The sequence below is a fragment of the Barbatula barbatula genome (assembly GCF_947034865.1).
Source record: "Barbatula barbatula genome assembly, chromosome: 17".
Lineage (NCBI taxonomy): Eukaryota > Metazoa > Chordata > Actinopteri > Cypriniformes > Nemacheilidae > Barbatula > Barbatula barbatula.
Genome location: NC_136780.1, coordinates 2,688,767 through 2,831,019, shown reverse-complemented (window position 1 = coordinate 2,831,019; position 142,253 = coordinate 2,688,767). Strand labels below are relative to the sequence as shown.

Here is a 142,253-nt window from a genome sequence, read left to right as displayed (position 1 = left end):
TTTCGTCATGGATCTGCAGAATCCATGTAAGCCCTGTGGACGGGGCGACGTGCATGCATCCTATGATGCGGAAGGTAAGAGGTGATGATGGCCGGGCATTGCCGATTCCTGTTTTGTTCTAGTTGTTTTAGGGATTTGGATTAAGTTTGTGACCTTGTTTTGTGACCTTGTTGATATTTTTTATCTCAAAAAGGTACAGATATGTTTGAGGGTTGAAACTTTGTGTTTACATTACATACTCTGAACTGTGCAATTCTTCTCGCATCTTGACATATATATATTATTTGTTGCTTTCCTTCCTGAAGTATTTTTTTGAAGTGCTCATGATTCTTACGGTCTTTATCTTGTAGGTGTGTCATCACCCAGACTGTCAGGAACTGAACGGTTAAAAACCCTTTGCACCTGTGTGAGTCATGCGATTCTCGCTGTCACCTGGATGACACTGACAGCATGCACTTTGACAGGCACCCCTGCTTTGACTTGCAGCCACAAGGTAAATTACCCAGCAGACACACACGCCCAGTCACCATGAAACGGAAGTTGCGTTTTACTTCTTTCCCGTATCGTGATGAACATCTGGGCGAAACGACTAATGTAGGAAAAAAGTAGGGCGTGGTTTTATTTTCCCTTTCCATTTTTGATTGGTTTGGTGAAAGTTGGGGCCTGAAGGGGAGGGCAAAATATTCTCGAGTTGCTGTTGAAAGGGGGAGAGGAGCTTAACGCTTTTGATTAAAGATTACAAGCGCAGATGAATTTAAGAAAAATAATGGTGTGCGCAGATAAATCATTTATAACAATTGTCCGGTTCAATTTCATGGTGACTTTAAACAACAGATAAAGTTCACCAGCAACAACAGACTTGTACATTTAAGGTTATAAGCAATTAGATTATCAATCTGTCAATCAGCTTTCATTGTAATACAAAAGAAAATTTGTGTTTTTTTGTGTTTTTAAAAGGGATGACATGGACCAAATGATAAGCCCACAATACATAGGAAACACTTTCAATGCTGTGTAAAATGATTGTTACCCTAGAATGCCCGGAGAACATTCCTACAAACTTGAAGCAAAGATTTTGGGATTTGTTTGTCATAACAAATCCCCAAATTACATTTATTATTACACAATACAGTGGAATACTATTCTAATGTAAAAAAATATTACTACAAGTCCAGTGTATGAAATTTAGCGCCATTTAGCAAATTGCAAAGAACGGCTGACTCCGCCCCACCTTTCGAAGCACTACGGCAAGGTAATTTTAGTTTACTCAAATTAAAACTTTGAAAACATTCCTATTCATTGAAATCAAATCCAATATTGACCTAGAAACAATTGGAAAACTTAACTTAAGGAAAAACTTGACTTAAGGAAAAATTGTTATGTTAATAAACTGAAGTTATTATTAATCATTATAATAATATACAAAAACTACAATCGAACTAAAGTCTATCAAACGTATACAGCCAAATAAAAATAAACCAATAAATTATAAAATGATGTACTTTAACTGCTGAAACTTTAAGTAAAATTATCACAAAAATCTAAAAACTTAAAATATTAATAATACTTAAATCAAAACTGAAATAACTCTGATCTGTATAACCAAAAACTAAGATGACGGTGCGTCTACGCTTCTTTGCTGAAGGAGAAAATGTATTTACGAAAAACTCTCTGTAGAGCAGTTTGTCCTTTTAGGGCTACTGTAGAAACATGGCGAATTCCATGCAAACTTGCGGTGTGTGTAGGTAATACAAAATATATCGCTTCATTGTGTATGGTCTTTATACACCTCTGAAGACACAGTTACTGTATGTCTAATAAATTGCATTTCTGTCAATAGATCCTCTAGAAAAATACACACTGGACCTTTAAGTAAATGACTAAATATGGCACTATAGCAGTTCATTGTTATTTACTCTCATTGAGGACAAACTTTTTTCCGCAAAAAATGTCTTGGAACCTGTTTTCAGGCACACGTCAAACATGTTCATTTGCATGATCTGTGTGTCGAAGGTTCTATCCTGGCCCGAAATGTGTCCACGCGGTCCTGTCCCCCCCGCACCAGCCCCCCGTCAGACCTGGAGGAAGATGAAGAAGGAACCAATGAACAAGGGTAAGTTGCACAGTATCCACACGTACAAATCGCACACCTTTAGTACGTCCGTATCCAGGTCATGTTTTTATTTACATGTGGGTGGGGTTATAACATATAACACACCGCAATTTACCAGCCCTTTTGAAAAGATAAATTACCGGTGCGGTGCTCTGAAATAGCTATTTGTATTTGTTCATGAAGGGCAGTGGCTTGCTTTTGTCATGTACACGGATGCCATAACTGTGTATGCTGTGTTTTTGTTTGCTTTCTTCAGGGAACGCAAGACTGGAGGACTGAAGATGAAAGGAAAGGACGGAAAGAAGCCCAGACGACGACACACTGATGTAAGTGAAGTCGTCTCCTCAAAAAGGCTCTTGGGAAATACTGCAAGTTTTGTAAAAAATTACTTTCGTTACGCAATATTGAAACTCTTTTATTATAATGGGCTGAAATGTGTTCATGACCTGGACGTGCTTGCAAAGTTTTACTCTTTTTCTTAAATTCGTTTTTCATCAGTCTGATTTTCTTCATTCGTTTTAATAATGAAAAAGTATTGATACGTTTATTACATAAGTGCGATCGTGTTTCTCAGAACTCCCATGTTGATGGGAAACGCTGCAGGAAAGCTTTAATTTCTTGCGTAGTAACGAATCTAGTTTTACCGCACAAGCACAGACTTGTATGTGGTCTTCCATCTGATGTCAAATGCAGTGCACGGGAAGTGACACATCGTCTGCCTCAGGATGTGGCTCTTGAAACACCAGGCTGTGTCAGGGATAAAAGATTCAAGTTTTGACATATTTCGATTGTTGAGCTTGAAGTGGTTTGTGGCTTCTCTGACTGGTTTTGGATCTGCCGCCCCCTGTAGGACCCCAGGAAAGAATGCTTCACGCTTAAGTTTGACCTGAACATCGATATCGACACTGAGATTGTCCCGGCAGTAAAAAAGAAAACGCTACGGTGAGTGTTGTGCCTTTTTAATAATTTAGGGGTGGAGGGATTTTTCTGTGAACGATGACAGCATGGGAAATGGTGGAGGCGTCAACATGTCAATGTGGCATCTATGTATCCATTTCTGTTGTTAGCCAGTTAATTATCGAAATTAATTTTGATAAAGTTTTGTTGTGTTTACTTTTAAATTGCCATGACTTGTGCTAGCAAATGTTTATGGTTAACTGGAACTTCATTGATTTGCAGAGAGGTGCTCGGACCCATTTTTGAACGTAAGGGGATCGAACTGCCCAGAGTTGATCTGTTCCTGGACCAGTCAAACACTCCACTGTCGCTCCATTTTGAGGCTTATCGTTTTGGAGGACATTATCTCAAAGTGAAAGGTAGAAACCGTATGTTTTTCCTGACCCTTCGTGTTTCTGAACTACTGTACCTCTGTGAAATTCTCATTTTAGCAAGACTTTTTCTGTCACTGTTACCTCTCTCCCTTCTATCTATAAATTCATCACAGTGTCCGAGTATTAGATTGTAAAGGAGTCTTAGAAGAACACGCTGGTTCTTCTTTATCACCTCGTTCAACAACTCTTTCATGACTCTCATCTGTAGTCTGATAGCGCAACTACACGCAGACACAAGATCCACGCCCACTGCGCTCTGTGGCTTCTTCCGTCATGAATAACCTGCGACGTGAGAATGGAGGGAGATAGTGTTTAAATCTAATGTGAGACGTTGCTTATTCATGTAGAAGAGCTTTTCATTTCGCTGCGGCTTTGAATTTCACAGACAAAGGATTTCAGCAAATAAAATTGAGTTTGGGATTAAACCCTGTTTCTTGCAAACGGGTGTTTGTAAGTATTTGTTTTTATAAAAGTATTTCCAGAATTTGTATGATCATTTACATTCATCCCCAAAATTGTTTCCAAAATACAGTGTATTGATTGTATAGTAATTTTGATTTACATTATTTAATGTACTGCTTGTTGTGCCAATAAGCCATTGGCATACTTTTTAAAAGTGTAAAGTAAAATATTAACAAATTAAAGTAAAATGACTACAATGGAAATATTTATTTTCAATTTTAAAATATACTATTAAAAATAGTATCAGGATTAGCTATGTCATAACGTAAGTCTATCGGTAATGTAATAAAGATAATGAAGGCGATGGAAATGTTAAAAACGATTAAAAGTCAAATGTAATGTGGCACATAAGTTTTATTATTTAAAAAATGTAAGAAATAAGAAGAATTTGAGGCATGTGCTGAATGTTGATGTAATTTGATGTCCTTACATTTGAAGTAATGTAATTGTCTTTAGTTTTCATGCAAAATACATTTTTCTATTGATCACATTCATGATAATTGTACTGTGTCATATCACCCACTGTAATATTCATTCATTACCAGGCGTCTTATAATATAATTATCTTTTAATTGCATCTTTTTCATCTAACTAATGTTTTCTGAATAGACAAACAGGTTCACAAATCTGACAGATATTTCATTATGGTTAATTAATGATAGATTCATCTCTGCTATAAATGATGATAAACGGTGTGTGCCAACTTTTAATAATGTATGACCACATATGTGTTTGTGCCCTGCAGCTCGCCCTGGCGATGAGCTTAAAGTAGAGCAAAGCGTGAAGGATTTACGCTCTCTCAGTCTACCCAACATGAAGCCGTCAGTAGGGGGCAGTCTTTACATCCTCACACCGGCCAGTGAGAAGGCCGAACATGGGTCCCTGCCGCGGCGAGAGAGCGTGGACATACTGGTCAGTCATGTGTACACTTATTCAGGCTTTATAAGATGGTTTGTCCCCTAAGACTCTGTCTTTACTTCATTGATTTTTCCTCTTACAATGTCTAGCAAGATTTCTCTTGCCCCCAAGAAATAAGCATTTAAATGTATTTCATTTAATATTTTATTATATATGTTATATTTAATTATTTTTAGTTTACAATGTATTTTATCTATTATATCTTATATAATATAATTTTAATGAATAATTCTAATTGTAATTATTTAATTTAATCTTATTTATAATTTTGCATATAATAATTATATTTTAGCCATTTTATCATGTGATATTTTCATTTACATTTAGTCATTTAGCAGACGCTAAGTTTATTTTTTTACGCCATAGTGATACGAGAGTGTTTGCCGTTTCTGGCTCTAAAATATCGTTCCCTTTCATCGTATCTGACCCGTTTAGACTCACCTAGACTTTTGTAAGATCTTCCTAAAATATTGACCATAACATGATCTCATAACAGGAAGTTCACTGACCACAGGAAGTGATCAGTTTACCGGTGGTTTGCTACTACTATGAAAATGCGCTCTTAACCTGACTGTGGTCTGGTCTTGTTGGGCATGATGTTGTTTTAGGTGTTAACTTTCTGTAGAAGTGCTCTTGTGTGTCTTTCAACATCATATAGTTGGATTTTCCCATCTGTGACGCATGTGAGATGGGTAGACATGTCTTGGCTCACTCCTGCTGTCGTCAGAGGATTTTGCGTGCTTGTACGAACGTGGAGGTGCTCCGTCTCAACACGGATGACTGTAGGGATGTGAGCGCAGGCCTGACGCTGAACCTGCCAGCTTACTGTTATTTTGAGGGTTAAACATCAGGATTAGCTACAAAAACTATAGAATGTTTCGCCTCTTGCATCAGACCTTGGTTATATGGATGCCGGTTATGTAACTACTTGAGACAAGCCCGTGCGTGTTGGATGACTATTGCTCTGGTCTTCTGTCGAACAGAGATTTGTTGTTCCTGATCCTCAGAAAAAAAGCCTGATATTGTCGTATCTTAGTCTGCATGGGTTGGATTAAGCATTTTCTTGTTTGTGGCTGTCCTAAAAAGGACACTCTTTTTTTTGTTTTTAAATGTAGTTGTAATCGGGCATTTTTGACACACCACACACCCTAGCAACCACAACATCTGGCAACCACTTACAAAACCTTGCATTGAAAAATGACTTAAATAATCACATTGTATTACAGAAGCGTCATTGTTGCTGTGTATAATTTTACAGATCTTATATTTGGTGTGGTTTTGAAGCACAAGCCCTGATCATGAACATCAAACAACGTTGAAATCTCAGTATCAACAAATACTTCTTTTAGTCAGGCATTTCCTATCATCCATGATGCAATTCCTGTTGTAGATGTCCATTATATGCAAATAGCATAACACATTCCAAACTTTCATCCAACACGCTTTGTATGATGAATGAGATGAGATGAAAAAGTATAAGCAACAAATAATAAAATAAGGCCTTTTCATTTTACGGTCGTCTTGTTTTTTTTACAATTATTATTATGATTTAGTAGGTCCTCTCACCTTCTTAAACCTTAACTTACAGAACATTTTTGGCATTTTTATACTTTGGCCACAGTTTAATATGTTTATTAAGTTGTTTGAATTGCAGGGACAGCTGGAATGTCTTTATAGCGTGACAGTGTTATAATGTCAGGTTTTCAACCCCATAACATTGCAGAACCCGTAACAAACACCATATATCATCTCGGCTATTTTTGAAAAGATATTTGGGTTCTTTTAAATGTTCAGTTGACCCTATGTGTTACATTTCATAGCTATGAGCTAATCTTTCATTATTCTGTTTGTTTATATACAGACGCAGACCATTTCATAGCCTTATTCAGTTTTTATTTCTGTACTTTATAGATATTTTGTTTAGTTTTATTCTGTGAGCTACTAACAAAATTCCCAAATAAAAATATTGTTTCTATTTGCAGAAAAGAATATAAAAAAGATTCTATGGATCTTTACAGACATCAAATACTGCAAAACAACTTCATATTCATTTTCAAGCAATACAACTGCATCTGTGTGCCGACCACCTCGAACCATCTCGGCTTCTCTCTGAAGGAATCCTCAAGAAATCTTCTTTTGGAATTTTTATGAGAGCTGCTTGGTTTTGTCTGCGAGTGTGTTTGACCCGTATGTGGTAACACACCCACTGTGTCTTGCCCTCTCACCAAAGTCTGACCTTTAGAAAGGAACCCGTCGCCCCTCAGATTATTGGTACGCCGCTGACATCGCGGCTCCTCTTTGAGGTTTGATTGGGCAGATACGCCCTGGTGACCTTTGAAGCACGAGCGTTTGATGTAGCGCTTTGACTTTTACTCCGTTCGCTGAAAGACAAGTGTCTCATGAGAGCATGTTTTCAGGTGAAAGTTGTGTTTGTGATATTTTGATCTAGTCCATATTTTTCCATTTATAAAGTGTCCTAGTGGCCGTTTGTATAACTGCAGATATGTGCCGCTTCAAAATGCAATGGCAACAGTACAGCGCATGTGAATTACTGTGGTTACCCTTGAGTTCCAGTTTTCAATTGGACTAGATGTTGCGTTGAAGAGGGAAATTGCATCACTGCCATGACCCATGATTTGATATTCAAAAGTTGGTTGCGGGTCGTCCCTTGTCGGAGACAGTCAGATTGAACAAATATCTGTGAGTGGTGTAGCACGAGTCTTTTGTGCAAAAAGACTTTTGTTTACTTCTGCTAAAGGTTCATTTTTGCAACTTAGGAAAACACTCCGATACAGATGGTCTCAAAGCTGATGTCATTCCATTAGAAAACAAAATATCTAACCAAGTGCCATCTGTAAAGGATGCGATAACCTTTCATACAACTAACTTCCCTTTTCTAAGAATATTTTGAACTGGCTGATGTCGAGGTTATCTTTAGAAAATCATAAATGTATCAAGTTCATTTGAAACTTTTAAAACGAGTAATGCAGTTTAGTTTTAGGGGACTGATCTTGTTTAACTGTCATGTTAGCATTGCAGTATTATTTTCACGATTAGAATAATCATTACGTTGCATCTTCAATTTAGCTGTTTGCAGTGAATTACAATAAATCTACATTTTTGCAATATTGGGAATATTAGTTTTTTCACCGTTTAGGAAACATTGTCCTGATCTCTCATTAAAAAAGGAAACGTAGCCTTTGATTAAACACAACTCGTATCAAAGGTGCTCAGAATCTGCGGGCCGTGTCAATCTCCAGGAAATGAGGTGCTTCCTGTTGCTTTTTGAAGTCGCTGATAACACACCAAATTAAAACGGTATTAATATCACAGCTTTGTTTGCTGTCCGAGCAGATCTAGTTTGTGCACAGTGCTTTCTACATTTACAAAGTATCAAACTAATGCATTTCTTGTGGTTTGTTTCTGGTGTTTAACTTTAAGTCTTGGCTTTACACGTTTGGCAGATTTATCTTGGTTTCACAATTTTCCTATAAAACTCCAAACCAATGCAAACAGTAGTAATGACTTATTTAACCGAGTTATCAACAAAGACCTAACCCCCCATCCCAGCCCCCAAAAGAACCCCCCTCCCTGCATGATTCCTGTTCATGTGAAGTTAACACGATTAACATGCAATTAGTTTCTGACCATTAACACTCTTTGTTCACAGACAATAGACCAAAATGTGAGTTTAGCAAAAAACGGGCCTTGTCTTCACGGGAAACTGGCAGCGGGACGACTGTTAGTGATAAGCCAAATGAGAATTAAGATTTCGTAATAAACTAACAATGTATTGCACCAACCGATATAAAAGATTAACCTTTCTTTTGTATATATAATGTAACAGAAATTATTTACTGAACTGTAAAAGACTATAAAGTTATGAACTTGATGTGTATCAAATAACTAAGTTAGCCCTTTCTGGTCAAATGTTTTTTTTATAAACTTGTGTAACTCATTTTTGCTTCAAAATAAATCTTGTTGTATCGGGATTTATTTAGGTATGACATTTTACTGAAAATTGGGGTTTTGGTACTTCCCATTATTCACAAAAAAACCCTGTGATGCAATACATTAGATCGCCATTTACTAATACTGTCATTCTTCAAGGAGGTTGTTGTGTGGGAGGGGTCAGAATCTGCCGTGTGTGTGTGTTTCCTCCGGTGTAAAGAATGACTTTGTGACTTGAATTTACTCCTCCCATCTCCTGCAAAGACTTTAAAAATACCTACATCTGTCAGGGACTTTGAACACGTGGCATTCGTAGTTTGTCTTTGTTTCCTGTGGATGTAAACCGGTGAAGTGGGAGTTTGGGGTACATCTGTACACCCTAGTGCTTGACTCGGGTCGGTTAAGAAGGGTGCAGGTCACATCATGGTACGTTTTGGACGTCTATCCTCATGGCACAGTTGGGACCTGCTCCACATGGTTCCTGAAAGTCTTCCTGACGCGTCGTCCCTACGACGAAGTCCTCCAGCGAAGTGCAGGGTAAGACGGATGTTATTGACTGATGTTGTGGATCGGTTCTTTAGGGTTCATGACCTTGGTGATGGTGTTAGGTGATTCAAGTTGGTTAGAAACTTGATGCGCACTTACCGTAACCATGATTTTTAAAGGGATTTTTTGGGGTTCATAACCTTAGTGATAGTCAGTGTTTTTCTCATCGTGGTTATCCCTCAGCGATCAACCCATCAATTATTATACTCTCAGATACCGTCACTTTCCAGCGGATCATTTAATGTGGGGGAAGACACTGGGTGTCCGCACGGAATGGACGATGAATGTGCATGTAACGGACATCAGCGTGACGCCACCTGACGGCACGGGTCCCCCCACTTTATGTAGACAGAGAGTCTTATCTGGTCCGGCGATAAGGTTGTGGTTTTGATCACTGATTAATCGTCTGCTTCAATGGCTCTTTGTTTTGCCCCCGGTTTGACTAATTCAAGCCGGTAACTGTGGATGTTGTTAACCCTGAGAATGGTCCCGTGTTGACACCCAAGCAAGGCTAAAGAACTAAATGTGACCTGGTTAGATTTGTGTTTGTTTCTGGGTGGTTTTGTGAAGGTTTTCTGATGATTGGTCTCATCATTATTCACAGTTTGATCAAAGCCGTTCTTATCTTAATTATAACAGTGATTTAAAAGAGCGATACGCCTCACAAAATACTTTATCAAGTTTGTTGTTGTGTTTGGTTGACTTTGTTTTTTACTGATATATGCCACAGGTAAACATCTACAATTGGAGAATGTTCTCTGGATGTTCTCGTAATTGTTTATTTTTTTATGGTGTTTATGCCGGAATAGTTTGGATAAACATTTTTGTTTATCATTTTCACTTTAACTTGTTCTAATGTATATTTGAATATAATTATAGGACATGTATTGTAATATATCTATTATCATTGTCACTATTATACTGAACACCCAGGCTTTCAGTTGACAATAATGTGTGAAAGTGTTTGATCTATCGGATCAAAATTCTCCCCACCCTTTATCTGAATGCTTGAAATGTAAGGTGAAATAAGGAGTATCCACTCGGTCATAGATCATTTACAATTGTGAAAATGTTGTTTATACTCCAGATCAATAGTAGAGAATGCATACCAATCTTCTGAAAGTCTTGACTTGTTGTTGCATGCGCTTTTTTTCGGGTTTCCCCGCAGTTTCATATTCCACAGTCATTTCCGTGTAACGGTAAAGTGAAAGGGCTGCTGGGAAATCACTCCTGAAGAGACACAAGGATGCCATTCTAATGATACTGTCTTGACCTTATAAACACCTAAAAGTATTGAATGAAAATAACATTTACTGTAAGCGAAAACGCAAATAATATGTTTACAGCAGAACATTTTATGTTGTGTAGTGTCATTCATAAAAGAAAATGTTTTTTCCAGTACAATGAATATCAGTAAATAACAAAGGTATTGTACAGTTTTTAAGAGTTTTTCGCTGTTCACTGAGTTTTTGATAGTGGTGCATCAAAATGAAAATTCTGAGCTGAAACGGATACAGAGAATTCAGGAAGCATTTGGCCGAAAACTGAAAAGCGAAAATGAAATAGTTTTTATAGATTTGTATTCATTACACAATAATGAATTATAATTGTATTCATTACACAATAATGAATGACTAAAACGACAAAAATGAAAGGGAACATATTTTAAAACAATACTAAATGTGATATTATATACATAACAGTAGACAAGTTATAGTAAAACTCTTCAAATACAATAAGTTTATATATGGTGCACAATCATTTTAAAGAAAACAACAGAGAGATGCGTGTAAATGAACACCGAGAAAGATATTTTAACCAGACAGATTTTGGCCCCCTATTGACTACCATACTAGGAAAAAATACAATGGTTGTCAAAAGTGCCCCAGAATTGTTTGCTGTCCTACATTCTTCAAAATGTCTTCCATTGTGTTCAACAGAACAGAAAAATGTAGTAATTTTTCCTACTATGGGAGTCAATGGGGGGCAAGATCTGTTTGGTTATAAGGATTCTTCCAAATATCTTTCTCAGTGTTCATCAGAACAAAGAAATGTATGCATGTAAATCATCTAAAAAATCATCTTAAGAGACTTTGACTTCACAATTACATTAATTCCTTCATTAATGTCATTTTGCAGTTTAGTTTTGACAGTATTTGTTTGCTAGCTGAAGCTGTGAACATTTTTAACAAAAGCACAAAGTCCTTTTTGGTTCACCGAAATGTAAAACAAACAATCAGTGGACATCTCTGAGGTTCCAGGATGTGTTTGATATCTCCTCCTCCTTCACATGTGACCGCCTGTAGCCACGCCTCTCTTTCCTCTTTCCACACAATGAAACGAGGTTCTCCAGTTGCCATGACGTTTGCCCCGTCCTATTCAGTAATGCAGGCAGGGAGGCTCAGTTGGTCACTTTTACCTCACATCACAGAACCTACCGGTCAGCCACCTTGCTTCTCATGAAGGAAATCAAGAAGATCTTTATTTACGTTAGTGGATTTCACTCGGCTGTTTTTCAAACTAGTTTGACTCCCGTGTGAGGGGTCACTTGTGTATCTTTTGGTGCGTGTGCGAGCGTTGGGTAGAAGAGGGTTTGAGAGATCGTAGCAGCTGGGTCTGGCATGGGTCAGGCTCTGTGAATCAAGCCGAAGGATTACCATGGTCTTCCACACATTTGACATGTCGCTTGCTTCCAAGGTGAGTAAAGCAGACACTTTGGGAACCCGGTTCCTCTTCATAAACTCGCTAGTCGTTTAATTGCGCCGCTGTCTTTTAACTCCGAGCACAGCTGATCCCAGAGTGGATATGGAAAATGGCATTTCTATGTTTTTGTACGATCTTGCACCTTTTAATTCAAGAAAGGTTGCATGTTTCATTCATTATTTTACTTTTTATCAATATGTGCCCTGGGAATAGAACCCACAAACTTTGCATTACCAGTTGAAAAACAGGAACATTATTTGTTTTGCATGTGCTTTATAAAGTTTGTGTTTGCGTCTGGTGTTTATAAATCTCATTGGTTGCTTTAGGTTTAAAATAAAAAGTGAGATTTGTCATGAACCGTCCACCACCAATCCCTGTAAATTATAGATGCGAGGCTTTTTGACAGAAGGATTTCTTTTGATGTGGCATTCGTTGGATATGTCGGTTCCTTCAAGCTTACAGTATCTCTTTTGATAAATGCGTTCCTAAATCAAGCATATAAATTGTGCTTTAATGAGGTTTTGTTTTGAAGTGCTATCTTGTCATCAGTCAGTCGTCCAAGTTTGTCTAGAAGTGTCGTCCGCTGGGCCGCTGTTGGTGATCCGTTGCATAAGTCCGTCGTCTGTCCTCCCCAGAAAGAGATTTCCTGACATCTGCGTCCTCATCCTTTCACCCCAGGGTCCGCAGAAAGCCCCTCATCAAAGCTCACCGTCTGCCTGCTGCTTTGCCCCAGTGCTAAATATAGCGGGGAGCAAACTGACCAATCCAGAATTCTTTTATTTCCGACGTTACTGAGACATTCTTGATTTCAGTGCATAACAGCACAAGAATTCAATGTAATGTTAATAGGATTATAAATAGAAAGCACATGTCTTTAGGGGTCTTACTGCACATGGTGACAGAAACAAACAGATACAAATGCACAGCGCACATTAACATCAGAAAAGATGTCTTGCAAAATTCAAGACAGCTGTTTTCGCCCCGAGAATCGGTTTCCCCAGTGTTTGTTTAGGGAATTCCATTGTTTTGTCTTCAGTCCTTTCCTGTTTTTTGCGCATTCCCCAAAATGTCGTAGTCCTCTGTGGAATTTTCAGGAGTTATTAGTGCGTTGTGGAATTCCTTGTGCTCTCAAGAGAGGTCAGCGAGGCCCGTGTGTCGGAGAGATTACTGCTTCCTTGGATACTAAAGTGCTTGTTTATTTGTTTAACTGGCTGGATCTTGTAAGACGGAGTGTGTCTGAAGATTCTCTGGCAGAACAATGGCAGTCTTGATCTCTGAGCAGGTTTGCCGGCTGCAGACTTTCAGTATGATGTCATGAGGAAATTACAGCGTTCAGCAGGAGTTAACTGTTTTGGAGATTTAGTATGAATCATAATCTATTGTTATTTTTGATGATGTCATGAGCTAACTGAAGTCCTTAAAGGGACAGTTCACCCAAAAATCCTCCCATCATTTACTCACATTCGGAAGATGTTTGGAAGAGTGCTTGTAACCGAACAGACCTCGACACCCATTGACTTTTTCCTAATATGGGAGTCAATGGGTGTCGAGATCTGTTTAGTTTTAAGCAATCTTCCAAATATCTTCCTCTGTGTTCGTCAGAACAAAACGCATTTGAAATAACTCGAAGGTGAGTAAATGATGGCAGAATTTCCATTTTGGGGTGACTTTTATCTTTTTATGATGGCAAGTAGGGTTAGGCGATTTACTGGTTAAAAGGATAAACTGATCATTTTTGATTTAATGTGAATACGAATAGTTTTTCCTACAAATGTGTCTTGTTGTTGTTGAACTGATTTTAATCTACATGACAAATAAAATTAAAAACGTTTAAACTTTTCATATGTTTAAGCTTTGGCAATGGTTTTGTCAGTAAAGCCATTATTATTATACATTTTCAAATTACTTTTGCGTAATAAAATTTAATGCATTTAAAACCAAAATATTTCGAAAAATTGATCTTAGAGTCTTGCTTTAAATTGTTAAAATTAGAATGCATTAGAAATGCATATTTCTGATATTTATATTTGTAAATTATTTATAATAATAATAATAATAGTATTATTACTATTATTGTTTAATGTTGTTTTCTTTTGCTTTAAATTGATAAAAATGACCATTTCTGATATTTATATTTATAATTTATTTATAGTTTATTATTATGATTATTTCTTTAACTTTTTATAAACTAGAAATAAAAAGGCAAAAAATATGGAAACTTTCAATGCTGTTTAAGATGCACCTCATGAAGGTACTGAAGTTGAAATATAGTCTTTAGCTTGGATGTATCGAGTTTTGCGGATGAGGTTTAATCCGTTTAGATCAATGCTTTGCTGCTATGTTTAGCTTCTTGTTTGCCTCTCCCGCCTCTCTCTCGCTTTCATATCTCTGCTGTCTCACTCTATCGATCTGTTTATACATCTCAGTACACCTCTTTCACACTCACTCATACTATAGTGTGCCGTTACTGATAACACATCTCTTATCTGTCCTTCACAAAGACTTGTTGGTATCTTGTTATCTCTAAGCATTTCTAAACGTAGTGGTTCAACAAAATTCCCACCTTTGTCTTGCAATGATTTTCTCTCTCTCTCTCTCTCTCTCTCTCTCTCTCTCTCTCTCTCTCTCTCTCTCTCTCTCTCTCTCTCTCTCTCTCTCTCTCTCTCTCTCTCTCTCTCTCTCTCTCTCTCTCTGTGCACACAGGGTCAAGCCCGTCGGCGGAAAAACATGACCGAGTTTCTGGGTGATGCGAGCATACCTTCCCCAGGAACGTTGGCCATTCTGGGCGGATCGCAGCCGAGCGTCGCTCCTGGAGTGCCACTCTCCGGAGTAGGTGCTGGACCAGACAACTGGAAGAACCGCGCCACCAGTCGGATCAGTGTCTTCTTTGGTGCCCCATCTGGAAAGGTAACCCCACACGCACACACTTTGTCATTAATTGTGAACCATCCCTATAATGGCCTCAAAACCCGTCCACATGCATGGAGCCACCTAATTCACATTTCCTTGTAAAACTGTAGTTTGTTAACCTGATAGAAATTAAACCATGCATCCCCCCCAAACTTTTCCCAATCCCCACGAGACTCCCATGAAACTCAGGATTTCTATCTCTGTCACACCAGATGGGTGACATAGAGACATCCGCTGTCACTCACCTGTCATTTCGACGTCCCCTCTTTTCACAATTAGCATGAAATCCCTCTGAAGGGAGACAGGGTCTGTCCTTATGTCCCATTGGGACTCTTCAGTCACAAAGGGAAGGGTTAACCAGGGGCAAACAGTCATCTCCAGAACCGACTACAGTCCATCTGTGTCTGCTGCCTATTGTCTAGAAGCACTCAATGCAAAAGACTCGTTGTCATAAGTACACCAGCCAGCCCATTACAGGACAATAGCACACGGGCCATCCCAGAAGAGCATTGACATGAATAGATGGGCTTTCATTAGAAGGTTAAAGAGATTGGGGTGTTTAGGGAAAGAGCTGCTTGTAAGATGTGATATTGCCCGTCGGGGGTGTTGTGATGGAACGGACAGAAAGGAGTGTGGGGTTGTTGGTGGTCTCATGTAAATTGGGGTTTGTTTTAGGATTTATGGCGTGTTATATACGTTTTGGTGATTTAAAGCCTAGAAAATATACCAAAAAGTTAACGCCTGACGAAAAATGACATGTATTTCAAGTTCGTTTACACCCAATGTGTACATTTGCCATCTACATTTGTACATTTTTAGAGAGAGAAAGAGAGAGAGACTTTGTAAGATCCACCTGATGTGTTATATGTCATCCAGTATGCCGCTGTTGGATTATAAATTGTATATTTATAGTATACTGTATTTAATATAAAAATATTATATATAATATAATGCTTTTGAAGAATCAGTGCACTTTGAAGTTGCCATCTGATAAAGACATCTTTAAAGGGAAGGTGGCGAAAGCTAATGTAGATCATAGAATGGTGGAATATCTATTTCACATCGTGTGTGTCTTGTGTATGTATTAGGAGGTGGACCGCATGGAGCTGCTTCATACGAAGTTGCAGGCGTACACAAAGTTTGGCCTACCCAAGAGTCACTCTCAGCTAGCCTTCCACAAGGACTCCTGGGAAGAGGAAGAGAAACCAGACCTGACGCTGGAGGACAGCTGGAGACAACTGCTGGAGAACCCAGAGGTACACACACACGCTGGGATTGATCCGTCAATAATTGATTTATTGATGAATTCGATTGATCAGTGTTGCTTGCCAAGACAAGCATTAGTATTAATGTTATCCCAGTGCATCAATTGTATTTCTTCAATAAGTGTGACCTTTCTTGTCTTTTTTTGTGTGTTCAGAGTTTAGGTCAACGTCAGTTTCAACAGCAAGAGGCGATATGGGAACTGATCCAAACAGAGGCTAGCTACATCAAGAAACTCGGAGTCGTTACTGATGTAAGCACTTCTGTTTCTTTTTTATTTTGGTTAATTAAAAAGAAAACCACTGTATGTGAGACGTTAAAATAAAAAAGTCACACAAATCCTTATGGATAACAATAAAAAAAAAACATGATTTATGCAAAGCAATAAAACCCCAATTATTTGTTTTTGCGAATTAACTTCTCATTTGGACATTTGAAAATATCAATCTCATAGTCCTAATGTGACATAATATTAACGCAAAATAGAACAATAAACCCTTTAAAGGAGTCGTATGACACGGCTAAAATTAATATTGTTGTTTGTTTTAGATGTAATGCAATGTCTATACACCAATTAAGGTTCAAAAACGATGTATTTCCGCTGTTTGTTTCTCCTCTTTGCTCCGCCTCTCTGAAACGCGCAGATTATTTACAAATTTCATTGCTTCTTAAAGCGAGGTGTGCTATGATTGGACAGTTAACCAGTGCGTAGTGATGGGTCGTAGTTCTGCAAGCGTGTGACGGAAATGTAACCCCTCTTACCATATTTGAAACATCAGTTTCCAAAACGATAGTACTGACAGATACGCCCACCTTACTCGTGTTTACATTAGGGGCGGTCTTAGTCAAATCATACCACGAACTTTACGTGTCTAATACATGCATGGGCAACTTATAACACACCAAAGACACAGTAAAACACGTATTTGCACCATATGTCCCCTTTAATAATGTCATGTATGACGCAGATAAACGGTCACACTTTATTTTAGTTTATCTTCCTAAATAAATGTTTCTACTGTGCGTGTTTCTTACTTCCACCTGTGAAATAACTTTTCATCTTATGTAATCGTGGCTTTGTGGGCGGAGACAAAATCACACATAACTTCCCTCTTTTTGCAATCTAGCCAAGTTCACAATTTTTAACAATGGTTTTTAACAATAGTTTCCAAGTCAGTGTGGTCCAGTGGAGTTCAATGATGATTTATTGCGATTCTCTTCTCCAGCGATTCCAATGCGTCCTGCTGAGTCTACAGGACAACAGTTTGCTGTGCGAGGTGGAGCCTGCACGCCTCTTTAGCAACATCTACGATATTGTACGTCTGCACAGAGCTCTGTGGGTCCAGGTTATGTTTCCGGCGCTGGAGAAGGCGCGTCGCACAAAGAGCCTGATCGACCCTACGGACCTCGAGCAGGGATTCTGTGAGGTGAGTAATGATGAGCTATTACTGACATGTTAACCAGATTCATTTGCCTTTTCAGGTATTGCAACTGAGTGTCTTGTGCTTGTGTGTGTGTATATAGTTTACATCCAGATTCCAGCCATATATCCGGTACTGTATGGAGGAAGAGAGCTGTATGGAATACAATGGTACGCTTTTGAGAGAGAACGAGCTCTTTAAAATCTTCATCACGGTGAGGATTCACATTCAATGTAGTGAAGTCTTTACTTTAATTAGTATATATGTTTCAAAGTATATACGATCACATCTTTTACTTTTATGTAGTGGGCTGAAACCGATAAGCAGTGCAATCGTCTGAAGCTGGCGGACATGCTGGCCAAACCTCACCAGAGACTGACCAAGTACCCTCTGCTCCTGAAAACCATTCTGAAGAAAACCGACGAGCAAACTATCAAAGACGCCCTCAACCATATGGTGCGGCTCTGATGACTCGGAAAATATTCATCGTTTCCTCGATACGACATCTGCTTGGTGTTTCAATCTGATGTGCTTGTCTGACTGTTGTCATGCATCTTTAGGTGTCGTGTGTGGAGAGCTTCATCAACGGCGTGGACTCACAGATGCGTCAGCGACAGGAGCAACAGAAACTGGCGGCCACTTCGGCTCGGGTGGAGGCTTACGAAGCCGTGGAGGGAGCCAGTGAGGAGGTGGAGAGGGTGAGAACTCCATTAAAAATCCCTTTTACCCATTTGTTGTTAATAAGGGGCTGTAACAATATGTATTGAAATGTTTTTCTTTTAATACAAATAATAAAATGAATATATAACACTATCGGGTAGATTCAGCATTTATTTTAATTTGTGTTTCTTCTTATTTGCTCCATGAATCACTCAGAATACAAGTAGGGAGACGCAGAGGGAGACTTTGGGTTTTATACTGCTTATACATAATAAAAGACACCAATTTCCACTGTAATTGTAATTTTTGAGCGGGGTCACGCATGAATAAATACTGTAGTACACTATGGTATTTATTTACTTTAGTGAATTCTACTGAAATTCTTAAATACTACAATGTTTATAGTATATCGACTTGAATATTCACTACAGTAAATATTCAAGTATTCTACAGTGTTTACTACAGTTTCTTGTAAATAGCTTTTGCAAACCATATTTTTCACTTTTTCTTTATAAAAAACTCTCCGATCTGTTTCTAAGTTTGTATCATTTTTTTTGTATTCAATTTTTACCGCATACTATGGAAAGCGTATTTCACTATATAACTCAGTTTGGTTACGTACGTAACAAAAACAAGAAATTTGGCAAAGTTGATCAATTCACTTTTTTGATAGTAAAAAAACACAACAGTATACGCATTACACATACCGCTATTCACTGCATTTTACTATAGTAACTACTAAAGTATACTATAGTTTCTTTTTCATGTGGGTTCCAATAGAAAATATCAATGACATATTAAATGGACGTTATACGTAGTGGATGAACCGGTGTTTTATAATGTCAGACATTGTAATGATGTTCATTAACATCTTAACTCTTTCCTTTCTTCTCTTACTTTCCATCTTCAGGCTCTGAAGGAGTTTAATCGCTTTGACCTGATGGCGCCCATGATCGGCACATCACCAGAAGAGACCAGACAACTGCACCTGGAGGGGGCGCTCCGCATGAAAGAGGGCAAAGACAGCAGGGTTAGTTTGTTGACACCTCCCTCTCTTTCACATGGAGTCAAAACATGAATACATTCAAATGGCCGTGTTACATTTCCATATAAAACTGTTTGTATGTAATTGTGGTGGATTGTTGTTGTCCTGTCTGTCTCGTGCAAACGATCTCATTGTTATCTCTTACAATGGTAGATGGACGTTAACTGCTTCCTGTTTACGGATTTGCTGTTGATCACGAAACCGTCAAAGCGCTTGGACAAGGTGAAGGTGATCCGGCAGCCGCTCCTTCTGCATCACGTCGTGTGTAAAGAGCTTAAAGACACAGGTGCGCATTTTACAGCATCACGCCGAAACCCATTTTATAACCACGATTTTATTTCCAAATCTGATTCTTATTTAGTATTTATTTGATTTATTAATCATATTCACCAAAAATGCATGATCCTCAAGCTTTAGCTGTAACTATTGGTTTAACTTTCTATTGCCGTCTCCTACAACATTTACTTTACATAGGTTACTTTACGTGGACTATGTAAATGACATAAGCCTCACCAAGTTCTCATTTCCTTTTTGTTGTCATGCCATAGGCTCATTTGTGCTCATCTACCTCAATGAGTTCAAGAGCGCTGTGGCTGCCTACTCATTTCAGGCCAACAGCGCCACCCAGGGGCGAAGCTGGATTGACACGATTTGCAAAGTCCAGGTAAAAACATAATGTCCCTGTTGACCAAAGCATAACGCACTTGGCCTTTTAAGAGAAAAGTATGCTAATATGATGTCACTTGCGTGTTTTAGAAACAACTGCAGCGTTTGCGCTCCGAGGAAGCGAGGTGTCGGAAAGCTTGTCTGAAGAAGAGGCTTCTGGAAAATCAGGAGGACGAAGAGAGCTGTAACTCCACAGCCAGCTCGCCGCACCTCAGACACAAAGATCCCAACAACAGGTTTGTTTTAAAACACGAAATATGACATCATTCCAGGGTTATTTAGACATAAATTAACTTAAGTCTTTGTCTCTCTGTCTCAGCCAATCAGATGGCTCCACAGAAACCCTGTCGGTGATGGATATGGATGAATCTGGATCTTCTCTTGAACCAGCCACGCTACAGTCTGACCCGGGTGGGCATCCAGAATTTGATGCTAGTGTGTCCTCCCTCGTCGGGCAACAACACCCACAGCGAGCTGCCGACTTTGAGCCCCATTCAGACCTGGACCCACAACGCCGTTCAATGTCCATGGACAGCGCCTATGGCACCCTCTCGCCAGAATCAACCTTGGAAACGCAGAGCCGATTGGCCGCTACTGCGGAAGATGATTCGGAGGAAGACAAGGTGGAGACGAATGCGGACGATGAGGAGCGGGAGAATGTGGACGAGGGAGATGATGAGGAAGATAAAAGCTCGTTCGGTTCGCAGAACTCAGTGGCACAAGCTATAAAGCCCAGACGCCGGCCGCCCGTACAGTGTCGCTTGGCATTTCTGGAGAGACTCAATGTCAAATGCCTCTCGGAGGATAACCTTCTGTCCACGGTTCACAATGTTAACAGTAACCATGGTGTTACCAGGGCAGCCACAGAGCGCACAGGAAGTCGGCACACGTGGGAGCAGAGGGCGAAATGTTTAGAGGGCGTGTCGCTGAGCAGGAGCCTGACGGAGCTCAATGCCGCCGAATCGGATGAATCTTTACAGACGGATGGGGAGAGCGATGAAAGCTACAAACTCACGTGCAGTTTACCCACAGCCATGCTTTTGGAAGCGGTTAGAAAAGCCAAAATGGCACAGGATGCTGGTGGTATTCACCACAGCGTGTCTGATGGGGAGCTGTCGCCCCCTGGTGGCTTGGAAGGAATGGGACAAGGAGCAGGACCCAAGCAACACAAAAAACTGACACTGGCCCAGCTGTACAGGATACAAACCACACACAGGATACAAACCACACTGGTGCTCAATTCAACACTGACAGCCTCGTAAGTATTGTTTGTGTGTGTGTGTGCATGCACAGGATATAGTTCAACCAAACATAACAATGGTTAAAAACAATCTCTGTGTTCTTCACATTAAGCAATTGTATGTTTTCAGAAGACCTAAATGAAAACTATATCTGATGAAAAAATCATTTAATGAGATTTAGGGTCACTTTTTATTTCTTTTCCCTCAGAATATTATTATCGAATAACGTAAATAAAAACATATATAACATATCTAATATATTTTGACATAATTATTAATATAATTTTTCTATATTATAATTTTGTCGTTTTATAAGTATTGAAAAATGTCCTATGTTAATTCTATCTCATGTTAAGTTTCGGATTTTTTTGTGTTTTTGGCATTTATTATATATTTTCTAATATTGAATTTATTTACTTTTTTATTTTGATGTATAAATAAAACATTTTAAACGAAAAAGTTGTGCCACAAAGTGAGTTTGTAACCATTGTGGCTTTTGAGACAAAACTTTAAACAGGTGCAGAGTTATATACGAGATTATCATACGTGTTGAAATACCACGGTGTTGATTATTGTGTGTTTATACCGCGGTTATTGATAATATCGACATATTGTGACGCCTCTTATTTCAAATAACAGAAATGTTTTAATAGGCTCTTTTTGGCTGCTTTTTCTCCACTATACGGTCCAAGTTTCCATATTACAAGCATTTTATTTAAATTGTTTTAATTTAATTTATAATTAATTAATTAATAATAATCTATATTTATGAGTACAAAAATAATATCAGAGGTAAAAGCATAAAGTTTCAGATCAAATCCTTTTTAAGATCATGAGATTTTCTCTTAAAAAGTGACCCTAAACTTGTAGGGAGAGGGAGTGAAGGTTGAGCTAAATGTTTTCAAATGACGTTGTTCTGTTCCTTTAACATTTCTTCCTCGTGATTCTGACGTTTGTCATTTTTGTCTTCTCACAGAGAAGTGTAGCATCTTTCTGGCTCGACCCGAGTTCCAGGGAACCCTGCGGGACGAAATCCTGCAGGATGCAAATGCACTCTAACCAATGAGCTCTCTGACTCCCCTCTCCGTCCTGTCGGATGGATTCTTCAGTGTGACGCTTTCCCTAAAAAACCTCTGTGTAGCTTTACTGTCCTTTCATCGACAGGAGGGGCGGATCACAGACTCATTAACTCCTTGCACTTTGTATTACGCAACTTCAAAAAAGGTCAAAGCTTTCAGTGGAACTCTAGGGAACAAATAAAAAAAGATGGCGTGTGGACAGATCCTTTACTGTGCGATGTTTGAGGTCAAGATGGGTAATGTTGGCGGATGGGAATCCGCTGAATATGAGGAAATGCCACATGTTGAATTCCTGAACAATTCTGCACTACTGTGTGTGTGTGTGTGTGTGTGTGTATCAGGTGTGTGTGCATACATGTATGACTGAGCGAATGATTGATATTGACCTGAACCAAAATAATCACTGTCTTTACTTTCAGATAGCTTGAGTAGCAACTAAAGCACGTTACAAATATACTTTTGGACCAGTGTTATGTTCACATCGCTTTCTTGCTTGCACGATCACAACCCTTGGTTTTGCGAAGCGTTATATTTAGGTTTAGATGAATTGACTCCCTTTACTGTACATGTGTAGTGTGGGTCAAATTGAAATAACTGTTTTGTCAGAATCTGTTTGGATCGGAGATCAGTTTAGGAATCCTGATATCTTCAACATCAGCAGCGGTTGTATGCATAATGAAAATCTGTTATCGTCATCATCGGCCCTCTGTCGTGGAAGTGCGGATCCTCACTTCAGTGTTTCTTGGTGTAATACGTTTTTGTTTCAGCACTTACAAGAGCTCACACGCTGGTTATTGCAAGGGGTTTGTAAGTGGAAACTTCGGTTAGTTTTCTCCTAAATTGACATGTGATCTCTTTTTCTGTAAGCATTTGATCTCATCCGTGCTGCTTTAACCCCGAAAGCTGATATTGTCTGGTGCTTCACTAAACCAAGTCCTTTCCTCTGAGAGAGAAAAAAGTGCCCAGAGTAAATATGGTGTATTATACGTTTACTTATTAGGCTTCTTGTGTTTGTTATATTTATTGAGCTTGCATTGTTTTATATATAAATATGGTCTTTAATAGTAAAATTTCAGTTCACTGTATTTTTGTTTTCTTGTCTTACTTTGTCAATTGTTTTGTGTCAAATTCATTTTGAAATCTGCTAAGAACCAAAATAACCCGTGAATTTCCCGTGAGAGGGAGTGTTCCTTAAATGTCTTTCGAAAAATAAAAGACATCTTTCCGAATGTGAAAGGTTTGTTTTGTTTTAGTGACCATGTGTGTGCGCGACTTTCACAAGTTTGTATTACAAAAACGCCTTCTGTGCATCTGCAAAAATGAAAATTAAAAGTTCAAATAGTAATTCCAGTTTACCGCCACTAAAGGGAGGCAATGAGTCAACTTCGATTCACGTTATTCGTCACAGTGTATACGTTTGCAAAGCAGCTTTCCACAAGGAAACGATGTAAAATACACATAATACAGCAACAAATAAAAAAATTGGGAAACATTTTACAGTAAGTTTATAAATTGTGTTCAACAGAACCAAGAAATATATAGAGCAATTTTCCTACTATGATGGTAGTCAATGATGGCCAAGAACTGTTTGGTTACAAGCGTTCTTCCAAATGTCTTTCTCTGTATTCATCAGAATAAAAACTACATTTATACGGATTTGGAACAACTTGAGGGGGAAAATAAAATATTTTTGTTTTTGGGTGAACTGTTCCTTTAAGATATAAGAGAAACCATACATAACCCTTATGCATTATACAGCAGATATGCTTTTTCATGCATCCAGGCATCTCGGCTTTAGTCGGTCTATATAACAGTATAACTTTTAAACCGTCTGAATCGCTGGCACAGACTTCGCCCATTGTGGCAGTGTATGGCAGTATGGGATGTGTGCAGCCCAAGGTGTATTTACAGGTGGATTATATCGGCTGATCTGTGGATTACAGCATGTTGACTCCACACAGGAGCCTAATCCTCACGGAAAAGGCAACGTTCCGGCCTGTGGGATTTTCTCCATTAATCCCATCCTAGATACCGGATCGTCCCCGCCACCCCCCCAACTCCCACATCTGGCCTTCTGGGGTTTATCAATGTAATCCTTCATTTTCAAAGTATTTGATTATGCTTTAACGCTGATACACTGGACTTTAATTATAAAAATGCAGCTTTCTACTTTAACCCCAATATAATTACACAACCTGAGTCGATTAGCTGCTCTGTTTGTGTGCCGTCTCTACACACACCAAGGCAAGTGCTTTCATTTGTGTTAACATGAATATTGTGTGTGTTGATCTGAACCATTTTGGCAATTGAAAATATTATGGCTTTAACGATAAAATTACTGTGTGTCAGACATGATGTCTATGTTTTATGTTTCTTTATCCTTTACAGCCCCGAGAACCCTCCGTCAGCCACCCCGGGGGCCCCAATTTCAGAAAGGTCAATTGTCTTGGTTAACAAAAATGTTGTGAATTGTGAACTCAAAGCACAGACTGGACGCAACAAACTCTCACTGCGTTAAAGCGTCTCCTTGTGACAGATGTCGTACAGCGTCCTGTAAAATGGTCTGTTTAACACAAAAGGGCACTTTGGCAAATCCAGATTACGAGAGCACTTTCCCTTATTAAACACTGCCAATCCCGCTCCTCCATGCAGCTCGGGGATTAAAATCAGGTAGACGCCATTGTCTACAATATTATACGTAAGCCCCTGGCCGTGTTTCTCTGGTCGTGGGGGGGACGTGGGCAGTGACACTGAACGGCCGCATGTGTAAAGCCAACACAGTCCTCAGAAGTCTCTTTAATCGACATCATCCTCTTTAGAGGCCTAGGTGACTGGATTTATGTGATGTTTGTATGGGGAGATCTCGAAATGTAGAACTGAAGGTTTTTCGCTGTGTAAACACCCTGTGACAAGTAAAGGCCATATGGAGGGGCTCACTATGAAAACAGCTACCAGCCACAGCACCGTAAAACAAAGATTGACCTTTGTATTGTCACAAACGCTGCCGAACGATATCTGGTACCATAGAGGTTTATCAGGTTAACATCCTGTACACGGATTCAGAGAGAGTTTGTTGAGTTGATGTCACATTTCCATTCTTGAGGTGTACATAAGATTTTAAGGGATAGTTCAACCAAAAAAAGTCACTCAAACCTTACACTGTAAATAAACCTGTAAAAAACATCCTGGCAGATGGGCCGGCAGCAATTATCTGTAAAATAAATAAAAGATCCTGTAAATTGACATGCCTACCCCCGCAGATTTTATAAATCTGTAATTTGACAGTTTTTGACCGTATTTGAAAATTAGACTGTAAAAAAATGGTGCGCCATAATTATACCTTAAAATAACAGTTTCCCTCTAAATATACACGTTTTCCTGTTTTTTAAATATACGTGATGTTCTAAATGTTTGTACATTATTCGTGGAAAATCTGTAAACGAAAACAACAACAGTACAATTCTGCAGAATAGTTTTTCTTATAGTGTATCTACGACGTTTCTGTGAAACACAAAAGAAGATATTCTGAGAAATGTCTCAGTGGTTTGTTGTCCATGCAACTGAAGTCAATGGGGTCCAATGTTGTTTGCTTATCAAAGTTATCCGAAATATCTTCTTTTGTGGTCCAGCACCATAACAAGCTTGATATCATGTATATGTTAGACCAAAACTGACTACAGCAAACTACTCTTGGGGTTTGTTTTTCTGAAAGACTTGCCCTTGGTTTCATTCGCAAGCTGTTTTCGTCCCATTAGACATAACATATGTCTCCAGGCTCAAAATCATCAAGCAGGTGTTTCGATAAATGAAAGTGAACATACGGCAGAATTCAAAAACAACTTTACTGCGATTACAGGTTTTGTGTCAGCTTTAAGGAGCTTATTGTCATTCCAGTATTGTATTTTTAAGGGGGTTAATGCACATGGAAATGAAATGACAAGCATATTACTTAATTAAATGGAAATCCATTTGGAAATCCCAGCTGTTGCCAGCGAGAAGCGAGGTGGAGTAATGATGTAAACTGGATGCATTTACCAGCATTTTTACAATTAATCTGTGCCTGTGACATATCTTTGCATTAGTTGATGTCAAAATGAAGAGGCCAATGTTAGGACAGGACAATATTAACATGAAATGCAAAGACAGTTTCATACGGTGATAAAAGAGTTTTGATTAAGGTTTAACCCAATGTTTCATGCATTGAGTTCTGTGTCAATTGTGAATTGCTCTGCTCTTTATGTTTGTACCCAATATTGCTATTCAAAGAAAATATTTGACTTTTATTTGCAGGGATCGTCCCTTCTAGATCAACCTATGTTTAAGTGTCTCGATCAAAGGCACGGTGGTGATGATTCTCTTGACCCTTTGCAAGGTTTGCACGTGCAGGCTTTATTTGTAAATAATAGTATAAAATAAAAAGACGGCCTATCGTCAACTGAATAAGATCCAAGCACCACCATTAAACATTAACAGATTGCTCATGGGAACGATCCAGTTGAATACACAATTACTGATAAACTATTATATAGCAGGTTGAAAAAAAGCACATTTTCAAAGAATTTTTCAATGTTTAGCAGCACATTAGCCATTATGGGTTAATTTCACAGTACATTGCTCCACACACATGGACAAAAGATACAAGACTCTCATTTTGATGTCACTTGCTCTTTATAAAACTGGCAGGATGTCATATTTCAGTTTTTATTTTGCACTTCATTGTTTCGCGTACACTCGACACCTAAAGATCCTTTATGTTGCACGAAATGTTCTTTATATTAGAAAACGGTCTACAGATTATACAAAGGTAAGAATGAAATAGCTCCTGTTAGACTGAAGGTTCTTTGGGGAACCAGAAATGATTCTTCTATGCCATTACTGCGCAATTATAGAGCATTATATCACCTTACGTTTTATGCATACACAACCAACCTTTCTTTGTGATCGGAAAGGCAACTAAACACCTTTGAGACTCCAACAGATCTCCGTTTAGAGAAATGTAATGAATGAATGATTGTATTATTTTATTCTCAAGGCTCCGGAACAGAAGGGGTTAAACTGTAGGAGGCACTATGTCCGATTCTGGGTGGAGTAAACTTGGACAGTGTACACTTTTCTTCTAAAGCATAAGCCATGCTCCAGCATCTTGGAGAAGCCGCTGTAAAACACTCAGAAATGATGGAGATCAGCGAGACGTCTTTACTGGATTACATCTGCTCCTCAGGAGGAAAAGTCAAAAATTCAGATTTGTCCAAAACATATAAACCTTTTATAAACCATAGCGATTTGCAACTACGTGGTGAGTAAATAAACAACATGACATGTATTATATGCGTTTCTTTTTTCATCTCCATTGTGCGCCGCGACAGGAGGCACGAAAGAGCGCAACAGAACGCAACGCGTTGCCTGGCGAGTGCGCGTTTTAATGTTGATTTAAAGTCGGGTTTAATTTGACCCGCAGTCTTAAAAACGCGACGCACCGGTCACAAAACGTCCTCTTGGCGCTGTGTCCGTACCCATAAAGCCGCGATCAAAAAACAGCGCAGGATGACGCGTACTGTATGTCCCACTTACCACCTATTATAATGAAAGTTACATGCACATCTGGAAATGCTTCTTTTTCACATATTTCGTGCTAATATTGATATTTGCGCACGTGAAAAACGCACTTTTTCCAATGTGCTTTTGTTTTGCTTGCGCTCTGTCGGTTGGTAACGTTATGAGCCAAGCGACTGTGGCAAACATCTGCATTAGATTAGAAAGCTCTACCAACAGTCCGTGTGTTCCCTCAGAAAGGTCCCCCACATTCCCAAACATTGACAGACAGAGATGGTGTGATTGGTGTGTGTGTGTGTTCATTCAATGATTACAGAAGACTCACTGAGCTCTCTTTAATGCTCACAGATGTTCAATTGCTATGATAATATATAGGCTACAGAAATAATAAAGCGTTGCCTTATATAAACAACATAGATAAAGATTTCACTAAGGACTGTCAAATTGTGCTCTTGTATTAAAACAGTCCAAAAAAACTCAAACCATCAAACTTGTAATTTAATTATGATGTTGCATTTAATCCCACATAAATGCGTCGAACATAAATATATGAAATAATTATCCAGAGTGGCTCGTAATTCCTTGTCCAGCTGTGCAGGTACAGTTGTATACAGATGTTTCGAAATCTGTTGCCATCTGACGCTGCCGACCAATTATCATAATTATTCCCCAACTGCTCTAATTCTACGGTTAATGTTATTTCAGTCCTTTTTAGGACGGTGAGGTTTCATAGGATCTTGTTGCTATTTGGAGTGTGGGAACATGGTAATGTTAGACTGAACATGCCGTTATCCGGCAAACACAAATACATAAGCTGAGGAATGTAAACTGTTTAAACCTCAGAGAACCAGCACAGGAATTCTGCTTGCTGCAATTGTTAAGTGCTGACTTCCTTTACTCCTTCCTGTTGTTGTTGGATGCTATTTTGCAATGTCATCTTTTCCCCTGGCAGGAAACGGAAAGGTTGTGTGGGGTACCATCTGTATTTGAAGGAGTGATATGACACGGCTAATACAAATATTTTTAGATGTGTTTACACGATTTAAGGCTCAAAAGCTCTGCATTGTTCACATACCGTGCATGTTTGCATCTCCTCTTTGCCCCGCCTCTCCGAAACGCAAGGATTTTTTAAGATTTAGCTCATCGCTTTGGTTTCTATGATTGGCCAGTTAACCTGTGCGTAGTGATTGGTCGAATACTCTTACAATATTTGGAACACCAGGTTCCAAAGCAATTGTACTGACAGGTACGCCCAGCTTACTCGCGTTTACATTTGGGCGGTCTTAGTCAAATCATAACACAAACTGACGTAGATTTGTGGGGGTAGGGTTACACGAGGCGTTTCAGGCGGGTCTGGGTGAGTGTTCGCTTTTAGATAGAATGCATCTTTAAAAACTTACATTTTTGCAATTTTACGTGTCTTGACACATGACAGTCTAAGACACAGAAATCACGTATTTGTGCCCTATGACCCCTTTAAAGATGGATGTTCAGGTGAAGGGATAGTTCACCAAATATAAACATTGTCATCATTTATTCACCCTCATGTAGAAGATACTTGTTCAGTGGAAGAAGATACTTTGAGAAATCCCTCAGTGGTTTTGTGTCCACACAATGGAAGTCAATGGGGGTCAATGCTGTTTGGTCACCAACACTATTCAGAAAATCTTCCATTGTGTTCTGCAGAAAAAAGAAAGTCACACAGCTCTAGGTTGGGTAAACCATCAAATATTTTTATTTATTTAGGGTGATCCATAAATGTTTTTTATAATATTTGTTGTCTTATTGAATAAATATGAATTTTTTTGCTTAACAATGAACCACGAATAACAAAATAAAAATGCCACTTCATTTTTTAAGTTTAGTTTTTTTAGGACGGAAATCTTTAAGCTTGACTTATTACACGTTGGTCATTTTCTAGCTCTGAGCTCAAGCATTTTTTAAATGGACTTTGTGGTATTTCAATTATCTTCTCAAGTATTGACCTTCAACGATGTGCTCTAGCACGGCATGTGTCTGTTACCGTGGTAACCAAATGATTCTGTCACATCACAGTAGATGAATTGAGAAAAACAGAACCCATGTGACTTCATAAAAGTGAAAAGCACACAAGCCTGAAGAAGGTTAAAAAGTATCATTTTAAGACATGTCGCCATACAACCATCTACCTTGTTTCAGTCTGTACTGCTGCTGGATTATATATTTTCTTAATAAGCTGTTAAATGTAAAAATGAATAGGTTCGGATAGTTAATGTAAGGTTAGACACCTCATTGATAAAGGTGGGAAAGAATGTAGAAGCAGTGATGAATGTGTGCAGACTCAGAAGAAAGGATTTGTTGGTGTAGGACTCCTCTCTGTCTGACATCTAATGATTTTCTATTCTTGTCCGGTAATTCGAGTTACCTTCAGTTTTTGGATCCTCCTCTCTTATGCGGAGAGTTAGTGGTGAGCTAACGTTTCCTAACACCACAAACTCCCACAGGTCAATATCAGAGCCCATTGTGTGTGCTTTGAATAAACCTCCAGTAAGAAGCTCATCTTTTCCGGATAATAGAGTCAATAAATAAACAAACATTCACACACGCGGATCGTTGAAAATGAAAACCCACATCCTCGTATTGTTTCAAACCCTTCGGTCACGGGCCGTGTGAGAATCCATGCAGTTTGATGTCATCAACGTCCGTTGTTTACATTCTTGGGTGAACTATTTTCTTTACATTCTCTTAAGGTTCACAAAGCAAAGAACACTCGCAAGGTCATTTTATATGTGTAACCTGTCTCTCAAGCCAAACACGCTGAGAACAAAAAATATTCACACTCTTTTTTTTCCCCCGCAGCCAAATACAGAGAAGAGTTCAAAGTCATTATTGATAGAATCGCTGTGGTGAAGTCAGACAATGTAAGTACATCTGTTATATTATGATCATCACTGCATGCTTTCAACTCATTTGTGTCAATAAACGATTCATTTGAAACAGGATCGTGTCTGACTCATTGTGTACTCCGGGACACGTCTCATTTTCCCACATCGATGCCATACACACCCTTCTGATATTGGATCTTACACATTCACTTACACTCCTAGTCTGAGATTCTCCACGGATGAGATCACTTTCCGTTCATTTCAAACTGTAATCCATTGTTTTGAAGTGACACGAGTTGGGATTTTTCATCAGCGCTTGTACGCTGCACCGTTAAAGGTGGCTTTAGAAGTTTGTTTTCATTTCAGGGAGACAAATATCTCGTCCTTAAGAAGAAGTATAAACAACTGATGCAAGAGCGAGAGTGTGATGCCGGAAGAGAAGATGGAAGGAAAGATGAAGAAAAGAAAGAGCTCCGGATCTCAAACCCGGTGCAGAACTCTGCTCCCAAACAGAATCCAGCGGCAGCACTGGTGTCCTGGTGCACGGGACCCGTAATAACAGTCACAGAACCCACCCGTACAGAAGATGTGAGTCACGTTTATCACAAAACTTTTTATTTAATTTTATATCACCATCAAAATCTCAAGTTAACAAATGTTAGAAAAGCTTTTACGAGAAATATGAAATCTGTCTCACAACAATAATGTTGTCATTGTAATATTCGCATATTGAATTCTAACTTTTCTGTGAACGACCTAGTGCTGGTGTTTCACTTGAGACATGAAAAGCTGGATATGAGGGAGTTTTTTTAATGAATAAATTACAGAATAAGCTAAAAAACGGACTGCTACTAAGTTTCCATGGTTGCAAATGTATTTAGACCTGATTTGTCATATGTACATGATGGTAGACTATGCGTATGTATTGGTTATTTCTAATCCAACTTAAAAAGTCATAACAAAGACGAATGCAATGTTTGTGAGTAATCTGACCACATTTTTTCAACAGAATTGTGCAAAACCAGAAATTCCCATGTGACGGCATTTCATTTAAAATAATGGCCAACGCTCTGCTTTCCTGGTACTAATATCGCTGGTGTCCATCTGAAACCTTGTTTCTCCAGATTTCGTGATTTAAATAGAAATAAATCATTATTATTAGTCACCATTTATGTTTGTCACTGGGTTTGGCAAATAACTAACCAATAAAAAGTATTCAAAGTGCTTGACAACTTTGACAACACAGTATTTCATTCTCTTTTTTTTTTTAAATACAGTTTATCCATTTCCTAAAGAAATTGGTTTTGGAAAGACAGCGATGAAGGTATTCATGTCCAAGTGTGTGTCATTTTCTCTGGCAAAGCATAGCGAGTATTAATTTTAGCTAAAGATAGACTTTCTTGGTGGAAAAAAACCCCTTGTGAAATTCAGGACTGTTTAGAAACAACCTCTATAAATCATTTTCCTGAATATAACTCTGAGCTCACTCCTTCTCCTCAGACTGCTTGCTGAAGCCTTTAGCTGGATTAAAAAGAACAGCGTGCGATAAGAAAAAGCTTGTCAAAACAACAGCACAAACCAGATAACAGCCGTTCAGTTGTGTTATCTTTTGCTGTAGGACTTCAGCTGTTATTTGAACTCCATCTTCATACTTCAGGCGAAGAGGAATACAGTCTTCATGAAAATGCCCATTTTGGATGATTAATAATTATTTATCGCCTTGTTTATAGTAAATCTTCCAGCATCTTTGGGCCACGTTAGCTTATAGGGTTGGCATCTTTGCGTCCCATTTCAGGCGGTCAGGCGTTTGTTTATATTACCATTGGTTGCCTTCATTCATAATTTAGTATTAAACGTTGTGACGTGACTCGTGGAGCAACATTTGGGCTTTGTGCATGCATTCGCTTTGATAAAGGCATCTGCTAGATGAATAAATGGAAAAAATAACTGTAAATGCGTCCTTTAAATGCATGGCTTTGTAAAATAGCTTGCAACCACAAAGCATGTGTTAAAACACTTAAAATGCCTTAGCAACGCCTTAGCAAGCAAGCAGCACTTACAAACATGTTACATCCAGTTTCAGACGATGGGTTGCTTGGCAACGCTGTGATGGATGATCTCAAAGTAAAACATGGTAAAGATTTCTTTCTCTTTAATATTTGGAGATGTAAGATGATGAGTTGCTACGTCTACTATAGATGCGTGACGCGTTTCAGCCGCACAAAAACGCAAATCAGCAGTGCAAAGTTTAACACACAATAGTGTGAACTTCCTGTCATCGCTTTATTTAAGCTGTGTGTCTCGGAAACTGTCAAAAGACAGCAGACGCGCAGAAGTGTGATGCATGAACATGCTTTAGCCTCTGTCTAGTTTGTTTGTCTAGTTTGTTTGCGGTCTCAGTGTACGGGTCGACGTCCATGACGGTCATGTTTGATTTTGTCTAAAGTCATTCACTTGGCCCATTAGAATGAATCAACTTTCCTCAAAATAACGTGCGTGACTTCCACTCATGTCCAGTTTTTATTTGGTGGCCATACAATGTGTAAAAAGGTGTGATTTATTTCTTGTGGTTATTAGACGGACAGCTGCCCCTCAGTGCCAGCAGAGCTGGAGAAACCGGAGGCTCTGGCGGAGGAACTGTCAGCGTCAGATAGAGATGACGACCTAGACAGGGACTCAGGGTCAAAGGTCAGTCAAGTCTCTTTTTCTTAGTTTAAAATATGTTCCTGTGCTTTGTCTGGTTCTGTCCAAATTGCAACACATTATAATGTTTAGAACAAGCCTCTCTATGGGGCTAAAACATATGAGGTCAGTTACATAAATGCTCAGTCGTGGTAAAAACACCAATCGAATAGTTATTTTGTTTCAATATATATTTTGGATACTTTTGTGGGGATTTTTGATAAGTGTCCAAGTAATCTCCACCCATTTTGAAGAATGTAAATTAGTTTATATACATCTCATGATTCTGCCTTCTCTTGTCTTGATTTTCTGGTCTGGGGCAGAATCATGACAGACTCACGTGTTTTATGTGGAGAGAAACCTATTATAGTCAATCAGGACATAATATGCGTTCTCTCCAGTCTTGTCATTTGGCCCCGCCCCTCTCGTACCTAGTATAGCTTTCCTCCTGTGTCTCATTACCCACACCTGCCCATCGTTATCTCCTTTGTTAGTCTCCCTATTTAATGCCCTCTTGTCTATTGTCTTGTGCTCGTTCGTTGAACATGTTTCCGGCACTGTACGTAGAGTTCCTTGGTCATGTTCTGGTCCGCTGTATGTATTTGTTAAATTACCCTGTGTTTTGTGTGTGGGAAGTGGTTGTTTTTGTATTTAGTTAAGTGTTTTCCCCATTGTGGGTGTTTTTCTTTAATAAAGTCTATTTGTTAACCCCTTCATCCCTGCTGCCTTGCACTTGGGGTCTTCCACCACGTTCACGACATATACACATCTTAAAAAACCGTTTGTCAAATCAAGATGTAATGACCATTTCGTGGTCATGTCAAGGAACAGGAAATTACATCACAAACAGGACCTCTTTTAACCCTGATGGCAGGCTAGTAAACTTCCTAACTGCTTAAAACTTAATAATTTTCTAACTCTGTTGTCAGGTATTTATGATAAAAATAAAACAAATGATAGAACTTAGACATGTACTATTATACAATTGTTTTCATATAAAAATACATGGAGAATTCTTTCTGGTTATAGCACTGTGACATTTAGTTATTGAATCAAAACCTCTTTTGAAATGACATAAAAATATAGAAAATCACAATAATATTGTCAAATAAAAATGCTAAGAACTTGTATTTGAACAAGGTTTTCAAGGTTATTTTGCGATGATTTTGTACATATTTTGGGTCGACCAAATACTGCTCAGTTGATGGCATCGTTGTAATTCCAGAACTGACCAACGGGTGGCGACAAACTGAGCAGCTGGATTTTATTTCACACACTTTAGCCTGGGGTGACAGCTTGAGAGAAACACTCATTTACATTTGAATGAAGCTTTCTTTTGTTGTGCAAAGCAGCAACATGCTCCACCTCATTATGCAGAATATGATCATCTGTGTCCTGTGAACATTTGTATGCGGATCAATCAAAGATTGAGCCTTTGTATCCTTGTAAACCTGTGTATCAACATGGCCAAATGTCAGTGTGAGTTTTTATGCTCTTTATATATATATATAACATTTACATTTTTGCTGTTATGAAAATCGTATTAAGAGACTCGAACGCTCCTCACACCTGAGAGCTCTTCCAAGAACCCAGGCAAACCAAATAAAGTGACTCATAAGATTTATTCATATGGCGCATTGATGCTGAAATGATCTGCATTTATGTCTTTAATATTAACAATGCCGTCAAAGTTTTAAATATCGTGCCTACTGCCCATCATCCAGTTATACGTTTGTGAGATTACAGCAATAACCAGTAAATGATTTTCTTTGCCATACATTACGTTCATCGATTCCCAAAAGGAAAAAATTATAATTTGCATGTGTTTATTCAGTCACTCACCTGTTCAATTACATTCAAACGGTTCTGTTTTAAGAGGAAATACGTCTTTCCAAGTTCCGGTTTAAAACAGGTACATGTATGGAGGAAAAGAAGCCTTGTTTTACTGTGTGTATCCAGCTGCTGTCCTGAGAACGATTAGCCGTCCCTCGTTCTCCCAAAACTGCATAATTATCCTCTCGCATTCATCACAGTGACTGACACTTTAAAACATGGAGAGAAATTGCCCATCGCTTGGCTCCCAAAGCTGGTGGCTTCTTGCAAACCAGCGTACGATAAAAATAACAAAAGACATAGTTAAAGTAATTTGGTGCTCATTTGAAGTAATGGTTCACCTAAGAGCGGTTTTAAGTGTTTTCTGGTCGTGTGACTGTTTCGTGGCTTGCTTCTGTGAAAGCTTTTGTTTTGAGGTAAACGTCCCTCTGGTGTATGTTTTGTGTTAGGTGTGTACTGACAAACACAAAGTTATTTCCAGCTTTTCCTCTATTTGTTAAGTCTCCTACGACTTTGTCGGTCGTCTGTGTGTGTTTCTTGCGTGTATACCGAAGTCTTAGACTCATTCATTCTTGACAGGGTTTCCCTAAACTCGTACCGCAACTACAGAACAGGAAGAGGAAACGTCTCACAGTTAAACCCACACGCCCGCTTTAGCATTATTTACATTAACTACACTTTCACGCTGTCTGTCTACAAACAAGCCACAGAATGCCATGTGATGCCAGCAAGGGGTTTTGTGATTGAATATGATTCTTTTTTTTTTTTTTACCAGAGTGAATCCGAGCAGGATGAGGAATGTGGAGGCAGTTTGGGACCCACCGCTGTGGCTGTGAGCATCACTCATTTATACAACTGTAACCATAATTTACACTACGATATAGTTAATACTACATTGTGATCATGTTATATAAATGAAATTCATTAAAAAGCAGAACTTGTGTTAGTACTTTTAATATAAACATGTTTTTCACCCATTTCATAGTTTTTGTAGCACTAGTTCACCAAACTCGTGACCATTGGCTGTGTAACGAAATCATGAACACCATACAAGGGACGAAATTTACGCAAAGTTGGACTTTGGACTGAAGGCCAAGACTATGCATTAAATATTCAATTCAAATTTATTGTATTTAATTGATCTAGTTTCGGGGACTTTTGTTAATCTCTGAAAAAGTGAAATGCCATATAGCTATGATCACCATAATTTAAAATAAGTTCGTCATTTTGGTCATTTTTTATAAATAAAATAAATTAAAATTGTTAAATAATTCTGAAAATAATCATATTTTTTATATTTTATATAACAAATATTTTATAAAATATTTTTTATTTCATTTTTCTGAAATACAAGGCAATTGTGAATATGCTTGTTTAGAGACTTGTTTACAGAATTTAAATTGACAATGAACTTTAACAACACTGTATTTATATTTTCCGTTTTTTTGTAATACAATTTGTAAATTGTATTTCTTGTTAATTGAAGCTTGATCCCATCGAAAAGGAATGGATTTTCTCAGCAGCGAGTGGCAGACTATCTCACCTCACACAACTCCTGAAACAAGATTCTTCTCTCGCCAATAAAAAGGTAAAAAGATCTTTACCCCTCATCGCTTTGTGCTCACCTGAAGCATCCTTTGCATGAATGCATCTCTCATATTCCACTTTTAATGTTTATTTATTTCTTGTTTTCACGTGGGATTCTTTTCAGGATTTTACCTCTGTAAGTATCTTCCACTTCTGGTGACTTTTGGTTAAATGCTTGAAATTGGTTTAGTAAGCAATATAAATATAAATTCCTTATAAATCAAAATATGCTTTGACTCATTTGCTGTTTTATTTCTCTTTTTCTCTCTCGACTTTGACTGCGACATCTCCAAGGGGGTGAGTTGAATCTCTGTTATGCGTGACATTCAGACAGTCCATCAGGGCAAATGTGAACCTTCTCCACTTTGTTGCAAATCTTGTAAAGGTTGTACACGACACCGCACATTAAAGGCATTAGAGATCTGGACGGCTGACCCCCTGTAGCTTCTCATGAGCTTTCTGACTTCGCGCAGTTCCCACTTTAAACCCAGGTGCAGAAAAGAGAAGCTCAGCCCCGATCATGCATTTCAAAGGCTTATTTTCAACAGGATTATGAAAGATAGCTTTTTAGCTCTTCTGCCCCCCGAAAACAAGCTCAAATCCTTTTATTTGCCCCCCCGTGCGCTTAAGAGCTTTGAGCTGGTGTTTGTGGTCCCTGCCTTGGCCGGAGTTCTCACACTGTCCAGTGTTGGACCACCTTCTAGGAAGCTCTAAGCCCTTTGCCTTCCATGCGCAGACAAGATACAACAGTGGCCATTGAAGTGCAGGGGAGATTAAGGGTCACCTCAAAGACTTCAACCACTTAAAAATAATCTGAAAGTAATAGAGCAGGCTGGGATTAATTGGAGAACAATCACCGCCGTGTCCCCAGGAAGGTGGTAAATCGGACCCCCAGGTGGCTTTGATGCCCCCCCTCTCTGAAGCATGCCAAGCCAGCGAATTCACGGCGGGCAGGGAATGCCAGCACCGGTTACGTGGCGATTGCGTTCGCGTCAGACCGCCGTGAGTTTGAACGGAGAGCTCACCCGGCCTCTTTCCCAGGCTGTTTGCCTTTAAACCGACGAGGATGCTCATTTTTTGGTGTATGTGGATCTTTTCTGCTTCATCTATTGTTCGAGTCTTAATTTAAGTAGTTAAGCTTCGCCTTTAGCCTCTCCTCGGTAACTAAAGTTACACATCACCCCGAGCCGTAACCCGACACGACACGCATTATCTCTGTTTTGCTTTCACACGTTGGAAGCTCCTTTGAGGAGAATTCCAATTGAACCTCTCGTGGTGAATCCCGTAAATAAACAGTGGCAATCTCAGATGCAGCGTAAACATTCCTTTCATCGAGCTCAGTGCTGCTCGGTTTCTGTCCGCCGACACGTGGAGAGCAGATAAGTGCAGGAAAAAAGCCACCTGTGCACAAGGTGTGTTTTCTCCCAGCATGCAACAGTGCCTCCACAAACAAATTAATCCAAACTGGATTGTTATGAAATGTTACCGTAGTTCTGTTCGTGTTTGATTTACGATAGTTGGGTTTGACTCCTAAGGAACACACACATTTATAAAAAAGTGTAAATGAAACGCAACGAAAGACGGTTTGGAAAGAAATGTAAAAAGATTTAACAGCAACAAAATTTAGAAATAGTTGCAATTATTTCTGCATTATATTAATTTTACTGAACATAAATGGGATCCATTCAACATTTGGCACAGGTTAAGATGAAAATACAATACATGACAATCTTTAAAGGTAATTTTTGCTATCCAATATTTATTTTGTTAACCTTGAACATTTCTTTAATAAACTTAAATAAAGTCTGTGCTATGTAATTATTTTGCCCGGAGAAAAACATTTATTATTCAGATTATATTGGATTTGATATTGGATTCATTTAACACCATCGGCATATCGGCAAAAGCATGAAAAAGGTAGATACCGATGGTGTTAAACAAATCCAATATCGGCCGATTCATATTGGTTGCCTATTCATCGGTGGATCCCTACTTCTTAGTATATTAATGTAGTTATTTTGGAAGGCAAAAAGTGTTTAATGTGACGTTTAAAAAGTATGTTAAAATAATTTGATAACACCAAAACGTTACAGTATTTGCTCGTTGAAGTGTAAGATATATAGTGTTTAACAATCTTCTCTTTCTCTTCTCCTCGTCTTCCTCGTTTCCTCTTGATCTGCTGGACGTCACTTCCTCCCTCACCCAGTTTGTAAGTACATCATTTGTCCATCGCTCTTCTTTAAATGCCGCTGTGAATATGTGTGCCACACACCTCTTTTGTGCACCATACTGGCAGTCACAAAGGTGCTATTTGGTTAGTGAAAGTTAAGGGTTCCCTGCCAGGCCGAGACAGGAATCTGAGGAACAAGGGTAGGAGATGTCACATCCTGTTGAACGTCGTCCGTCACATCGAACCTCCATGAGACCTGTCGGCCTGTCAGTCAAACGTGTGTGCCAGCCAATCCATCTCAGAGTCGTGACAGTCAAAACAATAGGCGGGCTGATAGAGGAACCAGACTTCGTCTGTCACAATCTGTCTCACGGGCAGGACTAGAAACACCTACAGGAGACACGATCCTCCCTTCAGTAAGGAAACACATAACATTCTTAAGAACACACAGTGTTGAAATGTGTTCGTGGATATGTTCTGAAGGGAATACGCGCTCCTGTAGATCAACTGATCGATTCCCGAAAGGAACACAAATGACAGAATACCTTTGGATAAAGGTGCATTGAAATGTAAATACACAACCTTAAGATCACGTTTTTACCGAAGGTTTTCACCATGATAGGTCACATGTCCGTATTTGATCATTTTATTACCCATGTGAAGTCTCTCTTAGTTTTTAAAGCATTTTAAATGGTCACATCCATAACGTCCATATTCCTCATGAATGGGCACATGAAAATTTAAATATAGAAACTATTTATGATCTGTAAAGAGCCATTCCTTCTTCATTGCACATTTTAATTCACAGAAATCCTATAATGTACGTTGTCTCTCAAAAACGTGCGTCCTTTTGTGTCAAATCCATTACACGTACATTTTTCAATCTTTTCAAATAGAAACTCGTCTTGTCTGGACTCTTTCATCAGGGGTTTAGTAAAATAGAAACAGATAATTCAGTATATTGGTAATATATACTTTTTCTGAGAAGTTTTGACTGATAATGTCACATCCATAATGCTGGAATTGCCCATATAGATAATACTTTTATCTTCTTTAATAGTATGTGCAACTGTATTAAACAATGATACAGCAATAAATTAAGTCAAAATAATGGCCATTATGTCTGGTTCATGGTGTCACATTGGAAACAGAAGGTTAAGTCTAGTGCATTGCATTGTGGGATACCAACAATCTTACGAAGATAACATTTATGCTTGTAGAGCATTAAGGCTTTTTACATTTTATACATAGTATTTTTGACTTTTTTTTTACAGTGTTTCTGTTTTATTTGAATCCGTACAATCTGCCTAATACATTTCATCTGTCTTCACCCATGCAGGGATGTAAGGTTTAGGGGCGGGGCTGATACAGGTTGGGGATATAGTATTCTATGGCGTGTAAGCATTTATTATTGCACATTTTACCAAATATAGTAGGTGTAGATATTCTGTATTTTGTCATTTGCATTCGGTGCATAGTGCAAAAAAATTGAATATTATTCCATATGAACACAACATTCCTAACTTTCCGGTATTAGTTCGGTGTGTGGTTCCTTAAGAAACCTTTAACATCCATTGGACCTGCCTTTGCTGATAAGGTTTTTGTAGTGGGAAATGTACTTCAGGTATAAAGTTTAAAAGGAATTGTTTCCTTTTAAATTTGGGAAACACAAAATGTGAGCCAGACTTTGGAAACCAAGCTAAAGTCATTTTTTGTGACTCTTTCATTCGGTGAAACTATAACATTCATATTTTAAGATTGACTGAGTAGGGCCATGTCAAAGATTGAAATCATAGTGAGATAACTGGCTGAAAGTGGCTTTCAAAGGCCTATGAAGATGCCTTTCCTTTGAATAGAGTATTTGCCATATTTATGCATTGACACACATTCATTGGGAAACAATATAACTAGATATTATGCATCTGGATTTAATAGGATGATTGTAAAAATCCAGGTGCTGTTATTGGTTGGTATTATTTCTCTCCGACCAAATGATAAAGATTTCAAAGACGCATTGTCTTCACAAAAACATGCAGTGATAAGTCATATGGAGTAAAAATAAAGGCATTTCTCTAATATATAGTTAAATAGATCTTACGATCTTCATTCTCAGTGCTCGATAGCATTTGGAAGCTCCAGCATCCGTGCACGTGTGTATCCGAGCTGGTGCGGCGGCACATTCTCTTGACAGGGCTTGTCAGCAATCTGATGCCTGGGTGGGTCCTTCATCACAGGGTCATACCAACATCATCAATCTTGGACCCTGTGACAGGCCACTGCTCCCCCCGTAGTGGGCACACTGGTTTGTTGTTTTGTAATTAGACCGCTATTAGATGGCAGGAAACCGTCCCCTACACACCCTCTGTGCACAGCTGGGGTCCGCTGGCAGCCTATGGGAGTCCAGGCCCGCACCACGCCGTGGCGTTATGGGGGTGGGGCCATACCTAGTGGGAGAGAATGAACATGTGGAATGTAATTGATGTATTACAAGATGAATCAGATGGGTTTGCAAGCTCAACCTAGTCAAACAAGATGGTCGAACGAGTTTATGAGAGTTCATTGAGCGTGCAGGCCATTTAAAGCGATATTGTGTATGATGGCATGCAAAGGTTGAATCCACAGTGAATATGTGTTTATTTAGATATATAGGCAAAACGGGAACATATCAAATGCTAAGCAAATGAAATCGATTTTTTCTCATAAATTGTTATGCTAGTAATGTATTTTGTATTGAAGTATTATGAAAACAACGCATTCTGAAATTAGAAAATAAATACTTTTACTTGTGGTCATACACCCCTTTCAGCTGTAAAGAGAAGACATAATTTTGATCAAAATTGGGAATGTTTATTATAAATAATGCATTACATTTTTTACTACGGTATTTACACTAGGTGTCTTTTTTATTTTAGTTATTAAATGTTTTGGTATACGGTATTTCTATTTATTGCATGATTTTTTTAGCGTAATGCAACAGAAATTCTCCTTTTCTAGACGAAATTTGTTTTAATTCTCAACTTTATTCAAGTAACGTTTGTAGGACATAAGCACACATGATATAAAGACTTTATTTGCAAAAACAGACGAAAAATGTTCAAAAATAATTGATTGTGTTTTTAATTAAAAAAATTTTAATGATTATTATTTAATTAAAAAAATCAACTGCAGTAATTAATATTACTTAGAATAAAAATAAAAATAAAAATGAGCTCTTCGTATATTGCTTAACAGATCAATAGATGACATACATCTGGTTGTGCATACACTGTATATGAAAGCGTTTAATAACTCAATTTCATCAACTTTCTTTGGTTAAAATAAACAAAAATGAATAAGAATTCATAAAAATCGGTCATTTAGTTATTTTAAATGGTTACTTTAGTATATTTTACTCTAATGAGGTGTAAATATATCTTACAGACTGCTCTGCACTGGGCTGCGAAACACGGTAAAGCAGACATGACCACGGCATTGGCGGAAGCAGGGGCAGACATAAATACAAAAGCGGTAAGCACTTCCACTGAACTCAGACTTCATTCTGTAAGTTTTAGATCCTATTATCATGTGAACTCAATTTTGGAGAAAGAAAATGCATTCACTAATCAAACTGTTCATATTTTTGTTTCTTTCTCGCAGCATGTAAGTACTGTACACCTCAGCTTACACAGACCCTGAATATGAGTTCCTCTGGATAATGTTCCTCGTGATAATGTCTTGCTGCCAGAGGTTGTCAGTTTAAAAACGTGACAGCTCGTCTCCAAACCAGCTGTATAAATGAATCCGGGCGCTCTTTGAGAATGTATGTTCATAAATCATACTCTGTCATGTTAACAGCTTCCCTTAAACAATGTCTTCATGTATTTCTAACAGCAGCCTCACAGCAAAGCAATTTCACTCAATTACCAGCCAATTATGATTCTGTCATTAGATTTTGTTGCTGTAACCTCAGTTAACTTGCGCATTTTCTCTCTCCACCCCTCTCCCTCGCCCATTCTCCACCCCTCTCTCTCGCCCTTTCTTATGCTGTTGTGTTATGTTTATCTTATTGGGATTTGTGGCATTCTAGGGGGTGAGTGTTGAAATGAGTTTCTTTAATACGATATACAAATACTTCTTTAATTTGTGACATTATATGCCCTTATATTGACATATATAATTATAAGATATATAATCAAGATTTCTGAATTCAAACCAGCGTTCTTGTTTGTTATTCATACAGGGTTATACAGCTTTACATATAGCCGCTCTACATGGCCATCGACATATAGTTGACCTTCTCGTCAGGACATATGGTAAGCGTTATGTTAGATTGTGATGCTGAATTTGAGCCGGCTTTCTCGGGATGCTTAATATAATATCATTCAACTCCCAACATGTTCACAGGAGCCAAGGAGAACCTGCGGGACTACAGCGGTCACTTTCCAAATTATTACCTCAAATTACAGCAGACACAAATAAAAGACAACGAACTACGTGAGTCCACAGAATCCATTTAAAGAAAATGTTACTGGTGGCGTTCTCGGTTCTCAAATAGTCTCGGATGTTTCACCCTAAAGTTGCTTAGAGGACGAAAAATAGAAACAAATGAGACAATTGGTCAAATTGGTGTAAAATGAATGTAGATTGTACAGGTAAAATCGTCTGGATTTGGGTAAATTTTATGAGAAATGTTTGAGTTCATATTGAGATCTTCAATGATATTGACTTTTGATTGGAGACTTGACAAATCTGAGCTTAGTTTGACACATTGTTGAGATCTCTTCGGAAAGTCTTATGGAGACATTTGGGTCTGTTTCCTCCGTAAAAACACAAATTTACATTTTCTCAATTGTCTCAATGTCTTAATCTCATTGAGAAGTAGTTGAGATATTACTGAGATCTCTCTCTTTCTTATGGCTTGTTTCAAACGTTAGAATAGAAGAACATTTTTGCATTACCCTACTTGTACGCATGTCATTTACTTGTTACGCCTGTGATGTTTGTTCTCCAAGCTGAGGTCAACGAGTACCACAGTCCAGCTCAAGCTCAAGCCTCCGAGCGCAGGAACAGGAAGATCACGTCCTTATTTCAGTCCATGAAGAAGTGGGGTTCTGCGGAAGAGCTCGCTGCCATACCAGAGGAGAGGACCGTCGCTCATCAGCTTATGCTCCCCGCGTTTAGGCCGAGGAAGTTCTCACGGTAGAAACATCTGCAGATCTGACACATTGATCATTTCTTGAATCACTTGTTTTTTTTCTCTGACTGTAAATAGTGTGATGAAACTGCATTCACATTCCATGTAACATTTCATTCACTTTAATGATGTACGATTAGTTTTTGGTAGTATTTTATTCAATAACGTAAAGTTGCATGTCATAAGTGTAACAGCTTTATATTTATCTCTTCTATTTTATCATAAAGATGAAAAAATGTTTACAGTTTCCTTAAACGATTAAATGTATAAACTTTTTAAAACAACGCACATTTACTTTTTAAGCAAACTGACAGTTTTGCATCAGTTTTATTTTCCTCATCTTAATCTTTCCAGACAACAACTAACCAAGTAAATCTAAATTGAGTCTAACGGGTTTTAAAAAGGTCTTAAACATCTGATATAGTTTTTTTTAAACCTTCCAAAGAAGCTTTCAGAAAGCAAAACTAAAATCAGAAAACAGTTCAAACCAAATACAGGCTATTTTAACAAGATTTACATTCACTCGGAGAATAGAAATTGTCAAAGAGAATAGAAAAAGTTGCTATCCAATTTAATCCTGATGAATCAAGTCCCATCCTATGTGAATGCGTTCTTTAAAAACATGAAAATACATAACCTATGGAAGTTGAATAAATGAATGTATTTAATTTTGCTTTAAATGTGTTTTAGCCTTTTTTATATACAGACACGTCTTGAATTTAAAGGACGATAAACGGAAATAAATCTGCTTGTTGCCTTATGAAGAAGTATCTACTTCTTTTAAGTGTCTTTACCTAATGTTTATTTTCGCAATGTAATTTATGCTTCCTGATATGACGAGAACAAATAAATTGTATTGGAGATAATTTGTGCTATTTATTCAATAATTCTGTTCAATATATGCAACACTTACGCCCTTCGCCTGCTTTTATTATAGATGATTGCACCATTTTCCTCTAATTGTTCAAAGCCGTTTTATCTTCATAAAGTTCACGTAGTTGAAATCCCGAGCGAACCCAAACTCGACACCCCCCCCCCACCTTCCGGTAATCTGCCGTGCCGTTTCTTTCATCACCCTCATGGATCAGCCTAACAAGATTACACCCTATCAGATCTTCCACCTCAGTCACTATCCCCGGCTCACACCCGAGAAAACCGCCGCAGTTCTTTTCTCCCCAGCGTCTTTGATTTCCACGAGCCGCTCGCCTTTGAGTTCTCCAGATGGAGTAAATATGGAACCCGGCGGTCCTCCGTAAGGTCCTTAGCCCTTAATTCCAGCTTAGTCGCAAAAGGCCAGCACTTGCTTTTGGGTTTTGGGTATCACAGGAGTGAGAGGAAAGACAGGCAAGTGGTTTTGTGCCTCGTTTCTGAAGGCCGTGGGGGTGTTTGAAGGATAAGAGGGAATTGCTGTAATAGATACTTATCTGACTGCCCTGCAGTTCTCAAACAAAGTTCTCCTCTGAAGAGATTAGAACCCAGGGAGGGCACATTAGCTCTAATCCCATGCTTTGAGGGCTCTGCCCCACCCCACGCCCCACTTATTCTTGCCCCTTCTGTTGCAGGGGGATACCTTGTATCTGACCCATGTGTAAGGGAAGCCTGTGGCTACACCGGAGGGGGGTCGCAGGGTGTGTGTGTCTGTGTTTTGGAGGGGGGGGGCATGGAAACCCTTACTGCTGTGTAACTGATTCTTGGCTCTCTGAAGAGATTAGGCGCTACATTGTTGGTTCGGTTGCTCATTTCCATCTGAGGGCCGCTCCCCCTGTGGTTAAGGGCTGCCATTGTACTGGGGAGGGGGAACTGAAACCAGCGGCTCAGGGCTTCTGGCTACCTTGTAGTCATTGTCTTACAAATGGCCCAAAATGTAGATGTCATGTCACAGAGGCCTTACAAGCTCACCAGGTATTGATTGTGAGGCCTGGTTTGGAGAAAATAGACGCATAAAGACTGCGTCTGTTAACCGATCAATGCAACACTTGGTGCCTTTACGCTGCGTGTTTTTTTTTTACTTTCTACTTGTTTCGGAATAGAAATGATCAATAATACAAATGTAAATGATTCTCAAATGTACATCAAGAAATGTTCTACATTTTCCATTTGTCTTTCTTTATACATCTATGCCCTATATGCAAAACGCAGATGTTTTAGAAAACAAACTTAAGAAAATTTAGATCTGTCTGTCTGTCTATTCTTTCATCCATGCTTCTGTCTGTCTGTCTGTCTTTCTGTCTCTCCATCTGTCTGTCTATGTATTTATTTTTTCATCCATTCACCTGCCTATCTTACTGTCTGTCTGTCTGTCCGTCCGTCCATCCATCCATCCATCCATCCATCCATCCATCCATCAATCTATCGTTTCATTAGCGTGTCTGTCTATCTGACTGTCTGTCTTTCTGTCTCTCTTTCTGTCTGTCTTCATTTCTGTCTGTCCATCCATCCATCTATCCTTTCATTAGCTTGTCTGTCTGTCTGTCAGTCTGTGTATCTCTCTCTCTCTCTCTCTCTCTCTCTCTCTCTCTCTCTCTGTCTGTCTGTCTGTCTGTCCTTCCATCCATCCAGGAGGAAGACAGGGGATAGTGTGCAGAAATATTCTATAAAAATATCCACAATTCACTGTAGGCTATCCTCAACCAGACCACAAAAAAACAACATAAACAGTATCCGCTGTGCTGCCTGTCGCAGGCTAACGAACGCCACCTGCCACTCACCCCATGCGGGGGACATGTCAATCAGATCACATCTGGGAGAGAAAGAGGAGGAGGCGGGACCTGGCCGAACCCCTAACAAAGGCTTCCACCCATTGGTGAGTACTTGCAATGCCACTTTTGTGAATAGAGGAGTGATCTAGTGGGCCTGATAACACAAATGACAAAAGATAGATGAGTAGTGAAGAGGAGGGGGTGATAGAGGGGAGGTGTGATAGACTGATAACGCTCACGTCCAGATATCTTTCCTCTGTTTGGGCGTTTGGCCTTGGCAGAGCTCATTAGCTCACAAAATGACAGTATTGAATACTTAAAATAACAGTGTTTCTTTAGAAATGCAGACATTTAAAAATATATATATTATGTTTTGTCTGGTTATGTTTTAGGTGTGTGCACTATTTGGATATTTACTAAATATGTTTTCAAATGTTTTGTTAAATAACTTAAGAATTTGCCAATTATGATTGGCTTGGGTGTGAGTCAGAGGTAAGAAAACACTTATAACATGTCGTTTCGTGTACTATGACAATAATTTTCATTTTGTGCACCAAACACCTGCACCAGTAAGTCCTTCAATTAATAAAACACTAACAACCTTGATACAGAGTGTTTAATACCAGCCTATTCGCTCTTCCTTATCATCCCGTTGATGTGCCTCTCCTCATCTAAAGAATTACAAGGGACTACCTTCAGAAAGAAAAACTAACATGGCGAACGTGCGAAGTGCTCTCTGTTGATTCTCTACAAGCTTTTGTTAACAGATCTTATTCACACCTGACTATTGGTCATTCTAATGACATGGCCAGTCCTTTTGTCCGCCCAGCGGTATTTGATGAGCGCTAAATGAAGTCGCACCTCCGTCCATTGTCATTATCAACTCATTAGGCCACACATACTGCGCTCAATGGGTGACCCTCCTCTCGGCCAATCTCCATTTTGCAGATATTTTTGTTGATGGTCGTGGGGCACTTAGGCAGAACAATGTGGCGTTGTCTCAACATGTTTAACATAATATTTCCTTCCCACTAGAAACTTTGAATGGGTTGTTTAATGTTCACAGTGATATTCTTAGTTCACGTTTACACGAATTGGGTGCTTTACATTCTTTCAACGTTTTTATCAGTGTTATTTTGTGTCATCAGTGTGTTTGTTGTTGAATGCATATTTATTACAATTAGAATGAATAATTAACCAAACATTACTATAACTATTTCCTTTATTTAAGTACATTTTCTAAATAATAAATTAAATGTATTAAACCTAATTAGACCTAATATTTAGTAAGACTTCTTGAGCAAATACTTTATTCTTATTTTTTTATTTATTCTTATTTTTTATATTATAAAATCTATATTTTTTATGAAATAACATACAATGTTCATGACTAAATGACATATAAAAGGTGGCCTATGGAAGCATCTCTAAAATAGACCTGAATGTCTTCGAAGTTCGAATAAAATCAGACTCTTTGCTCGGATCATTTTTTTATCCTATTTGTTTAAAAGAATCTGGTCAAACAATGTGGTTAATCGCAAGGATTCTAAAATGCATCTTCTGATGTTGTTTCTGGCCAAGCTCATCTGTTATCTGAAGTATGTTCCTGCGCTATCTGGCATGTTTCTCCTCTCTGCAAATGACTCACATCCCCCGAGCAAACAGTCTTAACTGGACTTGTCAGAACTTGAGTACACCTGTATTGTGTGCGAGCAAGAGGAAAGAGAGGAGAAAGCCGACTTTGAGAGGAACACAATAATCACGGCCCTGAGGTGATTATCTTCAGAGATGCAGCACTGCCTTTGCTCTTTGCACTCTGTTTTCACCATTGTGCTAGTTGAGTAAATTTGCTCTTGGTTTGAAGAGATCTGAGCCCCACCCTGCTTCCAGGCTCTCTCTCTCTCTTTCACACACACATTGTGTCAGTCTTTATCTTTCTGTCTGTCAGTCTCACACGTTCACACAACATCACACAAATCCTCACAAAATCTTAATAAACATTGCCGAATGAAAGGTGTCGAGGCCTTTGATTAAGACAAAAAACCTTCTTTTGATTACAACAAATGAGAGATGGTCAAAAAGCAACGTATAGAGACATCCTGTTTAAAACTACAATAAACAAGATTCAACAATACATGCCACTAGGTTAAAATGAGCCTAAGGATGCTATTAACTAAAGGACAGATTAAAGAGCAAGTTTCAACAAAAAAACTTGTATTTCCAATGTCAGGGACCCCACACCCCCTGCTACTGAGCTGTTTGCTGTGCCTTTCTTTCCAGGGCATTGGTATGTATAGTTAGGAATTCTAATCTTATCTTAGTATCTCCCTACATTAACATCTGTTATGCTGAAATTACCATATACATTAGTCGACACCTGTTTCACTTAAACCTATTTAATTACACCAATTGTACTGGTTTGTTGTGGGCAAAAACAAAGTCATCCCATTTTTAAAAGAGGTTTGATGTTCCGTCACAATAAAGCCAAATAATTCATCGTTAATATGACCTGAAACATTTGCGAATTAGATGTCGAAATGTTCTAAAATCAATTCATGCAAAATGGTCGAAATTAAATGACAATCATGAATAAAACCGAATTAAGGCCTCTATTTTACTTTGATGCAAGTGATGTGTATTTAAAATGTATTGAATTCAAAGAATGGCTGGTCACTCCAAAACACCCAACCGAGTGCTTAAACATCATCAACATTTTAATATATAGGCCTATATATGCCTACGAAAGATTTTGCATTGTGTTGCTGTCTGTTACTTTAATGAGAGATCAAACCCAATAATGTTAATAAAATTAGTGCTAATCACAACCATGTATCTTTCACCCTTTCAAACGCATCAGACACACATTACACCGTGTTGCTAATCAAATTCGGATAATCGTTTGTCGTGTTGTGTGTCGCATCGGTTTGCTCAGACGACAAGATGAAACGGTCTCAACAAGCTGCAAAAAAGTTTTTTCTAAGTTGTTAATGTGCGACATTTAAGGGTCTTCCGATGGCTGTCAATGGAAACAGCAAGTTTTCCTGTCGAGTTTATTCTAATTCCCTATCAAGTGTTAAATCTAATCGAAAAAGATTGTTTAGAAACATACAAAATAAAAGGTCCAATAAAATAAATATACATGAAACACATTTTTACCAAAATGAATAAATAGAAAAAATAAATCGGATCTATTTCAGTGTGTGCTTAAACAACAAAATAAAAAATTTAACAAAACGACAAAATGAAATGAATATTTTCTTAAAACCCAACGTATACATTTTTGTTATCATTCGAAGAAAACGATGTTCATTTTAATGTAGGCCAACATCAAAAAACACGGATTCCAGTTAAATCCATCTAAAACGTGAATTTCAAATGGTTCCCTACTATTTTGCGCTCTTCCGTACGGATAAGAACGAGATAAGCATCCTTGGTTTAAAGACTTTTAGAGGCCGTTAAAAGGAACAACCGAAATTCCTCTTTGAAGGGATTTAATCCATGTGAAAGCCCAGAGTTTTGGAGTACAGCTGTCAATCATGCGCCCTGGCACCTCCCACTGATGCCGCACGGCCTATAAGGAGAGCAAGCGACCCAAAGGGAGTATCATTCGAACACCAGAGCTCAGGGATTAAGGATGCCTGCTTCACCAGCGAGGTTTGGAAACTTCATGGACAGACACGTCAACATGCCTGCTGGATATCAATTATTGGGCTGCCCACCAGGAATGCAACAGCCATCACATATGGTGGGCATGGCTGGGATGCCCTTACCTTTCTCAGGAATACCGGGATACAGTTTCATTCCATATCCTCATCCGGGACACATGGCACACATTGTAAGTACTCTGCGTTGTATGGTAAATTATGTTGGAGAGATAAACGTCGGACTTTAAAATAATATATGTCTTACATTACATATTTGCTTATGCAAAATTCAATATATTCAAACAAAACTTTTTCTTATTTCCAGAGCAATGCTTACGACATGAAGGCTGCGTCATCTTATCACCAAGCTCTTCTCAGTCGAGGTGGACCCTATTACGCTCCGTATCGCCCCATGCCAGCCGATGACCCCAGCCGGGTCACCAAGGTGGCCACCCGGGAGAGCACCAGCGCATTGAAGGCCTGGCTCAGCGAGCACCTGAAAAACCCATATCCCACCAAAGGCGAGAAGATCATGCTTGCGATCGTCACGAAAATGAGCCTGACACAAGTTTCGACGTGGTTCGCGAATGCCCGACGCCGCCTTAAGAAAGAGAACCGGGTCAGCTGGGCATCCAAAGGAAAGTCCGACGAGGAGGACGAGGAAGACGACGGTGAGAGCGAAGAGGAGGGCTCTTTGAAAAAGTGCACGGAGGATGAAGATGAGATCGATCCACAAACAGTCGACGAGGAGGATGTCGATGTGTCAAAGTCGGCAGAGGACCGTTTAACAGACGGACTAGACCAGCATCAGGAAAGTGTGAAGTCCGCGAGTCAGTGCGAAACAAAAAGCGAGGCGTGTAAGCAAGATGCTGACGTCCAAAAACCCAAAATCTGGTCTCTTGCTGAGACGGCGACGTCAGAAATAAAGAAACCAAGTCCAGATTTGGGGAAATGGTGGGCAGGGTGGCCTTCAAGGGAAACGTACTCGCCTGTAAACCTCTCCACACGCGATCTTCTCAAGCAGAAATAAACTGCTATTCGTGGACACTATAGACTCACTGAATCTTGCACTTTGAAACCTCCAAAACCTTGAGACTTTATTGTTGTGGAAGTTTGCCTACAATAATATGTTTTCCAGTGTCTCCACTTTAAGAACCAAAGTTTTGTGTAAATACTGTACAGTTTATTTTGTCTAAATTATAAATGCATTTAACTGATGTGCTGACTTATTTTTGCTAAAATAAAACGTTGAAAATCTTAAACATTTTGGTCGTCAATAATTGGGTATTTTTTGAGTACTAAAACCGTAAAGTTATTCAGAAACCATGGTTTTATTATAGCTAGTAAAGTTGTCGGATTGATTATTTTTACTGCAAATATTTTGTTTATTGTTCATTTTGTGGTGTCTATGCTCTAACTATAAGATAAACTATGGATAATGTGTTGAAACTATGGTTAATTTGTGTAATATGTAGCCTACGAAACGATAAAACGCAAAACTTATGTAAGTTAATAAAACCAAACAAAAAGTAGGCCTAAAACATTAATGTAGTAAAATAGTTGCTATATACTATAATATACTATAAAGCTTCGTTATCATTATGAACACCTATATATTATTAATATTTGATAAAAACATACATTTCATTTTTATCGATACATATTTTTTCGAATTATTAATATTTGATAAAAACATACATTTCCTTTTTTTATCGATACATATTTTTTCGAATAAAAAAAACCTAAAACTTCCGCCATGCAAGTAGCCTAATTCATCGAGGTTGCCAGGCAACCTAAATTCACTCATTGTAAGGTCACGTATTATTTTAACAGCGTAAGAATAATAAAACCCGTCACAGACTTCACTGTGATCACTTTGGTAAACTAAAACCTTTCGAGAAACGAGTTAACAACAACTGAACTGTATGTATGATAATTGATGTGTCCGAAGAGGAATTCACAGATGTTGAAGCAGATCAAGGCTCGTTCAAAGCGTTTCACTTCAAGGCTGGATTTAGACCCCACGTTATCAGTGAGTAGACTACTATTAAGGGATTTGCATATCTAGCTCTGATCTGTTAAAACAATTCAAAGCAGTGCGGATTAAGGACATGAATTGTTCGGTACTAAAGGGTGATAATTAAGATTATTCTCCTGTTTAGTCACGATTTAGACCAAATGTGCTTGAGGCTTTTACCTTTACCATCATTTAGTAGCTACTTCACCGTATGGTGCTGTAGGATCAAACATAAACAAAGAGAAAATAAAGAAGTGTAGCAAAAAGTGGCCAGTTCAGAAAGTTAGAAGTTTAAAGTGAAAAAAAGTGGCGTTGGAGTTTTGCAATTGAAAAAAACCAAAATTATTTCTAGCAAAGAAGTCAAATTATAGACTAAGAGTAATGGAAACTCACATATTAAATTTCAACATCTTTGGAAAAATCACATCAAACCATAAATATCCAAAATGATAAATCTAGGGACTCAAAATAGTACAAACTTAGTTTTTTAAGTAATTCTCAAAGAGCAGAAGTAAAAAACAATAACCGGTTACTATATAGGAAACCCCATTTTCAACTAGTGGTTAATGCAAAACTGTAAAAACCAAAAGGTATCAGAAAACCAAATCCCAAAATGAATGAATAAATAAAATGAACTGTCAAGGGTTGTATAGTAACAAAAATCTGGCATGCTTTGATTATAAATCTTTCCGACACAAACAGACCAATGGGATTAGGCCCCAGGACAATGTTTTGTTTTTGTGGCCTCCCCTCTTCAGAAAGAATGATAAAAGGAAAACTGTTCATTGCCAATCACTAAGGTCACCATGTAAATTCAAAGGCCTGTGGCCTGTTAATCCGAGGATAATGAGAAAACCCCTGGGTACAAAAAAGGAGCCCCTCCCATTCATCCCCCGAAGCACACATTCACAGCTAACACACACTGGGCACAATCTGCACCATTCCCTCTTTTCAGTGGCCCAAATGATGTGTAATCCCAGTCTAAGCATGACAGGCAAAAGGCTGTGATATTGAGATAAGGATTGAGGTGTTGAACAATGGTGTGAGAGACAAAGCCTGCATCGGCCATCAAACGTGTCAAGGGTTTCCTGATCTGAGCATATGGTGATATGCTTTGGGCAGTACAGCTTTATTTATACTTCAACAAACTACTTTTGCCTTTTGTTTAGACGCATAGGACACCACGGGAGAACATGCACAAGCATGCATCTGTGCAAAATAACTTTTAACTGGGAATGATAAACAGGCTTGGATTTAAAATAATAGTACAAAATTTGATGTATTCAGCAGGTGAATTCTGTAATCTGGCTCCAGCTGGACATTTATTCTGATAATAGATCTCCGATACGGAGACAGCAACCTCCTGTGGACAGTCAGAGTATCTCAAGATTTAGTCACAAAAAACATGCTCAAAGGGCTTCATACACCTTGTCATAAATTTAATAAACAATATCGTTTTCGAAGCGAATTCTGACCGCAAAAACAATGCAAGTGTGGTATTTTAACAAATACATCACAATGATGTAAAAAATACACAATACAAATACTTACAAAACTTCAATCGAACTGTTATAACACCAGACAACAAATTAGATATCTATCATACAACAAACAAAGATAACAAAGAAAAAATGAAGTCAATCTGCACATCATAATTGAAAGTGTGCAAGCCCAACAAAACACGGTGTTCTACGTAAAAACAATAGCTTGGGGATTCATGTGGAATTGTTTTGAGTAGTTTTTGTTTCATTACATTGATTGTTGTCGTCACCGTCTTGCTGATAACTGATGTCATCATCGTGATGTGACAGACCCTTCGAGCCACTTTCATAAATGCTCATGTAAAATGTCTTGTTGCATATTAGTTTCAACGGCTAAGGACTCCGTCCATCTCTATTACAACATGATAGTGTCACTCACATCTTACATTTATGCAAAACAACTTGCAGTGCATTCGAGACATTCTATGTGAGGTCCTTGGTGTTTAAGGTGCCATGCCCAGTTAAACTACAACAACACAGCTTTAACCTTAATAATAAAAACGAAGCGATGACAACAGTAGTGCATATTGTGACATGCAGGCTTGTACTACGCTTTGAGGATGTTTAGAGTAAAGCAGTGGTTTATATGTAATGCTCTTTACATTATAGATTGTAACATGCTAGGAGCAGATTTTAGAGGATCGAGCTCTCTGAAAATCGTTGCGTTTCTGTACTCGGACATATCGAGTGTTTGCCTTCCTCTTGTGTCACAAAATTTCCATTTTCTGTAATGTTACTTGTGGGACTGACAGGGACAGTGTCTTCTACATCTTCCTGTGGTTGTTGAATCCATGTAGGATCTATAATGGGTTCAGTCTCTCTGTTTGGATTTAACTTTGTGACCATTACGGCCTCTTTCGGGATCTGAAAACATAACACACATGGATTAACGGTTTTCTTTTAACTACTTTAAATGCTACACATGTCTTTGTGAGATTTGATATCTGGACATGGAAGGGTTAAAGGATAACATTTACCTTTTTCCATTCACATGACCCTAGAACAGAGAAAAAAAACGCAAATATGTTTACACAGATGTTTATTTTAAACTTGTTGTATTGTGTGCACATTAAGAGATGATGCTGACTTGCAATGTATAAAAGCATATAAAAGTTCAGAATATTACACCTGAGCTTGTTGTGGCAAGCCAAAAGTGAAACATTTTTTTTTTAATAATCGGTGTATAATGTTTTTGTAACATTTGTATCAACATTTACAGCAATAGGCAAACCACAGAATATAACGGAATATGGGTTTTATTCTAATATGTAAAAAATCAATCCTCTCTGCTGGTAACATTTTCTTTTATTTTCTTGAAATAAAATATTTGAATCAAACCTTAAATATGTATTGTGTTGAAGTTTAAACTTCAAACACACAAATGCAACGTGCACACAAATACTTGAAAAAAGAATGAAGAGATCAGTTTAATCGCTTTTGCCCAATACTGTTTGTTATTGGATTTAGAGATAAACAGATTTACTTACGTCTTTTAATGAACATCACAACGGCAAGGGCTGCAAGAAGCAGCAACAGAATGGCTATAACTCCGCCCACGATGGGACCTCTGTCGGAGGGTTTACCCTTCTCTGAAATAACCAACAGGTATAAAAGAGGTATAAAACTATTCTCTGGTGGGCCTACTGTTATTCTTATCAGAACCTTATTACTGACAGATAAAATGGACATTGTGTGGTTTTCATATGCACGTATTTAGCATCACACAACTCTTAGGTTTCACTACTGTAATCTACTCCTGCAAGTACACTTTTACATACGAAGAACTATAACTATCACAATTTCTGTTCAAATAAATAACAAAAAGTTCTCACCACAGATCCTGTCTGACGTTAAACTGCCTGGAGTTTTTTCGACATACCCAGGTTCACATCTAAAGATAAGATAAAGCACTTGTTTAAATTAAATAAATAATGCTAAGAACATATTTTCTCTCTCGCTTTTATGCATATATACATATTATATAAGAAAGCTTTGACATACGTTGTCCATTCCTTGCAGATGTCGGATGAATCACTGATGCTAAATGTTCCACTTTTACAAGCTTCACATACAGTATTACTAACTGATGTACCTGTGAAAATACAGAGAAATGAAGAGATTAAAGCTCCACTGGACAATATGAAATCAGTGCCTGTGTGTATTCTGTACATAAAAAACTGATATATACATTAGACAGCTTGTGTACAAACCATTTTTGATGATTTTCTCTCCTTCTTTGCAGATTTTGTGTTTCCGACAAGTGCTGCAGTCGTCGTCTTCTGTGCAGTAGTGTCCAGGTTTGCATTGGCATTTACTGAGTCTGTCCTTGGGAATGGGTTTTGTTTGTGGCAGAAAATTTAAATCTTAATTGAAAAGCAGAGCAAAAGGAAACAAAAGGAATGAGACAGCATTTCAAGACAGATTCCAAAGACTTTTTATCACCAAGATGTCTTTCTAAGGTTTTGGTTTGTAATATTTGTACTCACTGGTGTCACAGCTGGGCTGGAGCTTGCATGTGGTCTCACTTGTGTATTTGCTCTGATACTCTCCATCCTCACAGATCTTACAGATTGGGTCCACACAGTTATCATCGGACCGCATCTTCTTACCTGTAACAAACTGATGATTACTAACCCAGGACAGTACACACTCTAAAAATGCTTTGTTATTTTCAGAAAGAGACAAACCCCCCAAAAATTCATTTTTGACCCAACATGGATTGACAATTACCCAGTATTTTTAGAGTCAGGGACACGATACAATAAGGCTTATATTCAAGTTCACCTTTGTGTTCCTTTACAATAAGTATATATATATATATATATATATCGCAAATACTATATCCCTTATTGCTCCCGAACTCTTTGTAAGTGGATAAAAGCGTCTGCTAAATGACTAAATGTAAATGAGTGCAAACTTAGTTACAGACGTTTCTTGTAAATAGCTTATTTGCTTAAAAAATGACAATTGTTCAAATACACACAAAGTCTGGAGGTACGAATTTCATGTAAATTTGACGAGAATTGTTTAAGTTCACATTGAGATCTTCGATAATATTGACTTTTAAATGCGAACTTGGCATGTATTTTGTGAGGTGCCTTGGTCTTTTTCTCAAGAGAAATATCTGAAAAATTATGCGAAACTTTCCATTTGCTCTCCATCTAACCTCATCAATGTCTGTGACAAAAAAAAAGATAATTTAAAAGAGATCTCATGATTTGCTTCTTTCTTATTGGAAGTGGGCTATTTTGTAATGCTCCCACTAGGCTATGAAAATAAATCTGGAGTTATACAGACCCGGTCCACACATCTTGCAGCATGTGCCATCCTTCACATAATGTGTTTGGAACTCACAAGATGATGCAAGGTAAAACAGAGTAACCTGACGGGGTAAAAGCAAAAGCAATGTTGAGACTGAGCATTATTTCAATTATTACAAATTATTAAAGCTGACAATAATAAACCCTATGTGTTGGTAAGGGGTCCCGGCTTTCAGCAAAGCAATGGTTACTATAGTTAAACCGTGGTAACCGTAAATCAGCCACGGTAGAAATATAGTTTAGAAGTTGAAAAGCAATGGTGTGGTAAAGTCATGGTTATTTGTATTGTTAATCTGATTGTAGTAAAACCTATTTATTGGTGCATGGGTGGGACCCCAAGCACATAATGGGGGGATATCAAAACCGAAACTGTAATGCAGTACGAGCCATATGGAAAGTCCCCGACATTTCCCACCACAAACGTTATTGACAGACTGCAGTATTGTACAGTCTTAATTCACCCACCTATACAATAATAAACAACGCACCTTTTTAAATGTCACTTTATTAAGACCCGTCTATATGACGTGTAAATCCTTCTTCTTATTCAAAACGAAACTGAAAGTATGTATTGCTTGTCATTTAGCTCATAAATAAGTACAGCGTCACCAAAACGTTAAACATAATAAAGATAAATGAATATCGACGCAACGTTACAATGTTGACGCGCAAAGCAACAATGTAACTTACAGCGTCATGAATATTAATTACCTGCTGTCATAAACGCGCAAAGCGAATCGCATTAAAATAACACAAGCGATCACTTACCACAAGACAAAGGGTGTAAAATGCTCTCATGATGGTATATCTGTTTAGACAGATCCTAGGAAATGACCGTTTATTCTTCACAATCACAAGACAACCAAACAGCGTCTGTGCAGCTCTTAAGCCAATGGACTAAAAGGGGAATTCAACCAGACTTTCAGAAACGCCCTCTTGTGACACGTGACTTGTTTCCCCTGCTTCCAAGAAGTACAAAAAAACAGCAAGACTTACTGTATTTCTATGTATCCAAGCAAGGTCCCCAATTAAATATTGTATTATAAATGTGGTAAAGTAACAATGACATTTACATTTCATTTGCTTATTGGCACATTTTCACAGATTTACACTTCACTGCTGGACATTGGAAAACTAAATTCTAGTTTAGTAATTATTTAATCTGTAAAGTAGACTTTAAAGTAGTGTATCTCACACATTCGCCCTCCATGATAGTGGAACTTCCCATTTCCCATTAACAGCGCAGTTGACTTTCACTTCCCATTGACTAACACTATCATTATTGAGTCATGTCATCAGTGGCTAAAAAACATTTGGCTCTTCTCTGTAAGTGTCTTTCCTGGATTATTTGTTATACTTTTATCTTCTTTATTTTTAAGTCGACTTACAGAAATACGAACAAACACACAAAGAAAGTCTGAAGTGCGACAGAACAGTTCGATCACCGAGGAACAAGAGATTAGCAAAGATATTATCTTAACAAATTGAGTTTAATATAAAGTTTTATATCCACCACGTACAGGTGAATCCCCAATTGTAAGGCTCTCTTATAAAGACCTAAAATTCCCAGGCTTTGATTCAAGCAACCACAGGGTATTCCCCGGAATGTTCATGGGAACGGCATGCCGTGCGAGAAATTCTCTCAGATCAGTGACATAATAAACCAGCCAGATCCTAGCGCTCTTTCTGGTCATCAGAACGATTTGAATAATGCAGAAAAACATTGAAACGTCTCACTTCCTCAAAGAGTAAACAAGAATTGTGTGAGGCATGAAATACTGTCATTGAACATTCAACTGAAAAACCCTCCGGTCCCACGAGGAACAATTCGGAGAACAGAAGCATCAGATCTCGATGTTTAGCCAGTTCTCAGAGGAAGTCAGGTGTTTCTCTCTAAAAGGGAAAATTCTGTCCTTTACTCACCCTGTTGTCATTTCAAACCTTATCGAATCAAACATAATCGAAGCTATTTTGAAGAATGTTGGTAACATTGAAGAATGATGAAAACCATTGGTCCCGATTGACTTGAGCTGGTTTTGTGTCCACAATATGGCAATGGGGACCAAGGGTTTTTGGTTACCAACTTCTTTCTTTAAAATATCATCCTTTGTGTTTTGAGACAATGAAAACTATGTTGAATTTGTGTTATGGTTGCAGTTGTACCTTTTAAACCTAAAGGTAAATAGATTTTAAATGATAAAAAGGTTATATTTGAGATCCAATTTGAGACAAAGGTATTCATTTCTTTGTCAAACACAATATGGACCATGTCTGCACCTTCTCCCGACAATTCTGGTTCCCTTTCACCTGACTTTTGAACTCACAGACTACACTTCCAATAATCCCTTGCTGCCGATTATCACCATGATTGTGCTCACACCTGAATCTCATCCCCTGATCACTTTCTATGCTGTGTCTTCTGTGTCCGTTGACGTGTCTGTATTATGTTCTGTACTCTAGTTCGTCCTATCTTGATCACTCGTGGATGTTACATGTTATTGGGATTATTCTCATTAGGTTGACCCAGTCAACTTCAGTTCTCCGTATGCCATCATCCTTCAGCCCTGTAGTGTTACACAAAGTTATTTTTCTGAATAACAAAGCATCCATTAAAACGTCAAGGACCCTTTGTTCCATACCAGTGGTTTAATAATTGTTTAATCTAATACAACAAAATTCATATATTCGTGTGGATTAAGTGTCTAATTATATTTGGGGAAACTATTAATGTTAAATTGTACACTGCGTGTATGCCGTGTAAATGCAAAAAACTAATGAAATAGGATGTAAATACTTCCTTTTTTCTCTGACTTTTCACATATGATCTATTTTTAAACAAGTGTGAGATGGCAGCTACATATGAACATTTGCTTTATTGTGGGTTGGAGGGTTGAGAAGCAAGGAGCAACCATTTACTAGTTCCTAATATTTTAACAGGGCTGCCAACTTTTGAGTTCTGCTTGGAGTGACCCCGGGGGGTCAGAAGTATGATTGTCATAACATTTGATAGAATCATTTCATAAATTTGTATTAAAATCGATGTGAACTGTCCCTTAAAGTTTTGAGCACAGACCAGAGGCCACATTTGTCTACATCCTCGAGGTTGTCTCATTTAAGTTAAAAACATTATAAAATTAACAATTATTTCTCTTAAGACTAAATCATTGTGGTGTCATTTTTTAAAGATATATTTTAGGGGCTTTTTGCATTTAATTTTGCCTGTATTTTTAAATATACAGAAAAATATGGCGGGTGAGAAAATGGATGAGTGGTGTGAGAAAACGGTCAACTGCGTGAGAGTGGAGCCCTGATTTTAATATTATCACTTGTAGAACCATTGACTGCCATAGTAGGAAAACAATTTTAGTATTTTTTTTTGGTTCTGTATAACACAAAGGAAGATATTTTGAGGAATGTAGGAAAATAAACGGTTCTGGGGAACATTTACATTTTTCCTATGGTAGTCAATGGTGCTTCAGAACTGTTGGTTGCTAACATTATTCCAAAATATCTCTCTTGTTCAACCGAACATAGAAATGTACACATGTCATGGGTGAGTAATTCATGACAGAAATTTCATTTTTGGTTTGAGTATCCCTTTAACACTTCAGCGCGTCCAAAGTCGTCGTCTGATTGGTTGAATTTTACCGGAATTTTTCGGTTCGCCTTGAAACAACACAAATCCGTCTGATCGAAGTGTTGTGTTCACATAAGTTTCAATAAGAATTCATCACGATCGACTAAAAGCTTAATGACTTATATCAATGCGAAGATCACAGCAAAAATCTTCATTGTTAATAATCGTTGTTGCAATTTTTGACACCGTTACCAGTCTGTTACCGAGGGGGCATTTCCGCGCCTCTAAACATTCGCGAAAGTTCAAGGGCAGTGACCGATAAATAAAATTACTTTATTTGAAGATCACTGGTAACCCTATTTTATGATCATTCTGACCGGTGTTGCGCCATCTAGCGGTCAAAGCGGCAGATGGTCCTGAGATGATGCCAAATGTAGTTTGACCGATTGCAAAAATGATCATGTGATCTTAGGACACAAATGTACATGCAGTTAAATCCACATGAACAAAGAATACATTAGATGGCAATTGGTTTAACCCAGCAGTTCTTGATATGAGTCACATTTAAAGCACATAAACCTGCTAACATCACATTTGTTCTCTCTTGTTTTATATTTTCAAACTATTTTACATTGGCAAGATTTATTGGTCAACTGGTCATTTAAACTGAGCTGGATATAGCAACAATTGAGCATTGCCTGCTTGTCCTTCTGTGTTGCCATCTACTGGTGAAATGTCAAGTTGCATTTTTTTATTGAAACTCGTCATGGATAACATGAAAACAACACATTTCTCTGTATATATAAGTTACTTAAAACATTTTTTTCCATACTGTCCAAACATCAAAATACAAGTAGAACTTTCCAAATGAGTCAGAACAAATGCTCTTATAGGATTATTGGAGCAGCGTGTGCAATCATTTCAGATTCATTCATTTGACAAGCTTTCGTCCAGCATATCGATACTGTCCTATTTAAAATTTTGTAACACAAAATGAAATACTTTTCAAAAAGGCAAGTGTCAAATAAGATTGTTTTGTGCCCCAAAAGATACTGTACCGGCCAGGGGTGCTTTTCCCGAACAACCACATAACTAGCTGGTTTGCTTAACCAACTTTCAAGTTTTTTTCCATCCTCCCCAAACATCAAAATACAAGTATAACTTTCCAAATGAGACAGAACAAAGGCTCTTATAGGATCATTGGAGCAGAATAAATTCATTTCCTATATTTATTTATATATTTATTGTTTCCTGAAACCGTAGTAACTCGGTCGGATATCAATTGTTAGAACCAAGTTTGTAAAGGAACCCAGTTGATGACGCCACACAGGTGCTATAATGACGTATACTAATGACGTTCAGATCGAATTAATGTCAAATTCTTGCTGTAAATAACATTACATTTAAGGACTACTTTTGATATTCTATTTTGGTTATCTGTTGTTTCATTTCACTATGTATATATATATTTCAGTATATTTTTATTTGTTATTAATAGAAATCTTTGAAAGTAACACAACAGATCAGACAATAGACCATAGAAAGAGGAAGAGAAAGAGAAAAAAATTATAAAAAAAGAAAAAAACAACAGCAAGTATTTCTCCTCTTTCATTTATAAGTGTCCGCATACGTCATTCGCCCAGGGATTCCCTAAGGCAATAGAGCGCGCAAGTCATGCGCATGCGCACTTTTCAAACAACATTATTTTCTTGACAAACTTTGATCAAAAGCCTGATGTATGTAAGTCTATAATAAGAAATAAGGAACGATGCTTCTAACCACAGCTATAGACATGTAGTTTCAACCATGCAACCTTGCGATTGTTGGAACGACGGAACTTGCGACCGTAGTTGGCTGACTATGCTTTTGGGAAACGCACCCCTGATAATTTGAGCTGTCTCGTTTTAAAAAAAAGCAGACGTTCCTGAAGAGACAGGGATTTCAAAAAACAGGTTGACAGAATCGCTTAATAGGACTAGGTGTTATAATCACACTATTTCAGCACTTTAATTGCCCAATAGGACATTTCCCACGCCTCATGCAGGACAGAGAGAGCAGTCAAGAAAATGAATAAAGGAAAAGGTGGTCTGAGGTTTCAATGGGCTCGTTGGGTAGGCATCCTCTGTGTTTGGGGGATCAATTATTATAGAAATACATACTTGCCTTTCCTTGCTATTATCAGAGAGACATCTCATGAGTTTTGAGTCCGATTCCACTTTCATCACATCCATTATCCCGGGTGAAAGATGCCTTTTGGTGTGAATGCCCTTTGAATGGTTCCCATCAATGAGACACATCGTCGGTTATGACTGTTTCGGCCCTTTATCACAAGAGGCACTAGCCAAAGGAGGCCCACCGGAGGTTGATCAGACCTGGGTTGAAAGGTCATCTGGCAGCCCATGCTGTGTCAATCCGACTCAACACACATACATCCAGAGCAGCGCCAGATAGATGGGGGTATGGTGCCTTGCTTCAGGGCACCTCAGTCGTTACCTGCTGACCCTGAGAATCAAATATTTGGGTCACAAGTCAGACTCCCTAACCATAAGGCCATGACTGCCCACCCCACTATGGCATAACATTACCACACATTACCAACATCAACGCAACCATGCGCGCCAACACATTGGCAAGGCTGTTTTAGCCCCACTGGCACCGTTAATGCATGCTCAGTGCCCCTGGTCCCGTATTGCGTAACATTACAACACACAACAACATTTTATTACGTGCTCATTTGGCAGCCCATATTGTGTCCTTCCATTTCAGCCACAGCCAGTGGCTGCTTCTCTCAGCAACAGTTGCAAGTTCTTTGACTTTCGTCCGTTGGGCCTGTCCTATGATCCCATTTTCCTTAAGCAGCCTTGTAGTGCAATTGTAAATAAAGCCCACCACCACCGGAAACACTTTCGATGTCCATCCCCGATCTTCAGCCCCCGCTGCAAAGTCGGCATACTGGAGATTGTTTCTTTGAAAGAGAAATAAAAAAAATCACAAGATAAATTGTTGCTGGCCAAGCAGTCAGGGCTGGTTTGATCATTCAAACCTTGCCTCTCCAATAAGGATTAATTTATGAAAATGTATGTGCTCAACCCTTTATCTCAAATTAGGCAAATATTATGCCGAAACAATGCAGATCGGATAATTTTTTCTTTCTACAGATTTAATGGCAAACCCAACCTTCAAGTTAATATTAAAAACGATTCAAATAAAAAACGTGAAAACCAGATGGGCTGAATATTTGGGTTTGATGATTATGATTGTAATTGCCTATAATTTCTCACCCAAATTTCAATTTGACTTGTTTGTTCTTTGCTGTGATTTATAAAACGGTGATTATTTATATATTTATAAAAGTGTTATAATTGCAGTTATCACACACAAAATTAATCCACAGACCTGTTGTGAGTTTCTGAAGACTAAGCATAAAAAAGCATCTGCTTGGGGCGGATTAGAGGAGTTTGGATGTATCTGTTTCTAAACCAGAATACATAGAATGTGTAAAAACTCGTTTCTGTTAAAAACTTTTTCCTTTCTCAAAGCCAATGTCCAATGAGTTTTTGACCACTTCTGAAGTGTAAGCATTAGCTACAAATATTTTATATTATTTACATTACAGGACTTTCTCACCGCAATATTGTATTGCATAATTACTTTTTTATTATCTTTTAAAATTTACTTCATTAATGGAAAGTGAAACTCCTCATTTTTGTTGCCTGTAGTCTTAAATTAATTAATTTACTTCCTGATGGTGTTTTGATAAGCAATATTTTAATATTTAATATTATTAGTAAAAACTTTTATTTTAAGTCAATCATTTATTTATATTAAACATTTTATAGTCATTTAAAAAAGAAAGTCTAATAATTTTAACAAAAGGATCAATACGTGCAACATTTCTACCTCTATTATAATCTTTGGGTCAATGTAAATATATATTGTGCAAAACAATTATATTAAAATGTTTATCTAAAGATTTGTAATAACTTTTTATATAGATCACTGTCCTATCAAATGGACACTTGTCTTATATTCTGGAACCTCTTAACTTAAGCTCTGACTTAATTATTATAAATATCAATTATGTTATCAAAACAATTACACTTAGACGTTAATTTACATCATTTTAAAGCAGATTGTAAAAAGAGTAATTTTTCAAATTATCTTGCGTGATTAATCGAAAATCCTTTCATGAGATACTTTACCAAATGTGGATGGGCTGGGATGGAGAAGAGTATATATACCCGGAGAATGAGCAGAGAAACGTTACATTGAAAGAAAAGCTGGTTTCAGGAGTCCTAAGTGAGCTATTCTTCTGTACCAAACAGCAGCAAGGCAACAAGAACGATCAAGTAAGTAATAAAAAATGAACAAATATGTGCTTTTAAATCTTTACAAAAATCTTTTGGTAAAATCCTTATGTTACACATTACCTTGCTAAAACAATAACTAATTTCTCTTTGGTGCTTTTCTTTTTGAAACTTTACAGCATGTCTTTTCTAAAGTGTGGTGTGAACAAGAACTTCTGCACTATTGGCCGCTTCCCGGCCACTCAACTGGAGCCGGATCATTTCTGGAATGGGCCGTGCTCTGTGCCTTGTGTCAAACCCTGCGTAAACCCTTGTGTGACCCCTTGTGCCAAACCTTGTCTGGACCCTTGTGTGATGCCTTGTGTAGACCCTTGTGCTAAACCCTGTGTAGTACCTTGTGCTAAACCTTGTCTGGGCCCTTGTGCTAAACCTTGTGTGACGCCTTGTGTAAACCCTTGTGTTAACCCTTGCTTTGACTATGACTGTAAGAAAGTTGTGCTCAAGGATTGTGCTGTAGATTGCGTGAATCCCTGCGGTAAGAGGCGTAATACTTTGACCTTCACTGCATTATGAGAAATGTCTTCTTTTAAACACGTCTAATGAAATAATCTGCTTGCTTTTTTCTAGATGTAGTACTGCAGGTGCGTTCTGTCGACCTCATCCAATCCTGGAACTGTCAAAATCGGCTGGAGCATCACACAAACAGTTACCGTAGCGATCACCTCATCCTCCGTAGAGGACAGTGCTTTCAGATGTATGTCGAGCTGTCCAGACCTTTCAATCCCAAGACCGACCAACTTCACCTGGAGTTTAGACTTGGTGAGTGCCCAGATAAATCCTTTTGATTATAAATAAACTGATACTTAAACGAATGTTCACAATTATAAAAAAGTTTTAGGTTGTTTTTAGGTTTCAAGCATTAACAAATAACTATTCCTCTTTGGTGATTTAGAAAAGGTGGATTTTTACATATTCCTGCTAACCTTCTGAAACCTCATATCTCCATATTTTGTGAATAATAAATCTATTATTAATTATTATAATTAGTCACCCTTTACGTTTGTCACTGGTTTATGTTAATATCTTACCAATATAGAGTATTAAAATGTGCTTGTCAACTTTGACAACACCGTATTTCATCATTTGTGTTTTTCGGGTTTCGGAAGGACAGCGACAATATGAAACAGTTTCATAATGTTTGAAAAGCTTTATCTATATCGTAACATAATATAACAAAATGTACATTTATGAATATAATAATATAAATCTGTCCATACACATTTACATACATTTCGATATAGACCTTTATTGTTAGAAAATGCATTAATTTAATAAGCTTTTTGAGTATTTATTCACCATTATATTGAATATATTTCACTTATTTAATCGGCACATATTGGCAAGTACAAAAAAGTCTGTGTTCCTTGCCCCACCCCAAATCTTAATGATAAGCTCATAGTAATGATTTATCATTTAAGCAGATTTAATGTGAATTTTCAACAGCAAACGTAAAGTAGCATGACCTGCAGTTTGACAAGTCAAACAGAGAAGTGACGCTCTTAAGTTACCAATTTGAGCTTTGATAGGAAAGCAACGCCCACCATTGCTTTACAGAACAGCAGTAAAGAAAAACAACATTGAATAAATCTCTTTTAGGTGACAAACGTGAAAATTTTGACAGTAAATAAAAATCCTTGCCATAGCGCTTGCCATTTTTAAAATGTGAAGCTGCAATGTCAGAGTTTTGGACAATGTTATCATCCGTTGCTGTGGATACAATAATATAGTAAAGTTATAATGTTTTGGTGTAAACTGGCTTTAGACATGTTTTACTGTTGCGAAAGTTGAAATAGGAAAAACTAAGTCTACTGTTCTTTATATGTGTGTGTGTCACAGGTAATGCTCCATCCGTATGCAACGGCACTCTGGTGATCGTTCCATTAGTGGACGAATTGAAGAAAGGTCGTTGGGAGGCCAAGATCTTGGAGCAGTGCAACTGTCGACTGAAACTGTCTGTTTACTCCCTTCCTACCGCTGCCATCGGTCGGTACAGGCTCAGCGCCGTAACATGCGGACCGAGAGGCAAAGCAACTACAGCATGCAACCCCTGCAATGACATTTACATGCTGTTCAACCCCTGGTGTAAAGGTGAGAGAATATTCCGGTATATTTCCGCTCAGGCGTGCTCAGTGAAAATAGATTTAAAACTGCATTGTGTACATTGACTAGGGTCTGTAAATGATGAATATAACTCAGATGGTTGAAACTATAACATTTTATATCAAGAGTTAAGTCTCTCCCTCAATTTCAAGTTAAGTGTGCTATATTGGCATGACATAATGTGCATTCGTATTGCCAAAGCATATGCAAAAGTCCAAGTACGTAAACGAACGAAAATAAAGCGAATTATAGTAATAAAATAAAATAAATTGTGATTCTCACTCTCTCTCTCTCTCTCTCTCTCTCTCTCTCTCTCTCTCTCTCTCTCTCTCTCTCTCTCTCTCCCTTTACTAGATGATGCTGTGTATCTGGATGATGAGGCACAGAGAAATGAATATGTGCTGAATGACACAGGCATCGTTTACTATGGAGCTCGGTGTCAGATCGGTGCAAGAAACTGGAACTTCGGTCAAGTAAGAGCTACATATTTATATATTACAGAATAAACAGCAGAATGTATTTATCTCAATCAGTTATTCAGCAACCATACACATGTCTCACAATACAAAACAAGTTAGTCTGGGACTTGGCTTAACCCCTGTCTGGGAAACTGCCCTAAAAGAGAAACGATTCAAATAAATAAGTTATATATAATGACGAAGGTCAAGTGTTTTTGGCATCCAACCAATAAGGTTAAACAGGCATCATATTTTATATTTGTATACCTATTTTGAATAAATGTATTTATCTTTCTAAAACCACAGAAAAAATGAAAAACATGGTGTATTAATCTCTCATTGTCTGTAATGTTTAGTTTGACAAGGGAGTCCTAGCCGCATGTCTTTTTGTGCTGGAGAAAAGTGGTGCCCCCTGCTCAGGATATCGAGATCCCATTAATGTGTCCAGAGTTGCATCTGCCATGGTGAGTTTTAACTATTGTACATCTTTTTTTCATTCTGAAGTATGAAGTAAAGAATTCATCAATGCTTAGCAATGATAACCATTCTGATTTTCTGACAGATTAATTCCAACGACGACTGCGGCGTATTGGTGGGTAACTGGTCCAATTGTTATGGAGGTGCAATTGCTCCTACGACCTGGTGCGGTAGCAGCGACATCCTGAAACGATACCACTTAAGCGGAGGAGTGCCTGTTAAATATGCACAGAGCGTGGCTTTCGCTGGAGTCACCAACACGAGTAAGACCTCATGCAAAATTGAAGTCGGATACATAAATATATTGTGACGTACACTTATATATGTTTTCTCTCTTTCTAAGTGTTGAGATGTTTGGGCATTCCTGCACGTCCCGTGACAAACTTCTGCTCGGCTCACGATACCGACGTCTCTATGACCACAGATGTTTATTTCGATGAGAACTTTGAGCTAATCGATCACCTGAACCGTGACTCAATCTGGTAGGACATTTTCTTTCCTCTGACTCGATCCATAAATCAAACTGATTATAAAGAAGCAGAAAGGTAATGCTTCCTTCCTATTCATTTATAGGAACTTCCACGTGTGGAATGAGGCCTGGATGGCACGTCCAGACCTGCCGTGTGGTTTTGGAGGTTGGCAGGTGGTGGATTCCACTCCTCAGGAGACCAGTCAGGGCTTTTATCGTTGCGGCCCCACCTCTGTCGCTGCAGTCCGCAGTGGGCAGGTCTTCCTCAAATACGACACGCCCTTCGTCTTCGCTGAAGTATGTGAACGCTTGTAATTTGATGATTGATGTTTAATATGCGTTTATGTTCTCATTCAATATATAGCGTTAGCACTGACTGAACATTTATAATGTCTTGTTCTAGGTAAACAGTGATATAGTCTTCTGGCAGCGGACAGCTTGTGGTACCTTTGTTGTGATCGGTGTTGAGAAGAACGCAGTAGGACACTGCATCAGCACCAAGGCTGTTGGCTCGGACAAACGTGTTGATATCACACAACAATACAAACACCCTGAAGGTAAATAGTCAGACATACTTCCCCTTACAAAAACAAGTTTGCTAATAGTATACGGTAACACTTCAGTATAGGGGGCAGTGCTCACTAGTTGTTATTCGCATGACTATTATTGGCTGTTTATTAGAAGCACATATTCTTTATGAGCATACTCTACATACCTAATCCTACGCTACTAACTATTAATGTGCAACACATTATTTATTTAATGTATTGGGTTAAAAGTCGAAGTTAATGGTATACTGAAGTGTGTACTTCTTTTAAACGAAACATTAGAAGGTATGCTTGTAGTCTACTTTTTATGTACTTGAAAAATACTTTAATTGTTCTTCTGTACAATTAAGTGTATATATAGCCATACTTAATATAAACTGAAAGTATATGGCCCATACTTGTTTTTTCACAGTGATAATAGGAATCAACTTCAAATACTTAAACTACAATTAAAGGTTTATTTCAAAAGTAAAAGTTAATACCCACTGTAGTTAGAAACAGTAAGTTCTCACATATAGAAAACCTAGTAATGTATAAATAGCGTACTTCTAAGTGTTCTTTTACATACGCTATTAGTTTACTTGTAGTGTGATTGCAGTACAAAAAACAAGTGTACTTGGAAACTATGCACAAACTTTACTAGTGTTACACTAAAAGTAACTTTAGTCACAAAACGAAGGCCTAGTTTTATAATCTACAGTGTCAGTTTAATCCTAAATGGTTAAAATATTACTATTAATGGTATGCCACTAATATGAGTATATTAACTAAACAAAAAATAAGTATACATACGGAAAGTTCAAATATATTTCTAAGGATCTCCATCCCTATGAACCATTCAGACTAATTGTTTGATTTTTGGTATTTTTCATTTGACCTCTACCGTCTTTTTCAGGATCACAGGAGGAACGCAATGCTGTGGAAACCGCCGTTCGCCACGGTTCCAAACGCTGCGCGTACCCACCGCTCTGCACCGAGGACGTGCTCTGTGAAATCACCATGTTGAAGGAAGCTGTATGTGTGGGCAAGGACGCCGTGCTTTCCATCTCTCTGAAGAACAAATGCAGCTCCGCTCGTACCGTCACCCTCAACAGTCAGGTGTCAGCCATGTACTACACTGGAGTCTGCAAGGCCTTGGTGAAGAAGGACCAGGCATGCTTTGAGCTCAAGGCCTGTGAATGTAAGCAAATGATCAACTCTTAGTTCAATGATTAGTAAGGGGGTGTAGTGTTACTTTCACTAAAGCTAAAACGTTTAAATTGATCTTATTTTCCCTCTATAGCCAAGGTTCTGGAGTGGACCGTGCGCTATGAGGATTATAAGTGTCATCTGGTGGACCAAGCATCCATGTTGCTGACTGTGGCTGGACGGGTCACTCAGACCAAGCAAATTGTGACCAAACGATTTGGCTTCAGACTGTGCACACAGGATCTTGTTATTAGTGTAAGTTTGAACAACCATCGCATTGTGGGGATCAGTTAAAAATGTAATGAGTCTGGTGTGAAAAATGGCTAACAATATTATAAATATTACCGCATTAATGTGGTTTTCATTTCCTCTCTTCAGCCTGGATGTGATTGTGTGGTGGGCAAAGAGGTGCCGGTCAAAATCACTTTCCAGAACCCACTTTCCTGCGTGCTAAAGAACGCAATTTTCCGCTTCGAGGGTCTGGGAATGAAGCATTGCAGAATGGTTAATTATGGGTAAGATAGCATAAGTGCATTGTATTATGATTTAAATTGCAACAGTATATTGATGATATGTCTTTTTTTCTTAGTGATATTGCAAGCCTGGCCACGGTGAACCTGACGGAGACATTTATTCCTAAGTGTCACGGTCCTCATAAACTTCTGGCATCACTCAGCTGTCCTCAGCTGGCTCAGGTTCATGGAGCCTGCAGCGTTGTCATCAGGGAGAAATGAAAAGCATGCAGGTGACCAAGCGAGTGGCAAGATAAGGCCCTAAAACCTTTCTCTGTGCTTTTCATCTGATTGATTTGCAGAATTGAATCTTATTATTATACAAGGGTGCAGTAAATCAGGGTCTCTGAGACTATTTGGAGGATGATTCATGCCAGAAATATTTGATCACATTTTATATTTTGGCATATGGGGTTGATTTTTGGGTTTAGCATAGTTTAAGATTTCAGGGATTTACTTTTAAATTTAAATTCAGTGGTTGTGGTTTATGATTTGTCTTGCATTCAAAAATGGATACATTTATTGATCAATTCCATCTGCTAAATGACCAAATGTAATTTGCATTGATAATCTGTCCATCATGTAGCATCAATAAAAGTCTTTCAGCCGCAGTAAATGTTGTTTGTGATATTTCTGTATGGTAGATAATTCTTTGCATATCGAAGTATTTCTCTTTTTTTAAACATAAACATACTCAAGCTTAACAGGCCTTTTTATCTGAACTTTTAGTCATGACTGAAAAAAAGGCTTCGCTAAAGCAGGGCTTATACAGTTTATTACTGAAACATGATTTGCAAGCTTGCTTTGACAATCTGGAAGCTAGATTTCTAAAAGCAATGAACATTTATCAAAAGCTTCAAATGATTACATGTCTGTTCTTCCGTTGCTTGAATGTTTCGGACTGGTTCAAAAAGAGATTGTACTCTGAAAACCACCAAAGCAGTTGAAGAGTTGAAGAGTGAGTCTTGCTTTGACAGGACCTTCTTTGGCACTGTTTGTCTCCACTTTATCCTTTTCCAGCTCCACCCAATCCACAGTTCATAGCTGAAGAGTCTCAATAATGATCCTATGAGAGAAAAGAAAGAATTTAAGGTGAATCGACATGTTGTTTTAAATAATGTTTAAGAGATTAATGAGACATCTTAATATAATTATGAATTTACAGGAAGTCTTGTTATAAATTTGCTCATGTGATACAAATACAGTACAAATCTGCAGGGATCTCTTTCTTAGCTTACATATAAAACGTTCAGTTGCATCCTTAATGTTCTTTTCAATATTAGTTTTACATTTTGTCTTTGAAAATCAACAAAGATAAATGTATATGAGTGAAAACTAGTAATATAAAAATAGTTGTATATCTGAAAATGTGATACGTTGAATTCTTAACAACGTTTTTTCAGAATTATATTGCTATATACATGAGGTAGTCCTATGGGTTATTACAGCTGAAAATAATTAATTTGCTATTGCAATACAATGTCTACATTTGTAACATTATGAAAAATCTATGGCAAGTTTAATATTTAAACATATCTTCCATTCAATTTTCAGTTTATTTTATTTATAATGGTGAGCAAGCATTGTGTGGACGTAAACTGGAACAACTTGCATCTGGTCTTCAGTCATAATGTGAAGCTTTCATAATGAGACAAATTACAGTGAGTAATCAACACCAATTTAGATTTCATACGTTATAATTACATAACAATAAGATTGGACTCATACACGTAGCTATACTGTCATTCTCTTGCAAAATACACGTTTGTTAATGTTTGATGATTCTCAACAAGAGGTCAAAACAACAAAGCAAAAGACAAAGAAATCAAAACATGTTGCTCAGATGATTCTCTTGCATAGGTCAGGAGATTTAATGGACTTTTGAGTTGTGTTTTATTTGAGTATATACTAAGTTTAAGATGTTTCTACTGAAATGGCTTACGAGTAATATAAACAGAAACGAACGAGAACATTGTTAAAATCCACGAAGTCAAATGAATGTGTCGAGGTCAAATATTTTGGGTGGGATTGATGACAAATGTTCAAATTCATATTTATATATTGACCTTGATAATAACGACCTTTGCAGATCTGGCTCTTAACCGTGATGCGCAAGACTTCAGTTTTATTTTGATCTTCATTGATGTTCATCTGGTACCAGTTTGAACTTTAAACAAAACATTTGACGCTATAATGATGACTCAAACGGAGTCATGTCAGCAATGCATTTTCAGAATTCATGCATGCAGAATTACCATACAGTTGTGCCAAATGGACGCCACGCCAGATTGGTTAACTCTTCAAATAATACAAAGAAACACTTGAGCAGATAAGTATGTAGTGAAAAGACTACTCATGTAGCGTGTTTATTATTCAGCTCAAAGGATAATTGAGATAAGGATGATAGTGCTTAAAAGTATGGGCTATTTAATTAATACAATTAATAAACAAATACTGTGTATGGGGTTAGGTCTTGAGAAATAGATCTGCTATGTGAAGTCGTTGGCCAGACTCTGGTTAGGGTCGACGGTGAACTATATCCAATATAAAGGGGAACAAAAAGGAAATATTTAGCTTAAAGTCAGTTAAGTGCATGTCTTTCATAATATAAGATAGAAATGCATTTGCTAGATGGTGGTTTGAAGTCTGATGTTGTCGATGCAACATCATCAAAGCCCAATTCTGAGCTGATGATGTCATTCACGTGCATGAACAGTGTCAATGCATGATGAGAACTCTCACAATTAACACAAATGTCCAGTAATGGATGAGTAAAATTTGCCCGGTCATGTGATCTCAACATGGCTATTCTGCTCGGAGCTTTGATATATACATATATCCATACTGGACGACGGTTTCAAATAAACGCTTGCTTTTTATTTTTCTTTATTTTATTTTGGGATATTGAATTTCATTTCATCTTTTTTCATCCAGTTGCCTGATCACACTTTTCTTATTAAATAAATAAATGTATTGCTGGTAAAAACATTCTGTTCTGGATTTCTTGCATAATGAAAACTGGAACGCATAAGTCAACAAACAATTTAAATGAAAATAAATTATTTAAACAACAGAATAGTTTTATTCGAATGGTTAAAATAACAAGAGAAATCCAACAGGTGGCACAAACTTCCAAAACTAAACTCATATTTCCATAATAACTCATTACAATATGGTCACAATTAAATTAATATTTTCACCATATATGATATTTCATTACATTTATATTTACTATTATTATTAATAGTACTGATAAGAGCATCCGATCCATAATGGTCATAATATTCTGTATTCTTTAAGGCATTTAAACAGAAAATGTCCGGGATGTTTTTACTTCCTTGGCGATTTCAGTTATGAAAGATTGTCAGATAAAATCTGAAGAGATGCTTTCGTAAGCGATTTTACAAATGTTTAAGAGAATGGGGGAAATGGCCATCATGTACATGTAGAACAAAATAAAACCATTTTGAAATGGAAACTGCAGGACATTTGTACACAATAATGTATTGTGACCGCATGTTTGTTATGCTCCAAACACATTAAAAGCTGAAAGTGTAATATTAACTGGATTCTTTATTGACTTTTAAGGACTGTGGTTACTATGAACTGCTGTTGAAAGACAAGTGAGAAAATGCTCTTTAAAATATCGGAAAAATAATTTTATTTACATTATTTATTAACATTTGAACAACAATAACAACTGTGGATAACAGTTAATGGAAGTTCAACATTTTCGCCTGTCAAGGGATGAATGGAGCCTTCAGATAGGAAGTTTTGTTTTCTCTTTAAAAAGTTTATTCCTTTCATTTAATTCATTAAATGACTTACGTCAAGTTCGTCACATTCGGTCTGTTTAGCTTCAGCTCCGTGTGTTAGTAACTTCTGGGAACTATCGAGAGCCTCCATGAACCACCATTGCTGTTCTCTCTCAATGGTCTGGTGTTGAACAGTGAAGCACTGTGTAATGCTACAGAACCTGACTTTCTGTACAGTGACAGACCGGGACTGAAGCATTGTTGAATGATTCAGGATGGGGCAGATACAGATTACTGCATTACATCAATTATCTTCTGATTAAGAAGTTGTTTCGGGGATTATAAAAATGCTTTACACTACATTTATCACAGAGAAAGAGCTCATGAAACACTCCTTGTGTATTTTGCACATGTAGATCTTTGGTTACCAGCCCTGATCTTTAGCTATAATGCAACCCACCCCAGATTATATTCATTTCACTGATTGAGCTCAATTAAAATAGTCTGAGAAAAAAAACGAAGAGGAAAATGATCTTAGAAGTTGTATTACTTAGCTGTAAAGTTGTCATTGATACCGTCTCTCTCTTATACTGTATGTGTCTCAATGATATTATAAGCCACTAAAAGTTCAAAACAATTACTATCAAATTAAACAGAGAAAAAGTTGTCATTGAAAAGAAAATCATTGATGATACAATTGACACATTATTGGAGAGGAAAAGTAGGCGATTTAGGCCTAAAGTATTTTTTATTAGCGAAATTGCTTTTGGCTGGAGTTTCTGGATTGTCCTGATCCAAACAATAAACCCAAGGCAGCGTAATCTGTCCAGTTTGCCATGTCTATAGTTACGCTTTAATAAAATACATTTATGCGAGTTAGTATACAGTAAGTTATCAAAGATAACAAGCACATGAAGATCTATACAGTATTTGATGGACACAGGCATGCCTGGCAAACTGTAATACCTGACCCTTTCAATAAAGCACACAGGTCAGGTCAGAATTACATGAAAGCTAAACGTTTATGTCATATTAATTTGAGTCTTTGAAATCAATGTTCCTGAAATAATTTGCTGGTTTGGTGGGTTCGATGCTCAATTTTATGTGCTCTCCAAATTATCATATTATTTGTTTAAATAATGAAATCTAGATATTTGAGGTAATTTGTCTGAATTTGGACATTGTGATTTAATGGGTCTTATTAGAGACAATCTCTATTTTCTGATACATCTTCTAGGCGGAGCATGCAGAAAAGATTGGGGATGGACATCATATTGGTAACTCTCAGGAAGGCGGATTTTGTCTTTAATATTAAAAATCAAGTGGCACGTATAATTGTATTAAATAAACTAAAGCTGGGGTCTGTGATGTTTTATATTTAAGATTTGCCGGAAATGTATAGTGACAAGGTCATAAAAACGTACGTCCAGTCATTACAGACTTTGATCTATTTGTATAAGCCAGTGCACCGGCTTGTGCATAAACAAGTATACGGAACCGTAATATTAACTATAACCGCTGTAAGTTAACGTTCAGTATTACTGTAGCTTTATGTGCTTTGTACTATCATGTTGTATCCCTGGTGAATGAAGTGACTGACACAGAGAGCGCTCTGAATGGAGACCGAGGCCTTTTCTATTAGACCTTGCTATTGCTGCTAAAAAAATCTTGAGTTGTTGAAAAAACAGCTTTTCTGGACTTTCAATTTGTTACACCTGAATTTGTATACCAACATTTTCATTCAATCCAATCGACTTGCCAGTCAGTCTTTTAAGATAATCACTACTAGTCAGACTTTACAAAACTGGGCGTGCTAAGGTATATCATAACAAAGAATGTGGCCATGTAGAGACATTGGCTCTGATTCACAAATGACATGAGATGGATGTCCCCAGTCATAAAACCATAAAAACCCTCTGGATGACACACTGTCTTAAGCAGTTTTGGTGTTGCGACCAAAAACTGGGTCACATTTCTGTGTCGATCCGAAAAAATCAGAGACATCCAGGAAAAAACAACAACAAAATCTGTTTAAGTAAACCACTATACGATGAGGAAAGAAAGTACCCAAATATTTGAGAAGTTGACAAATAAACTGCACGTGTCCTATGGCAGCAAAAAAGTAGAAAAAACTATTAGTGAAAATAAATCTCCCTTATGCAATTTTATAATATAAAAAACAATATGTCATGAATAGTTTGTTTTCTCAATTTCTGCTGTCACACCATAGGACACAATTTACGATTTATCTCTCTAGTACCTGTTGTTGATGGCTCTGTATCTCAATGAAATTGTTAGGGTGCAAATTCACCTGTCACGAGCACTAACAGAGATGGAATGACACACAAAATTGTTGATGCATCATGTTGTCGATGTTTTTGAAAACTCTGTTACTTCTGTGTGATAAAGAAATCTTTGGGAATTTAGATTGATCTGTTCAAAAGTTAAGGTCACTTGAATTAAATGTTTTTCGTGATCTTTAAAAAAACCTTTTGATCTGAAGACATGAAAGACAGGTGGAAAATATTAAATTGTTCTAATTGTGCCAACATATTACAAAACAAGCATTTTTTTCAAAATATGTGTTTTGTGTGATGGTTTTTAAATGGACGTGTTTCTTGCAAATTTAGGCTAAAGTTACTTGGAAAATGCTTAAAAGCAGTTTAAATATACAGTTAAACATTTTTTACAGTAAATTTACAGTATGTTATTGTTTTGATGAGTTTACTATTATTCTAAAAAGTGTAAGAATATTGTATTGAGGTCAGACAAACACACAAGCGTACAGATATTGCACCTATAACACTTGCTGCTCTCCTCCGTCTGGAATTGTTCACAGCTCTGCCTATAACTTCAGAATAATTACATTAAGATGTTAATTCGTCTCAATAATTCTCTAAAATAGACTTCAAAGTAACATGCGTGAATCACCCAGAATCCTTTCATCCCTCTCATGAAGGGGGGAAATGTCTTGAGAGTCTTGCAATGAGCTGTGGATGGGGTGGAGCTAGAGAACTGAATATATACCGGACTGCTTCAGTGAGAATTGGCACAGCGAAAGAAGAGCATCTTCCAGCAAGATTACATCTACTTTGAAAACACAGACAACAAACAAGCAAAACCAACATGTAAGTATCTTGAACATTTTTTGGAAGCGCCTTCTAACATTATTTTATTGTACATTATTTAAATAAGAAACTTTATGAAACCACCCAAAATATGACAGAATAATGTAAGTTTGCACTTGCCACTCTTTTCATTTTCTCTCTTTCTTTTTTTAAGGATGCCTTTTGTGTCAAAGTGCCCATACAACAACGTCTGCACCCTTGGACGCTTCCCAACAGTGAAGCTGCTGGCGGACGACAGCCGTAAAACAGCATGCGGCACATCCATTTGCGGCAAACCTTGCGCCAACCCGTGCGCCGTCCCTTGTGTCAACCCATACGCTAACCCTTGCGTCAACCCATGCAACATGCCTTGGGGAAACCCTTGGGTTAACCCATACGTCACTCCCTGCTCTAACCCATGTGCGAATCCATGTGCGAATCCATGCGCAAACCCATGTGCCAAACCCTGTGCCAACCCCTGTGCCTATCCTTATGCAAACCCGTATGCCAACCCTTGTGCTAATCCTTGTGTAAACCCCTGCTCTAACCCGTGCAACTACATTGCGCCATGCGGTGAATACAGCTCCAAGGAAGTTGTTGTCAAGGATTGTGCCGATGACTGCCTAACCAAGAAAGTCTGCGGAGGCGATGGTAAGTGTTGACTGCAATGCTTTACTGGAAATCTCAAGTTTTACTTTGAATAATAAATTGTTTTACGCTCTTATAATGCATTTGGTATTTTCTGCTCTCAGATCTTAGCCTTCGAGTGTGTAAGGTCGATCTCCTCAAGTGCAGGACTGGACAGAATCGACTGGAGCATCGCACCAACTGTTTCCTGGACGAGCATCTTATCATCCGCAGAGGACAGTGTTTTAACATGTGGATCGATCTGTCACGGCCATTTAATCCAACCTGTGACCAACTTCACCTGGAGCTGAAACTAGGTCAGTTTTTATCCCCATCATGCGTCACATGAAAATGATAAAAAATGGAGACCCTCTTATATCCTGTTTGTGTTTTACAGGCCATGTCCCATCAATCCGGGACGGCACCTATGTGATCATTCCATTAGTGAGCGAGTTCAAGAAAAACTGCTGGGGGGTCAAGATCGTCGAACAGGGACAAAACCGAATCAAACTGTGTGTTAACTCGCTTCCAAGCGCTTGTGTGGGACGTTACACGCTCAACGTTGTGACGCACTGCCAGGGAGGCAGATACACTTCACCGTGCGTCCCTGACAATGATATCTACATGCTGTTCAACCCTTGGTGTAAAGGTATAAAGCATGAGAGAATTGAATGGCCAATGTGGAAAACAATGGTGCAGACTGAATGATTTTGATATACGTTTCTTCACAGAGGACTGTGTGTACCTGGATGATGACTCTGAGAGAGCCGAGTATGTGCTGAGTGACATGGGCAGAATCTTCTATGGAACCAAGCAACAGATTGGGTGCAAAACATGGAACTTTGGTCAAGTAAGAGTCACTAACAAACACAGAAGAAACAATTTTCTGATAAATTGAAACATTTCTTGATCTTTTTCTTTCCCGTTCTTAGTTTGAAGAGGGAATCTTAGGTGCCTGTTTGTATGTGTTGGAGAAGAGTTGTACCCCTTGCTCAGGATGGGGAAACCCCATTACCGTCTCCAGAGTTGTATCTGACATGGTGAGGTCAAAATTCTCCCCCCGATGTCAAAAGGCATCACAAACCCACAGTACAACAAACCAAACTTTCATCCATCTTACCTTCACAGGTTATTGCCAACAAAGAATGCGGTGTGTTGATGGGTAACTGGTCCAACTGCTACGGAGGTGGAATCGCTCCAACAGCCTGGTGTGGCAGTGCTCCCATTCTGAAACAGTACTACAAATGTGGAGGAGTGCCTGTCAAATACGGACAGAGCTTGGCCTTCGCTGGAGTCACTAACACAAGTAAGGGATTTTGCACGAAGGACAAAAACGATGTTATATGTAGTAAAATGTACTTACGTGTTTTTGTCACCCTCTAGTGATGAGATGCTTGGGCATTCCCTGTCGTCCCGTCTCCAACTTCCTGTCTGCTCATGACACTGACGTTGCCTTGACAACTGACATTTATTTAGATGAGAAATTCCAGATGATCGATCACCTGAACCGCGATTCAGTCTGGTAGGATCGTGTTCTTATTGCAACATTATCAATAAAACCTCAAGAGTCTTATTGTCATGTTCATGTTAAAGCAGTCAGTTACAATCCGTTCAGTTAGACCTTAGCAAAAGATGGACGACGAGCCCTTATTCACTTCAACAGCCACAAACATAAATAATTATGGAAATAAACATGACCATAAATGCTAAAATACATGAAGACAAACATGTGCAAGATATGAAAACAATTATGTGCCAAGTAATACAATTTTAATGGAAACTGTTCAGTCTAGACTTGTCCTTATAAAGATAAGATCGTATCAAGTGCATTTGTGATTTTACCAAAAATACTTAAAACTATAGGAACTACCATGTGTGGAATGAGGCCTGGATGACCCGTTCCGACCTGCCTTGTGGTTTTGGAGGTTGGCAGGTGGTGGATTCCACTCCTCAGTTGACTAGTCAGGGATTTTATCGTTGCGGCCCCACGGCTGTCTCAGCCATCCGCAGCGGCCAGGTCTTCCTGAAGCATGACGCTCCCTTCCTGTTCGCTGAGGTATATTTGTTCCTTAATTTGTGTATATTTGGCGCTGGCAGACACAAAACATGCAAAATATATATTTTTACTTTGACCGTTAGGTGAACAACGATAGAGTCTACTGGCAGAGGAAATGCAATGGAACCTTTGGTGTTGTTCATGTTGAGAAGGATGTTGTGGGTCACTGCATCAGCACCAAGGCTGTTGGCTCAGATCAGCGTGTAGATATCACAAACCTCTACAAGCACGCTAAAGGTGAAATTCTACACATACGCAACAAACTCCAACAGATTCTATGCTCTATAATGAAAATCATCTGTGCATTTATCAGGTACGGAGGAAAGGTGCGTTGCTTTGGACACGGCCTGTCGCTACGGCGCTAAACGATGCGCATATCAGCTGCCGTGCGCTGAGGATGTTTCCGTTAAAGTCACCATGCAGGGAGAGGGACCATGTGTGGGCAAGGATGCTGTTCTTTGCATCAATCTGAAAAACAAATGCACCTCAGCTCGTACCCTCACCCTCCACAGCAAAGCAGCGGCCATGTACCACACCGGAGTCCACAGGGCTTTCTTGAAGAAGGACCAGACATGCTTTGAGCTGAAGGCTAGCGAATGTAGGAAACAAACAAAAAATCTAAGTTAAGTGAAAATGTCTGGCTGAAAGTGCAGGAAACATTATTTCTTGTCCCACTATAGGCAAGACTCTGGAATGGACCCTGCGTTACGACGAGTACAAGGAACACCTGGTGGACCACGCTCCTATGACGCTCCATCTCATTGGACACGTGGAGCAAACTAAACAAGTTCTGGCCACCCAGTTCCACTTCAGACTGCGTACCCCCAATCTGGTTCTCGCTGTGAGTTTGTGATTTGGATCTCCTGTATTGTAAGGTGATGCAGGGGTGATTTATTAATAAACTTTGCTTGTGGTTCTTCTCAGCCTGCATGTGATGCCATCATGGGCAAGGAGGTGCCAGTTAAGGTGACTTTCCAGAACCCGTTGCATTGTGCTTTGAGGAATGCCGTGTTCCGTTTTGAGGGTATGGGACTGAAGCATGCCAGAACTGTTTCTTATGGGTAAGCAAATGTTTTGTGAGTTAACAGATAGAAGTAATAGAAATGAATTTGGACTATGCAGGTATAAAGTCATTACTTTTGATTTTTTCTCAGCGAAATCGCAGCCCAGGGCACAGTGTGCCTGACGGAAAAATTTGTCGCCAATCAATGCGGCCCTCAGAAACTTCTGGCATCTCTCGATTGTCCTCAGCTCACGCAGGTGCACGGATGCGCCAACATCATTGTCAAACCCCAATGTTAAAGCAACCATCCCACCAGCCGCAAGAAACGAAACGTCAAGTCACATGGAAGAGAAAGTCCTAATGATCACATGTACGTCTTAACAAACCTTTCAAGCTTATAGAATGTTTTATGCCAGGAAGAGTTTTTTCTTCCTGACTATCTTTTTCTTTTAAAATTGCATTTTGGGACACACAACTTGTGTTATAATCATCATAATCTACTTTAATGTTTTCTTTATTTGTTGGATTTTATCAAGCCAACAATTTACTTATTTGATTGAAAACCCAATGATTCCCATTTTCTGGTAATGGTTATTCTGTCCTCTGCGTAGCCTCAGCTCTAATAAAAGATTTCAAGCATACTAAATCATGTGTCTGTTTGTCATTTGCAAAATAATATTTAAGGTAAGAAATTGTTTAAAATGTTAAATTATTTGCACAAAGATAAAGTACATTAAACCCACGAAGACTAAAACTCTGGACATCACAACACATTTCTTTGCTCCGATGAGCACAGAGAAAGACATTTGGGAAAAAGTTAACAATTTTCAGTTCTGGGACATCATTCACCATAGTAAGAATAAAAATAATTTATTTTTTTGTTCTGTTGAACGCAAAATTAGATATTATGTAGAATTTAGGAAAATAAACAGTTCTGGGGCACCTTTGACTGCCATTTAATTTGTCCTTTTATGCTATAGTCAATGATGAAACTGAAAATTCACTAACATTATTCCAAATATATCTTTCTCTGTGTTCATCAGAACAAAGTTATTCATACAGGTATGAAATTACACGAGGGTGACTAAATGATGACAGTATGTATGTATGTATGTATGTATGTATGTATGTGTATATATATATATATGTATGTATATATATGTATATATATATATATACACAGTATATGTATATATATATATATATATATATATATATATATATATATATATATATATATATATACACACAGTATATGTATATATTTCTTTTTTTTTCTTTCCCTAGTTTATGTATAGACTTCTGTCATTGGTTTTCCGAAACATTTACAATGCAGAACATTAGTTAGCTGGCATAAAAAGATAATATAAACATTTCAAATCGGGTAAAGCAACACATCTTTAAGGAATGATTCCAAGTTTAGTGTTAAAACGATACACAATTATTTGACATTTAAGTCTACTGTTCGGTATCAGCGGTCTCCAAAATCCATCCAGTTAACCAGGTGAATGAACTGCGTTCATCAGTGCATTGTTTTCATCCCTGAGGAAGATCCTGTGGTTTTGGTCTAAATCCAGTTATAAAATAAATCCAGTTCAGAGCACGGGAGTAGAAATTTACATAATAAATCCACGGTTACAAATGACGCGCTGAACTTCGTTTCCTTCTTTTTAAAATTCTTCATGTTGAGCAGGACGGAAAACATAAATATTTTAGTGTCTTATGTGTTGAAAAAAGGCCCAAGAATCACAAGCATGAAGGAAACTTCAATGAGGCCACAAGATCCTAAAGACTGTTTGTCTGATGGAGACTCGGTCTCAGGATTGGTCTGATGGTAAGATGACTCGCTGCTCATCAATTCTTTTTTCCTGCGAGCGGATGATGAGACTGAAGAAGTCTTCGTCTGGGACTGTGGGGCCTCTGGTTGGAGGAGGTGGAGGAGCACATCTCTGATCATCTAGTCTGGATCCCTGCGCGAGAGAAACCACAAACTTCAACAACCCAACAATTTGATGATCCCCTTGTCTGTCTGGGATACCAACCTGGCACTTAATTAGCATATCGAAGAAGTCTTCAACTGGTTCTGTGCTGTCCGCAGAGGCCATGAGTTTGCTGAGAACATTCTGACTGTGGCACTGGTCCAGCCGCAGACCCGGCAGATCGCCCACACTGGCTCGCTGCTCCTCTAGTCGGCGACTTTGCGTGCTCACCAGCAGGTCCAGAAAATGCTCCGGATGTGCCGACTCGTCCGCTGCAGACTCGGAAATAGCTGAATGAGGAAAAAAACAGCACAATTTGGCTCAAATCGCACAAGAAATTTGGGAAGTATAGGCTTTGTTGTGTTCAAATAAACAAAACATATCTGTCTAGTGTTTCTTTGGACAATTTAATGCCAAATTCTTACATATTGTAGCTATAAATTGTAACAAGATTCTTATTTTTCTGACAATAACTTAATTACTGATAACTTTTGTTGAAATATACATGATTTGCAGTCCAGATGACTCAAAAATAGTTTTTACATCAAAACAAGACAAAGTCATATGTGTGATCCTGAACAAAAAAACAAGTCAAATCAGAGTCACATTTGGTGTCTATTTCAGTGGCATTAAATTAGTTACACTACACTTTCTTTTTTAGTATTTTTGTCTTGTTTTCCAGAAAAAATGGCTGAACGTTATTGAACCAAGATGCATTATTGATTATTGAACTCGATAAGCAAAATGACCTAAGAAAATAAGTCTTGTTTAAAGACAATAAATATGAAATTTCAGTGAATTTGTGCTTAAAACAAGCAATAAAGTCTGCCAACGAGGTAAGAGAAATAATCTTGAATTGAAAAAAATCAACCTTAATTCAAGATTCTTTTTCTTACCCCACTAGCAGATTTTTTTGCTTGTTTTAAGCAAACATTCCCTGAAATTTCATATTTGTTGTCTAAAAACAAGAAAATGCATCTTGCTTAAAGAATCTTTAGACATTTGTACTGGAAAACAAGATGTCAAAATGTTGTTTTTTGCATAATAATCAAAAATCCTTTGACATTCTCTCATCCTTCAAGCACGTGAACCTGTTTTTATCTAAAGCAGGGAAAACAGCAGCACAGGTAAGACAAAAAGGTCACAATCTACATTGTTTCGTACTTCTTCAATAGTTCACACACAGTACAGGTGAATTCACATGACATCCCTTCTAATTTGCATAAATGTCCATTCTGTTCACCTGAATCACACCACTACAATTAAGGTGACTAACTTCCGGTTGTTTTGCAATTATAAATCACTTTCAATACAAGCCCATACATTAACATCTTCACAAAATGACCATAGATTATAGCACAGGTCTGAATAGTAAGGGTAGACGGGACTGACTCACTTTTCCTCATTGCTATGGGTGGGGTTTCACAGGGAGAGGAGGGGACGGCAACGGCTAAAGAGCACCTTTGGTCTTCCATGCGGTGGCCTTGGAAGCGGCTTAGAAGATCGAAAAAGCCATCGTCGCCCAGAGTGTCTGGTGCATGCTACGGAGAACAGGCTTTTAAAGATGCAGCACCAACATGCAGATATTGAGCGAACTGTAAAGCGTTTTTTACGTTAAAATACTTTATCTTGTAATGTGAATAAAGAGCTTTGTAGGTTGATGCAAGTAGAACTATGTTTATAACGGTATACTGTATTGTACCTGTGCATCCATAGGAGCCGATGGTGTCTCACCACTGTATTTTTCTGTTGGCGTACCGGAGCTCGACCCATTCATCTTGTGTTTCTTCCTGCTGAAGCGTTTGATGAAGTACAGTTTGGATGACGTCTTGGCTATGGATGATTTAGTAGGGGTTCTGGTTTGCTGGGGGGCTGTATTCTCCTCACAGGACTGTCCCTGAAATGTGCAAAATGTGAATGTAAGCAAAGGGTGTGACACAATTTTATTATTCCATATTCTTATGCCAATAAAGTCAATTTTAGTTGACTGACTTTGTGTATCTTTTGTGTGTTTAATGTCTCACCGTATTTTTGTCAGCGCTGAGTTTCATGAGCTCCATGTTCTCCATGCTGGGTCTCCTGCCACCTCTGGATCTTTCATCTACAGAACCAGTCAGAAACAAACTATTAACATAAAGAAGCGCTTTTTAGGATATGATATATTGAAAAAAACTTTCAAGCCGAAAGTAACGTTTCATTTAACGTTATCAAAGACAGTAGAAGTAGGAAGTTGATGTCATTATACTTAAGACCAGCAGGTGCCACTGTCACCAAAAAATAAACTTGGTTATTGCGACTTGTAAATCACATGGTTAAAAGTTGTGCGAGTATCAAATTATGTTTACAAATCTAGTGAAAAATGTTGAAAATGACTTTGGAACATTTGAAGTGCCCCTTATTTAAAATGCTCAAATCAGACGATTCATGTTTTGATCTCGAAATTTCATTGAAGAGTTTGTGTTTAAGGGAAGGTTGGGGTTAGATTAGGATTAGAGTTGAGGTTTATTTAATGATAAATAGTAAAAATGTGTTCTTGGATCTGTGTGGTTTACCAGGTAGACTGTTGTCACAAGGAAGGGTCTCGATGAAAGAGCTGTTTGGGCTCGAGCTTTGTTTAAGACCCAAAACCAGCTGGAGATCCGATACGTTCATTGTCGCCGTCAGCTCTCCACTGCGGTCTCCAATCTGGCAAACACATACACAAAAAAGCAAAACTAAAACAAACAAACACATCATTGAAAGTGATATCAAGATAACATAAACACACTGGATTCACACTGCACGCAGAGGCCTCATTTAAACCCCTAAACAGAGAAGCATCAAAACATTTCCTGCGCAGAGAGGAAGAAATCTGTCCGTCTTATCTCTCATATAGTCACACACGTACACACACATTTGTTTCACTGTATTAGTAAAGGCTGTTTGTAGAAGACGTTTGCTTATTAATCTCAAGAAATATAGTTTGGTTGTCATGATATTTCACTCGGTTAGTACACGTTGTTATGACATATGGCCGTCACACGCACAAACCTCTTTTGAGATCTCCAGATGTTTCTGGGCAAAGCTCATGGCCTGTTCGTGGTTCCCTAGTGCCGTGTAGGCGTTCCCTAAACTCCAGCAGGCTCTTCCTTCACCAATCCTACACGCATCCAACAGCAAGACGATTACACAGTTAAATACTTTCTACCCACAATGCATTCTGATTTTGAGTGTACAGCCAATGTACATTGATCGAATGTGCGTTTACACACTTGTGTTTGTCATTGTTGACACTTATTTTCTACTTTTTGAGAAAAAGCGGATTCAATTAATGTTTTATATATATATATATAACAGTGTTTTATTTAATAAATATATCAAGTAATTTTATTAACACAATAAATGTAATCGTAAATAAACGTGGCAAACATTTGTTTTGTTCTCTTTAATAAAACCTTTTACATTAAATGCGACAAATAATGTCAAAATGAACTTCACCGTTTTACAAAACAACCCATAAAGCCACACAGGTGTAATATAAGTTATAACAGTACTGTCAGACGCAGGATATTTTACATCAGTGTCCGAGATTGTTCACTCATTTTCATTCACTTCTTCCCCTACAGTGGACTATTTAGCATTCTCTATATAGGGGAATAGTGCAAGAGTGAACACGTGAGCGAATTCAGATGCATCTTCTGTCTCTTTTATTAGCATTTATTTTAATTATTTTATGATGAACTCCTCCCATTGCCAATAGCTTACAATTACAACCAAAAACAAAGGCATATACAAATAAATGAGATGACAAATCCTTACTTATTTGAAAAAAGCGTCAGTATACCTGTCCTTTAAATCCTGAGCTATGGTGAGATGTTTGAGGTGATAGTCTATAGCTCTCTCATAGTCCTGCAGTAAAGTGTAAGTGTTTCCCAGACTGTAACAGGCCTGAGCTTCCACAGCTCGATCCTTCAGCTGCCGGGCCAACTGAAGAGTCCGTCTGTCAGACAAACAAACAAACTTTGAAAATACTACGGTAGTGGTATTATGGAAAACCAAATATAGGTTAGTTGTCGACAATTACAATATTGTGGGTTTGTAGCCCTCTAGTGGCCAAAAGAGACACAAAATACCCTAGTCTACTTTAATATGAACTATGGTAACGTTCAAAAGGACTGTTCCTATGGTTTAATATAGTAGATCCTACTACAGTATTTTCCATACGGGATTTCACATGATATATTTTAAATTTGTACATATATGTGTGAAATTTTAATGGGATGCAGCTGAACCAAAATCATCACTTCTAATTCAAAGTTCAACCACAATTCAAATAAATGGTGCTATATGGAGCTTCGGCCTAGAAGTTAACTCACCGAAGTGAACCGCAGGTTCCTATCCAGCTCACGTTATGCCAGATACACTTTCTACCCGCCGTTTCCTGTGTAACTATAGGCCTGTCTTTGGTACCTTGACTTAATATATCGCTGCTGTTCTTTTGAAACCTCCATATTTTAAATCATTATAATTATACACCCTGTATATTTGTCACTGATATGATATCTGATATCTAATCAACACAATATGTTTAATCACTTAATGTTTTTTCCATCTCCAGGAAAACTGTGAATCTGGCCATCCGAGGTTTCGGAAGCACAGCGATGATATGCTCAAATAACTGTAAATAATTGAAAACAACTGAAACAGTTATAAACTTACTTGTAATGTTCAGCTGCGACCTCAAACTGCCCGAGGAATATGTATGCATTTCCAAGGTTACAGTACGCTCTCCTCTCCGCCGCCCTGTCTCCAAACTCCTTCGCAATAAGGAGACGCTGTGAAAATAAAATATACATTTTATCAAATCCTAATGATGCACATTTAGAAACAAGACTAGTTTCATAATCTAGGTTTTCAAGATAAACTACTCTTTGATTCTTTATTATTGTACTATTTTAAAATGTATAAAATGCAGTTGTTATAATAATTATTGTACAATAATATTTGTTCAGCCGTTTATTGACTGTCAAACAGTCAATAATCTAGGTTTTCAAGATAAACTACTCTTTGATTCTTTATTATTGTACTATTTTAAAATGTATTTAAAATGCAGTTGTTATAATAATTATTGTACAATAATATTTGTTCTGCCGTTTATTGACTGTCAAACAAACGCAGCAGGGAAATACCTGCTCATGTGCAAGAACAGCTTCCTGGAAGTTTCCCAGCAAATAATGCGAATTGCCAAGGTTACCATAGGTCCTGCCCTGCGCCGCTCTGTCACATAACTCCTTAACAAGGGCCAGATTCGCTCTTCACACCGAGAAGTAGAACATAGAGGAGATTTAGAGGACCAGTTAGGCAATGCTTAAATAACAGTCCTTATACGTTGTTTTTCCATACAATGAAAGTAAATGGTGACGGAGTTACAGAAAAGACACATGGGATCAAATGTAAAAACACAAGAACATGTGATGATGACATGATTCACACAAAAATGTTCCAAAGAATTTAGTTTTTTGTGTTTCTTTTCCGTAAGTGCAAGTTTGAAACAACATTGCAGGGAGAAAGTGATCACACGATTGGCTTAAGATGGACAAAACATTGAGTGTCGACTTGCTTTGTCTGCCTCAACACAAACTCACTCGTAATACTCCGTGGCTTTCTTCAGAGCAATGCGTGCCTCCTCCGGAAAATCTCCAGGGTCCATACCACTCCAGCATATGTTCTTCCCTTTGGCGTGGTAAACATTCCCATAATTATACAGAGCCCGAGCCTGCCCCACCTACAAAAACCACACGCAGAAATACAGACAACCCGCACAGCAGTCAACCCCCGGAAAACTTCACAGATGACATATGTGCATTTAATAGATGCTTTTAACCAAAGCGACTTACATTGCATTATACTATACATTCGTTTCTAAGCATGTGCAATCCCTGGGATCGAACCCATGACCTTGGATTTTTATACATTTGAGTCTGATTTTACACACTCACCTTATCATGAAGCATTCTGGAAATGTCCAGGTGTCTTTGGCAACAAACCGCTGCCTCATCATAGCGACCCAGAACCTTTAAAGTATTTCCGAGGTTACCACTAGCTTTAGCCTCTCCCAGCTGATCTCCAATGGTTCTTAAGAGTGCAAATAACAGCATTTACACAGAGGTTCATATACACCATCTATAAACTCTGAGAACATTGCTGAATCAGACCTGGTCAGGGTGAGGTCATGCCGATGATATTCAAGCGCTTTGTTATAGTCGTGCAGGTGAAAGTAGGCGTTGCCCAGTTGACTGTAGATGGCGCTCAAGATCTGCAGGTCTTCAGTGCCCACCTGGATGGCCGATTCGAAAAACGACACACCTGCACTGTAATCACCTACTTTGCATAAGCGCTCACCTTCCAGGGCCAGCTCTAGACATGAGGCCTCCATCCTACAGGGGGCAGAACAGAGAGTAAAAACAAAGAATAAACACGATAACATGTGGAGTATGGCTTTGTTAGTCCTCGCGATAAACGCAAAAGACTGACTGTAGAAAAAATATAAGTGTATGCAACACTGGCTCGTGCATTTTTTACAACAGCGTCAAAAGTTTACATTTAGGCATTTGGCAGACACTTTTATCCAAAGCGACATACATCGCATTATCCTATACATTTATACACAGGTTTCTGTAATCGAACCCACAACCTTAAAAATATAAGTGTATGCAACACTGGCTCGTGCATTTTTGACAACAGCACCGTCATATTGGGGAGGGCGAATGCTCTTACCGCTGAGCTACAGGAAAGAGTAATATATGCGTAATATACAGAAACACATATACTGTAAGTGAATGAGGAAGCTGCATTTTATTATGATAAAAGCACAATGTTTAAATTTCTCAACCAATAATTATTTTTTTAAAGGAATTGTAAAACCTCAAGCTTTCAAGCTTGAGCATTGAAACCAACACGCTTTTTTCCTGAATTTTCTACTTATAGGTAGGTGTTTAGGTGAAATTATCATTTTTGTTTACATTTAGCAGACGCTTTCATCCAAAGCGACTTACAGATGAGGTAAACAATTATTCTGTGAACTAATAACATATTTATCCAAAAGTTCAGCCATAAATATTTTTATTTTGCATTTATTTGCAGAAAATGAAACAGAAAAGATGCTCTGTATTTTGACACACCTCAACATTTTTTTTTATTTCAAAGATTATTTTTTTAATGTGATAAACTGGATTTCTATCACAGTTTTCATGCGTCTTGTCATGCTGTCAGTCTTTCACATTGCTGTTGGATGACTTTATGTCCCTCCTGAGGTTTGAATTCATTTGAATGGAATGGCCACAATACATCTAGGAATGATGATTAAATGAAGTACTGTAAATAAAAAAACTAAGTATTAAAACCAATAAACAAAGATATTGGAAAGAAAAAGTACAGTGTCAATAAAGCAACAGGAAAGTATAGAAAATCGCATCGAGATGTTCAAGCGGGGAAAGCAAATTTACATCAAAGGCTCTTGTCAACACAAGTTCAAAGAATTCGAAATGAACATAAAATGACTTCAAGCAAAACTGAACGCTGTAGGCCTTCCAAAGATTTTGTCACTTTCAAAGGAACGCAAACACTCCATCTATACACAGTAAATTGTATATAATGTATTCAACACTTTTTGTCAGTCGTGGTGCTGTGCACAATCACACACAAACACACACAGCGGTTTCAGCATCCGATCAGCTCATAAGAGAACACACTGACACTATGATTTAGTTTACTTGTTAATTAAGTCTGAAAATCAACCTCACACAGAGCGTGTTTGACATTTAACAGATAAATATGTGAAATGGGAATCTGAAAAGGAAACTTTACTGTCTTCTTAAAAAACAAACAACTGACAAAACGTCTTTCTATTTTTGAAGACCATAAATTGCGTTTGAACAATTTCCAGAAATAATACGTAAATTACATTTAACAACAATCATAAAAGTTGTAAATGTATATAAGCCTAAACATTTCACCTTTATACACCAGAATATTGTCAAGGGTCCACTTCTTTTGATTGGGTCTAGCCCCTAGCAACCACCTAAAACACCCTAGCAACAGCAAAGTACTGCACTAAAAACATCATCCGAACAGCAAAACAATTACCACCATTTCCAACAACTGTCAAGAACCTCTCAAGACAAACGCTTTACCTTTTATTCTTTTTCTTTTTGTGACATCTAAAGCACTGTCTAAAGACAGACATCTCGATCTTTCTGATGACTTTCTCTCCTCGGCCGTGATGGAGATGTCCTTTAATTCTCCATGGGGTACAGCGTGAAAGCCACAGCTTTGTCTCCTTAACGGTAATACACATTACGATCTGACTGTCCACTTCCAAAAGAAGTCCAAATCCAAAATAACCCCCCTTTGAGAGACCTGTCACAACCTCCGCCGTGCCACGGCTTAACCAACTGAGTCTTTAGCGACAAGAAAACTCTGTTGACATCCAGCGGAAGGTAACACATGCACGAAAGGGAAGCTTAGCTAAAACATGCCCGTGTCATCTCCGGACACCTGATGGCAGGTGTCAATTCCAATTACGGGTGACACAAGAGAGATTATCATACATAGAGGCAGACTGAGCTATTGTTATACGCTCAGTCTCTGAACCAAGAGGTATGTATATAAACTTGCTTAGTACACTTGAATATATTTTAACTTTATTACGTCAAATCCACAAGTGTATGGCCACATTTGTGCTTGGTGAACTTGACAGAAGCAGTCATGCAAGGCCATACTGGGAAAATCCATTAGACGGGGATAAATCCTGCGCTTTGGTCCGAATGTCCTCAGCAGAGGGTTGACACGTGTTCCACCTCAGTAAAAAAGAACCAATAGCTTTTCTCCACTGATTTATTTCCACCATGTACTAACTCATGCTTCCCATGACATCATGAGACATCAGTTAATTGATACTCACTGAAACAGCAGGACATATGAGGCTGTGTGTCGTAGAGCTTGTTTCTGAAACCTTAACATGACTTTCATTCCTCAGTGGAACAGAAAAGATGCTAGGCAGAACAACAGATGGCTGGACGTAAGTTTGTATGACTGAATTATCTTTAGTTGAACAACTTTATATTCAAATGAATACAATGTGATTCTAATGCTAAATGTCAATAGTTGGCACATTGATAACTTGTCATTGGTTGGTTCTTGTCACAAGACGTGAGAATCAATGAGATTAAAGTTAAAGAAACAGTTCACCCAAATATGAAAATCTGTCATCGTTTACTCACCCTCGAGTTGTTTCAAATCCGTATACATTTCTTTGATCTGTAGAACACGGAGAATATTTGGAAGAACGCTTACAAACAGTTCTTGGCCACCATAGTAGGAAAAATGACCCCAAAGTGCCCCAGAACGGTTTGCTTTCCTACATTCTTCAAAAGATTTTCTTTTCTTTTTTGTTCATCAGAAAAAAATATTTTTCTCACAGATTTATAACAACTTTAGTAAACGAAGACGGAATTTTCATTTTGCGTGAACTGTTCCTTTAAAGTTATCAATGTGCCACTTTATTTGGACCACTGAAATTCAATTTCGCTACATGAACTCAAAATACGAATAGTTTTTTCTCACAAACCTCACAAACTTGTTTATGTTTTTTAACACAAAGGTAACATGACAGATTTATGATATAAGATTATATGTTTGTGTTCAATTTAAGAAAGTCTAGGACGGCAAAGTGTATTATAAGAGAATTCGAATCATTACTTATTCCACCTGAAGCAGCATGACATCATTTTACATACACTTTTTAACAAACATAGACAACGAAATATCAAATATTTTTGATTCTGTCATAAATCCCCTTTGAAGAACCTTAATAAAACAAACTGTATGGACTGCTTTGAGGTTTGTCCTTTTCAGAGCATGCCAGTCCATGGCTATTTAAAGAGATCGTTTGCCCCAAAATGAAAATATATACAGTATAAAGCAATTTTCAGTTCTGTGGCACAATTGACTACCATATGAAAAATTATTGTAAAAAACATTTGTATTTTGAGGAATTTTGGAAAGCAAACAGCTCTGGGGCACCTTAGGCTATCATTTTAAAACCAATAATCTTCCGGAAATTTGAGTTTCTGCAATTCTTCCTAATATCAAAGTATTGTTTGACGTAACAACTTGGGGATGGGGTAAGTCATAACATCCTTTTCAATTTTGGATGAAGAAACACATTTTCTGGAAATGCTGCTTTCCACAGAAGAAAGAGAGTCATATGGGTGTAGAACAACACAAGGGGGACTGAATGATGACGGAATCTTCTTAAGTATCTTTAATTTTCCTTGTTGAAGCATTAACCATCGACCCTTGAGCAATACAAGAAACACAACGGTGACAACAAATGATGACCCTCCACTTTAATCTTTAAACACGTCTATTAAAAATTTACACCGAGGAGATCTCTCAACTAACCCGAGCCATCATCCCACAGGCCCTGTATTACATTTCAACCCGGTTTATCTGAAGGAAAAACAAAGGGCCCTCGGTAAACCGCCTATCAAAGAAAGATCAAATTTATTGCTAACAAAAACACATTTATCTTTTAGGTTATTTTGTCTTAGACAGGTTTAAAAACACTTCATAAGCACTAACAACGAGATAATATAGCAAAGAGAAGCGAAGCGGTAACAAAGATTATAACTAAACTGTTTGCGTACAACAAAGCAAGACAAGAATTCTCTCCTACCTGGAACGGACATGAAACGTTTGCTCCTCGTCTTTTGCGATCACATCCATTTAAACGCATAGTAAGAATCGACTTTTAAAACAAAACACAATAGCAAAGACTAAGAAGATTCAGAAATAAATGAAGGACTGTTAGGATTTTAAACAAAGAACAAACATAAACACAGAGTGCAGATGGTCGTGTTTTCAGCTTGTTTGAGACACTGCATCTGACAGGCGGTGACGGTAAAGAAATATCTATAAGAAACATGAGCCGGCCTCCACCACACACACACGAGGTGTAAGTATCTCATGATCTCACTGGGAAAACAGACATGGACCGAATCATCACACGCTACATACTCATTCAGTTTTAAAATGTACAATGAAACATCTTGTGGGCGGCTGAACATAAGGAAGTCTTTTGACCTCCTCGTGAGCAACCATCCTTGCATCAAAAGACTCTATTTGCGGAATGGAAACTTAATTTTGTTAACTTATTTTTAGTGAACGTAACACAGGCATCTCCCAACGCTAGGAATGAGGAAAGCCACGTTCAGTTAAACGAAGAATGAAACTAAGCTTGTCGTCACATCACAGATACAGACCTTTCCCAAAATTTCAGAAATGCAATTCGACCACATTTTTGAGATACTTCACAAAGGAGGAATGCTTCACATTTGCATATGTCCTAGTATATTCCGAGGGTTATAAAGCGGTGTGGTGAATTTTTGTCATTTGTATGTAAAGAGTCATTATTTGCTGAAAACCTTTCTCTCTGCCCAAGCTCAAATTCAACGGATTTCCAACAACTTCAGTCTTATCCACACAAACCAACATTCAACATTCTAATACACGCAATGCTTTGTGAAACAATATAAACAAAACACACTTTTTTGATATGATTTGACAATACTTGGGACAACATTCGAGCAAAATGCCGTGATTCTTTGTGTCTCGGTTCCCTCGCTGCACCATCAAACCCAAGCCTTGTTCCGTAAGTTTATCCATTACGAAAATCAACCTCGGATTGACTAAATAAATTGCTGGTTCTTAGTCATACACATGGTAAACAATCTGCCAAAAAACATGGACACTACACAGTTTTTATAATATAACAACGGCTCATTCGACTAAGGGATAATGGGCATACACTGTTATACACCCTTTCTAAATGTCTCTGTCAGTTTTTCAATGCAAAGGCAAACGGGGAACATTTGACCACATTCCCGTAACCCAGTTCTCTTTTTACTCCACTGACCGTTACAAAACAGCGCTGAGTCACATACTGCAGGGTCAGTCAGAGCAACAATGTATTTTCCAGATTAAAAAGTCAAACCGCAACAGAATAAAACACAGACGTTTGTGCTGTAAATGACTGCGATTCATTAAATCCTTCATTACGTAACTGGCAGTGTCGTGTAGACACAAGGGCTGCTGTGTCCCGTCTGTTAGTCGGATCTTATCCAGGTGTTCCTCATAAACACAGGGAACACAGGGAACTGGTTTCAATAAGTGGAAGAATAACACTGAAATTCTGCTTTTCATAAAGTAAAGATGTTGATATTTTGAATGCATTGTGGCATTATTTTCAAGCAACCTTCTCTTCAATTCCAATTTCTTTTGAGCATCCTGATATTTCACTTAAGGAGATTGTTTTTCATTCTTAATAAAGATTAACATTACATTACAATTACTGTAACACAATACTGTTTGGACCATTTTTATTAAAATGAACATAAATACAAATAACACATTTGCTGTATTCCATACTGTCATTTTTTTGGACCATTTTTATAACAAATTCTGTATCAATTGTGCTACATTTGAATATATTACATCACACTGCTGTACTTTTATACTAGTTCAAGTATACAAATATAATGTCTGCAAACTAAACAATACGGCTACACCTGAATGCAATACATAAATAATACAACCGCACAACAATTAAATAAACAAATGCAAAACAATCATAAAAATAATGTCACAATGCAAAACATCATAATGTTAATAAATCATTTTATTACATCAAAATATGTTTATTTCGGAGTGAAATGTGACCTGTGGGCCTTCATCTTGGCACGTCTCGTGAAATTCATTCCTTTAAATTCCTCAAGTGATACAAAGTAGAAGCAGATGAAATACAACTACAATGTTGTTACATTGTTTATACAGATGTTCATGTATCAAACACTGACGTGTCTTTATGATAAATAACAGACATCAATTGTTACTGTACTAAAGAGAATCCCTGAACGACCAACTCAACAAAACCAGCACGAATAAAGAAGTTCGTGCGCATCAGTGGTAAACGCCTTTGGCAAAGCTGCTTGTGTACAAAAACAGAAAGGAATCAAATAAATCTAACTCATACCTCATACACTGTCAGATCTGTACAGTCTTGACTCTATAATCGCGTCACATGTCCGATAGTTGGAGAGTTTGTGGTTTACGAAGAAGCATCGGTAAACTTTCTTTAGTCGCACTCCGCCATGTTTTCTCAAGACACTTTTCTCTCCTAACTTTCTTTTAGGAAAAGAGGAAAGCGTGTCTGGTTTGACGCACCAATCATTACGCAGGAGGTTATGATAGCCACGCCCATGATGTCTGATTCGTGAACGAATGGTTCTTTCGAGTCGATTCTTTTAAACGACTCTATCGAATCGATTCGCAACGCGCCACATGAATGTGAGGAGTTATTTTTTTTTGTAAAACTGTGAGCAAACATTTACTAGGTGAACATTTTCATATCCTTAAAAGCTATGCGTATCGTGCCAGAAAGAGATGCGTTTTACGCCGCGTTTAGCATTTATATCCGATAGTCGGTCGGCGTCCTGTCATTTTTCTATTGTAGAAAAGAAAAACAGACATTTAGGACATTAAAAGGAAAATGTCAGCACTTAAACTCATTACCAAGGTAAAGCAAACTGGTATAGGCTACATGTACACGTCGCCAGCACGTATGGAAAAAATCTGCTCAAGTGTACGCAACCATTGACCCCACATTCATAGAAAAATGTAAGCACATCAATTATGAAAAGGCTAAAGGCGGATGGACTGTACCTAAGTGCACAATTGAAGGAAAAATATATCCATTACACAGATCCAAGAACACAAAATTGGCTACTATTTTCATCTCTGTTATATGCTCTGGTAATTGTACCTATTATTCTCAAAGAACAGACATAACAGCAAAACATTTGCAATCAAACAAACAAAAAAAAAACTAAAAGATAAACTGATAAATGTACTGCTGAACAAACTTACAGTATAATTCAGTACAGTGTGTTTACAAGGTGTTTTGTATTTTACAGCCTTTTGAAAATTAATTTCTATATGGAGTTCTTCACTACAATAAAGCACACATTGACGCAAAACCACAGCTAAACATAAAACATACCGTCCTTATAGCTCTCACTGTGACTCACTTTAACAATCTTTTAATTCGTCTAAATACTGTAGATAAATATATACATTATAAAAATGGTATACAAACACTGGGAGCAGATCTGCTCCCATTCAATGGTACATTTCAGCCCCGATAACATTTCCCAAAATAACTAGAGATCTGAATTTGAAGGGAATTAGTTGAATGTTTTCATGGGTATTTTACCTGTTACCAATGTGATTTTATTGAAGATATCCAGTGAAGTTAAAATATATCCCTGTAGATATCACTGTTCCCGGACTTTTGTGATGTTAAAACGGAGTGTCCATCTGACTTCCTTTGACTCCAACAGGTACCACAGCGTAACTCCCCTCTTGATAACGGTTCCATCGCAAGCGTATTTCATTCTGAACCTGATGAAAACAAACACACATAAACATTACAATCCCAAATCACGATGGATTTTGTGTTTGTGGATTGAATCATAAACCTATACCATAGATAGTCTATAGATAGTCACTTTGGAGGAAAGCATCTGCTAAATAAATGAAATGAAAATGTATACCTCATATCTCATTAAAAGCCTAAACTCAGTATATAACCTTTCATACTTGACGTGAGCTTTCTTTTCACAATATTGTTGTTGTGCACATCACATGCTTGAAATGAATAATACCTCATTATTATTAATATTCATTTTTAATTGTTTACGGCCCTTTGAGCAAATCTCTTGTCAGTCCTCTAATCTGTTTCTTAATTACATGAAGAATGCTTGTTGAGGTTTTATATTCTGACATGTTTTGAGCACACATGTTGTTTGGACGTCTAACCGAAAACACACAGGCTCACATTTAAGTGGCTTTTTGAACCGATTTGCAGTCAGTAGATGCTCAATACGCTTTGTGTATAATGTTTGCTCTCACTCACCTCCTGGTTCAGAAAACAGTAGAGAACTGCAACAATAAGTCCCTAAAGAGAACCAACAGAAAGAAGAAGGTCAGTGTGTCTGTAAACTCTAAAAATGTGATCATTTAGGATCAAACATCTTAAATCCACTTAATATTATAAATAAGAGATGCACCGATATATCGGCCAATGATCGGTATCGGCCGATAGTTTAAAATCAGCAGACACTCAGGGCCGATATATCCTGTCAATCAACAGAAGACAGAAAATTGAAATTTATTTCGTCTCCGTATGTAGAAAACGTTAAGAAACACCACCAGTGTGACGTTCAATATTTATAGTCATTATACGAATTAATAACATTAAAAAAGGAGATATGAATTTAATATTAAAAATTTAGTTTACGCGAGTTATCGGTGGAGTTATGCAGTATCAGTACATCTTTATTATATCTATACTTTCCTTTCTGTTCAGTGTTGAGATTTGCTTTGAGAGATAACTAAAATCTTTTTTTTGGCATTATCCTGTGTGTGTGTGTGTGTGTGTGTGTGTGTGTGTGTGTGTTTGTTGTAAATTGAATGATTAAATAGAAAATCAATGGAACAGCCCTAAAGTACTGAATGTTTGGCAGGCGATGTGTGAATACAGACTAAATCCACTCATTGGCACATTAATGATATTCAACAAGTCATGTTGATGTGATTGAATACATTTATAATTTCATTTCAGTGTGAGAGTTAAAACTAAACGATTACGGACTGATTTGGCTATTCGAGAAATTTCATGACTGAAAGAAGAATTAGCGCTAAAACCCTAAAACATCACCCATTGGCATCAATTACGACTTAAAATAATCCAGGGACTGAAAAGGAACAGATTGGAACGTGGAATTAATGTTTGAAATTAGCCATTGGCCCTTCAAGAAACTCAATTATCACTGTGACTAACAAATGAATGTCTGTGAAACCCCAGCGTCCATCTTCTCTCTTAAAAGATCAAAGGTGAGTGAGATGTGCACCGGTGGGTCCGCGTCTTGTTTTGATCAAACCTCATCGAGCGCACAGTGGGGAGCTAGTCTGCTTTCGTTCATTCACACACGCAGAGTTTGTGTACTGAGAAGCTCGTGCATCGCTTTGAATGGGATTGAATTAATAAGAGGTTTGGATAACCTGGAAGGAGCCCAGACAGAGTTCGATGCAAAGCCGCAGGCTCATGTTGAAGTGGTCTGGGAGAAAACTGAACACCATGTAATGAGTGCCGAAGAGGGGGATGAGCAGAAGGGTGGACTTGGTCAGTCGCCTGAGAAAAAGAGATAGAGAAATTGATAAAAAGCAATAGGGGAGCAACAGAGGGCAAGAGGAGGAATGAGAGAGGGAGGAAGGGAGGGAGGGAGAGAGAGAGCGATAGAAAGTGAATGAGAGTGAAATAAATAGTGAGGGATTGAAAATGTAATCAAATTGAGAAAGAGTGATGTAAATATAGTGAATGATTAACATATCAAAAGAAAAGTGATGGAAGAGAGAGCAATGGAGAGAGTGTAAAAAAGAGCAATGGAGGAAGTGATCAATAAAGAAAAATTTAGAGATAGTGATAGAAAAAGAAGGATGTATAGAGAGAGTGACACAGAGAAAGAGATCAATAGAAAGTAAGAAAGTAGAAAGAAAGTAATGGGGGAGCAACGAATGAGAGAGTAATGGAGAGAGAGAGCGGTAGGAGAGTGATAGAAAGAGACAGAAAGGGGGATAGGGACCAAAAGAGAGATAGAGAGTGATGGGAGCGAAGAAAAGTGATAGAGAGAGTAAAGGATTAGAAATGAAATAAAATTAAGAAAGCGATAGAGGGATCAACAGAGAAAAAGTGAGCAAGTGATAGAGAGCGAAAGACAGAGAGAAAAAAGGAGTGACCAACAGAGAAAGAGAGAGAGGAAAAGAAAAGAGTGATTTATAGAGGGTGAAATGGAGAGGATGAGAGGGTGACAAAGACAAAGTAAGAGAGTGATAGTGAGAGTAAAAAAGGGAGAGAGTGACAGAGCAACAGAGAGAGATAAAGGAGCGAGGGAGAGCGAGCGAGCGAGAGAGAGAGAGTTATAGAAAGAGGTTAAAAGGCAAAATTAGTGCTGAATGTGTCGGTATGACACTAAGATTTCTTTGTACGGACGAATAAGAAACGTCCACTTCACATGCAGGTGTCTCCTGATATTTCTACTGTAGTTCTGCTGAGCATCAGTGAAATGCTGTTAAATGCAAAACCCTCCAAAAAAGGTCACGTGCACTTGACAGGCCTGTGTGGAATCTGCATATGCATGAGTTGCATAAAACACAAAGGCTGCGAGTCTTCACCCTGATACCACAATTCAACACGCATTCAATGAGCTGTACCAGACTGCATGACATACTGTAAATATAGAGATTTGTTCTCTGGATTGTTCAGGCTATAAAATCGGACAAGGCACATTGAAAGTAATCATAAAACAGCCAATGCACACCCACAACTGTGAGAGCACAAGAATCATTTTTTCTCCCCTTTTAATTATTACTTAAACATAAAAATGTCGTATTTCCAGAAGGGGGTGTAAAGTACATCAGAGACTGAAAGAACAAAGCAAAAGCACTTAAATTAATCACATCTTCAATCCATCACTGTGGCGAAAAAATATTAAAGGACTCTTATTTTGACGGTACAGAGTGCACAACAATCTCCATCAAGAATGCGATTCTGTTTCCTCACAGCATGTCAGATGATGCGTCTGTGGTGACTGTCCACGTACAGCTTCAACTCACTCTCTGTGCATTTCACATTCCTGCCTTAACTGTCATTTATAATCATTAAAACATTGTAAATATAATTAACTATAATTTATAACCATAATCCATAATACTTCCTCATATTCAGAAAAAGGTCCACAATAAGAACCATGCAGCTTTTGATATATGCATGAAATTCTGGTAATAAGTAATATTAAATGTAATTTAAATACGAGACAGGTTATACCTACACCACCTTTAACCAATTTAAAATTGCATTTTATGTATTTAATACAAACTCACTTGCTATTTTGTTTATTTTTTGTAACAAGCTTTGTCTTGTTTTCCAGTTTGCAATTTACAAAAGCAATTCACAATTCTAAACATCGTTAAAAACAACAGATTTTCTTAAGAAGCAAAATATTTTTTTAATATATAAACTGGCAGACACCTTTATCTTGTTGTTTGTTTGTGATGCCATCGAAGGCAAGACGTTAAATGTTTTTTATAGGGAATTTTTAACTATGTTAAGAGATTGCTCATTTGTATGAACTTGTACTTTGTGTATCGTACAAAAATCGCATGACTACTAGAAAAACGCAATACTGAAGCCACACCCCAAACCCCACCCCTAAACCTATCCTCAATTATGCTTACTATAATGTACAAATGAGATCGTACAAATTGGTACAAATAAGTCCAAATAAATCCAAATTAGCCACGTTTTTGACGCGAGGTTTTGTAAAAGGTCTACATTATTTTCTGTAAACTGGAATTGTTTCACAATGCAACAAAAGCAGAATCTGTTGCCACAGAATATGACTAGAAAGGCACATTTTCAATATCTACACTACTTTATGAAAAACTGCTGTGTGGTAGATGTGCTTTCACAGCTGACACCTCAGATAACATCTGAATACCTGTACTGAGGAGAGTTATTGAACTGGATCAGACGAGGATTCAGTTTCTGGACCAGAATCCTGATAATGTTCATGAAGAGAAGAAAGTTGACCTGAAACAGATTTCAAAACTGTGTAAGAAACAGTGTTTTTAACACGCAGGGTTCCCATTTTCCGACATGCAGGGATCGTGAATGTTACCGTCGTTATAAAATTGTATATTGGATATAATTTGCAATGATGATGTGTCGGCAAGGTGGGGGACACACACAATGTGGAAAATGTTTTTGATCTGAATCCCATTTCCTGCATTTACATATGTTTAGGCACTATGGTGATGCAAAGTCCATGAAATAATGGATTTTCTGCATGAAGTGAGCGAAGTGCGGATGGAGAGCAGCAAGTGATTTTTTCCATAGGAAATTCACCATCACAAACTCAAAATACCTATGTTTTTGATTGTTTTAAATTGCTTAAACCGTGAAACCATACAGTGTTTTTATTGTGTAGTAAAAGTTGAAGTTTATCAAGGAGGAAATGCGAGTATTGACCGAGAAACGGAGGAAAAAAATCGGCTTGTAAACCTGAATCTGTGGTCGGGAGGAGACGAGACGGATGACTTTCTAAAACGCTTAACAGGGTTTAACAAACCTAAACAATGACAAGGGAAGCCCACATTTCTGTCAAGCCTTGTCATAAACACTGCTGTTAAAAGAACAAGCACTTCTTCCGGGGATAACAATAATCTCATGTTAAGCTTGTTGATATCAGCGATAAACAAAATGTATTTCATTTCTTTTCCGTGGTTGATGTTTTGGTGCATTAAGCTGTTTCCTTGTAATGGATTATGGGAAATAAAAGTTTAGTGTGAGATTTTCTTTTCTCTTTATCTCTTTTTAAAGATTTACTTTATCTGTTTAATAAGGGCTCGTTCTTTTAACAGAAGCTATAGTGTTGATGTGTTTAAGTAAGGTTTGACAGAAACTTGGGGTAAACCTGGCCGTTGTTCAGGTCTTTAAACATAAGTACTTCGAGTTTGTCAAAGTGAATTCCTATGGAGAAAATCACTTGCTGTCGTCCACGTGATTGAAAACATCCTTTCAGGTGAGCTATTTTTAGAGAGTGCACCAGACGCCCGCATCGACACAGGCAGACTGCTTGGGGTCCTACTTCTTTCCAAGGCGATGACGGCGTGCGGTTCAAAATCATAACAAACTCATTTGAAAGTGGGGGGGACACGAAGAGCATTTCTAGACATGTCCCCACTGGAAATTCACCCCTGTTTGATTTAAGTTTAACGGACAGGATTGTTGCGTTTTCATGACGCTATTAAGGTAGTTTGAGAAAGTAATGTGGTTTATTTATCGCGATATAAAAACAACATACAAGCAGTCACAATGTCGTTGAAAAAAACAGATATTCCAAGGGTATAGATGTCAAACGATCGATTTGTACGAGGATTTGTATAAATCTCAGAAAAATTGACGCCAAAAGAATAGTTACATCAGCTTCAATGCCATTGGCTGTCCCGTGTCTCGTGACAGATCGTGACATTTCGTTGGCTTTGAACGTGAAGCGCTATTGGCTCGTGTAATCGACTGTATCTAGCTAATGTTCCGGTTTATTTTGTGAATAAGGGGCCGAATGCATGCATTCACGGACAAGGGCATCTCCTTATAAAGTTATCTGCTTCGGTCAGAATGGTCTGCGACACGAGGTGTTTGTAATCCCTTTACACTGCTTTTGGTCAGTTTGTGCCTGTATAATGTACTTATATTCGCATGTTGTGTTTTCTATGGTTGGGTTTAGGGTGGAGTGGGATTATTAAAAATGTTAAAACTAAAAAAAATTATGAAATGCTAAGAATCACACAGGTCTTGATCCGGAGCATTTAGCGGACAGCAACACAGTTCCCTGCTAGTCGAAAAACTACACCGAAGGGGTACCCTGCGCGTTCAAAAGTGACGCCAAGGGGCGCTACCCGAGCATAAATATATGTGATGAATCGGGAGTGAGAATGTGATTGTATATATTTGATCTTACCCCTATGGATACTGCAATGGGACCCTTGATGATCCACCAATATGGTGAATTTTCATTGATGTCCCAGCACCTGAAAATCCAAGTCTAGATCAGAACAAGTCGATTTGTATGGTCTGTATGAATTCTGTGCTTACGTAAATCGATTAAAACTATATATTTTTTGGTCTGCCGTGCAATTTTAAGCAATATGTGGAGGTTTTCAAGGATGATGTAATGTAACCACGTACAACATCTGGACCAACTGTTTTAAATTACAGAGTCAGTCTGGTTTTGAAGCCGGGAGTGTGTTTTCAGCGTTATTCTAACCAGTTGTTAAAATGGAGTGATTTTTTTTAGCATGTTGCCTATGTGGTTACTTCAGGAAATGTTCTAGGTGATAGCGTAACCGCCAAACTGGTTACTGGTATAATATCAACTGATCTCAAGTCATGGGACCATTTTGCTTCATCGACATTTGGCCATACAAAAAATTACCATTGTTTTACTACGGTGACCACTGATGTTCCATAGTCTTACTATGGTAACCGTAATTGAACCATAATATTTATGGCAACAGTTTTTATGGAAAAGGTTAAGAGACCATCGCAAATTATTATTTAATCAGCATTTCTAGATGTATTGTGGTCATTCCAGTCCAGTGTCTGTTGAATTTCAACCAAATCAACCCTCAGGAGTGACAAAGTAATCCAACAGCAATGTGAAAGATAGGATGACAAGACAGATGAAAACTGAAATATTACTTTTGACTTTTTTACTTAATACATATAATATTACTGTTGTATTGCTTAAAAGTGAATACGAACTTAATTAACTGATTAAAAAATACTGTTAGTAGTTCACATAATGAAAAAATATATAATTGCATTTTTTGCATTACACGATGGTTATGCACTTTCCAGACCACTTCAAGGTCAGAAGAGGGACATTTCAACTTAATTATTCCCTCTAAAATCTGTTCCTTAACTTAAATTCACCACAAACTGCATTCATCTTGCAACAGTAAAGAATCATTAAAGTTGTGTTTTTCACATGTTTTCAGTTTCAAGGCCAAATATCTAACTGCACACACTTCTGCATTTCTGTAACGGTTTTGATTTGGAGGTCAAAACCACACACAGAACATGCATCTCATCACAAGCCCTGCGTTAGAACGTCACATATGAGCAACATTAATAGTTTGTCCTGCCTTTACAATACTGAAATGGGGAAAACTAATGGGAAAAGGTAAAGAAAATTACTCCGTGTCCTCAAAGAAGAGTCTGGAGCAGATCCAAAGGACGATGCAGACTAATGGAACACCTGCAGGGAGAGAGGATGACTTTCATTACAAAAAACACTGAAGAAAGAGATTTACTGTAAACAAACTACATGTACTTATAAAATACAGGCTGTAAGCCAAAAAGCTATTATTTTTATGAGGATTATGATGATATTGTTTCAGGTCAAACTTAGTTTTTAAAGAAAGCCCCAGAACAACAGCACATAAACAATAAACAAGTCTATTCAATCCAACATTTATAGGCCATCCATATGAAGTTTCCAATGTTTATGGAAATGATACTACTCACATTAAAAACAAGAATAAAGGATCTTTTTATATTGTTTCCAGCCATTCTAACGTACAGCTGAAGCAGTAAAATACACTTCTGTATGTTGTTTAACTGCTTCTGCATTGTCTGTTTATCTGTTTCTCAATTGCCTGCTCATATCGATTATAGAGCTGTCAATCACTAGGGTTGTTTTGACACTTCTCACACCCCCCCGGGTAAGAGTGGTGAGGAGAGACAAAGAGAGAGAGAATACAAATGAGAATTGAGCAATAGATCATAAAAAATAATTGAGTCAACTTAAAGGCAGCCGTTCACAAGTACTTTTTCAGAGTTAACTCCACGAACAGAGACTGAAGTCCACGCCATTTATAAAATACGTTTAAGTCATCAGTTTTCACAACATAGTCAAGTTTACCTAATGAACAACAGAACAAAAACGTTTTGTTGGCTGAACATAAATAGAGAATTTAGATTTATTTAAAAACGATTACAAACTAAATTCATGTACATGTTTTCCACCTCAGACGTTTTCTGCCGTTTTGTGTTGACTTCATTTCTCATGGGCTTGCAACTCAACATTAAACACACAAACCTCAACCATGGTTCAAAAACCATCATTCATAAAATAACTCTAAACACAATGGATAACTAACAATAACAACAACATTAAAGCATAAATTAAGACGGCAAGAACCAAAACACTAATCTTTAAAAGAAAAATAAATAAAACACTCAGATTGTTCAATTTACTCAACTTGCTTAAGTTAAATCAACACAACGTTTGAAAAATTTGGTCACAAAACATGATTTTTTTATGTTTAGTCCTATAACTGATTCCATTCATGGTGGGACAACATAAAGGAGTTGTGTATTTTCTTATATACGTGTTATTTTATGCATTTTTCAGTAAAAAGAAACACATTTGAGTGTTTAATGTTAATTTATCTTTAAGGTTTTGAAGAGTTTGTTATATGTTTTTGATTTTTGGTTACCATTGTTCAGAAAAGCGTTGCCTTTGGTTCGGTCGTGGGCGATTCTGATGCTTGATTTGCATTTCTGTTGAGTTCTATTAACTTAATATATTCTTAATGAAATAATATCTATTCAATGGTCAAAATGAATAGTATATATATCTCATGAACATTTATATATATATATATATATATATATATATATATATATATATATATATATAAATGTTCATGAGTTTATTTGATATTGGTAAAATATGCAGGTAAATGACACAAATGAATTTAATCAAGACTACTAAATATATTAAGTTTATACAACAAAATTATAAAGAATCATTTCAAACAAATTCGAATGTAATTCTTTTTCGTGGAAGAGCTTGCCTTAATTTAATTAAAACAACTTTTGCTGCAATGCATCTTGAGAGCTTTCAAACTCTTGCAACATTGCTTGTTCAGATTACACAGATGACACATTTTGGCCAGAAACTAGATACGTTTTAATTCAGTGAACAAAATAATCCTTGTTGGAAATTTGTTAAAGCTAATTTTGTTTGTATATGCCAGAAAATAATTTGAATCATTTAACTAAAAAAAATCTATGTTCAAGTTACTTTATTATCTTTGTGGCAGCAACATTTAGCAAATTGGATTTTCTACAGAGCACAAATGAGTCCCTCAGATTGGAAAAGTTACTAACATGGTGAAAAATCATTCGTTTTACAGGAACAGGAACCCAAAAATGAAAATTCTGTCATCATTTACTCACCCTCGAGTTGTTCCAGATCTATATAAATCATGAACACAGAGAAAGATAAACAAGCGTTCTTCCCAATATGTGTTCCTCAGAACAAAGACATTTATACAGATTTGGAACAACTCGGGTGAGTAAATGATGAATTTTGGGTGAACTGTCCCTTTAAGAACTCCAGATGATCATGGTGACATTTCAAATCCATATAGAAATATTATTTGTTGATGTTATTTGTGTAACATCGCATTTTTTAAAATAGTATAGTATTATGCCTTATTTAGATTTCTATGTATTATTGTTAAATATTTCTGTGTTTTTGTGTCCTAATGGTTTAAAACATTATTAATTCCTAAGCTCACAAATATCCTTGTCATCATTCTCTGTCCTTTTCATTATACCACATCTATAAAACATTTTAAATGATACAGACTTTATTTAACCACAGGCACTCGTGCCTCAGAAGATGATTTCAATCATATTTCTATAGATTTTTGGTTGGATTGTTGGAGCCTCATTCAAATGGCCTTCGACATTTTCCTATGCCTTTCAAAAAAATGTCCTACTTTCAAATTATTTTTTACACATTTGAACATGAGATTTAGTGTAGATTATGTGAAGTTTTACTTTTGTTTCAGTGGCAGACTTCAATATAAAAATATGAAAATTCATCCAAATATATCAAATCTGTCTAAGCAAAATAGGAGACACGCAGGTATTCATTATCTGCAGCATCTTTTTTAAATCGATCTAAAATGCACAAAATGTGGGACAAAACGTGAAATTATTATTTGTTTATATTTAGGACACATAAAATGATGCTGTTGAAAGTGGCCTCGATGAGACAAATGAGTTCCAAAAACCAATTCAAATGTCATTTCCATCACAAAATGTTTTTAGGGAAAAGACGGTAAAATGACAGAACAATGCATCAGCTTTTTAATAAAACCTGGTGAAATAAAACAGGAAGAGATTCCGAGTAAAGGTCGAGTGATTGTCCATTTGATGCTTTTTTCAGTTGCTTTAATAACACCAAACTATAGTGAAAAAGAAGAAAGCATGTCGGAAGAGGAAGACACAGAGATCGGCTCGAGAGGCAGAAAGGTATCAAGAGTCTCACCCCAACCCAGCAGAGCGAAGCTCCAGAGGCATCGCCTCATGCGCGGGAAGGTGGAGACCAGCAGAGAATTCAGATACACAGCTTCAACCAGCAACCAGAAGAAATTACACATCACGCAAAAATGACAAAACACCACTGACGCTTTACAAGCTGCCTGCAAAGAGAGAAACACACAGGGCACGGTGAGAAAGATCAGGAGAGAACGGAATTGAGTTCATGGAGAAAATAAAAAGCAGGAAAATGAAGGAGGTGAACATTATCACAAAAGACTAAATTCTAGGAAACATTTCTAAATCTGTGCTAATGCAGTCTGCATGCCACAACATCTTGCATGCAGTTTCTGCAGAGCTGGTGTAAATCTCCCGGTACCCAAAATCAGCAAAACCAGAACGACTCCCAGAGTTTGAAAGCTCACCGTAGATAGCGTGCAGTGGTCCGTGTCGTCACTGGCAAACAGCGTAGCATCTTTTACGAATACAGACACGGATTTCATGATGAAGGTCAAGAAGAGCTGCATATGGATGTAGTTTCGTGCACAGTGTAGTCTTCTGTACATCACACACAACAGTGTAATGTTCACAAAACAGACGGAAGCGTAACACTTCATACTTCAGGCACCCACCGTTTGGCTTTCCAAAAGGTCACGGGGTCTCAGATTTAAACATTAGAAATGTAAATCTAAAACGTGGTGAGACTTCTTGGTCCTCTTGGAGTACGTTAACACAGATGGGAGAGAGACACTCACACAGCAATCGTGAATTTAATGTACGAAGGTCAGTCAATGACTGGTATTAGACAAAAGAAAGTCGGTGGAGAGACGGAGTGATGAATTATTATACTGATGTGTAGTAAGAACCGCACATTACCTGAGGAGCAGCAGTATTACCACGGCAACAGAGAGCGTGAGCAGCGATGTCCCGTAACCAATGGTGTAGATCAGTTTTACCGTGGCAAAGTATGAGTCCTGAGGAACACGACGAACAAACATCCCCATCCATTTATTTTAAAATAAACGATTAAATGAGTCTTCTACACATTTTAATTCAAAATAAGTTACACTTTACAAAAAGGTTGCACAGGATTTGAAGGTCTGATGATTTTGTGGAGGATCTATTGAAAGAAAATGCCATCTAATATACATAACCTGTAATTCCTTTTGTTTTTATTACCTTATATGAGCTATTTCTATCTATCTATACACCACGGGTCCCCTTAAATTTGAACCATGTTGTTTCTACAGTAGCCCTAAACAGACAAACTTCTACAGAACACGTTTTGTAAATACGTTATCTCCTTTAGAGAGGAAGCGGAAACATGACGGCATCTTAGTTCTGTGTCTGCCACCGTAGTGCTTCGACGGGAAGGGGTGGAGTCAGCTGTTGGTTGCAATTCACAATCTCACCACTAGATGGTGCTAAATGTCATACACTGGACCTTTAACATTAGTAAACTAACATCGTTGTCCCTATTAATCTTAACATTTACTAATACATTTTAGTAAAAATGTATTGGTTAACACTAGTTAATGCACAAAACGTGAAATGTATTGAGCAATAACATTAACGTTATGTATTTTTATATAAAAATAGAATTAATTTCAGTATGTGCATGGAAGTTAATGATCACATCACATAATTCAGTCACCTCAGGGATGTCATCTTCAACACTACAGGCCTCGTGGTACGGAGGGAAATGCTGCGACCAACCTCCAGCAGTGCAGTTACGACTCACCGTACCTGAAAAACAAACAAAACGCTATATGTCAATACTAATACATTTGTAAGGCAATCTCAGCGTGTTACTCTTTCATGTCCCAACTTTTCTTGCCCCACCATTGGGAGAGTCTTTAAAGTTATTACAGGAACCAAGAGCACCTCTGAAATCAATTTTTATGATTGTTTTACTTCTTTCTGAGTAATGATTTTAGCTTGTTTAAAGATCACATGACACTTCTATCGTCTCCAGGAAGAGAGAGGTACTTTGATTCAGAAATGAAGCTGTGACTGAGAGGATGAGCGTCTGTTTCACTCTTCACTGACTCACGGACTCTAATGATTTGTCACTACGGCTTATAGAAATGGTTTTTTGAGCAGTTCAGGTTGTATGCGTTTCATTGGTTGACTGGGTTTAGACTGGATTTAGTTGGTTCTGTTGAAACATCATTGCAGTGGCAAAAATGAAAACCAGCCTCATTTTAAGGAAACTTGCGAACCCTGAAATCGAGACGGGGCATTTTAGTATTTTCACACTGATGTCTTAGGACTTCAATTCCGTCTTCAAGGTAAAAAGGTTTAGTGTTAAAGGCTCCAGAATGAAACACATTTGTATTAGTAGTGGCTGTAAAGAAATGTGTGTGTGATGGAACTGACAGAAATACAATAAATACAAAATCCTTAGTGTTCCCATAATACCCCATATTTTGTCAAAATAAAACGAAGAACTTGGTTTAACACATATTATTGTGTAATATTAATAATAATAGTAGTACTAGTCGCTTTCATTGTCTGACAATTATTACAATTGGTAAAGTGATAGTTCACCCAAAATTCACATTTCAGTCATTATTTCCTCACCTTTATGTCATTCCCAATAACAAAACCAACACAAAAGAAGATATCTGAATAAACGTCAGGAAACAAACAAATTTGAACCCCATTGACTTCTGTAAGTCTTTCTCAAAATATCTCCTTTTGTGTTTCACACAAGAAATAATTATATGCAGGTTTCTACACGAGACTAAATGATGGCGGGGTGTTTATTTTTGGGTGAACTATCCCTTTAAATGTTACGTGTACACATACCAATATATATTTTTAAAGATCATTAATGGTATGTTGTACCAAAAATTAAAACGTTTTATTAAGAACCAAACACGATTTCTATTTTCTAACAACATATCTAAGCTCCACGGCGCCGCATCCAGTGTAGACGAAATGTCAAATTTGAATGGGTTCAAATGCGTTTCGTACGTCTTTTGCAGTTTCGCATCGTGCTGGTCGCGTCCGGTGTACACACGATCTCTGTTCTTTTCATTTCATTTTAATTCATTAAAAATTACATTTAATTCTTTAACATTCAAAAGTAGTTCTGTATCAAGTAAATCATAAAACAAATGTAAGATGAGAAATGCATTCTCAATATATTTCTGGCAGATGCTAAAGTCTCTTCTTTTCATTAGGCCTACAAATAACTAAAATGTTAATAAATAAACCAAGATACATTTACTGTACTTGAGAAAGAAATCTTATTAAGATTATTAAGATGTTATCTTGATTTCTGATAGAACAAATAGATAAGTTTATGCTTAAACAGCGAAAATATCTGCCTATAGGGGTAGCAAAATACGAAGTAATAAATATTTGATTTACTCAACGAAGAGGTTACCCAAAATGAAATGAAAATCTTTATGGTACTCCAAATCTGCAAAACTACATTGCTCATGTTAGAAATGTGTGTAATACCTGTGTTGTTCTTGAATAAAGAGAATACAGGTGGACAGGGCAAGTAGATCGTGTCCCCCAATGCAGCTTTCGGCCAGCAAAGTACAGAATCCCATGCAGGCAGACAACCTTCACAAACAAACCACACGCAGGAAACATTAAGCACGCAAATGCACTCAGGAAGCAAGCGAAAAACATGCATCTAAAAGGCCTTTTGTGGACAACCACTGAAATGTCTCTATTATGGTCCAGTTTGCTGCTCTGGATCTACACAAGTGCATTTGCTTCTCCTTCAAAGCCTCCGCTGAGCACGGCTGCTCTCGTGGACCGCTGGGGAGCGCACGACACGAGACACCGAATCACAATGAGTCTATGAATCTGGTTCTTCTACGACATAATGACAGGAACCACTGACAGCTCGTGACAAAGACTATGCAAATGTGACTTCATTTAAATATCGTCTCGAGGGTTTCTGACTTGTTTTAAACGTTTAATAATGCGCATGTTTGACAGGGGAAGCGCATGTAAAATCTCCATTCGTCTGCAATTTGTCGAGCAGATGTTTAATGACAATCTGCAAAGTTCACGCAGCTCAGTTGGTAGAACGTCGTGCTGGCGGCGGAAAGCTTAGAGAACACACAAAACTAATGCAGAAATGTTTAGACGAACCGTAGACCAAATGCAGAAATGTATTGATGAAAACATATCTCGATAACGTCGGTGTCGGACATAACACAACCCTAAAGGTCCAGTGGGATGAAATGTAGCGGCATCTAGTGGTGAGGTTGCGAATTGCAACAAACGGCTTACTTTCGAATCACCACGGTGGCTGACACAGGACTAAGATTTTGTCACATTTTCGCTTCTCGGCCAAAGGAGATAACGTGTCTACAGAACACCTCCTGTAAAGCAGTTTGTCTATTTGGGGCTGTTGTAGAAACAACATGGCCAATTCCATTTAAAAAGTCCTATGGTGTGTGTCGAGAGAAATCGCTCGTTCTGATGTAATGAAAACACAACGCTTCATTATGTAAGGTCTTGTTCAGAACATCGATAGATCCTACAAAAAATGACATGCAGCACCTTTAAACCACCATCATCAGAGAAAACTGTGTTGCTCTTTCGTTGATCAGGAAAATCATTGTTATGTTGGTAAAATGTGAATTCAACAGCTGACTTTCTCCTGGTCGTAAAAACAGAAACAAATGAAATACTTGTTGCCCTACAGTGGCGCCCCATCAAATAAATGTGCATTGCTTGCATAGATATGCACAATTCCAGAGAAATGTTTAACATCCGACTTTGGAATCTTGACAAATCAAAGTATATAGTTCAAGACATTGTAAAAAGTGAGATTTCAGTCGAATCACACCGCATTTAAAGAGAAACAATTCAGACATTAGATACTATTCTTAGTTATGGAGAAGTGTGTTTTATTTCCACACCTGAGCCGCTGAGGTTTCCGTGTTCTGTGATCTCGCTGAGACACCGCTGCTCATCTCTGGCCAGCTGGAAAATATATTCGCACTCTGGATGCAAACTGGACAAAACCTGCATGGAGAGATTGAGAGAGGGAAAAAGGAATTCATGTGTATTTCAGTTTCCTTCATGCTCTTCTCTCAAAAGAAATATTTTTTTAATGCTGTTCACTTTACTTAAACGATTCATTTTGTATGTTATGCCATGTATGAGAATTCACACTCAAAAACGAGTGCGTCGTTTTAAACCGACTTGAACTGGTAACGTTTTGGCTTAACTCAATGTTTTCTTTTTAAAATAATGAAAAATCAAGTAGCTAAAACGTAAAAAAATGTTTTAGTTAATTTAAACATGTTGATTCAACACGATTCATTTAAAAATGTTGTCACAACTGTCCGTTCCCAGCATGCTTTCCATTTGACTGAATAATGGGTGTAAATGTCGAAATAAGGTGTTATTTGATGCTTTATTAATGAAGATGAAATAAGGATGAGACTTATTAATGTTCACTATTCTGTGTGTTGGTATGTAAATTTTCTTTTTCTTTTTCTTCGGTTGGTGGATTCAGGAGGTTACCACTGAGACTTACTGAGAACGGACACATTTAAACATTAAAATTCATTTTATAATATGAAAGCATTCTACTGGAAGGGTGTTTTTCCGATCTTAGCTCTTGCTTGATCTCACGTCATTGTGAATTATTTAATGTTTGATTTGTTGTTGATATTAGAAGTTAACCTGAAGTTAATCTGACGCGTACCGTATGAATCGTATTGGATTTACATGTTTCATTCACGGTCAAACCACATCTGAGCGGAGTGTCCCTTTCAATGTCATTTTAAGGAATCTTGACTCAAACGCGTGGAACCACCGTCCACGATCGAATCATGTTAGACCAAAGAGCGATTCTTTTGAGTGTTGGAAAATTGGAGTAAATTAAGGGCACTGCATCCTGACCCACTTTCAGACACAAAAGACACTCTTCTCCAGCCTCTGTTTATCCGCACGCCACAATAGATCCAGATTGGAATGCTAATGCCATTACAAAACCGTGCGACTGCTATCGACCTCCGTACAAAGGGGTGAAATGACATCTTTTTTTACGATTGATACTGTGAGTCACAGCGCTCTTTTGAAAAACATCGAGAGATGAAAATTGACACACGAGAGAGACCTCTGTGATTCCAAGGCACGCTGGGAAGAATGCATTATTTGAAGAAGCGCACAGGATTTTATCTTTGGCCGTTTCAATAGAAGAAGCATCACCGAGGTCACCTCAGAATGTGAGATTTATGCCACTATGCACATCCATAGAAGATATCCATGTGTAATGGTATGTATGCCTGTGTAATCACGGGTCTGATTGACTCTAATCAAAGACCATTAGTAGATGGTGTATGCCATTTTAATCAAGCAGCTCTAAACTAAATGGTTCAAAAACATTTGCATGTCAGTCCATTCATCATAAATATCAAACATTACTTACATATGTTTCAGCACAAGGAGAAATATCCGAGAGGAGACTTGAGTAAAAGTTTCCATTCGCTCGTCATTAAATCCCATTAGAAATAATTGAGATAAGAGATCTCATCTGTGATTTTCCTTTCTTATGGGAAAGCATGATATTTCAATCTTAAAAACTCAAATATTGTGGCCTTAATTGATCAAATTCTATGTAAGAAAGAACAGGTGAAAATGCATTAGATTCATATTCAAAATGAAATATAATCTATTATTTTGTTTACTCAAATCGAACCTTTTAGAACAGACAGTAGTGACATTAATAAAACAGACAGAATGCTTAACACACATGCAAAGTATTAAAAATGCCAGATCCCTACTGACCGAGACAAAAATAATAACAATGCAAACGTATTTAAAATATTACAGAACAAAAATGACACATTTACAAGCTCATAATCACAGCTCATGAAGCTAATAGCTTGTGCTATGATCGTGGCTTTAGATCCAGAAAAAAACCACGAAAGCAGGTGTGACGAGAGAAAACATGGACTCCATCTAATCTAAAGATAAGACCGGTCTCTTCAAACATCTCATATAACCGGTTCTTCAGATTTGATCTCTCTCTCCATCTGTTTCTCACGTCTTAAAGGCACAGTGAGCACATATATCATCTCAGGGCATCAAGCGCACGTTTCATTTTCCGAACATAAATTAAGGTTCGAGAACAGAACTGGAGAAATGTTGTCGAAGGTTAAAAACCGAAGCGTCCTGAAAGGTCTTCTTCGGACGAAGCTTTACAGAATGGTTGAAGGGTGATGTTCCACGACCGGTTTGAACCAAAGCACACACACTCGGGGTGACAGATCTGAAACAGATTTCTGATATAAAAACCGTAGCTGGACCAATAGATCAGATTCGAGGCAAATCTAACCAGAAACAGTTTGAATAAATAGGAATGAAGGAATTATTCACCTGTCTCCTGTCATTTTGTGTTCATAATGGAAGTCAATGGGGTCGATGTGGTTTGGTGACCAGAATCCAAATGAATTCATGAAAGTTATGGATCACGATTCAGTGCTTCAGTCTTAAAAACTGTCATTTACTGAAAAAGCAGCACATTACTTCGAAGAGGTTAGATAATAAATAACTGTGAAATCGCTTCTCTATAATGTTTCAAAGAGAGATGGATTTAATAGATGGCTTTTATAAAAATAAGTTTTAGAGAAGTCTGTCACTGTTACTATTGCTTGTAGATTTGAGATAAACCTTAAATCATGTCGCGTGTTGAAACAATTTCCATAGATTTACATCGATCCAAGATACAGTTCACGACAAGTTATAGACGTACAGTATACTTCTGTGCTACATCTAGATATTTTGACAGTTGTCATCAACATGTTTCCGATCAAAATGATGTCCTAAAACTCAAACTATGGCAGGTTTTTTCAATCCATGGTTGGGTCAAATATTAATATTGACATTTTCTAGGTTCATTTTGTATATATTGAACCATGGGGTGTAACAACATGGCATTCTTTTTAGTACAGTGATATAAACAGTTCTGTGAGATACTCAATAGGTTTATTGGTTGAATCAGTAAATAAATGAATGCACAGGTTCACATGTGTAACCTCACATGAGGTTCTCACAATGCTCATTATGGAACGGAAAAGGTCTTTAAAACAGCAGGTGAATGTGATGCTTAAGAAAGGCCAAAGTCAACATCTCTACAAAAACTTTTCACCCTAAAATATAAAACGATTCTTCTCAAGTACATTTCTTACATTTAGTTACTGCATCACTGTGCCTTCCCACAAGAAAAAACACAGATGATAAACCTTTTATTTCTCCCAGATATCAATGAAATTAAATAGAGGGAAAATGGAAACATTTGCTTTAGTCTCATCTGTGTCTCCTGAAAAAACAAAACAGGAAGAAATTTCAACTTTTTAGAAGAAAGCTCAATGTGTCAAGGTGGGCTCAGATTTGTCAATATTATTGACGCTCTCAATAAACATTTCTCATCCAATTGACCCAAATCCAGATTATTTTACCTTTGCAATCCACATTTATTTGACACCTCCATCCTCTTCATGTGTTTCAACAATTTGAGAATCATCTGCATGTTGTAAAACCTTCTGCACTCATCCAGTATAACTAACTGCATTACTGTCATATTAAGCAAATATCTGTGGAGGATATCAGTGCCGGTGTAAGCAGTGATTTCATCAGCACTCCACGCGGTCTCATAGGTTCTTTCTGAGAAAAAGCTGACATGTAGCATCACTTTAGCTCTCTCTCCATTCATAAAGACGCGAACCCACTTCATCAAACAAAACAAACATTTGCGCGCTGGCATCATGTTCCCGAGTCACTTACATTTGACGGTGGTGGGAAGTAAACTTGCGTTCCATCCACTATTGCTCTGATTCATGTGTAAGCGTTGATGAGAGCTGTTGCTTTTGTCACTGATGCTTTTGGTTTTCTGCTTATGAAAAGCGTGTCGTCATGAGCGTTTTATGAGCAGTTAGGAGAAAAGCACCTGTGCAATATCAAACACATCAGTCTGCCTGTCTCGTATCCAGAGAGTTTATGATGCAGCGCATCGTTCTTGGAGAACATTAATCTCCACAGTTCCATTAACTGCCCCGTGTCCAGAAACGACCCCTCACCATCGCTTCATCTCAAGAGGAGTTGTGGTGCAGATGTCAATGGAATTAGCTGACAAATGTGCACACATTTGCTTTTTGAGAAGAAGAAAGCTCCAGATGATGCTGATGCTTTCTCTCATTCTCCCTTTCCTGTGAGTATAAACAAGACCTGATGGATGGACGCTTGTTTTTGTAATTAAATGTGCCATTAATGCAGATGTTCAATTAAAAACGTGATGAATTTTATTGTATTCATTTATTGATTCATGAGCCGACTATGAATAACGTGTTACACGTGTCGATGTCAAACGTTTAAAGTACGCAATGTTATGGATTCACAGCATATTACCGTTACCAGAATGTTTGATCATTTGATGTTTCTAAACATTTTGTGTAAATCTTTTTAATACGTCGGTTTCACTCAAATCCCCAGTAAGAAAAGGAACATGTAGTTTCTCTTTTCTTCAGCGTAATAGTCACTGTGATATCAGAAGTGTTGCAATTTTGTTTCTATCAGATCTGGAGTGTTGAAGAGGCTTGAAGATGGAGTGAGATATACGCGTGATGAGGGGTTAGCGAGGACCACTAGATCCCACCAGTGAGGAAACAAAGAAACATGTTCTGCAGGCCACAAATCTGATTCAGAACATTGTTTTATTCTTATTAAGATGACGAAACCAATTGAGACAATCCACTAATAAAAACGCTTGACATTTTACCCCAGAAACAAAAGTAACAAGGAATCAATGAAATAACTAGAATAGCTGATGGATGGTTTATGATGGGATCAGATGCGTATGACTCAACAGCGATGAAAATCAATGTGGAAGATCATACTGTAATGAAACCCTCAATATTTCAGTTCAATTACAAATTGCATTATTTTCCGTGAAAGGTGCTGAACAGAACAAAAATAAATGAATGAATGAGTGAGAGAAAATGTCTGATTTCAGAGATGCCGCTAGTTTAGTAACTACTGCTAACCAACTAAGCAACTTGAGATATTACATTTTTGTCTGTTAAGACACAAAGCGTGAGTAGGGCATGTTTCTCAACATTTTCTGGAACCACAATAATGAGGTTCTAACGCAAACATGAACATAACCATAACCGTAACCTAACCCTTAAACTAGAAGAAAATAGATGACACACAAACCCAAAAACCTTGACTGTAAAAAACTTATATTTACAGAATAGTTCCACAAATCATTTTCTACGTAAAATGTAAAAAACGGTTAAAAACCCTGACTTGTGTATTATTGAAATAATGTCAAAAAACGTAAAATTACAGAAAAGACAGCAAATTTACAAGCAAAACAGGGAAGACTTTTTATTTTAAATACAGTATCCTTATATCCTGAAATTGAACAGGAAAAACTACTATTTTATATCTGTCAGAACATTTCTGTGATTTTAAGCCTAAATCTGACTCTAGGGAATTTCTTCCTAGAGTAAGCAAAATCATGTTCACCTACAAAGAGGACAGAACAATGTGTGATCCTCCAAATACTATGAAGCGCATCAGATTTACTGCAGTGCAGACGGGATTCAATGCTTTCATAACAAACCCGAGCATCATTAATTCTAATAAACTCGCATTCAGCTCAAACTGCGCACTGTTGCTAAAACAAAGTTACCACAAGCGAAAGGGCTAAAACACATTTTTTAGCGACTGTCAATATAATGACTTGAAATTAAAATTAAAAGTCCCTTACAGAAGCACAACATGGATTATTTCATAGCTATAAAGTCCATGATATAGACATACAGTTATTGATATGTTTGGGACACTTTTCTCCTCACTTCCAGACTCTAACAAGTAAATATACAGTTATATACACAGACAAATTCATAGACTAAATTCCCACTAAAAAGCTTCTTTTATTGGTCCACAGCAGCTTACATCAATGCTGTCAGTTATTCTATTAAAGAGAAGTTGTGCATACTCACGACTTTAAGAAACATGAAGCAGAGGATCCCACGCACACACGAGTGCATCTCTCCAGTCCATTCACACAATCACTCTGAACGCAGAATGAAATGCTTTATAGACTGACTTCACAATCCACAGCAGAGAGAGAGAGAGGGAGGGAGAGAGAGGGAGGGAGAGCGCACTTAAATTGAAAATTTAAATTGAGAGAGAGAGAGACAGAGAGAGAGGGAGGGGGAGAGAGAGAGAGAGAGAGAGAGGGAGGGGAGAGAGAGAGGAGGGGGAGAGAGAGAGAGAGAGAGAGAGAGAGAGAGAGAGAGAGAGAGAGAGAGGGAGGGAGAGAGAGAGAGAGAGAGAGAGAGAGAGAGAGAGAGAGGGAGAGAGAGGGAGAGAGAGGGAGAGAGAGAGAGAGGGAGAGAGAGAGAGAGAGAGAGAGAGAGAGAGAGAGAGAGAGAGAGGGAGAGAGAGGGAGAGAGAGGGAGAGAGAGAGGGAGAGAGAGAGAGAGAGGGAGAGGGAGAGAGAGAGAGAGAGGGAGGAGGGGAATAAAGAAAAAATACAGAGAGGGAGACAGAAGACGGGAGAGATACAGAGAAATAGAGATGCAAAAAGAAAATAAGGATTTCGTGGATTAAAGTTCCATCAACTTCAAGAGAAAATCTAAAACGAAAGGGATCATATTTACATTTAGCAGACGCTTTTATCCAAAGTGACTTACAAAGAGTTCGAGGAGCAATAAGCGATATGTCATAAAAGAGCAGGTGCTAATATAAAGTTACTAGTTTCAACAAAAGCTAGAACAATACCTGTTGAGAGAAGAGAGAGGGTTCGTGTACAAAACTTTGTTTTGTTGAAGAAGAAAAAAGATATTTGGAAGAACATTTTCTGGAGCACCATTGACTAGTCGAACACAACTTTTTTAGAATTTCAGTTTCTAACATTCTTCCATTTACATTTAGGCATTTTGGCAGATGCTTTTATCCAAAGCATTATCCTATACATTTATACATAGGTATCTGCAATCCCTGGGATCCAATTCCTTCCAACTATTCCTTCAATAGACACACAAAAATAAGACATTTTGATGAACAATGGTGACAAATCGACACTACACCCCATTGACTTCATTGTATGGACACAAAACCATTAAGACATTTCTCTGTTCCACTAAAGAAAGAGTCATATTCAGGTTTTGATCAACATGGGCTGAAGAAATGATGACATAGGGGAATAGGAATGGGTCACCAAAGAGATCTAATGAGCAGACTTTAACTCCTAAAGCAAACTTTAAAATCAATGATTTGCACCAGATTCAATGACTGTGAAATATTGACAATAATAGTGTTAAATGTGTTTAATGGAGTGCGGCGGTCTTACCTCTCCCGTGTCAAACATGCACAAATAAACCTTTGTAATTTAGTTTCTTAATTACAAACACAGTATTAACTGAACCAATCAACTTTATTCCATTTAACAGGTTTGCAATTTGTAAACATTTCTCTGATTGCATAGAGGAACAAATGCGTCAGCGACATTCAAGAATTATTCACAATTGCCTAAAAGCCCTTAAAATCACTTTAAAAGCCATTTATTTAAAACACAATCTGACTTCTCGAAAAGTACAAGACCTTTTATAAAAATATTTCAAATTGCACGTATCTTCAGATGTCTTATAAATATATAAACAGATCTTCATTGGAGCAGCAGGTATAGCTTTGTCACCGAGAATATTAGAAACGAACCCCGACCCTGAATACGAATGTGTCCTGCTTTCAAAGTGGTTAAAAAAACGAAGAATAAAGTGGAATTCAGTTCATTTAAATCCACAGTGAACGGTCGCGGTGTTTGATGCGCTTCCAGGAAAAAACCTGCATAACAGTTAATGCTTAAAACATGACACATCAGACAGAGTAACTAACATCGCAAGGCCATTTCATCAGCTAGAAAACATGACATCGGTGCTATATTGTATTGTAAAAATATACCATGCACAAAAGGGGTACGACGTCCGTGCCATTTCATCAGAATCGACAAAAAAATAGACGTTGCGGTATTGCAAAGTTATTGTACATGTACGGATTAAACAAATGATGTATGCACTGTGTGCAATAAATGTCATGTGTGTAATAATAGTGTTTCAATCGCTCACTTCATTGCTGTGCAATTTGACCTTGTCAATGAAGGCTACACATAAAAAAAAACATGAGTAAAAACGATTATACTAGTACAGAATGCTTATTGCTTTATACGGACCAGTTTTCATTTTTTATTCTGTTGTTTCTTTTAAACAACGCTTTAAAATCTAGCTTATACTCAATAGTGTTTCCGTGTACGGAGGTAACCTTAAAGATTACACTGCCATATATGATACTTAAATACATGTAGTGTGATGTGTTAGTGTCGATTTTAAAACTTGAAATGATTGTCTCACAATCCGTATTACTGATAAAAGTAATAGTTCATGTTGAGATACACGTTGTCGAAAACCTTTCAGTATTTAAAAAAATCAAAAGACATAACATAACTATTCAAAAATACTATACTATACTAAACCATAAATCTCAATGGAAGGAGAAAGACTTGGCACACAGAAACAGGTTTGAGATAAATAAGGATAAAACCGACAAACGGATCACAAACAACGTCATGGGAAGTCACTTCCATCATAGATGATTGGCTTCTCGATGGTCAGGTGGTAGTTGACCTTCTTGGACAGAAATCTGGGAAAACAAAACACATCGACTCACAATGTGATACAAGGTAATTTTTTATTGTATTTTTCCCGCCTTATAATGAGGGAGAGGGAATTTAAGCTTTTTATCTCATTGAGGTTTTTTCTTTCATTAAACATCAGCAGTATATCCTATTAGTGTAAAAGGCTGATATTTCTGGATGGAACGGAAATGAACACAGGCTCCCCGTAGTGTATAAATACCAGCTGTGTGCGAATGTACCTGGAGAAAGAGTTATCAAATATGAGCACGTAGACTCCGGGGATACGGACTTTCAGTTGGCCCCGTATGGTCTCTTTGTGCGAGTTACAGCGTGTCAGTGGAATCAGGACCTGAAGCAAAGAAAAACCCCAGAAAGACAAAAACGAATGGATTAAGAGCCAGGGTTATCTCACATCACAACAACAGTGTTTGTGACACCTGCGTCACCATGTGTTCATGCGGGTTAAAGCGATGAAGCTAGCTATCAGTAATACAGTATGTGTAACCTTAGCCTGCTCGACAGGTGCGTCGAGCGTCTCTCTGTACACCACAGTAAAAGAGATGCTCTTGGGTTCGGAGGAGAAGACCCAGCTGATGATGGGGCCGCCATCGCCGGTTGTGATTGGAATGGCGCTATAACAACTTGACTTGACAAACAGCTCACGGGAACCGTCACCAAATTGAGAAATCTCATCTATATCCAAAGGCACAGACGATCTACAGAAAGAAAAGAACAGAATCAACAACAGCAATAAGAGGAAGTGCTGGATGGAGTGTGTGTTCTGAGGGAATATACTAACGTGAGTTCTCCTGACTTAAGAAGGTTGATTTCTGAATCCTGTACACCAGAGATCTCCTGCTCTTCAGGGTTTATCTCATCGGGGATGCTGTTGTAAAAAACAAACATCCTGAATTGATAAAAAGTCTTTACGAAAACCTCGAGCGATGCACTTTAACTAAATGTCACAATGCTTTGTGGTTGCTATGGCATTCTAATCCTTAATATAATCCAATTTTCGCCTATTTATCATTTATAGAAACGACAGCAGTGCTTATGCACACAGCACAAACAGTTTGGGACGAGTTAAAGCAAAGTTTAATATTTACCGTTATGTTTGTTTGTTTTTTTAAATCAATGGTTTGGCCACTGTGTGATGTCTTGAATGGAGGTACTATAAATAAACCAACATATAATCTTAAACAAATTGCACACCTCATTAAAGAATTTTAGTCTCTTTAATGACTCGGACCATAATTCATTCAGGAAAAAACAAACACGCACACACATAGAATAAAACAATAAACAATCTCTCATCATCGATTCTCTCTCCATTCCTGGCAAATGTGTTTAATTACTGAAGCCTCGCTCACGCCCAGTGAAAACAAACAAGCTGCTGTGGAATGACACACAAGGCGGATGATCAATTTAGAGAGACAAATGTTAGGAAATGTATGCAAGACGGCAAGAAACGCATAAATTGACAGTCATCGGGCCTCCTGCGGCCCATCTCACCCCCTCCGGGACTTCCTGCAGCGTCTGACACTTATTTTCTAGAAGCATCAGAGACCAGCTGATACTGACTTAAGTAACGTGATATCGCTGCTGCAAACGGAGCATTTAGAGAGAAACTGTGCACATGGGATTGGTTTTAGTTTTGCTCTTTTCTTCACGTTTATAAATGAAAAAATTACTGTAAAGTTTAATCTGATTTACCTTCATTCCTTACCATATTTTGTGGTTGAAAACTATATAAATAAATATTGTATTTACTGCCTAAGGAATAAAAACAGATTACTGCCTACTTTACACAATGGCAAAGCTTTGGCAACTCCAATGAGCCCTTTAATTTACAAAAAGACCTCAAAACTGTCTAAATTGTTGGGAAAACGCTACAACTTTTAATAAAAACTCATATGAATCAGATCAGGTTCTGAGTTACGGATCCATATGCACATGTTATGTATTCAGTCCAATAACAGCGGTAATGATGTGTTTTTTATTCTTACAGGTCGCCGGTTTGTCCCCCGTCATCCTCGTGTGACCCGGTGGTGGTGCGCGAGTCGCTGTCATAAACCTCGTTCACTTCCTCCTCTGTTATGATGTCAAACACCCCATCATCATGTTTCTCAGTAGGATCCATCACTGGATCAAAGGACACGAGAAGTTATCAATCTTACTATGAGATCAACCAATAACACCGCGTCTACTCCGGACGCGACAGGCACGATGCGACATGACAACCTGCTGGTTCTTAATTCATCTTAATGTCTTTTGTCGTATCGCATCGCGTTGGTCGTGTCCGGCGTAGACACGGTGTGAGACGGGTTTGAAAAACAATGGGTCTAAGTATTATTATTCAATGCTTTCCTGTAGCTCAGTGGTAAGAGCATTTTGTTAACAACGCAAGGTTGTGGGTTGGATCCCAGGGGATTGCAGATACCTATGTAAAATTAGGACGTCTGCCAAATGCATAAATGTAAATGTAATGCTAAAGTAGCATATTGCTGTCATGATACCTGATACTTTTCTCTATATTAATAAGTTGATGAGTACATTTATTATTTTTGGAGATTTAAATAAGACTCATCGAGAAACATCACCTCGTGCCACAATGCACTGGTGACATTCACCTGTCAAATACAATTTATACCATGAACTGCTCTTTACTAAACAGCAATCCCAAATGTTTGTATCACATCCTTCAGGTGCAAATGAGCTCTGAGCAGAATAATACTGTATTTCAGAGTTTGACAGTTCTCCCTGTCAAATGTACTTTGAATGAAAAATCTCTCAAACTCACAAAAAGATATTTATACAAAATCAAAAAGAGTACTATACACAGAGAGAGATTTTGAATGCTTTTTAAAGGGAACGTTTTGTTATGCGAGGTTGCACATTTTTACCTGTAACTCTTGGTGTGGGTATGTAGGGTGGCGCTAGTTGGCTGGCAGTGTTCTCATGAGATGATGTGTCATTTTCTGATTGGCTGTTGAGTTCGGTTCTCGTGAATCGCTCCACCACGGTGTCATGCTGCGTGTAACAGTCGCGACAGCAACGTTCCTTCTTTCCATTCTTTGTCATGACGAAATTGTTGCTGCAGTAGTAACAGAATATACGGCCACAGAGCCTGCAGGAAAACAGACAACATGATGATAAACGTAAAGGCGTTTACAAACGGTCAAAACATTCCTAATAAAGAAACAGTCAAAACAAAAATACGATCAAACGATGCACTGCTCAGCAATGGATTATAATATGTCCATGTATGCATGAAAATGAAATAGTGTAAATAGTCAAAACAAAGAGGACTACACTACTAAAATGAATGTCAATGTAATTTGCAGAAGTTCATCTAATATCAGCAGTCTCCCGGTGAGCACAGCAAGGTGGCAAGGAACCAAAACTCCAATGATGAATAAATGGAGAAAAAAACCGGGAGAGCCAGTTCTCCTCTGACACAGAGAAATCATTTTAAATGTTTGTTTCCTTTTGTCACATGAGTCCAATTTAAATATGATTCCAGTGAAGTCCATGAGTCCCTTGGTCTCTCAAGGTTTTTCTAAGTGTATTTATATACAAAAATCCATTACCTGCAGTGATGGCGACGGAGCCACCATGTAAACTGACCCTGGCAATCCAGACATCGCGTGGTTTCTTTATCCACCAGCCACCATTGCTCCTCTGCTCTCAACTTCTGCTCAAACTCCAGCGCATCTGACTTCTGCCACAGAGCATCTTTATCCCTATGAAACAAACGGCTGCTTGCTTAAAACACGTTGCCGTGATGCTGGAGCGTATGGCGTTGCTAAGGGTAGTTGCTAGGGTAAAGATAAGTGATTATTAAATAAGTAAGATTATAAATGTGACTATTTCTTGTGTTTTAACCTCTGCCTGGTGAAGGAAATATGTCTGATCGCTTAGAAAACTAAGAGCACACAGTTCCCATACAAGCTGCACAATTTAAGGACTCAAAGAAAGAGAAAAAGACAAAGTTTCTCTATGGATCTAAATTGAATGCACTCTTGGGGACACCTTCAATGGCTCAATTATTTCCTTTTCATTTCATAGCGGGGAGAAATTATTCAGTCATATCGCATCGGCCGCTGTTGGGTCGTATGAATACATATATTCCACAACGAGCGGCATTTTCCTCCGACAAGCTGTTTGGCGTGTGCTTTTCAGAATACACTTCTTTGGTGGCATCTTAATTGTTTCGCCTCTGTCTATATGGGTTTGCGATTCAGAGAAAAATAATAAAAGTGAAGTTACCATTTTGAATAAAAGTAAATCCCACAACAAAGCCTTGAGGAATGTGAAATAAAGCCAAGCTTTTATCTCTTTGTGTTTGTGTCAGACTCTCAGAGAAGTTTCGCTTAACTCTTTTCGTCTCTGGAGTGTGATGTCAGGATTTTTGTTGTTAAGCGACTAGCGCAATATGGCATGCAAGATCAAAGTGGTGAGAGAAATGGACTCTTATGCACGCTCACGTCCACATTGTGTGTCGGGGAGCCTACTTACAGTTGGCGCCGTGCTGGAAACCATTTATTCCAATGCTGATAAAGCTGTCGAAATTATTCAGGGGAATTTATTTTTAGACGCGTTAAAAGTCACGATGTGAAATAGCCGACGCTGCATTCAGTACAAAAGAAAAGAGGTTAAAATGTTTAATTTACGATGGCGAATATATGGTATTACTTTCTGATATACTTAAACATTACGAAACACAATATTACAGAATGCAGAGTGCTATGGTAACATCCTTTCATCATTTCATTTAATATCGACAATATTCACAATTTTCACTTTTAAATTTAGTCTGTCATATATTCCTTTGCATATTGATTTGTTTAAATAACGTTTCGATCACACACCTTCCTTGACCTGCGGTTTCAAATGCACACTCCGTGACTCCACGCAAGCTTCAGGGTAAATCCTTCTCTCACTATTTCGCTGCTGTGATTTTGCCATACCGTTCAAGTTTTTTTTTCCAGAAGAATATGGAGTTTTCCATCAGGGACATTGTGATGAGGAGAGCATTGCTCTTCATACCGTCCTCATGTTTGCATTGATGGAGAACGATGTCGTGTTTCGCCTTCCTGCTTAGATGCTAAACTCATCTGCGTCTGTCTGCGATCTTAACAGGAATTGCTTCTGTTGTAATATTACACACTTATAAATCACTTCAGATGTAAATGCAAGTGAAACGCTTGACAAAAGAAGGCTTGCGCAACAAAAAAATAACGTTCAGCTGCTCTGCAATCGTTATGTTGTACATATTAAAACTGAAACTTCAGACTTTTTGATATTTTGAAGAACTTTGGTAACCAACAACATTGGACATTGACTTTCATCGTATGGACAGAAAAGCTTTCTTTTGAGTCACCAGGGTACATAAATGATGACAAGAGTTTTTCTTTGGGGTGAACTATGGGTGACCGATTGAGATCAAGCCTACACGTGACGTACCGAATAAGCTCAATGAGTCTCTCCTCTAGGTTATTCTTGGTTTGGCACAAATCATCCAACTCAGCCACCATTCTGATCTCCTGGTTCTGAGTCTCGGTCAACACCTGATCCAACTTCCGCTTCATCTCCTCCTTTTCACACCTTACGTCACCAAGAGCCTCTTCAGCGCTGATAGACAGAGAATGAGGAATTAATACGAATGCATTAACATGCAACCCCAACCAATAATGAGTAAAACCGAATCACTTCCAGGTTCCCACGAGGAAGCTCCATTTGGAAATCCATTAGTGATACGCTGGCATGATGTAAAAAACAATGACAATCTGTCATTAACACCGGCTTTATCCCTGCACATCCATTACCTGTCCTGCATATACCCTTTTGCATGTGCGCATGTTTTTTAATGCTCACCTTTTCACACTTTCCTGGAGTTTCCGCGTCTCAGCCTCACGCTCGCAGATCAAAGCCTCGCAATTAATGATGTGCGAATCCTTCTCCTCTATCAAACGGGAGTATTCTGTATTCACTACCTGAAAGTAGAAATGAACAAACCAACAAATAAACGGGTCGTTCCTCATTTATTACACAATCGATCACATTTATAGATGCACCTGGTTAAAGCACTACTTACAGTATATCTGCGTGCCTAGGTAAATGGCATATTACAAGGAGACATCTGAGAAAATGAAAGTGTGCGTAGACCTTTCTAAAGTGACCTTTTCAAATGTGACACAATTACGGTGCACCCGTCCTTCTGTAAATCGATTTATGTTTATTTCCTGTAACATTTGTTTAAAAAGCACCGTCTCCTCACTCCTAAAGCAAGTGCTTGACACCGGTCAATTACAGTCACATCTGTATTCATATCTGCATGTTAACATGGTCGGATTAAAACTTCAAAGCCAAACGTCGTGGTGAAACGCTCTTGCTATGATTTAAATTTAAATTCAATCCCTCACGGATCTCAACAGGAAAGTCACTGACTCATTTTCTTTTGAAATTACATCGTCATGCATCATTTGTTTTACTTTACGAGTCAATGTCATCCATTTTAAACTCGCTATGATGTATTAAACGGGCTGTTTTGTAGTAATAATGTTTCTGTATTGTCGATGACTTCACTACAGTTATTGCACTATTTTCTGTATATTTCATTTGTCATTAGTTCCGTTACAGGTCTGTGAGTGGTGCTATATGATATTCATCAAATGATGTAGACGCTTTCAACGCCATTTTTAAATTGATATGAAATGACTAGGGCGGTCATGTTGAACCTGGCACAGATTGATTCTGCCACACCAGAAATGAAGAGTCAGAGATGCCACCGACTGAGATTGTCCTCAAAAAACATTTTGGTATTTTTCATTTTACCCACAAAATACGGAAATGAATGGCTGCGGATCTTACACCACATGACGCCACACTGCAATAAAATGATTTCTTACTTAGTGTTTTTATGTTATGATTTCTGAACGCTCAATATGAGTAGTTCACTTCAAGGGGGCTTATTTTATGATATGTTTTTTTATTTTAAACATTAGTTCACTTAATTCTTTCAGAAAACAAGACTTAATGGCCCGGTGTGACAGAAAAGGCCCAGCCGAAGCCAGTACTATGCCTAACACCGTGTCTACACCGGAAGACAACAGAACGCATCGGAACCCATTATAATTTTACATTTTATCCACACTGGATGCGGCGCAACGCGACAAACTCATTAGAACAAGCTGTACAGGGTGTAGACACGGTGTTAGTTAAATAAGGATATTTAAGCTGCTTTTATTAAATTGCCTTAGTTAAAAACATTACTGGTGTTCATCTTAAGATGTTAAACAATGGCACTAACCTATTTTAAGAAACGTCAGTGCAATTTATTTTCAGTTCAGACAGCTCAAACACTAATTTTAGACAGGATCTAGTCTTAGGCCTTGTCTATGAAACTGTGCAAATGTCTTTGGGTAATTTGGATTCTCAAAGAAATGTATCTTCATATAAGAACTGGAAAACAAGACAAATGACCAAGTCAGTATTTATTTTTCAGCTTAGCCCCTTCTCAGTTATATTAATAAGATGTTTTTATATTTACTGGGATGTTTTTATTTGTTATTAGATAGCAGTACTATCGAAGTAGCAACTTAAAGGAATAGTTCACCCAAAAATGGTCTCCATTGACTTGACAACAGTCAGTTTTATTCCTACAATGGAAAGTCAATCTGGACCCTTATTTGGGTGAACTGTTCCTATTCCCAATAATTCTGTACTATGGTATATACATTATAAAAAACCATTGTATTACATTCACATTTATACATTTGGCAGATGTCCGAAAATTTACATTACATTTATCAGTAGGCGTGCTCACTAAGGATTGTACTCTCGGATACCATCACCATACCGTGGTACATCTACAGTACAGTTTCCCGAAGGAAGATAGTGTAAATATGTAATTAATCTCCCCTCGTGTAAAGAATTGCATGTAAGCGCGATATAACAAAGAGCGTTCATGTTTTGCAACTTGAAAGAACAGTATCCGGGAGAATGATCACGGTGGCACTTGTACTCTAACTGATAAATATCTGCAGGAAATAGTGTGCACTGTTTCTAATTCTAGGTTTAATGAAAGTGAAATTATTCATCACTGTCTGGCAATTAACCTTAATCTCCTTCAGTTCCCTCAGAGTGAGTCTTAAATGAGCGAGAACAAAAGGAGCAGCCATAGATCACACATCCACTGCCTAATAAAACACTGCTAAAGAGATGGATACTACTGATGAGCACAGTGATATACAGCATGAACAGATGATAATGTTCATATCATTGACAAGAAGCCAATTAAAATGAAAATGGATGATATTGCATTCAATCCTCATTCACGCAATTCACATGGCTCAACATGAGCCTAATTGTGGCATTGCAATGTCTTTGAAACATGTACGGACCTCTAATTCTGATGCTTTGGCCTCCAGCTCCGATGTCTTCTCCATTTGCATGTTAAATTGAGTTTTCAAACCCTCAAGCTCTTCATTAAGATGCTAGATTAAAACAGGAAATAGATATAAAAAATACATGCAATAGACAGACGTTTCTATTTTGTTGTTTACGAAAACTACAATAATTAAAACATTTCTGTTAATTGAAATCAATCAAATATAAGCCTGAATATTATTTTAAAATTTATATTTATTTACAAATTGTATTTTAACAACTGAAATCAATTTAAGCTCTGGCACTTAAATGATGAACTGGAAATTAAACTAAAACTGAAATAAATATTTAATATTTTTCTATCGTAGGTCTGCTATAAGAAAATATTGTTATCGTTTCATCGCCCATCCCTTAATTTAGTTAACAAATTAATTAATTAATTAAATGAAATAATTTAAGCTGTGGCACTGAAATGATTAACTAGAAACAAAAACTGAAATAAATATTGTAAATGTATCTACCGTTATTGAAAAGTGTACCATCAATAAATATCGTTGGTGTTTCATCAACTAGCTCTAGGACCAAATATCTTTTATAATATATTGGTACTTTTATTTCAACAATAAATTAAATGAAACAAGTTTCAGCTGTGGTACTATAATTCTGAACAGAAAACACAAACTAAACCTGAAATAAAATACATTTAAAATATTACAAAAATCATTATAATGAAATGACCAAAGCATTTAACAAAATACAGAAAAATGTTACCTAAATTAACATAATGTAATTCAAAATATTATTAATCTACAATAAAATGAAAAAACTAAAATAAAGGAAATTGTAAATGACAAAGCTATAGACTAGATGAATTTGTAGTGATTTAAGTGATCGATTTCAAGATCATTTTATTTTTACCTTTAACTGATTCTTGTAGGCCATTCCCTCTGTGCTCATCTGAAATTTCACCGTTGCGATCTCCTCTCGCGCTGCGTTCCGTTCACCCTCGGTTTTGTCCAGCACCTCTTTAAATGCCATCACATTGTCCGCAAGTTGTTCCGCCTCCTGGAGCTCCTCTTGCAAACTAGCGTTTTCATGTCGAAGAGCCACCAAGCTGGCATTTAGTCGGTCCGTTTCTTTCTCACCCTGCTCTTGTAGTTCTTCTATCCGAGCAGCTTCGGCCGCCCACCGTTCCCTTGCTTCCTCCCTCTCTGCCGTCAGCTGGCAAATCGTCATTCCCAACTCGGCCATTTCCGTGTTGGCCCGATGGAGACTTTCCCTCGTCTCTGTATTCTCCAGGACCAATCTTTCATTCTGTGCTTTGAGCTCTACCAGCTCCTCTTGGACAGATGTGAGTTGGGAAGCTAACCGAGAACGTGAAGACGTCTCTTGATCCAGTTGCGATGTTACGGCCTCGACCCGTTCACTAGCCTGCAGAAGTTCGTTCACATGCAGTCGGTTCTGCTCTTCGGTCTGCCTCTTCAGTTGCTCTGTCAAGGTTCGAAGTTCTGCACAGGATGCTTCGGTCACTTCCAGTCTTGGTTGTATTTTATCCCTGTCCTCCACAGCGCTGTGAAGTTTAGCCCTAAGATAAGACACCTCCTCCTGAAGTCGGGTTACCTCTATAACACTCGATCCTAGCTGATTCTCCAAAAGATTCACCTTGGAAGTTATCTCTTGGGTTTCTTTGGCCTGAAATCTGCTTTGTTCAAGTTGGGCCTTCTCTGCAACCTTCGTCTGCGCTTTTAGACTCTTGATCATCTCTGTTTGTTTAACAAACGCCCTCTCTGTCTTATTCTTCTCCGTTTCCAACTCTCTCTTCTGTTCTTCAAGATCCTCCACCTTCACTTGAAGCTCCTCACACAGCTTCTCCCTTTCCTCCAGTTGGGAATCTCTCTCTTTCACTTGTACCGTCAAATGTTCTTCGTTGCGTCTTGCAGACCCGAGACTCTTCTCAAGATCTGAGATCTGGCCGTTGATGTTACGTATCTCCTCCTGCATGGCTGTGAGAGATCCTTTGAGACTCGCCTGAACCTCCACGAGGTCCTTGTTCTCCTTCTCCAGCGTGCGGACGGCGCTGTCCGATTCCTTCAGCTGCATGTTAGCCTTATGCAGACATTTATCCAGACTCTTGTTCTCGTTTCTCATCCGCTGCTCTCGTTCATCCACGTTAACTTTGGCATCATCGATCTGTGCTTGCAACTGCTTCTCAGAGGCTTTCAATTCAGCCAGCTCGTTTTCTATTTGACATTTGTTCTCCATCAACTCTTTTGTGGTCTCCTCATTCTTGTTCGCCGTCTGGAGGAGCTTGGAATGTTGCTCCTCAAGCTCAGCACATCTATCTTGGTAGTGTTCAATCTTTTTGGTTTGGTTTTTGAGGTTAGCTTCCATTTGGCTTACTGTCTCATCTAAACTCTGGTTCTTGGTTTTAAGCTTCTCTGATTCTGTTTCCAGTAACTGGAATTTCTTGGAACTGGAGATAAGATCAGCTTCTTTAGTCTTTAGCTGTGACTGCAGGGTTTGTAACTGAAAACTCATCTTCTCAAGGTCTTCTTTATCCTCCTGCATTTCCTTCTTGTTCTTCTTGCTCTGCTTTTCCATTCTTTCCATGGCATTTTGGACTTCCTGCAATTGCATTTGCAGGTCGCCTGTCTCTTTCTCTCGCATTGCTAGTTGGTTTATGGCATTACGCTGCTCTCCTGCCTTTGTCTGCATTTCCTCCACTAAAGTGTCTAATCTGCCCACTGTTTCTTTAAGTGCTTCATCCTTAATTCTGATATCCTCAGCCAGACGTTCTGCCTGCCTCCTCCTCTCTTCTCCCTCCGCCAGAGCTTCCATTCGTAACTTTTCTGCCTCCTTCAATTCATTTAACAGTTGATGAATCTTCTGGGCAGAGGTGAAGTCACTGGCCACTCTCTGTCCTTTCTCATCCAGCACTCCGTCTAGCTTAGCCATCAGTTCTTCATTTTTCCTCTCCGCCACCGCCAGGGTGTCTTGGAGGTCTTTATGGGAAGCCTCTCTGATGCTCTCTCGTCCCCTCAGGACCTCCAGCTCGTGGGACAAGTTGCGTTCTCTCTCGGCTAGCACCTGCAGGTTCTTCTGGAGCTCCTGATGGTTGGCTTGGGCAGCCAGTGAAACGTCTAGCTGCCTTTGGAGTTCCACCACGACCCCGTGGAGCTCGGCAGACTCGCCGCCTAATTGTCGGATCCGTTCGAGCAGCTCTCTTTGCTTTAGTTCCGACTGATCCAGCTCCAGCTGGAGTTCCTCTACAGCGCTGATGGAAGACTCATTTAGTATGCTGGAGTTTTGCATAGACGTGTCTGTTAGAGGGCCAGGTCCAAAGTCTGGACTACCGGGGAACTCATGGGCCTGTTAAAATGTTGGTGAGAGAGACAGAGAGAAAAAATTGACAGAGGGGATTTAAACATGAGACAAACACTGCCATCTGCTGGATCTAAACTTGTTGCAAGTGTTTGTGGTTCAGAAAGTTAAATGGTATTGTAAATTTTATTTATGCGCTGCTTACAAAACAAATGTGTATGGAAGGTGCACTGGTACCTGTGAATAGGTGCTAGCCAGACTGTTAATACTGGAACTACGGCTTGGTGGTTTCCACATGTGACTGGGAGAACTGGTCATACCCAGCGTCCTCCTGTGGCACAATTACATTAAAAAAAATGTAAGTTAAACTGTTTAATTATAAAGAACCACATTTTAGGATTGATTTTATACTAATATTTTTTATGTAATTATTTGTATTTATATTCATTTCTTACCGAAAACCATTTCCCGTCTTACCTTGCAAACGTAGGCCATGTCGAGTCAAGGTCTTGACCTCTGGATGCCACATCAAATTGAACATCGTTGAGCTCATAGAGGTAGGTTACGATGTCAACACTAAGATGGGATTTTAGCAACGGGCTCCGGGAATTATACCAGTCGCTACAGAAAAAGACCAGAAAAATATCTGACCTTGGAATTTTCACCAAGTCATGGGAACCGCTTTTAACAGTAATACAAACTATTCATTGATTAAATCAATAAATAATTGGCACTGTGATTTCTAAACACTTCTTTTAATACAAACACTGTATTGTCTTCCTAAAGAATCAGTCCTAAAAAAGAGGAAACTCAAACCAAATACCAAACATCAACATTATAAACAAATGCACCTTGAGTAAATGCCATTATGTTTTTGGAAGGGAACAGGGAAGCTGTTTTAAAGAAGTAAAACGCGACTTGGGAAGCGATCTTTGTATTAGTGTAATAATACAACTCTACTAACTCAATAAAGAAAGAACAGCAGTGTTTTTGCCTTTTATGGTTGAGACTACTGGTGTTGGTCTTTAAATGTAAATATCTTGTATCTAGTACATGTATCTACACAAATGCATTTGGCAGATGCTTTAACTCGAAGCAGGTATACGTAGGTATGTGTTTTTTCATCAGAATTTATGTCTCATGGGATTCAAACCCATGACCTTTTTGCCACATTCTTTACCAATAGCTTTAGGAACACATTCCAAGTATTGACTAAGGGTTTAAACACATTTTTAGTGTACTGAAGAAAAAACAAGGTGATCACGGGTGTTACCTGGTGACCCTCTGGTTCATGAGGCATTGCTGAAGCGTGTCAGCCAGTCGCTGGTGTACCAGTGAGTAACGGATGAACGCTCTGCCCTTACCCAGAGATGTCTTCAGCTAAAAGTGAGGAAAACACATAGATCAGCAGAGCTTTCTCCATCACTCCACCCTCAAGAATGGGTCAAGTAAGCATCATAGTGTGCATACAAATCACAGTGTATGTGCACTTAAAACGTATGAATGTTGTTGCATTAAATTTACATTAAGTACTTTTGCAGATGCTTTTATCCAAATGAGGAGCATTACAAGCAATTTAGCATAATTTAGATTTAGACAAACGTCAAACTGGGTGGAAACTCTCAGAACTAACTTCACTTTTCTGAGCCATTATGTTTAATAAGCTGGTCATTTGAGGTAGATGTATGAACTCAGTTCATGCAGATGTCCAAGCAGAATTACCACAGGTGACATTTTTCACATTAAATATGGACATACTCTACTTACATCTGACAACAAATCTATGTGGAAAAACATTTTAGTCGTTGCCACCTCTGGATTTTATGTATTTTACATTGTGTCGTCGTGTATGGCTGCTTTGCAAAAGTGTACACTGTGAAAAGCACTGTACAAATAAACATGAATTTAATTTAAATAAAACTTTTGATTTTGTTATATTGCACTATATAATATCTTTCTTTAAAATACATGTTTTTATATTTAGCTATTAACATCAAAAGCACTCAAACATTTTATATGTGATATACAAATGTGTCCAAATCATTTTTTGGCCACTGTAGAAGTGTAGAAGATCCAAATCTGTATACATTTGTTCTGATGAACACAAAGAAAGATATTTGGAAGAATGCTTATAATAACCAGGCCGATTTTGCCACCATTGAAAAACCATATTAGGAAAAAATACAATGGTAGTCAAAAGTGCCGAAGGTGAGTAAATGATGAGAGATTTTTTGGGGTGAAGTATCTCTTTAATGTTGGATATAAATATATGCGTGTGTTTGACGTAGATATGTTTTAAATATAAAAGAAAAAATATTCATTTATCAAATTATATTCTATTGTATATAAACTGCAAAATCACTTTAACAACCAAAATACAAAGGATTTCACGGATGTGATAGACAATCACATAGATAAAATGAAGCCAATTTCTATATCTAGCAATATAGTCGAAGTTGGTTAACGTTTAGAGTTTATCAAACTGGAACTCCACTGCTGAAACTGGCCGCAACGCATCATGAGGAAATTGTCATCTCTGTGGCATTACTCCATAACATTAAGACAATACATCTAACACAATGAGGACAATATCAACTATCCGTCACACGGAAGTGGCATTTTTAAAAGAACATGGCATTTGGGTCCTTCAATCTTGTTTAGCCACACAATGGAACTGAACGATCACACCCTGAAATCTTTTGTGTTTCGGTCAAAAAACTGAACTGTAACCAGCAGATAGGAAGGTCCAGACAAAAGGCTTGTGTGTGTGTGTGTGGGCACATGTCCACTACTACAATAAACAACCCACAACCACAAATGTGTGTAGATATGAAGGAAGCCGACACAAATTACCTCTGAAATAGATTTAACAAAGCGAATTCCATCATTTGCTCCTTTGATTTTGGCCAAACAGTCACTGAAATAATCCCAGTAGTCCTTTTTGGAACCCAAAAATGTTGTTTTTTCCTTCTGGTCAAACTAGACAAAGACAAAAACACAATACTGAGAGAAGACTCAATAAACAAGATTTTTTGGGGGAAAAGCTAATGCCATAAGATCAAGTTCTGTTTTGTATCTCTGACCTGTAGCAGGTACTCCAGTTTGTATGAGAACTTATGCAGGTTAGAGCTGTCATCTGTAATGGGCTCTCCATTCTCCTGGTACTCTTTTGCCAGCTCGGATACGGCATCTATGATAAGAAATATCCACCAAAGGAACGATAACTATATGCGAATAGGCACACTTTGATACTTTATGGAAAGAAGAATCCAATGTTACATTAAATAGTCTATTTCCAGCACATATCTCTCCCAGTTTCAGGGGCTATTGTCTTTTCCACCTGTGATTATTACTCTAGAAACCATTATTTAGGTTTTACACATAACTGCATTTATTTCTGTTTCCTTTTCTCTTATTTTAGTCCTATTTATATTTCAACAACCTCAGGAACTGAAACAACTCTCTGATTTTTTCATCCTCCGTTGAACCCTGAATGCTGAAAAATATGCGACAGGGCCACAGTAGAGACTCTCTTTTTACCTAACAATCAAGTTCTCGGTCTCATCCTTTTTGCTTTCTTCCATTTTGGCAAACAGAAATCCATCCACAGACACACACAGTACCGTATAATTCTCTGATAATCCGTTGAAGCTGGCTCTCTCCGACTGAAGAACCAGCGGCCATGGTCCGACTAGCTTCCTGCCAACCTGGTCAAGAGGTCACTTGTAGTCTGCGGAGCAAAACAATCACACACATTGATAAGTAACACAGACAATAAAATACCCACATTGTTTTTCATTATTATAGAGACGCAGTATATAGATAGAGTGAGATATATAAGCAAAAACGGTCCACGACACATAACAGCATGGACATGGTGCTGACGTTCTTCATAAAGCCTAGACCATTGTTTTTAAAACACACATATAATATGAGAGTTTAATATTTTTAAGTCAAACACTACCAAAGAACTAGTGCCCAATAAAAGCTCAAAACAAGATTGAACTTGACCTGGTGACAGAAATACAAATAAATACTTAAGAATATCAAACATTGTAAAAATAAAGATGTTTATATGGTCGTACAGTAAACACTTATTGATGTAGTGGCCACCACATGCACTGGATTACATAAGAAAACATCAAACATCAGGTGACACCTGCAAACACAAGACAAACCTGTTACACGACCATCTGTCTTCTCAGAAAACCATTTTTACGAACCCAACGAGTTTCTATCCATATATAAATGTACATCATTTAGTTTTCAGGACAGTTTTTGTGCCTGTGATTCGATGGCATTTTACCATTTAACGAAATGTCATTTGTTTTCCGTATTTAAAACTGGATTTTCTCCACAGCTGTCCATAACTAATGATGTCAAATCACAAGCTCTCTTGTGTATACAAATATGAGAGACACAATATACGACTATATTACACCAACAACGAACAGTTTAAAGATGTAGACAAACAAACGTGTTTAAACGAGTGTTACAGTGAAGTCGAATAAATATATCACGACAAAAATAACAAGCAAAACCTGAACTGCGGTCAAACAAATAATATCAAATAACAGCCTGTCGACAGGACGAAGTGTGACAGTAAAAACGAAATAAAAAAAACTTCCAAACTTACGTTGGCACACATTTATTATCTTTGTACGTCTGTAAAACGATGATTAATGTCGTCGAAACAATAAACATTTGACATATTTGAGTTATTATTAAAATCATCCAGGACACTTGTTTACAGGACTACACGACCGTGCTGGTTTACAGTCAGTGACTGACAGTTGTCTCTGCCAACCGCAGGACGCGAACAGAAAGCACCGCCCATAGGTTGGTTGAGAGAAATACGAATCACGTGATCACCGGGACAAACTTCCGTTTTACAGCATAAATAACAAACAATTTAATATAATATAATACAATACAATACAAAAAATACAATATAGTAATGTAATGAAATATAATGTAATATAATGTAGTGTAGGATAATAAATATAATATAATATTATATAATGTTATTACATTGCAATTATATTACATTACATCACATTACATTATATTGTAGTTTAATGTAATGTAGGATAATAAATATAATGTAATGTAATGTAATGTAAAGTAGGATAATGTAATATAATGTAAAGTAATATAATTTTAATGTAATGTAATTTAGGATAATAAATGCAATGCAATACAATACAATACATTATAATTTTGAAGAGGTGGTTTTGGGAATTTGTTTCTGAAATTTGAAAAAGAAATGTCAGGCTGGACTCGATTTCGTCCAATTATAAAAATACTACAATACTCCAACCAAAATAAAGTTGGATTTCATGCTGTCTTTAAGGGGTTTTAGCCACTCCTAAAATGGGTGTATAGTGCTTTTATAAAACATACATTAATGTATGTTAAGTGTCAAAATGATGTTCAGGGCCATTAACCAGGCTCACTGTCCTCAGCCCATTCAAGTGGACTATCTGTAACACACCTGTCTATACAAGGAAACATCAAAAATCTACTTTCACTGACGTGCCAACTTTCTATTCCGTTGAGGATTTGATTCCTTTACCAATAAAAAGGAAGTAAAGCAAAACATATAAGAGCTTGCACATAAGTTCCCCAAAGTTATTCTGCCACGCATTCTTCTTTAAAAGCTATAGTCAGCTCCTTATTTGAAACATTTCTCGTAAGCCTTTGATTTTATAATCAGCTTACAGTCCAACTAACAGCAATCCAGGTAAGAACAAACATTTACTTTTTAGCATCTAACATTTGAAAAGGTTGCGAAACTTGAAGTGATTGATTTAACTTTTCTCTTTTCCCCTAAAACCAAACATAGCTCATGCATTAATGGTCGTCACACATCATCACAGAAAACCTGAGCTGGTTTGAATTTGCTATATCATGACTGAAAAGAATACTAGTAGTCCTGGTTATGAATATGACACTGATTATCCAGACGAGATCTGCCATAAAGAAGATGTGCTGAAGGTGGGATCCATTCTCATACCCGTCTTTTTCACAGTAGTGGTTGTGTTGAGTTGTATCGGTAACATTCTGGTTCTCATCGTCCTGGCGCTTTACGAGAGCCTCAGATCCCTCACCAACGTCCTCATTCTCAACTTAGCTCTGTCAGATCTGCTCTTCACTTTTGGACTTCCGTTCTGGGCCTCATACTACATCTGGGGTTGGACGTTTGGAGACGTCGGCTGCAAAGCCGTGAAGTTTGTGTTCTACGCTGGATTTTATAGCAGCGTGTTGTTCTTAACTCTAATGACCGTTCAGCGTTATATGGCAGTGGTCCATCCTCTCTCGGACTGGGAGAGATGCAGAGGATTTTCAATCGCTTCCATCATCATCGTATGGATGCTGAGTGGAGGAACGGCGCTGCTTGTAACACTTCGAAGTAAAGTTATTCAAGAACCACCTACAAACACATATTGTGAATACGACAGTAATGAAATAAAACTTGCCATCATTTATCTTCAAAATGCTTTTTTCTTCATAGCATTTCTCATCATGGGCTTTTGCTATACTAGAATGCTTCAAACCATAACCAAAGCACGAACAAATAAGAGACACAAGACCGTTAGACTTATACTTTGCATCTCATTGGTGTTTTTTATCGGTTGGGCTCCGTACAACATTGTTATGTTCCTCAGATCATTGACGGATCTTCGTTTTTCCCAGTTCACAATATGTCATGTGAGCATTAACCTCGAGTATGCGTTTTTTGCTTGCAGACTGTTGGCTTTCTCACACTGTTGTCTGAATCCTGTGTTTTACGTGTTTGTTGGCGTGAAGTTCAGGAATCATTTAAAAATGATTCTGCAGAGACTTTTTCAACCAAAAAAAAACTTGGATTTCAGTCCAGGCAGATCGGCAAAAATTCATTCTCTGGGTTCAATGTACTAACACAAAACTCAAGCACTGTTACAGAATGTGATGAATCGACTGCGAGTGTTAGAAAATAATGTACAGAATAGATCGTTTATTTCGCACAATTCTGAGAAAAACATCCCATGTTTAACAAGTTTTTAAATATCCTCAGAACTGTTGTCATATACCGTCTACTTCCTGTTATTGGTTGACTCTTCAGCTGCAAAACCATGAAACAGATCTAAAGATAAAAACAAGAATATATATCAGAATATTTATTCCATTACAACACAACCTTTTCATGACCAGAATGCTTAACACTTGATAAGCAGATGACATTTGTATTTAATAAAATTACTTTTGGTGTTCTTGGTTTTCCTGTTTGTGGAATGAATCATTTTTACAGCATTCAAAATGAAAGTTTCAACACAAATAAGAAAATACACGTCCAATGTTTTCAGTAATATTCTGTGAATTTGTCAGCAAATGTTATTTTTGTCAGCAAGATGGACATACAGTACCTTGATGGGAACATTGGCCTTAATGAAGCATGGACTGTGACATTCATACAGACAAAGAATAGCTGCGTGTATAATTGATTATTCTCACCAAAGAGAAAATCTAAATATGTATCAAACATGAAACACAAAGCATTATTTGGGATTTTTCAGCCTTTAATGTCCAAAATTTGAATTACAATTTTTTTTTAAATCGCGTTTGTTGAAACAACAGACGTACAGTCAAAAGACGTGAAATTACAGAAAAAGACTGCAAATCTACAAGAAGACCAGGGGGGGTATGCAAACTTTTATTTGACAGAATATTTGGCGCCCCTGCTGCAGAATCCGCTTCTTTGGATAAACCGGTTATACATTTTGTGACGTCATGAATTGCCGTGAGACACTCTCATTGTTGCAAGACCAGAAGTCTTTGATGTTTGCATTTAATAATGACTTTGGGTTTTCAAAAGAAACTTCCATGATCTTTTTGGTGGAATAAATCATTCTTACACCATTACAATGGAGTATATTTAAACACTCTATAAATGTATGTCCACAGTATTAACACAAATAAATAATCAAAATAATCAATCACAAAAACACCAACAGTCTTTTTTATCCATACCTACCTTATTGAGCTTCACTGCCCCGAAATGACACTGTAACACTGAAAAACTCAGTTACCGACCACAACTGTCTGCAAAACCACAAATGTCTGCAAACAAATATAGAAATGAGAGACAATGAGTGGCAAAGGTTTACAAATGTTTAAATCATATTTAACCAACAAGTAACAT

The 142,253-nt window shown here is 37.9% G+C and overlaps 10 protein-coding genes across 13 annotated transcripts in view; 6 read left to right on the top strand and 4 right to left on the bottom strand.

The window, feature by feature from the left end:
- The window catches only part of plekhg5b (pleckstrin homology domain containing, family G (with RhoGef domain) member 5b), a gene marked incomplete at both ends in the record, with an annotated part of 44,459 nt that extends 23,208 nt beyond the window's left edge, over nucleotides 1–21,251 (top strand). Inside the window, 19 exon segments of the mRNA XM_079478073.1 lie at nucleotides 351–386; nucleotides 388–493; nucleotides 2,014–2,113; nucleotides 2,370–2,439; nucleotides 2,964–3,055; nucleotides 3,293–3,429; nucleotides 4,652–4,818; nucleotides 14,728–14,931; nucleotides 16,023–16,190; nucleotides 16,355–16,450; nucleotides 17,424–17,624; nucleotides 17,722–17,832; nucleotides 17,925–18,074; nucleotides 18,179–18,316; nucleotides 19,189–19,308; nucleotides 19,477–19,609; nucleotides 19,872–19,987; nucleotides 20,080–20,225; nucleotides 20,309–21,251. Coding sequence (XP_079334199.1) covers nucleotides 351–386; nucleotides 388–493; nucleotides 2,014–2,113; nucleotides 2,370–2,439; nucleotides 2,964–3,055; nucleotides 3,293–3,429; nucleotides 4,652–4,818; nucleotides 14,728–14,931; nucleotides 16,023–16,190; nucleotides 16,355–16,450; nucleotides 17,424–17,624; nucleotides 17,722–17,832; nucleotides 17,925–18,074; nucleotides 18,179–18,316; nucleotides 19,189–19,308; nucleotides 19,477–19,609; nucleotides 19,872–19,987; nucleotides 20,080–20,225; nucleotides 20,309–21,251 — 3,234 coding nt within the window.
- A 6,158-nt stretch (nucleotides 21,252–27,409) lies between these two features.
- On the top strand, nucleotides 27,410–45,035 carry LOC306906655 (ankyrin repeat domain-containing protein SOWAHA). Its single transcript, XM_079478254.1, has 13 exons — nucleotides 27,410–27,605; nucleotides 30,701–30,762; nucleotides 31,093–31,314; nucleotides 33,304–33,414; nucleotides 36,017–36,073; nucleotides 36,728–36,880; nucleotides 37,700–37,830; nucleotides 38,938–39,037; nucleotides 42,419–42,505; nucleotides 42,635–42,661; nucleotides 43,218–43,290; nucleotides 43,382–43,471; nucleotides 43,990–45,035. Exons 1-13 carry the CDS (start codon nucleotides 27,440–27,442, stop codon nucleotides 44,178–44,180), a joined length of 1,470 nt encoding a protein of 489 aa, XP_079334380.1. The 5' UTR covers nucleotides 27,410–27,439; the 3' UTR covers nucleotides 44,181–45,035.
- Nucleotides 45,036–50,478: 5,443 nt separating this feature from the next.
- irx7 (iroquois homeobox 7) lies at nucleotides 50,479–51,773 on the top strand. Its single transcript, XM_079478100.1, has 2 exons — nucleotides 50,479–50,705; nucleotides 50,840–51,773. Exons 1-2 carry the CDS (start codon nucleotides 50,505–50,507, stop codon nucleotides 51,542–51,544), a joined length of 906 nt encoding a protein of 301 aa, XP_079334226.1. The 5' UTR covers nucleotides 50,479–50,504; the 3' UTR covers nucleotides 51,545–51,773.
- A 1,845-nt stretch (nucleotides 51,774–53,618) lies between these two features.
- Nucleotides 53,619–58,286, bottom strand: cd40 (CD40 molecule, TNF receptor superfamily member 5). Its single transcript, XM_079478101.1, has 9 exons — nucleotides 58,161–58,286; nucleotides 57,370–57,454; nucleotides 56,559–56,681; nucleotides 56,283–56,435; nucleotides 56,074–56,164; nucleotides 55,905–55,963; nucleotides 55,560–55,661; nucleotides 55,050–55,069; nucleotides 53,619–54,936 (listed from the first exon to the last, which is right to left on the bottom strand). The coding sequence occupies exons 1-9, from the start codon at nucleotides 58,188–58,190 to the stop codon at nucleotides 54,706–54,708; spliced, it is 894 nt and encodes a 297-aa protein (XP_079334227.1). The 5' UTR covers nucleotides 58,191–58,286; the 3' UTR covers nucleotides 53,619–54,705.
- Nucleotides 58,287–65,456: 7,170 nt separating this feature from the next.
- Nucleotides 65,457–71,701, top strand: LOC306906654 (protein-glutamine gamma-glutamyltransferase K-like; the record flags this gene model as incomplete). The annotated part of the gene is made up of 13 exons (XM_079478253.1): nucleotides 65,457–65,811; nucleotides 65,904–66,095; nucleotides 67,173–67,424; nucleotides 67,791–67,909; nucleotides 68,251–68,358; nucleotides 68,457–68,634; nucleotides 68,715–68,853; nucleotides 68,945–69,137; nucleotides 69,244–69,397; nucleotides 70,284–70,568; nucleotides 70,671–70,831; nucleotides 70,955–71,091; nucleotides 71,166–71,701. The coding sequence occupies 13 exons, from the start codon at nucleotides 65,457–65,459 to the stop codon at nucleotides 71,308–71,310; spliced, it is 2,418 nt and encodes an 805-aa protein (XP_079334379.1). The 3' UTR covers nucleotides 71,311–71,701.
- Nucleotides 71,702–78,126: 6,425 nt separating this feature from the next.
- Nucleotides 78,127–81,935, top strand: tgm1l2 (transglutaminase 1 like 2; the record flags this gene model as incomplete). Its single annotated transcript, XM_079478252.1, has 13 exons — nucleotides 78,127–78,601; nucleotides 78,703–78,894; nucleotides 78,975–79,226; nucleotides 79,309–79,427; nucleotides 79,510–79,617; nucleotides 79,706–79,883; nucleotides 79,961–80,099; nucleotides 80,441–80,633; nucleotides 80,717–80,870; nucleotides 80,947–81,231; nucleotides 81,314–81,474; nucleotides 81,558–81,694; nucleotides 81,788–81,935. The coding sequence occupies 13 exons, from the start codon at nucleotides 78,127–78,129 to the stop codon at nucleotides 81,933–81,935; spliced, it is 2,541 nt and encodes an 846-aa protein (XP_079334378.1).
- A 361-nt stretch (nucleotides 81,936–82,296) lies between these two features.
- On the bottom strand, nucleotides 82,297–96,865 carry gpsm2l (G protein signaling modulator 2, like). 4 transcript variants are annotated; one of them, XM_079478093.1, is made up of 14 exons: nucleotides 96,688–96,865; nucleotides 89,810–90,031; nucleotides 89,594–89,729; nucleotides 89,240–89,379; nucleotides 88,784–88,907; nucleotides 88,314–88,429; nucleotides 87,439–87,594; nucleotides 86,646–86,754; nucleotides 86,168–86,300; nucleotides 85,640–85,716; nucleotides 85,318–85,512; nucleotides 85,012–85,156; nucleotides 83,679–83,905; nucleotides 82,297–83,606 (listed from the first exon to the last, which is right to left on the bottom strand). In XM_079478093.1, exons 1-14 carry the CDS (start codon nucleotides 96,690–96,692, stop codon nucleotides 83,454–83,456), a joined length of 1,938 nt encoding a protein of 645 aa, XP_079334219.1. In that variant the 5' UTR covers nucleotides 96,693–96,865; the 3' UTR covers nucleotides 82,297–83,453. The 4 variants fall into 4 exon arrangements, with proteins under 4 accessions (XP_079334219.1, XP_079334220.1, XP_079334218.1 ...); XM_079478094.1 differs by lacking the exon at nucleotides 96,688–96,865 and adding an exon at nucleotides 95,572–95,789 and having other exon boundaries at nucleotides 82,918–83,606; XM_079478092.1 differs by lacking the exon at nucleotides 96,688–96,865 and adding an exon at nucleotides 94,333–94,692 and having other exon boundaries at nucleotides 82,918–83,606.
- A 1,147-nt stretch (nucleotides 96,866–98,012) lies between these two features.
- On the bottom strand, nucleotides 98,013–113,679 carry ghrhrl (growth hormone releasing hormone receptor, like; the record flags this gene model as incomplete). Its single annotated transcript, XM_079478251.1, has 12 exons — nucleotides 98,013–98,114; nucleotides 98,629–98,670; nucleotides 99,777–99,906; nucleotides 102,272–102,363; nucleotides 104,294–104,363; nucleotides 105,532–105,592; nucleotides 108,683–108,836; nucleotides 109,098–109,230; nucleotides 109,549–109,646; nucleotides 110,327–110,418; nucleotides 112,144–112,251; nucleotides 113,568–113,679. 12 exons carry the CDS (start codon nucleotides 113,677–113,679, stop codon nucleotides 98,013–98,015), a joined length of 1,194 nt encoding a protein of 397 aa, XP_079334377.1.
- Nucleotides 113,680–121,088: 7,409 nt separating this feature from the next.
- Nucleotides 121,089–138,872, bottom strand: fyco1a (FYVE and coiled-coil domain autophagy adaptor 1a). Its single transcript, XM_079478072.1, has 18 exons — nucleotides 138,708–138,872; nucleotides 137,695–137,801; nucleotides 137,155–137,261; nucleotides 136,925–137,050; nucleotides 135,345–135,451; nucleotides 134,549–134,692; nucleotides 134,309–134,402; nucleotides 131,669–134,119; nucleotides 130,765–130,857; nucleotides 128,237–128,355; nucleotides 127,826–127,993; nucleotides 125,950–126,102; nucleotides 125,263–125,486; nucleotides 124,366–124,501; nucleotides 123,159–123,245; nucleotides 122,865–123,075; nucleotides 122,599–122,708; nucleotides 121,089–122,364 (listed from the first exon to the last, which is right to left on the bottom strand). The coding sequence occupies exons 2-18, from the start codon at nucleotides 137,753–137,755 to the stop codon at nucleotides 122,289–122,291; spliced, it is 4,467 nt and encodes a 1,488-aa protein (XP_079334198.1). The 5' UTR covers nucleotides 137,756–137,801; nucleotides 138,708–138,872; the 3' UTR covers nucleotides 121,089–122,288.
- An 811-nt stretch (nucleotides 138,873–139,683) lies between these two features.
- Nucleotides 139,684–141,324, top strand: LOC306906569 (chemokine XC receptor 1-like). Its single transcript, XM_079478098.1, has 2 exons — nucleotides 139,684–139,814; nucleotides 139,917–141,324. The coding sequence occupies exon 2, from the start codon at nucleotides 139,982–139,984 to the stop codon at nucleotides 140,990–140,992; it is 1,011 nt and encodes a 336-aa protein (XP_079334224.1). The 5' UTR covers nucleotides 139,684–139,814; nucleotides 139,917–139,981; the 3' UTR covers nucleotides 140,993–141,324.
- Nucleotides 141,325–142,253: the final 929 nt, after the last annotated feature.

Coding starts and splice junctions, on each gene's coding strand:
- LOC306906655 (XM_079478254.1), top strand. CDS start 27,440: ATGCTCCAGCATCTTGGAGAAGCCGCTGTAAAACACTCAGAAATGATG. Junction 31,315..33,303: donor AACCCACCCGTACAGAAGAT/GTGAGTCACGTT, acceptor TGTGGTTATTAG/ACGGACAGCTGCCCCTCAGT. Junction 43,291..43,381: donor CCTTCTCGTCAGGACATATG/GTAAGCGTTATG, acceptor ACATGTTCACAG/GAGCCAAGGAGAACCTGCGG.
- irx7 (XM_079478100.1), top strand. CDS start 50,505: ATGCCTGCTTCACCAGCGAGGTTTGGAAACTTCATGGACAGACACGTC. Junction 50,706..50,839: donor CGGGACACATGGCACACATT/GTAAGTACTCTG, acceptor TCTTATTTCCAG/AGCAATGCTTACGACATGAA.
- cd40 (XM_079478101.1), bottom strand. CDS start 58,190: ATGAGAGCATTTTACACCCTTTGTCTTGTG. Junction 56,165..56,282: donor AGAGAAAATCATCAAAAATG/GTTTGTACACAA, acceptor GTATTTTCACAG/GTACATCAGTTAGTAATACT. Junction 55,964..56,073: donor ATCTGCAAGGAATGGACAAC/GTATGTCAAAGC, acceptor TCTTATCTTTAG/ATGTGAACCTGGGTATGTCG.
- gpsm2l (XM_079478091.1), bottom strand. CDS start 91,950: ATGTGTATTACCGTTAAGGAGACAAAGCTGTGGCTTTCACGCTGTACC. Junction 86,755..87,438: donor GCTCAGGATTTAAAGGACAG/GTATACTGACGC, acceptor GGATGCGTGTAG/GATTGGTGAAGGAAGAGCCT. Junction 85,513..85,639: donor TCAGCGCTGACAAAAATACG/GTGAGACATTAA, acceptor TGCACATTTCAG/GGACAGTCCTGTGAGGAGAA.
- fyco1a (XM_079478072.1), bottom strand. CDS start 137,755: ATGGCCGCTGGTTCTTCAGTCGGAGAGAGCCAGCTTCAACGGATTATC. Junction 128,356..130,764: donor CCAAAGCATCAGAATTAGAG/GTCCGTACATGT, acceptor TTCTACTTTCAG/GTAGTGAATACAGAATACTC. Junction 125,487..125,949: donor CTCCGTCGCCATCACTGCAG/GTAATGGATTTT, acceptor GTTTTCCTGCAG/GCTCTGTGGCCGTATATTCT.
- LOC306906569 (XM_079478098.1), top strand. CDS start 139,982: ATGACTGAAAAGAATACTAGTAGTCCTGGTTATGAATATGACACTGAT.